The following is a 141,268-nucleotide window of genomic DNA, read 5'->3' as shown; positions in this document are numbered from 1 at the left end:
AGGTCAGGAGATCGAGACCATCCTGGCTAACACGGTGAAACCCCGTCTCTACTAAAAAAATACAAAAAACTAGCCGGGCGTGGTGGCGGCGCCTGTAGTCCCAGCTACTCGGGAGGCTGAGGCAGGAGAATGGCGTAAACCCGGGAGGCGGAGCTTGCAGTGAGCTGAGATCCGGCCACTGCACTCCAGCCTGGGCGACAGAGCCAGACTCCGTCTCAAAAAAAAAAAAAAAAAAAAAAAAAAAAGAGATGGAGTCTCTCTCTGTCACCCAGGCTGGAGTGCAGTGGCACAATCTTGCTTCAGTGCAACCTCCACCTCCTTGGTTCAAGCAATTCTCCTGCCTCTGCCTCAGCCTCCTGAGTACCTGGGACTACAGGCACGTGCCACTACGCATGGCTAATTTTTTGTATTTTTAGTAGAGACAGAGTTTCACCATGTTGGCCAGGCTGGTCTCGAACTCAAATGATCTGTCCGCCTCGGCCTCCCAAAGTGCTGGGATTATAGGCGTGAGCCACCACACTTGGTCTCATTCTACTGTTATTGAAGATAAAACTTTGTTGCTAAGGGCCTGGACAAGGCCTGGTTTCAAAGATAGAGATTTCTCAAGTTCTGTGTGGTTTCAAACATAGAGACAATAAATTAGTCGACACAAGTCACCAACCTTTTCTATTTAGTTGTTATTCTTGCATAGTTCATGGTGGAGTGTGTTTATGTTTTGGGGTGGGGGATAGGCCGCCTGGGAGCACATCAGAGCCACAAACCATTAACATTTACAAGTCAAGGGACAGGGCTAGGTGCCTTATAAACTGAATTTGACTTCAACCTTGCAATAACTCCATTTTCCAGCGCCAGGGAAGTTAAGAAATATTATAAGGTCAGTCTGAGTCTGAAAGTTACTCAGGTGATAGAATTTAATTCTGACATTCTTTTCACAGCCTTCTGGAAGCCTTGTAGACTTAGATAGACCTAAGGAAATGGCTTGAGGCCCTGGCTCTTTCTTGTCCAAGTCCAGTGACTGTTTTTCTTTAACTAGTGACGAGAAGGATAAAGATGGGCGTTAGGGAGAAGTGTGTGCTGCCTGCCATCTGCCCTGGCCATGCCTGTTCCTCTAATGAAGGATAAACACAAGGCCAGGCCAGATGACAGTCAGCGAGGGGAAGCAACTTAGAGGTGTTGGTCCTTCTTGGGTAAACAGGAGCCTGAAATACCCGTGGCACTTTAAAAAATATCTTTGTGTGCCAGAAAAATATTTGACAGGGCTGGGGCTTTTCTTTTTTTTTTTTTTTTTTTTGAGACACAGTTTCACTCTTGTTGCCCAGGCTGGAGTGCAATGCATGGCAACCTCTGCCTCCCAGGTTCAAGCGATTTCCCTGCCTCACCTCACCCTCCCGAGTAGCTGGGATTACAGGCATGCGCCACCACACCTGGCTAATTTTGTATTTTTAGTAGAGACAGGGTTTCTCCATGTTGGCCAGGCTGGTCTCAAACTCTGGACCTCAGGTGATCCACCCACCTTGGCCTCCCAAAGTGCTGGGATTACAGGTGTCAGCCACCAGGCCCAGCAGCTGGGGCTTTTCTAATAAGCAAGGCTTTTTCTCCCAAGAAGGCTGAAGAGCCCAAAACTCCCAGAAGGAGAGAAGAGCAAGTTCCTCGGCTGCTGGTTATATGACTAAAATTTATTATTGTTTGTGCTTATGAGAGGAATGTGAGCATAGTCATGGTGAAGAATTTGTACACTACATAAGAAGATTGTGACTAAGCAGTGAATTCTTCTTTTCCTTAACTCTAATCTCGTGACAAATTATCTTAATTCTTCTTTTTTTTTTTTTTTTTTTTTTTTTTTTTGAGATGGAGTCTTGCTCTGTTGCCCAGGCTGGAGTGCAGTGGCACGATCTTGGCTCACTGCAAGCTCCACCTCCCAGGTTCACGCCATTCTCCTGCCTCAGCCTCCAGAGTAGCTGTGGCTACAGGTGCCCACCACCACGCCTGGCTAATTTTTTGTATTTTTAGTAGAGATGGGGTTTCACCGTGTTAACCAGAATGGTCTTGATCTCCTGACCTCGTGATCCGCCCACCTCGGGCTCCCAAAGTGCTGCCATTACAGGCATGAGCCACCGCGTCCGGCCAGATTGTCTTAGTTCTTAACATTGAGAAATAGGCCAAGGGAGTGGTGGCTCATGTCTGAATCTCAGCACTTTGTGAGGCCAAGATGGGAGGATCACTTGAGGCCAGAAGTTCAAGACCAGTCCGGGCAACATAGCAAAACCCCACTGGCCAGCTGCAGTGAGCAGTGATTGTGCCACTACACTTCAGCCCGGACAATAGAGCAAGACTGTCTCAAAAAGTAAAAAGAAAAAAGAAAGAAATTGTCACCATTTTACTGTATAGTATTCCCAACTTTTTTCTATTCATGGACCTACTTACATAATTGAGATCACACTATTAGCACATTTCTGCATCCTGCCTTTTTTTTTTTTTTTTTAAATTTATTTATTTTGAGACGGACTCTTACCTGTTGCCCAGGATGGAGAGCAATGGCATGATCTAGGATCACTGCAACCTCTGCCTCCTGAGCAGCCTGGGATTACAGGCATGTGCCAGCACACCCAGTTAATTTTTGTATTTTTAGTAGAGATGCGGGTTTCACCATATTGGCCTGGCTGGTCTCGAACTCATGACCTCAAGTGATCTACCCGCCTTGGCCTCCCAGAGTGTTGGGATTACAGCCACGAGCCACTGTGCCTGGCCTGCATCCTGCCTTTTAAAAAACTATTCTAGGCCTGATGCAGTGGCTTGCGCCTGTAATCCCAGCACTTTGGGTGGCCGAGGCGGGCAGTTCACTTGAGATCAGGAGTTGAGACCAGATTGGCCAACATGGTGAAACCTCGTCTCTACTAAAAATACAAAAATTAGCCAGGCATGCTGTAGTCCCAGCTACTCAGGAGACTGAGGCAGGAGAGTCGCTTGAACCGGGGAGGCAAATGTTGCAGTGAGCCAAGTTTGTGCCACTGCACTCCAGCCTGGGCAACAGAGCGGACTCTGTCTCAAAAACAAAAACAAAAAAGCTGGCCGTGGTGGCTCACACCTGTAATCCCAGCACTTTAGGAGGCCGAGACAGGCAGATCGCTTGGGGTCAGGAGCTCAAGACTAGCCTGGCCAATGCAGTGAAACCCCATATCCACTAAAAATACAAAATTAGCCAGGTATGGTGGCAAACAGTTGTTATCCCAGCTACTTGGGAGGCTGAGGCGGGAGGATTGCTTGAACCCAGGAGGCAGAAGTTGCAGTGAGCCGAGATCAGGCCACTGCACTCCAGCCTGGCAATAGAGCGAGACTCCATCATAAATAAATAAATAAATAAATAAAAGTTAAACAAACGATACCTCCAAGACTCTTCAATGTCCTTAAAATAAAATTCAAACTGCCCACCATGATCTACAAAGTTCTACATTGTTTGGCCCCAGCCTATTGCTTCCCTCACCTCTTTTTTTTTTCTTTTTTTTTTTTTTGAGACAGAGTTCTACTCTTGTTGCCCAGGCTGCTGGAGTAGAATGGGGCACCATCTCAACTCACTGCAACCTCCACCTCCCGGGTTCAAATGATTCTCCTTAGCCTCCCGAGTAGCTGAGATTACAGGCGCCTGCCACCACACCCGGCTAAGTTTTGTATTTTTAGTAGAGACAAAGTTTCACCATGTTGGTCAGATTGGTCTCGAACTTCTAGCCTCAGGTGACCCACCCGCCTTGGCCTCCCAAAGTGCTGGGATTACAGGCGTGAGCTACCGAGCCTGGCCCCATCACCTCTTCTTTACCTTCCACGCTGGCAGAGCTTTTCATTCCCTCCATCCCACCCCTTGTCCAAGTTGTTCAGGCTGGAGGGACAGAGAGACCTCTAGGCAGTTGGCAGGGCTGCAGGCTGCAATCTTGGAGACCAGGGAAGGGATGTTTAAGCCTGAGGCCAAGGAAGGCATATACAAGGTTTCGCGAATGCCCTGGAGGACTCTGATTTGCTTTTTAAATTTTTCCTCTAAACAAATGTCCCTAGACAGGCTAAAAGAGAGGAGAAATCCAGAGATTTGAAGCCTTCTTTGAGAATGTTAAAGACTTACCTATTCAGAGTTGCCCACCCTTAGAGCAGAAGGTCCCAGATCTCATTCCTATGCATAGGAATCCCTAGGGGCCCTCAGAATTTGGTCTCAAACAACAACCTGGCTATCAAGTCTGACTGTCTATGGGGGAATGGTGCAAGAGACACACTTTGAATAGGTCTGTTACTAAGTTGTGGTAAATCTTAGTCTCTGTGTGGCATTTCCTCATCTGTAAGAACAGCACCTGCCTTAGGGGCTGTGGGTAGTGGGTGAGAAAACCGCATTAGGTGCTGTGCATGTCACCAGGCACAGAGCTCGTGCGTCCTTCCCTCCATCACCAAACACATACCATGTGCCAGGCACTGTCCTGAGCACCAGGGCTACAACTGTGCACAAGACAGACTAAATTCCCACCCCACGGAGGAGGCATTCTGTGAGGGGACCGTGACCATGAACTGACAATGAGCATAGTCAGTATACACTATGCTAGGTACTCCAAGGAAAAACAAGGCAGGAGAAAGGCAAGAGGGGCAACCCAAGTTCTTTTTTTTTTTTTGAGACAGAGTCTCACTCTGTCACCCAGGCTAGAGTACAGTGGCACGATCTCAGCTGACTGCAACTTTGGCCTCCCGGGTTCAAGTGATTCTCCTGCCTCAGCCTCCCGAGTAGCTGGCATTATAGGCATGTGCCACCACGTCTGGCTAACTTTGTATTTTTAGTAGAGACAGGGTTTTGCCATGTTGGCCTGGCTGGTCTCGAACTCCTGACCTCAAGTAAGCCGCCTGCCTTGGCCTCCCAAAGTGCTGGGATTACAGGTGTGAGCCACCGCACCCAGCCAAGTCCTATTTTATATAAGGAAGCAGAGAGAGTGTTCTCTAAGGAGGTATTAATTAAACTCTTGAAACCTGGAGAAGGTAAGAGAGCCACCAGGCTGAGTGAGGGTAGCAGGAACAGAGGCCCAGAGGCAGAAAGATAGCTGCACAGAAAGGACATCAGGATACAGCAGAGACTGAGAAAGGGGACTGTGGCCAGATAACATGGGACCTGGTAGGCCATAGTAAGGAATCAGGCTTTATTTTTTATTTCTAATTTAATTTAATGCATTTATTTGAGACTGGGTCTCACTCTGTCACTCGGGCTATAATGCAGTAGAACCATCATGGCTCACTGCAGCTTTGATTTCCTGGGCTCAAGTGATCCTCCCATCTCAACCTCCTGAGTAGCTGAGACCACAGACACACGCCACCACACCTGGCTAATTAAAAAAAATTTTTTTTTTTTTCTGAGACAGAGTCTCGCTGTGTTGCCCAGGCTGGAGTGCAGTGGTGTGATCTTGGCTCACCACAACCTCCGCCTCCTGGATTCAAGTGATTCTCCTGCCTCAGCCTCCTGAGTAGCTGAGACTACAGGCGCCCGCCACCATGCCCAGCTAATTTTTGTATTTTTAGTAGAGACAGGGTTTCACTATGTTGGCCAGGCTGGTCTTGAACTCCTGTCCTTGTGATCCACCCGCCTCGGCCTCTCAAAGTGCCGGGATTACAGGTGTGAGCCACCATACCCGGCTAAAATTTTTTGTAGAGACAGGGTCTTGTTGTGTTGCCCAGGCTGGTCTAGAACTCCTGGGCTCAAGCAATACTTCTATCTCAGCTTCCCAAAGTGCCGGGTTTACAGGCTTGAGCCACTGTGCTCTGCCAGGAATTTGACTTTGTTCTCTACAAATTTCGGAGCCTCTAGATGGTTTTAAGCAAAAGAGCGACATGATCATCCCTCCAGAGAGAAGGGTATGCAAGGGGAGGCAACAGCGGAAAACCACTGGGTGATTCTGTGGGGAGACCATGGTGGCTTGGAACAGAGTAGTGGCAGTGGAGATGGTGAGTAGGGGTTGGAGGTGTGTTCAGTTCGAAGGTGGAGACGGTGGAGTTTGCTGATGGCTTGTTTGTGGGGTATGGAAAAGAGCAGGATAAAGGATGACTCCAAGGTTCTGGGCCTGAGCAGCTGAAAGGATGGAGCAGTCACACGCTGAGGTGGTGACAGCTGTGGAATGACCAAACACATGCCAAGGGCAAAAGCTCAGGTCTGGGGGTGTTAACTTTGGGATGTCTACATGAGGTCATAGATAGGATTGGTGTTTCTCCATTCCTGCTTTTCCCTGCTGGTGGTGTTGGGGCCACAGTGGATGTGGAATGTGTATAGGTTGAAATAATCTGAATGTGACTTATTCGCACCTTCCACAGCCTCTGGCGCAGCTGAGCCTTGGCCTTTGTGAGGTTGCCAACCCTTTCCTCCCCCTGCACTCTGGGCCTCCCATCTGGAGCACCTGCCCCAGGTGTCAGCTGTGCTGGAAACTGTTCATTCCAGGCCCAGACTTGTTATATGATCTTAAACTGCCTCTGGGAGGTGGTGGGGACAGGGCCCACAATTCCCTGGGGCTTCCTTCCCTCGTCCACCTCCCCAACTCCGCAGGTGGAGGCTCCTGCTGGCGCCTGGGACAGAGTTGGGTGCAGTTGTTTGCTTTACAACACCAACAATTGAGCCTATCCCCTCGGTGCCCCAGGGCACAGCTCCACACCTGTTCTCCACCCTCCATCCCAGGTGCAGGCCCTGCAGAGAACAAAAGAACACCTTCGCACCAAGGTCATTCCAAGTACAAACTAGCTAGGGTTAGGAACTATCTGCAGTTTCAGCCACCCACTGGGGGTTTTGGAATCTATGCCCGGAGGATACAAGGGGATTACTGTGCCTCGATGGGCCTTGTCGGGGGCGAGGGGAAGAAAGGCTGCAGAGAAGACAGCCCTATTCTGAAAAGGGAGAAAAACTGGAGAATTAGAGGGTTTGAATCAGCACTATCCCAGAGAACATTCTGCAGTGATCTGTGCAGCTCAGTAGGATGGCCACCGCATGTGGTTGTCAAGCATTTCAAATTTGGCTGATGCAGCTGAGGAACTAAAGTACCAATTGTATTTAATTTTAATTAATTGAAATTTAAATAGCCTAGTGGCCACCCAATGGACAGCACGTTTCATTTTATTTTATTTCACTCTGTTGCCCAGGCGGGAGTGTAGTGGCTTGATCTCAGCTCACCACAACCTCCGCCTCCCGGGTACGAGCAATTCTTCTGCCTCAGCCTCCTTAGTAGCTGGGACTACAGACTTATGCTACCATGCCCGGCTAACTTTTGTTTGTTTGGTTTTCTTTTATTTGAGACCGAGTTTCACTCTTGTCGCCCAGACTGGAGCGCAATGGCACAATCTCAGCTCACTGCAACCTCTGCTTCCCAGGTTCAAGCTATTCTCCTGCCTCAGCCTCCCAAGTAGCTGGAATTACAGGCGCCTGCCACCACATCCGACTAATTTTTTATATTTTTAGTGTAGCAAGACGAGCTGCAGACAAAACCCCTCAAACACAGACAGTGAAGGGAGTGGCTTTAATCACTTGGGAGCATCGGCAGGCTAGCGTCTTAAAATCTGAGCTCATCAGGTGCTCAACTTCTGTCCCTTTTAAGGGCTCACAACTGTAAGGGGGTCTGTGTGAGAGGGTCATGATCGATTGAGCAAGCCATGGGGTACATGACAGGGGCTGTGAGCACCCGTGGTCAGAGTGAAACAGAACAGAACGGGAGGTTTCACAATGTCCTTCCATACCTAGAATCTATAGATAACAAGAGTTGCACTCCAGCCTGGGCGACAGAGCGAAACTCCGCCTCAAAAAAAAAAAAAAAAAAAAAAAAAAAAAAAAAAAAAAAAAAAGAGTTGCTAAGTCAGAGGTCGAATTTTAACTACTAGGCTTAGGTCAGGCAGGCCCAGGCCTGGTTTCGGGTCTGGTTCCTAGGTGCCGAGCTACCTGCCTTTAATTTCACTTTTCTTTCCTTTTCTGAGTACAAAACAATTTAAAACAATATGGGAGGGTCTCTCTCTTCCCTCATTAGTAGAGACGGAGTTTCACTGTCTTGGACAGGCTGGTCTCGAACTCCTGACCTCGTGATCCGCCTGCCTCACCCTTCCAAAGTTCTGGGATTATAGGTGTCAGCCACCAAAATTGGCCAAATTTTTGTATTTTTAGTAGAGATGGGGTTTCACTATGTTGGCCAGGCTGATCTCGAACTCTTGACCCCATGATCCGCCCACCTCGGCCTCCCCAAGTGCTAGGGTTACAGGCCTGAGCCACTGCGCCTGGCCAGCACAGGTTTTAACAGTTAACTCCGGAGGATGTTTAGATAATAACAGCTCTTGTTTGTTGAACACCCACTTTATTCCAGGCACATCACACACATCTCACTCCTCGCAACCATTGTATAGGAAAGTGTTGCCTCCATTTTACAGACGACGAACAGCGTGGTGAAGCCACTGAGCAAAGTCCCAGAATGAGGAAGTGCTGAAGGCTGAAAGGGAACACCCAAAATCCCATTTTATAACCCCACTCAAATAAATAAGCCCCAAGGACCAGGCTGGCTTTGTGGCAGTCTAGCTCTATACAAATGAATGGGGTGTGCAAATTGCTAAAAGATGCAAATCGGCCTCTGATTTGGGGGACAAAAGCTCAGACCCTCTGGTCACACCCTGAATCTTTCTGGGCTGTGGGCGGATGGGGGCAGAGGCTGAGTGACAGGGAGGGACCTGGGAGGAGGGGGTGTTGGGGTGGGGGTGGGGCTGACCAGCTGGTGTCGGAGACCCAGGACATCAGCTGGCTGGCGGGCTGGCAGGCTCAGACAATGGGTGGGGGGCCTGGTTGGAACCCTCCTCCCTCTGTGCCTGGCCCTCTCTGCACCCTGGCCAGCTGCCGTGGGCACCTTCTCTGGTCTGAGCCAGGGATCGTGGGGAAGAGGAGAGCATTGAGGGGGTTGAGGGAAGAGTGAAGGATGCTGGGGTAGACGGTCTGGAATGACCTAGGGTGGGAACGGGTCTGGAGAACACGGGAGGTTAGGAAGGTCTCCTTAGTGCCAGACATTGCACAAGAGAATTTGCATACATCCTTCTGTTTGCTCCTCCCAAAGTCCCCCTGGTAATAGTAATAATAATTATTACCAACAATAGCAATCCGGTAGCTCTTGCTGAGCCTGCCTGGCTGGAGCTCAAGGCGTTATCTCAGTTAATCCTCACGACCGCCTTGGGAGCCAAGGACTTTCATTAGGCCCTTTACCAAACCAGGCGCTCCAGGCTCAGAGCAGTTAAAGGACTTGTCTAACATCTCAGGGTGGGAAAAAAAGGGTCTCTCCCCCACCTGAGGCTCTCACCCTTACTTTAAACTGAATGCTTAATCTCTGGGATTGGGAGACTTTTCCCCAACCGATAAAGATACAGGAAATTCAAACTTCAGTGTAATTAGGAGAGTTTTATTGAAACACAACCACCTGTGTTGTGTCGTTATGTATTGTCTGTTTGCTCAAATTGTGCACCGCTGATTGCTGTGACAGCAGATAGAAGAGCCACAGGTCACAGCGCCGGGATGGTGTATGGTTTAGTCTGTTTCTCTTTTTTTTGTTGTTGTTGAGATAGGGTCTTGCCCTGTCACCCAGGTTGGAGTGCAGTGGCATGATCTTGACTCACTGCAACCTCCGCCTCCCAGCTTCAAGCGATTATCCGCTTCAGCCTCCTGAATAGCTGGGCTTACAGGTGCGATCACCATGCTTGGCTCCATTTTTTAAATTTTTGGTAGAGACGGGATTTCACTATGTTGGCCAGGCTGGTCTGGAACTCCTGACCTCAGGTGATCCGCCCACGTCAGCCTCCTAAAGTTCTGGGATTACAGGCTTGAACCACCATGCACAGCCTGTCTACCCCTTCTCTACTTGGCCTCTTACCCAGGAGCTGGCTCTAGAGGGGCAGTGGGAATCCAAACTCTCAGGTCCCCGAAGGTCCTTCTCCCTGTGGCATCTCCTGATCCTTGGCAGCTCTTATGCCCAGCAGGTCTTTTTGCATCCTGCTTGCAAGAATGTGATGTGGTATTCATGCATTCATTCTACATGTATGCTCTGTGTGCCAGGCACTGGTCTAGGCAGGAGGTACAAACTAGATATGGTCCTTGTCTGCAGACATCAATCAGAGTCATCCAGCACATCTCTAAATACAAACAGTACAAGGCCACATGTGATGCCTCATGCTTCTAATTCCTGCAGTTTGAGAGGCTGAGGTGGGAGGATTGCTTGAGCCCAAGAGTTTGAGACCAGCCTGGGCAACATAGTGGCACCCTGTCTCTACAAAAGGTAAAAAAATTAGCTGGGCATGGTGGCAAATGCCTGTGGTCCCAGCTACTCAAGAGATTGAAGTGGGAGGATTGCTTGGGCCTGGGAGGTGGAGGCTGTGGTGAAATGAGATTGCACCACTTCACTCCAGCCCGGGAGACAGAGAGAGATGTTGTCTCAAATAAATACATAATTAAATGCAAACAGGACAGAGTCCTGTGAACAGAGTGTGGAGAGCTTGAAGAGCATTTGACAGGGGAGCCAAGTTAACCTGGCAGGCAGGGAGAGCTTTCTGGAGCAGGTGATGGTAACCTTCAAGATCTGAAACATGAGTAGGTTCCAGGTGCTAGGACATCCGTTTCTGGACTCATGCATCCCCATCATTTCAATTACTTTCCCTGTCCTAGGAGTGTAGATCTCATCTCAGGTGAGACCTATTTTTTAGGGAGACAGTGACTCCCCTCTCCACCCATGAATTGAAACATTGAGTGGGGGTGGGGCATGCTAGAGAAGGCAGGTGGACAACTTAACAGTCACGACATTTTTTTTTTTTTTGAGACTGAGTCTTGCTCTGTTGACCAGGATGAAGTGCAGTGGTGCAATCTCGGCTCACTGCAACCTCTGCCTCCCTGGTTAAAGCAATTCTCATGCCTCAGCCTCCCGCATAACTAGAATTACAGGCGCCTGCCACTGCACCTGGCTAATTTTTGTATGTTTAGTAGAGATTGGGGTTTTGATATGTTGGCCAGGCTGGTCTCGAACTCTTGACCTCAGGTGATCCACCTGCCTTGGCCTCCCAAAGTGCTGGGATTAGAGGTGTGAGCCGCTGTGCCTGGCCCAGTTTATATAATTATTTTTAAAAGAGTGACTGCATGCTCGTAGTCCCAACTACTCAGGAGGACGAGGTGGGAGGATCACCTGAGCCCAGGAGATGGAGGCTACAGTGAGCTATGGTTGTGCCACTGCACTCCAGCCTGGGTGACAGGCTGAAACCCTGTCTCAAAAAAAAAAAAAAAAAACACACACACAAAAAAAGAAATTTAAACAATCTCTGTCTTGTTAGAGCTTCTTACATTCTAGCAGAGGAGGAGTAAGTAATGTATGTGACATATTGTTAAGTGGTGATAAACACCATGGAAAAAAATAAAGCAGGTGGCAGACAGACAATTTGCAATAAGGAGGTCAGGGAAGGCCTCCCTGGGAAAACGACAATTTGAGCAGAGATATGAGCAATTTATGTGGGTATCTGGGGAAGCCTGCATTGCTGGAACACTGAGATGCCATGAAATTCAAATCAATAGCACTCTCAAGTCATGAAATTCTGAGTAATAGGATTGTATGGCCATGAAATGCTAATCAATATTTCTGTGGTGCGATACAATTCTAATCAGTAGAATTCTCTGGTTGTGAAATTCTAACTAATAGAACTCAGAAGCCTTGAAATTCTAATCAATCAGGAAACTTCCAGATGAAGGAAAGCTTCTGGGGTGCAAAAGTTTCAGTGATCAGTGGGACATGGTGGTGCATACCTGCAGTCCCAGGTACTACGGAGGCTGAGGCAGGATGATCACTAGGAGTTTGAGGCTGCAATGAGCTATAATTGTGCCTGTGAGTAGCTGCTGCACTCCAGCCTGGGCCACTGAGTGAGACCCAGTCTCTTTTTTTGCTTGTTTGTTTTTGAGATGGAGTTTCCCTCTGTTGCCCAGGCTGGAGGGCAGTAGCACGATCTCGGCTTACTGCAACCTCTGCCTCCTGGGTTCAAGCAGTTCTCCTGTCTCAGCCTCCCAGGTAGCTGGGACTACAGGCACATGTCACCACGCCTGACTAATTTTTGTATTTTTAGTAGAGACAGGGTTTCACCATATTGGTCAAGCTGGTCTTGAACTCGTGACCTCAGGTGACACCCGCCTTGGCCTCCCAAAGTGCTGGGATTACAGGCATAAACTACTACGCCTGGCTTCTTTGCTACTGTTTTATTCCCTCTGCCTTTTCCTACTTTGTGCATCTGGGCAAACTGAGTCTCCAAGAGGATTTATCTTTTCCAAAGTCCCTCAAGAAGTATAAGGGGGGTCTCCACTTATAGAGACCTTATACTGGATAAGGTCTCCACTCTTCAGGCTCCACTAGTTAGTTATCTGGCACCTGTGTGACCTTGGGCAAGTTCACTAACCTCTCTGAGCTTGTTTTTCACTTCCTGGAAATGGAAAAAGATGACTCTTACCTCCCAGCATTCTTGAGAGAAGTGATTAACTGAGACAATGTATACTTAGCACACTGATAAGCTCTCAAGGCCAGCTATTATTATTGTTCTCTGATTATTATTATTTAACTACAGTATAATCCTAATTATTCATACTTATTCCAGCCCAGGGCTGTTTACCTTGCTTAAAAAACTGTGCCCTGAGGCCTGATTTTAAGACCCAAACAGGCCCCCATTCTCCTCTCTGAGGACCTGGAGTGTGAGCTGATTAGAGAAAGAAGTAATGAACTGGGGCAGGGGGCAGGCACAATTACAGCTCACAGCCGTCTCCAACTCTCTAGCATCCTCCTGCCACAGCCTTCCAAGTAGCTGGGACTGCAGGCAGGCACCACGACACCCCACAGCTCTCTGAGATTTTTGCACCCCAGTAGCTTCCCTTCATCTGGAAGTTTTCCTGATTGATTAGAACTTCAAGGCTTCTGAGTTCTATTAGTTAGAATTTCACAGCCAGAGAATTCTACTGTTTGGAATGTTATAGCATCACAGATGCTGGGAGTCTGGGGGCTGGGGATTCCCCTTGCTGCCTCCTGGTGTTGTGTGTGGCAGGGGACACTTACCTCTTTCTGGGTCCCAGTCAGGCTCCTGGTACCCCAACAAGATCCTATTTGGTTTGGAGTTGGTTGGTACTGGGAGGAGGTTTTGGGGGCCCAGGAAACCAAGGTGAAGGTCACATAGCATCTGCAGACTGGGAAGGTACCACTGATGAAGCTCAGAAATGGTCTGGAAGTCACGGCCCTGAGGATCCCCCACGAGGCACCCAAGAACAGGGCAGTTACGGTTCTGCAGCCAAACAGACTGGTGCTAATACTGTGTGACTTTCAGCAAATCTCTCGACCCATTTGAGACTCTATTTCCAAATCAGACAGCCAAATGATGTGGGCTCAGGCCAGGCTCAGTGCCTCATGCCTGTAATGTCAGCACTTCAGGAGGCCGAGTCAGGTGGATTGCTTGAGCCCAGGAGTTTGAGACCAGCCTGGGCAACATGGTGAAACCCCGTCTATACTAAAAAATACAAAAATTAGCTGGGTGTGGTGGTGCACAACTGTAGTCCCAGCTACCTGGGAGGCTGAGGTGGGATGAGGAGCTATGATTGTGCCACTGCACTCCAGCCTGGCTGACAGCAAGACTCTGTCTCAAAAAAACAAAAACAAAAACCTGCTCACTAGGTTTGTGGGGATTCAGAGCTTAGCAAGGGGCCTGGTGCATGGCAAGTGCTCATTAAATATAAGTTATTACTACCACTGAGTTACTTAAACTTCCTGATGTGTAGGACCCTCTACTGAACTCTTGAGATCAGGATAAGGTTCCATGGAAGGCAGCGAATTATAGAGGGTAAGAATTTCAGTGCTAAGTTCAGATCCTACTTCTGCCATATGTGGCTGTGGGTGGCTCCCTGGACCCTCTGAGCCTCCTCCACTTCGTCTTCTGGACAATGGGGAGTTTTTTGTTTTGTTTTGTTTTGTTTTTGTTTTTGTAATTTGAGACGGAGTTTCACTCTTGTTGCCCAGGCTGAAGTGCAATGGCACTATCTCAGCTCACTGCAACCTCCGCCTCCCAGGTTCAAGCCATTCTCCTGCCTCAGTCTCCCAAGTAGCTGGGATCCGCCCGCCTCGAATTACAGGGTTGAGCCACTACATCCATCCATGTATATATATGTAGATGCACCATCTTGGTTCACTGCAACCTCCGCCTCCGGGGTTCAAGCAATTCTCTTGTCTCAGCCCTCCCAGTAGCTGGGATTACAGGCATGGGCCACTAGGCCAGGCTACTTTTTTGTTTTTTAGTAGAGACAGGGTTTCACCATGTTGGCCAGGCTGGTCTCAAATTCCTGACCTCAGGTGATCCGCCTGCTTCGGACTCCCAAAGTGTTGGGATTACAGGTGTAAGCCAAAGTCCATCTGTATTTTTTTATTTTTTGAGACATGGTGTTGCTCTGTCACCCAGACTGGAGTGCAATGGTATGATCTAGGCTCACTGCAACCTGCGCCTCCCAAGTTCAAGCAATTCTCCTACCTCAGCCTCCCAAGTAGCTGAGATTACAGGCGCGTGCTACCATGCCCAGCTAATTTTGTACTTTTAGTAGAGACAGGGTTTCACCATGTTGGCCAGGCTGGTCTCGAACTCCTAACCTCAAGTGATCTACCCATCTCGGCCTCCCAAATTGTTGAGATTACAGGCGTGAGCCACTGCACTGGCTCACCCCATTTGTTGTTGTTTTTTTAGACGGAGTCTTGGCTCACTGCAACCTCTGCCTCCCAGGTTCAAGGGTTTCTCTTGCCTCAGCCTCCCAAGTAGCTGGGATTACAGGCACATGCTACCATGCCTGGCTAATTTTTGTGTTTTTAATAGAGATGGGGTTTCGTCATGTTGGCCAGGCTGGTCTTGAACTCCTGAGCTCAGGTAATCCACCCCCCTCAGCCTCCTAAAGTGCTGGGATTAAAGGCATGAGCCACCACATCTGGCCCATATTTTTTTTAAAGCCCACTTTAAACACCCATTGGATGGCTATTATAAAAACAGCCATGGCCAGACATGGTGCCTCACGCCTGTAATTCCAGCACTTTGGGAGGCCAAGACGGGTGGATTATCTGAGGTCAGGAGTTCGAGACCAGCCTGGCCAACATGGTGAAACCCCCTCTCTACTAAAAATACAAAAATTAGCCAGGCGTGGTGGCACATGCCTGTAATCCCAGCTCCTTGGGGCGTGGCTGAGGCAGGAGAATAGCTTGAACCCAGGAGGCTGAGGTTGCAGTGAGCCGACATCGCAGCACTGCACTCCAGCCTGGGCAAAAGAGCGAAACTCCGTCTCAAAAAAAAAAAAAAAAGAAAAAAAAAAAGAAATTATGCCATTTGTTTGTGGCTGGGAGCAGTGGCTCACATCTGGATTCCCAGCACTTTGGGAAGCTGAGGCTAGAGGATCACCTGAGGCTGGGAGTTCAAGACCAGCTTGATCAACATGGAGAAACCCTGCCTCTACTAAAAAATTTGCCAGGGGTGGTGGCACATGCCTGTAATCTCAGCTACTTGGGAGGCTGTGGCAGGAGAATCACTGGAACCCAGGAGGCGAAGTTTATGGTGAACCGAGGTAGTCCCATTGCACTCCAGCCTGGGCAATAAGAGTAAAACAAAAACAAAAACAAAAACAAAACAAACAAAAACAAACAAACAAACAAACAAAAAACAGCCCATGAGCCTAGTCAACATAGTGAGACCCCATCTCTACAAAAAGTTTAAACATTAGCCAGGTGTGGTGGCACACACCTGTAAGTCCCAGCTACTTGAGAGGCTGAGGTGGGAGGAATGCTTGAGACCAAGAGTTCAAGGCTCTAGGGAGTTATGGTCATGCCACTGCACTCTAGCCTGGGCATCAAAGGAAGATGCTGTCCCTTAAAAAAAAAAAAAAGAAAAAGAAAAAGAAAAAGACTTGGTGCGGTGGCTCACACCTGTAATCCCAGCACTTTGGGAGGCCGAGGCGGGTGTACCACCTGAGGCCAGGAGTTTGAGGCCAGCCTGACCAACATGGCAAAACCCCATCTCTACTAAAAGTACAAAAATTAGTCGGGCATGGTGGTGGGCGCCTGTAATCCCAGCTACTTGGGAGGCTGAGACAGGAGAATGGCTTGAACCCAGGAGGAGGAAGCTGCAGTGAGCTGAGATTGTACCATTGCCACTTCAGCCTGGGTGACAGCGAGACACCGTCTGGAAAAAAAGAAAAAAGAGCTTAGGAATGGTCACCATTTGAGAAGAAGCCCTTAATACATTGATACACTGATAAGTAAAGTGTTGTCTGAAAAAGGGAAGTATTTGCCAGGGTGAACCAACTTCTTGCAAAAAAAAGAAAAAGATTGGTTTGCAAGAGTTTCCCGAGGCAAACAGTGAGGCTATTTATTGATTTACAGTCTTATCTTTCCAGGTCAGAATTTCTTGGAACAGTCAAATCTTGTTGACATAGGGGACCTCAGTTCTCAGACCTAATAATTGGACATGATTGTCTCCATTTTTATATTTATCCTGTTCCCTACTGATGGGCACTTATGTTTTTTTTCCAGTATTTCACTATCACATGCTATGCTTCGATGACACCTTGTGTACAGGGGTGAGTTTCACTAGGGCCCCCACCTAGAAGTGGAATTGCTGGGTAGTGAGATGTGAGCATCTTCAATTTTCCTAGAGTCCTAGATTCTTTCTAATTCATCTCCCTGCCTCCCAGAAGAGGAAGCCTCTCTCCATAGCCACCACAGCAGACGGCAAGAACTGCCAGGGCTTTGCCCACACCGGCTGCTTGCCCACCCACCTGCCCTCCCTTGTTCTGGCAGATTAATGGTGACCTGTGACCCTGACAGGCTGGCCACACTCCCGGCCAATTTCAGCCTGTCGAGAGGAGTCCCAGGGGTGGTCAGGGTCTGGGGATGCGTTAGCCAGATGGGCCTGGGAGGTCTGGGTTTGGCTTATCCCAGGAGGCAGAGCAGGTGGGCAGCCCTCAGCAACCCCCCACACATTCTCCTCATCATGCATCATTGGGCTGGAGCTGGAGCCAGATGGTGGGGATGGGGCGGCTTGCAGCTTCTGCCCTGACAAAGGATCCTCTATACTGCACCCCCACCCTGACGCTGACCAGCTTGGCTAGTCTAGTCTCTGGCTGTCCAATTACTCTCAGCCCTGGCCTGTCCTGCCCCGGGGTGCCTTTCTGCCGATCCTGTTTGTGGAGGAAGTCTGCAATGTTCCTGGAGACTCTTAGACTTGGAAAGTCACTTACCATTAACTTGAGAGTGGGCAGGTAAAACCAAAACAGCATGGCCCTGTGGCTATAACAGGTGACAGATTCAAATGCAGTAATAGGATTAAGTGCAATGGGCCAGGTGGCAAACTGGTGCCTGGCTTTCAGTGAGCCCTCATCAACAGCCTCTGTGACTGCTATGAATGGGGAAACTGAGGCCTAGAGGGGAGGACGCTTGCAGAAGAGCCTCATGGTTAGGAGGTTAGGCTTGGGAGTCAGGCCTACCTGTGTTAATCCAGATCTGCTACTGAGAGTGAGTCCTTGGGCAGATCACCTAAGCTCTCAGTTTCACCAGCTGAAATGCGGCCCTCTGAGGCCTCATCATAGAGAACAATCCTGAGGATGAGGAAAGATAATGCAAGGAAGGCATCTGGTAGATAGTAAGGACTCAGTACATGAGTCCTAAACCTCATCATCCTTGATTTTCTCTTTCATTTTCTGTCTTTCTTTCCTTCCTTCCTTCCTTCCTTCCTTCTTCCTTTCTCTCTCTCTTTTTTTTTTTTTTTTTTTTTTTTGAGTTGGAGTCTTGCTCTGTCGCCCAGGCTGGAGTGCAGTGGCACGATCTCAGCTCACTGCAACCTCTGCCTCCTGCGTTCAAGCGATTCTCCTGCCTCAGCCTCCTGAGTAGCTGGGACTACAGGCATGTGCCACCACGCCCGGCTAATTTTTGTATTTTTAGTAGAGACAGGGTTTCACTGTGTTAGCCAGTATGGTCTCAATCTCCTGACCTCGTGATCCGCCTGCCTCAGACTCCCAAAGTGCTGGGATTACAGGCGTGAGCCACCGCACCTGGCCTCTTTCTCTCTCTTTCTTTCCTTTCTCCTCCCCTCCCCTCCCCTCCCCTCCCCTCCCCTCCCCTCCCCTCCCCTCCCCTCCCCTCCTCCCCTCTCCTCTCCTCCCCTCTCCTTTCTCACTCACTCTGTCGCCCAGGCTGGAGTGCAGTGGCACTATCTCAGCTCACTGCAACCTCCACCTCCCGGGTTCAAGTGATTCTCCTGCCTCAGCCTCCCATACAGCTGGGATTACAGGCACTTGCCACCACACCAGGCTAATTTTTTGTATTTTTAGTAGAGATGGGGTTTCACCATGTCAGCCAGGATGGTCTCGATCTCCTGACTTCATGATCCGCCTGCCTTGGCCTCCGAAAGGGCTGGGATTACAGGCATGAGCCATAGTACCCAGCCTGCCTGCCTTCTTTCTTTCTTTCGAGACGAAGTCTCTGTTGCCCAGACTGGAGGAGTGCAGTGGCATGATCTTGGCTCACTGCGACCTCTGCCTCTTGGGTTCAAGTGATTCTCCTGCCTCAGCCTCTCATGTACTGGGATTACAGATGCCTGCCACCATGCCCAGCTAACTTTTGTATTTTTGGTAGAGATGGGGTTTTGCCATGTTGATCAGGCTGATCTTGAACCCCTGACCACAAGTGATCTGCCTGGCTCAGTCTCCCAAAGTGCGAGGATTACAGGTATGCGGGTATAAGCAACCATGCCCAGCCTTTTTTTTTTTTTTTTGAGACAGGGTCTCTTGCTGTCACCCACTCTGGAGTGCAGTGATGCAATCTCGGCTCACTGCAACCTCTGCCTCCTGGGGGTCAAGAGATCCTCCCACTTCAGCCTCCTGAGTAGCTGAGACTACAGGTGTGCACCAGCAGGCCCAGCTAATTTTTTATTTTTTATAGAGACAGGGTTTCACTGTGTTACCCAGGCTGGTCTCGAAGTCCAGAGCTCAAGCGATCCTCCCACCTTGGCCTGCCAAAGTGCTGGGATTACACGGGTGAGCCACTGCTCCTGGCCCCTTTCCTGTTTCTTTCATTTCTTCCTTCCTTCTCTCTTTCACCATTTCTCAGAAGTGGGTGGTTCAAAGGTTTTCTCTGACTTGGGGAAGAGCATGTGAGAGCCCAGGGGGGCTGGGGAGGCAGGCAGGCCAGGGCGAGCCACAGGGCTGCAGCCCGGCCAGCACTCACGCGGGGCTGCCTCCAGGAATCCCTCCCCACACACGGGGCCTGGGCACCTTTCAATTGGCTCCTTGCTGCCAAATGAAGTCTATTAATATCAAAGTAATGAGGTAATTACTGTGATTTAGAAAAATTACTAGTGAATGCTTTTGAGGGAATTTCAGAGCAGGGAAGAGGGTAAGTGAAACATCTGTGAGGAAAGGGATACAGTGCTGTCAGGGATGAATCCTGAGGGTGGGTGAACTCTGGCCTGCGTGGGGCAGGGTAGGGGTGCTTGGAGGGGACCACCCCAGTGTCATGCATGTGCATGGGGCTTTTGGAGTAAATAATAGGGGAGGAGTGTGTGTGCATGTGTGTGTGTGTAACCAGGGTATAGGATTCTCAGGCCCTAGGAGCACCCCGCCTTGGGCTGGTACAAAGCAGCAGATTCCAGGGTGAAGAACAACCCCTGGAGCCAGAGGCCAGCCCCTTTTCACAATCCCAGCCTCTGACTGCCCTTGACTGATCTCCACCCACAGAATCCCCCCAGCCCTGAGGCCACCGGCCTGGAGAAGGGTTAGATGAGTAAAGAGCTCTCTGCATGAGAGAAGTTGGGCAGAGCTCAGAAGCAGCGGTTGTCAAAGTGTGACTCTTGGACTGGCAGCATGGTCACCGCCTGGGAACTTGCTAAAAATGCACATTCTCAGGCTGCTGCAGAGCCACTGAATCAGTAACTCTGGGGTGGGGACTAGTGATCTGATTTGTTGTTCTTTTTGAGACGGACCCTCGCTCCATTGCCCAGGCTGGAGTGCAGTGGTGTGAACTCGGCTCACTTCAACCTCCGCCTCCCAGGTTCAAGCCATTCTCTTGTCTCAGCCTCCTGAGTAGCTGGGATCACAGGCTCAGGCCAGCGCACCCCACCTGACAATCTGTTTTAAGGAGCCCCTAATAGAGGCATGAAATGACAGGAAGGGTCAGGCCTGGGAAATGGAGGCCGGAGACTGCTTTGAGAGGCTTTTAGGAGGTTGAATCTGTAGGAATTGGTACCAGGGTGGATGTGGAAGATAGTACGGCAGTAGTAGTTGTAGTAATAATAATAACAGTAATAATGACTTGAACATGTATTGTGCACTTTCTGTTCTCTTATTTAATCCTCACAATAAGCCTAAGAGGCAGCTACTATTCTGATCCCAATTTTTCACATAGGAAACTAAGGAACAGAGAGGCTGAATGCCCAAGGCCACACAACTGGTAGCTGGTGGAGCTGGGATGCAATTTCAGTCTTCAGATGCTGGGTTTTTGCCTCCTCTCTAATACCAGGCTGCTTTGGTAATCTGAAGAGGGTTGTTGGTGACCTGAGTGAGCAGTAAGGGCTGCCAGGGGAGAAGTAACTTCCAGGGAAGCAGGCCGGGTACGGTGGCTCAGTCCTATAATCCCAGCACTTTGGGAGGCCAAGGCGGGTGGATCACGAGGTCAGGAGATCAAGACCATCCTGGCTAACTCGGTGAAACCCTGTCTCTACTAAAAATATAAAAAATTAACTGGGCATAGTGGCAGGCGCCTGTAGTCCCAGCTACTTGGGAGGCTGAGTCAGGAGAATGGTGTGAGCCTGGGAGGCAGAGCTTGCAGTGAGCAGAGATCACGCCACTGTACTCCAGCCTGGGCGACAGAGGAAGACTCCGTCTCAAAAAAAAAACAAAAAAAGTTCCAGAGAAGCTAACACTCTTTTTGAATTTACTGAGCACTTACTGTGTGCTAGGCATGACGCAAAGCATTTACTGGTGCACTGTCACATTTATTTATTTATTATTATTATTATTATTATTATTATTATTTGAGATGGAGTCTTACTCTGTCACCCAGGCTGGAGTACAATGGCACGATCTCGGCTCACTGCAACCTCCACCTGCCAGCTTCAAGCAATTTTCTTGCCTTAGCCTCCTGAGTAGCTGGGATTACAGGCACCCGCCACTATGCCCAGCTAGTTTTTGTATTTTTAGTAGAGAGGGGGTTTCACCATGTTGGCCAGGCTGGTGTCAAACTCCTGACCTTGTGATCCGTCTGCCTCGGCCTCCCAAAGTGCTGGGATTACAGGCGTGAGCCACCTCGCCCTGCCTAATTTTGTATTTTTAATAGAGACAGGGTTTTGCCATGTTGGCCAGGCTGTCTTGAACTCCTGACCTCAGGTGATCTGCCAAAGTGCTGGGATTACAGGTGTGAGCCACTGGGGCTGGCCTACTGTCACATTTAGACCTCACACTGATCCTCTAGGTACTGTAATGATTCCATGTTACAAATGATCTAATTGAGGCTCAAAGAGAGAGTTGCCTGCCCAAGATCACAGTCTTTTTTTTTTTTTTTTTGACACAAGGTCTCACTCTGTTACCTAGGCTGTAGTAGTGCAGTGGCAGCATCACGGCTCACTGCACCCTCGATCTCCCAGGTTCAAGGGATCCTCTCATCTTGGCCCCCTCGCCCCCCGCCGAGTATCTGGGACTACAGGTGCGAGCCACTATGCTTGGCTAATTTTTGATCTTTTGTAGAGATGGGATCTCACTCACAAATGTGAGCAACACCACCCAGCAATCACATAGTCTTTCTTGTGTCAGGTGCGAATCAGCCTAGTTGTGCTAACTCTGATTGGGAGGCGGGGGCGGGGGGGGAAGTTTCACAATGACTCAATGGCCAATTGAATGTTTGTAAATTCATGGTTTATTGAGAGGCTTTCACACCAACATGTAGGCAATAATGAGAGAGGAGGAACAAGCCACAGGGAGTAGTTCCAGTAGCTCTGGGATGACTGTACTGACTGTTTTCCCTCGGAATGCCAACAGGGGTTGGGGGGCTGAAGGAGGGGTGGGGGGCTGAGGCTCTTCTCCCAGCAGAGCCTGATGGAAAAGAGGCCGCAGAGTTCTCATTGGTAGAGCTCCTACAGGCATCTCTGCCATGACCAGTTTCTTTTTCTTTTCTTTTCTTTTTTCCTTTTTGAGACGGGGTCTCGCTCTGTCACCCAGGCTGGAGTGCAAAGGTGTAATCACGGCTCACTGCAGCCTCATTCTCCCTGGCTCACATGGTCCTCCCACATCAGCCTCAGGGAGAGCTGGGACTACAGGAGTACACCGCCCAGCTAACATTTTTTTTTTTTTTTTTGAGACGGAGTCTTGCTGTGTCACCCAGGCTGGAGTGCAGTAGCCGGATCTCAGCTCACTGCAAGCTCCTCCTCTCGGGTTCACGCCATTCTCCTGCCTCAGCCTCCCGAGTAGCTGGGACTACAGGCACCCGCCACTTCGCCCGGCTAGTTTTTTGTATGTTTAGTAGAGACGGGGTTTCACCGTGTTAGCCAGGATGGTCTCGATCTCCTGACCTCATGATCCGCCCGTCTCGGCCTCCCAAAGTGCTGGGATTACAGGCTTAAGCCACCGCGCCCAGCCTTTTTTTTTTTTTTTTTAAGAGACAGAGTCTTGCTCTATCACCTAGGCTGGAGTGCGGTGGCGCGATCTTGGCTCACTGCAACCTCTGCCTCCTGGGTTCAAGCGATTCTCCTGCCTCACCCTCCCGAGTTGCTGGGACTACAGGTGTGCGCCACCATGCCTGGCTAATTTTTTTTTTTTTTTTTTGGTATTTTTAGTAAAGTTGGGGTTTCACCATGTTGGCCAGGATGGTCTCGAACTCCTGACCTCAAGTCATCCGCCTGCCTTGGCCTCCCAAAATGCTGGTATTACAGGCGTGAGCCACCGTGCCTGGCCAACTTTTTAAGTCATTAGTATAGATGTGGTCTCCCTGTGTTGCCAGGCTGCTGCTGAACTGCTGGGCTCAAGCAGTCTCCTTACTTCATCCTTCCAAAATGTTGGGGTTACAGGCATGACCCATAACGCCCCATGATGGTCAGTTTATTGCGGTGTTCATGGCTCTCTGCAGGAGTCTCCATAGCCATTATCTCAGCTGCCTTGTGGCTTCTCTTTCTTGTTAGGTCTTGTTAGGTCTTGGGGGTGCCCGATCACAGCAGGTGTTATCACCTCTGTCCACTGTACACTTTGAGGGTCAGCAGTTTCACTGTAGGCTGAGTCACTTGTCATAAGTGACTCCATTTTGACATGTTTTGGATCACAAAACATTATTATTTATCACATAGTGAGTGGCAAGGTCGCAGGAATTTGGAATTGTGGCTCTTAATCCAGATAGACAGACCCTAGTCTCTGTGGGGATTGCCCTCGCACAGTGGGTGCCTTCCTGCTTTGGGCTCACCTGGGACGCCACTCTATGTTTCCGGTACCAAGGACAGGACCAGGGACAGAGTGACAGTGAATATCTGTTAAATGACATTTTAACATTTGTTTAAATAAAAACAGTCCGTTACCTCTATTGTGGAGTAGAAAAGCAAGCAAACAAACAAATAACTAAAATAAAACAGTCTACAGAAGCCAGGGGAAAGAAATGAAGTTCATGGAGGCTCTCATGTGCCAGGTACTTTGCTTACACAAGGCCAGTTTAGTGCTTTCAGAACCCTCCAGTCTTTTGTTTTATTATCCTCATTTTACAGATGAGAAAAGTGAGACAGCAAGGAAGTGACCTGTTTGAGGTCACACGATGAGTCCGCGGGAGAATCAGGGTTTGATGCCCTTGGTCTGACCCCCACACTGTTTTCTTTTTTTTTTTTTTTTTTCCAAAAGACAAAGTCTTGGCCAGGCATGGTGGCTCACGTTTGTAATCCCAGCACTTTGGGAGGCCGAGGCAGGTGGATCACCTGAGGTCAGGAGTTCAAGACCAACCTGGCCAACATGGTGAAACTCCGTCTCTACTGAAAATACAAAAAATGAGCCAGGCATGGTGGTGTGCACCTGTAATCCTAGCTACTCAGGAGGCTGAGGCAGGAGAATTGCTGGAACCCAGGAGGTGGAAGTTGCAGTGAGCTGAGATGGAGCCATTATACTCCTGCCTGGGCAACAACAGCGAAACACAGTCTCAAAAAAAAAAAAAAAGACGTAGTCTCGTTCTGTCACCAGGCTGAAGTGCAGTGGTGCGATCTCAGTTCACTGCAACTTCTGCCTCCCAGGTTCAAGTGATTCTCCTGCCTCAAATTCCTGAGTAGCTAAGACTACAGACGCATGCCACCATGCCAGCTAATTTTTGTATTTTTAGCAGAGACAGGGTTTCACCATGTTGGCCAGGATGGTCTGGATCTCTTGACCTCGTGATCTGCCCTCCTCAGGCTCCCAATGTTCTGGGATTACGGGCCTGAGCCACTGTGCCCAGCTGAGACGTGTTTTCATCATGTTGGCCAGGCTGGTCTCAAACTCCTGACCTCAAACGATCCACCCGCCTCGGCCTCCCAAAGTGCTGGGATTAGAGGTGTGAGCCACTGTGCCCAGCCTCACATTGGTTCTTTTTCCATTGGTCCAGTCTGTGACTCTGGAGGGTTGCAATAAAGAGATGGGAGGGGCTCAATAACTGGCGACTGGTATAATAATGGTATAATAATGGTGACACCATTATGTGTAAAATGGGTGTGTAATCCTCACATGGAGAAGGGAAAAACGTGCTTCGAAAGTCACAATCTCAGCCTGGGCAACACAGCAAGACTCCATCTCTACAGAAATTAAAGAAAAATAGCTAGGCCTGAACTGGGTGCGGTGGCTCAAGTCCAGGTCCAAAAAGATACTATAAACATAATCAGACAGATATGAAAAAAAATCAAGTAGGGCTGGGCATGGTGGCTCATGCCTGTAATCCCAGCACTTTGGGAGGCTGAGGCAGGTGAATCATGAGGTCAGGAGTTTGAGACCAGCCTGATCAACATGGTGAAACCCCATCTCTACTAAAAATACAAAAGTTACGGCCGGGCATGGTGGCTCACACCTGTAATCGCAGCTCTTTGAGAGGCTGAGGCGGGCGGATCACAAAGTCAGGAATTCGAGACCAGCCTGACCAACATGGTGAAACCCTGTCTCTACTAAAAATACAAAAATTAACGGGGCCTAGTGGCAGGCACCTGTAATCCCAGCTACTCGGGAGGCTGAGGCAGGAGAATCCTTTGAACCCTGTAGGTGGAAGTTGTAGTGAGCCAAGATAGCACCACTGCACTCCAGCCTGGGCGAAAGAGTGAGACTCTGTCAAAAAAAAAAAAAAAAAAGAAAAGAAAAGAAAAAGAAAAATAGTCAGGCATGTTGGTGGGCTACCTGGGAGGCTGAGATGGGAGGATCGCTTGAGCCCAGGCGTTCGAGGATGCGTGTGAGCCGTGGTTGTGCTACTACGCTTAAGCCTGGGTAACAGAGTGAGACTCCACCTCAAAAACCAAAACCAAACCGACAAACAAAAAGTGACAACCTCAAGGAGCCCAGCTTCCCATCCCATTCCCGCCTTCCAACACTTCCAGGGCTGATGGCACCAACTGGGACCTTGCTATCCTGGCTCTCTGCTGCCCCCTCCTGGCATCTGTCAGGTGACACCTGGATGTTAAATCTTCAGCCTGTCTCCAGTGCAGCAACAGTGTCTTTTGTGAGTGACCAATACAAGGGTGGGAAGGACACAGCTGGGGATACCTCCTCTTGGGCCTCTTGTTCCTCTCTAATGAAATTCTGGATTGGGACTAAAAGTTTCTAGACCGTGACTCTGAATCGTTCTCTGCCAAGGATAACATCTTCCTGGCCTTTCATAATCTCCAGCCAAAAAGTCAAACCGGCAGGGCATGGTGGCTCACCCCTGTAATCCCAGCACTTTGGGAGGCTGAGGTAGGTGGATCGAATGAACTCAGGAGTTCCAAACCAGCCTGGACGACATGGTGAAACCCCGGGTCTCCGGAAAAAAAAAAAAAAAAATTGGTGCACACCGGTAGTCACAGCTACTCAGGAGGCTGAGGTGGGAGGATCACTTGAGTCTGGGAGGCGGAGGTTGCAGTGAGCTGTGATTGCGCCACTGCACTCCAGCCTGGGTGATGGATTGAGACCCCTTTCTCCAAAAACAAAGAAACAAACAAAAAAGAAACAGAGTGAGACCCTGTCTCAAAAAACAAGCAAACAAACAAACAAACCCGGCTGGGTGGCTCATGCCTGTAATCCCAACAGTTTGGGAGGCTGAGGTAGGTGGATCACGAGGTCAGGAGTTCGAGACCAGCCTGACCAACATGGTGAAACTTTGTCTTGACTAAAACCAAAAATTAGCCGGACATGGTATCGGGCACCTGTAATTCCAGCTACTCGGGAGGCTGAAGCAGGAGAATCACTTGAACCCGGGAGGCGGAGGTTGCAGTGAGCCAAGATCGGGCCACTGCATTCCAGCCTGCATGACAGAGCAAGCCTGTATCTCAGCGGGGGTGGAAATAAAAAAGAAAAAGCCAAACCCTTTGCCTTGGTTCCTATCCCCTGTATTTCTTCTTCTTCTCCTTCTCTTCTTCTTCTCCTTCTTCTCCTTCTTCTTCTCCTTCTCCTTCTCCTTCTTCTCCTTCTTCTTTTCTTTCTCCTTCTTCTTCCCCTTCTTCTTCTTCTCTCTTTTTTTTTTTTTGAGATGGAGTCTCTCTGTTGCCCACGCTGGAGTGGAGTGCAAATGGGGAAATCTGGGCTCACTGCAACCTCCACCTCCCGGATTCAAGCAATTCTCCTGCCTCAGCCTCCTGAGTAGCTGGGATTACAGATGCCTGCCACCACACCTGGCTAATTTTTGTATTTTTAGTAAAGACAGAGTTTCACCATGTTGGTCAGGCTGGTCTCGAACTCCTAACCTCAGGTGATCCACCTGCTTTGGCCTCCCAAAGTGCTGGGATTACAGGCATGAGCCACTGCGTCCGGGCGCCTGTGCTTCTATTCTCTGGAAGCGTCTTACTCCTCCCTAACTGAACATCATCAGAGCCCAGATTGAAGCATCACCATCACCCAGCAAGGTTGATTTTCTTATTGTGGGGACAGAATTACAGGCCCAGGATTCATGTCTGGTTTAAGTGGAAAACCCCTTAATCACCACCCTATACATCCCCCACTATAGCGAGTGTCCTGCTTCCAGAGCTGGTTTGTCTATGCTTACTCTGTCCTCTTCAGCTTCATATCTACTCCAGGGCTCAGCACATGGCCCATTTTTCTTCTTTCTCTATGCTCTCTTCCTAGGTTATCTTAGACTGTCACACACTTTAAATATCTTCCATATGTCATTAACTCTCCTTAATCTCCTTCACACAAGCCATTAGCAAGGCTTAGCAATCTTACCTCCATAATACCTCTTAATTATATTTAGACCTTTCCATCCCCACTGCAGTCACCTTTCCAGTTCAGGTCACCACCACCTGCCCTGTGAACAATTTCATTTTTTTTGTTTTTTTGATACAGAGTCTTGCTCTGTCGCCAGGCTGGAGTGCAGTGGTGTGATCTTGGCTCACTGCAACCTCCGCCTCCCGGGTTCAAGCAATCCCACTACCTCAGCCTCCTGAGTAGCTGGGACTGCAGGTGCACCACCATGCCCAGCTAACTTTTTGTATTTTTAGTAGAGATGAGATTTCAGCATGTTGGCCAGGCTGGTCTCGAACTCCTGATCTCACGTGATCTGCCTGCCTCAGCCTCCCAAAGTGCTGGGATTACAGGCGTGAGTCACCATGCCCGGCCAAATTTTTTTTTTTTTTTTTTTAAGAGACGGGGTCTTACTCTGTCACCCAGGCTAGACTGCAGTGGTACAATCATAGCTCACTGCAGCCTCGAACTCTTTTATTCTCAAGCTCAATCAACTGTCTTGCCTCAGCCTCTTGAGTAGCTAGGGCTACAGGTGCACAGCACCATGTCTGGCTAATTTTTTTGTTTTTCTTAAAAACAATGTTTTTACAGTTTTATTATTCTTTAAAATAATTTAAAACTATTTATTTATTTATTTCTGAGATGGAGTCTTGCTCTGTCGCCCAGGCTGGAGTGTGGTAGTGGCGTGATCTTGGTTCACTGCAACCACTGCCTCCTGAGTTTAGGTGATTCTCCTGCCTCAGCCTCTTGAGTAGCTGGAATTACAGGTGCGTGCCACCACGCCTGGCTAATTTTTTATTTTTAGTAGAGACGTGGTTTCACCATATTAGCCAGGTGGGTCTTGAATTCCTGACCTCAGGTGATCTGCCAGCCTCGGTCTCCCAAAGTGTTGTGATTGCAGGCACAAGCCACTGTGCCCGCCAAGAAATTTCAGGGTTTTTTTTTTTTTTGGAGAAAGAGTCTCGTTCTGTCACCCAGGCTGGAATGCAGTGGCATGATCTCGACTCACTGCAACCTCTGCCTGCTGGGTTCAAGTGATTCTCATGGCTCAGCCTCCTGAGTAGCTGGGATTACAGGCAGGAACCACCACACCCAGCTAATTTTTGTATTTTAGTAGAGACAGGGTTTCATCATGTTGACCAGGATGGTCTCGATCGCCTGACCTTGTGATCCGCCCACCTCAGCCTCCCAAAGTGCTGGGATTACAGATGTGAGTCACCCCGTCCAGCCACGAAGCTTCAGTTTTGATGCACATTTGGAATTATGGGGCAAGAGACAAGCCCAGGGCCCACCCAGGGTGAAAAAGCTGTTAGGTGACCCTCACATAAAGCCAGAGTCTGGAAAGGCTACATCCTCATTGAAAGAGTGGACCGGGCCAGGCGCGGTGGCTCACACCTGTAATCCCAGCACTTTAGAAGGCCGAGGCATACGGATCGGATCGCTGAGGTCGGGAGTTCGAGACCAGCCTCGCCAGCATGGTGAAACCCCCATCTCTACAAAAATAGAAAATTACTTGGGCATGGTGGCGGGTGCCTATAATCCCAGGTACTCGGGAAGCTGAGGCAGGAGAATCACTTGAACCCGGGAGGCGGAGGTTGCAGTGAGCCGAGATCACGCTATTGCACTCCAGCCTGGGCAACAGAGCAAGAGTCCATCTCAAAAAAAAAAAAAAAGAAAAGAAAGAAAAAGAAATAAAGAAAGAGTGGACTGCAAAAATCTTGCAGAGGGCACCAGCAAAGAAATTTCTCCATCATGAACATAGTGGGTGGGGGGAAATCATCTCTGAGAATTTGTAACCTCACATGGGATTGCAACCTGTATTTCTACTCCTTGTGTGAATCCAAAGATCCCATGCTAAAATATTTTATTTTATTTTATTTTTTGAGATGGCATTTTGCTCTTAATGACCCAGCTGGAGTATAGTGGCATGATCTCTGCTCAGTGAAACCTCCACCTCCCAGGTCCAAGCGATTCTTCTGCCTCAACCTCCCAAGTAGCTGGGATTACAGGCATGCACCACCACGCCCGGCTAATTTTTTATTTTTGGTAGAGACAGGGTTTCATCATGTTGGCCAGGCTGGTCTCAAACTCCTGACCTCAGGTGGTCTGCCTGCCTTGGCCTCCTAAAGTGCTGAGATTACAGGTGTGAGCCACTGTGCCCAGCCTCATGCTAAGTATTGAAAGCACACTTTTTTTTTTTGAGGCAGAGTCTCGCTCTGTCACCCAGGCTGGAATGCAGTGCCACGATCTCAGCTCAGTGCAACCTCCACCTTCCGGGTTCAAGTGATTCTCCTGCCTCAGCCTCCTGAGCAGCTGGGATTACAGGCACGCACCGTTATGCCCGGCCGATTTTTGTATTTTTAGTAAAGACTGTGTTTCACTGTGTTGGTCAGGCTGGTCTCAAACTCCTGACCTCGTGATCCACCTGCCTCGGCCTCCCAAAGTGCTGAGATTACAGGCATGAGCCACCACGCCCCGCCCTGAAAGCACTCTCAGGTTGGCTGTACCATCAGGCATCTGACAGAAGTACCCACAAATCCTCTCTGAAGGAATAGAACCTACTTCATACCACGCCTCAAAGAATGCATATAAACTGCGTAGTCGACAAGATTACACACATGTAACGAAGAAAAAAGATCCACCAGCTGCTGTCTATGGAGTAGCCATTCTTTTATTGCTTTAAGAAAAAGGCTGGGCTCAGTGGCTCATGCTGTAATCCCAGGACTTTGGGAAGCCAAGGTGAGAGGATGGCTTGAGTCTAGGAGTTCCAGACCACTCTGGGCAACATAGTGGGACCCCGTTTCTATTTAAATTAAATTAAAACAAATTTTAAAAAAGAAAAAGAAAAAAGAGCCACCAAGACTTCAGAATCAGAATTACTATACGGGCTCATGCTTGTAATCTCAGTGCTTTGGGAGGTCGAGGCAGGAGGATAGCTTGAACCCAGGAGTTTTGAGGTAGATCAGCAAGATTTGTTTTCCAAGCACTGGTTTTGACTTTGGTCACCATCCTGCTGATCAGAGCAGAATCTGGCCAATCCAGGGTGCAGTGAAGAAGCCAGCCCAAATCAGCAGATGGTGACCGAAATGACCACTAGTTGCCCTCACTGCTCATTTGCATAAAGACACTCCCACTGATGCCATGACAGTTTAGAAAGGCTATGGCAAGGGGCCATGGCAATGGCCCAGAAGTTACCTTATATGGTTCCAGAAACTCAGCCCATTTTCCGGAAAGTTCTGAATAACTTGCCTCTTAATTTGCATATAATTAAAAGTGGGTATAGGCCGCACGGGTGGCTCACATCTATAATCCTAGCACTTTGGGAGGCTGAGGTGGGCAGATCGCCTAAAGTCAGGAGTTCATGGCCAACATGGTGAAACTCTATCTCTACTAAAAATACAAAAAAATGACCCGGGCGTGGTGGCACACACCTGTAATCCCAGCTACTGGGGAGGCGGAGGCAGGAGAATCACTGGAACCAGGAGGTGGAGGCTGCAGTGAGTCAAGATCGTGCCACTGCACTCCAACCTGGGCAACAGAGCCAGACTCCATCTCAAAAAAAAAAAAAAAAAAAAAGTGGGTATAAATACAGTTGCCCCCAGCCCAGATGAAGCTACTCTGGGCACACTGCCTATGTGTTAACCCTCCTCTGCAAGGAGCAGTACCTCTGCTGCTGCTGTACACTGCTGCTTCAATAAAAGTTGCTGTCTGATACCACTGGCTCACCTTTGAATTATTTCCTGGGAGAAGCCAAGAAGCTTCTCAGGCTAAGGCCCAATTTTGGGGCTTGCCTGTCTTGAGCCCAGGAGTTAGAGGCTGCAGGAAGCTATGATCATGCCACTGTACTCCAGTCTGGGTGACAAAGCAAGCACCTGTCTGTTTAAAAACAAAAAGAGGCTGGGCGCAGTGGCTCACGCCTTTAATCCCAACACTTTGGGAGGCCGAGGTGGGTGGATCATTTGAGGTCAGAAGTTCAAGACCAGCCTGGTCAACATGGTGAAACCCCATTTCTACTAAAAAAATCAAAAAAATTAGCTGCAAGTGGTAGCACATGTCTGTAATCCCAGCTACACGGGAGCCCGGGGCAGAAGAATCGCTTGAACCTGGGAGATGGAGGTTGCAGTGAGCTGAGATCGTGCCATTGCTCTCCAACCTGGGTGTCAGAGTGAGACCCTGCCTCAAAAATAAATAAATAAATAAGATGAAATAAAAACAAAAAAGAACTGCTATATAGATAATGTAAAATAAGTACAATTCATAGGTTTAAATACATTTCAAAAGGGTATCAAAAGCATGGGTAAAGAGTAGAGAGACTACACCAGGCATGGTGGCTTGCGCCTGTAATCCCAGCACTTTGGGAGGCTGAGGCAGGTGGATCACCTGAGGTCAGGAGTTCAAGACCAGCTTGGCCAATATGGCAAAACCCCATAACTACTAAAAATACAAAAAATTAGCCAGGGGTGGTTGTGGGCACTTGTAATCTCAGCTAACTTGGGAGGCTGAGGCAGGAGAATTGTTTGAACCCGGGAGGCGGAAGTTGCAGTGAGCTGAGATCACGCCATTGCATTCCAGCCTGGGGGGGACAGAGCAAGACTCTGTCTCAAAAAAAAAAAAAAAAAAAAAAAAAGATACTATAAACATAATCAGACAGATATGAAAAAAAAATCAAGTAAGGCTGGGCATGGTGGCTCATGCCTGTAATCCCAGCATTTTGGGATGCTGAGGCAGGTGAATCACGAGGTCAGGAGTTTGAGACCAGCCTGATCAACACGGTGAAACCCTGTCTCTGCTAAAAATACAAAAATTACGGCCGGGCATGATGGCTCACACCTGTAATCCCAGCTGTTTGAGAGGCTGAGGCGGTGGATCACGAGGTCAGGAATTCGAGAACAGCCTGGCCAACATAGTGAAACCCTGTCTCTACTAAAAATACAAAAAATTAGCTGGGCATGGTGGTGGGTACCTGTAATCCCAGCTACTTGGGAGGCTGAGGCAGGAGAATCACTTGAAGCTGGGAGGCGGAGGTTATCGTGAGCTGAGATCATGACACTGCACTCCAGCCTGGGCAACAGTGCGAGACTCCGTCTCAAAACAAACAAACAAAAAAAACCCCCAAAAGTAGCTGGGTGTAGTGGCGTATGCCTGTAATCCCAGCTATGCAGGAGGCTGAGGCAGGAGAATCACTTGAACCTGGGAGGTGGAGGTTGCAGTGAGCCGAGATTGCACCACTGCACTCCAGCCTGGGCAACAGAGCAAGACTCCGTCTCAAAAAAAAAAAAAAAAAAAAAGAAAGTGGAATTTCTAGAAATAAAAAATTAACAATTGATACTTTAAATTCAAAGAATAGGATAAACAGTAGATTAGTTCTAGCTAAAGAAATAATTAGTAAACTGGAAGATATCACTGAAGAAATTACTCAGAGTGCTGTATGGAAAAAAGAAAAGAGAAGATATGAAAGAAAGTTAAGAGACATGGAGATGCCGGGCGCGGTGGCTCAAGCCTGTAATCCCAGCACTTTGGGAGGCCGAGACGGGCGGATCACGAGGTCAGGAGATCGAGACCATCCTGGCTAACCCGGTGAAACCCCGTCTCTACTAAAAAGTACAAAAAAAAACTAGCCGGGCGAGGTGGCGGCGCCTGTAGTCCCAGCTACTCGGGAGGCTGAGGCAGGAGAATGGCGTAAACCCGGGAGGCGGAGCTTGCGGTGAGCAGAGATCCGGCCACTGCACTCCAGCCTGGGTGACAGAGCCAGACTCCGTCTCAAAAAAAAAAAAAAAAAAGAGACATGGAGATTTGAGTAAGATGCTCTAATTTAAGAGATAATTAAAGATTGGGCAAGAGGCATTTGGCCTTTTTTGATAGAAAGCTTTGCCTGCCACCTTCAGGCTGAGCACAGTGGCTCCCGCCTGTCATCCCAGCACTTTGGGAAGCTGAGGCGGGCAGGTCACCTGAGGTCAGGAGTTTAAAACCAGGCTGGCCAACATGGTGAAACCCCGTCTCTACAAAAATTAGCCAGGCATGGTGGCATGAGCCTGTAATCCTAGCTACTCTAGAGGCTGAGTTGAAAGAATCACTTGAACCTGGGAGTCGGAGGTAGCAGTGCCATTGCACTCCAACCTGGGTGAGAGTGAGACTCTGTCTCAAAATAAAATAAAATAAATAAAAAGAGGCCGGGTGCGATGGCTCCCACCTGTAATCCCAGCACTTTGGGAGGCTGAGGCGGGCGGATCACCTGAGGTCAGGAGTTCAAGACCATCCTGGCCAACGTGGTGAAACCCCCAGTTTTTTTTTTTTTTTTTTGAGACAGAGTCTCGCTCTGCTGTTGCCCAGGCTGGAGTGCAGTGGTGTGATCTTGGCTCACTGCAACTTCCCGGGTTCAAGGAATTCTCCCGTCTCAGCCTTCCAAGCAGCTGGGATTACAGGTGCCCACCACCACACCTGGCTAATTTTTTGTATTTTTAGTAGAGATGGGGTTTCGAACCCAGGAAGTTGCAGTGAGCCGAGATCGTGCCACTGCACCCCATCCTGGGCAACAGGAGCGAAACTCCGTCTTAAAAAATAAAAAAAATAAAAATAAATAAATAAATACAAAGAAAATATTTAGCACTAAATACTTGACAAACGTAGTGAATAATCTGGGAGAGAGTAATTAAAGATAATAGAGTGCAGTTAATACAATTAGAGAATATAACTTCCAAAAGCAGAAGGAAAAACGTCCATTTATTTGATGTTAAAAAATGTAAAACTAAACAATAGATTGTTTAGAATTCATACATAGATATTAACACTATAATGAATTGTAAGCAAATCAGTATCAGAAATTTTGAATCATAGTTTTTTTTCTGGACATGGGAAAGAGGAATGGTGTCAGGCAGGAGAGGTCCCAGATGAATTGACCATGTTCTATTTCCTTCCTTCCTTCCTTCCTTCCTTCCTCCCTCCCTCCCTCCCTCCCTCCCTTCCTTCCTTTCTTCCTTCCTCCCTCCCTCCCTTCTTTCCCTTCCCTTTTCCTTCCTTCCTCCCTCCCTCCCCTTCCCTTCTCCTTTCCTTTCCTCCTTCTTGCCTTCCTCCATCGCTCCCTCCCTTCCTTTCTTTTCTCCTTCCTTCCCTTCCCTTCTTCTTCCTTCCTTCCTTCCCTTCTCCTTCATTCCTCCCTCCCTTCCTTCTTCCCTCCCTGCCTTCCCTTCCCTTCTCCTTCCTTCCTTCCCTTCTCCTTCCTTCCTTCCCTTCTTCTTCCTTCCTTCCCTTCTCCTTCCTTCCTTCCTTCCTTCCTTCCTTCCTTCCTTCCTTCCTTCTCCTTCTCCTTCTCCTTCTCCTTCTTCCCTCCCTCCCTCCTTCCCTCTCTTTCTCTCTTTCTTTTTTCTTTTCTTTTTTTTTTTTTGTGTGTGACAGGTTGTCACTCTTTCACCCAGGTTGCAGTGCAGTGGTGTGATCTCAGCTCACTGCAGCCTCTTCTGGGCTCAAGAGATCCTTTTACCTCAACCTCCAGAATAGCTGAGAATACGGGCATGCACCACCACACCTGGTTAATTTTTGTGTTCTTTGTAGGGACAGGGTTTCGCCATGTTGCCCAGGCTGGTCTCGAACTCCTGGACTCAAGCAATCTGCCCAACTTGGCCTCCTAAAATGCTGGGATTACAGGCGTGAGCCACCGTACCCGGCCTTCTAATTCGTTAATTGTGTGCCAGGTACATTATTATGTATTTTCTTCTTCTTCTTTTCTTTTTATTTTTTTACAAGCATTTCCAATGAAATTGTTTTCTTTTTTCAATTGTGGGGGAATTGTTAGAGACTTTCTCTCAGCTTCAATTTGTTTGTTTGTTTTTTGAGACAGAGTCTGCTTTGTCGCCCAGGCTGCAGTGCAGTGGCATAATCTCGGCTCACTGGAACCTCTGCCCCTGGGTTCGAGTGATTCTCCTGCCTCAGCCTCCTAGGTAGCTGGGACTACAGGTGCCCACCACCATGCCTGGTTAATTTTCATATTTTTAATAGAGAGGGGGTTTCACCATATTGGTCAGGCTGGTTTTGAACTCCTGACCTCAGGTGATCCACCTGCCTCAGCCTCCCAAAGTGCTGGGATTACAGGAGTGAGCCACCGTGCCTGGCTCTCAGCTTGAATTTGAACATGCATTTTGAGGAGGCAGTCTGGAGTCCCTAACACTGATTAAAAATGTGATTTTTTAATCATGATTTAAAAATGTGATTAAAGCATGATTAAAAAATGTGAGTATGGGTTCTCTCTTCCCTGCCCTGACTTGGGTGGTGTGGAGTGGCCTCTTAACTGGATGGACTGCCTTATGGAAAGGTGAATTCCTGTTACTGGGGACATCCAAGCTCAGGCTAGAGGTGAAGGTCTCAGGGATGCTATAAAGGGGCTGCTTGTTAAGAGTAGGATGGGGGAAATTGGACCTGATGGGATTTAACAGGTTTCCCCTCCTAAATGCCAAGATTTTAGGAAGCTGATATTTCTTTCTTTTTTTTTTTTTTTCTTTTGAGATGGAGTCTCACTGTGTTGCCCAGGCTGGAGTATAGTGGCATGATCTCGGCTCACTGTAAACTCTGCCTCCTGGGTTCACGCCATTCTCCTGCCTCAGCCTCCCAAGTAGCTGGGACTACAGGCGCCTGCCACCACGCCCAGCTAATTTTTTTTGTATTTTTAGTAGAGTCAGGGTTTCACCGTGTTAGCCACGATGGTTTCGATCTCCTGACCTCGTGATCCGCCCGCCTCGGCCTCCCAAAGTGCTGGGATTACAGGCGTGCGCCACCATGCCCGGCTGACATTTCTTTGCTCCTTTTTTTTTTTTTTTTCAAGATGGTGTCTTGCTCTGTCTCCCAGGCTGGAGTGCACTGGCGCAATCTCAGCTCACTGCAAACTCTGCCTTCCAGGTTCAAGCAGTTCTCCTGCCTCAGCCTCCCAAGTACCGGGGATTACAGGCATGTGCCACCAGGCTCGGATAATGTTTTTGTGTTTTTAGTAGAGATAGGGTTTCTCCATGTTGGTCAGGCTAGTCTCGAACTCCTGACCTTGTGATCTGACCTCCTCAGTCTCCCAAAGTGCTGGGATTATAGGCATGAGCCACTGAGCCCGGCTTTACTCTTTTTTTTTTTTTTTTTTTTTTTTGATCATGGCTCACTGCATCCTCTAACTCTTGGGCTTAAACGATCCTCCTGCTTTAGCCTACAGGCTCACACCACCACATTCAGCTAATTATTATTATTATTTTTTTGTAGAGATGAAGTCTCACCATGTTGCCCTGGCTAGTGTCAAATTTCTGTCTTCAAGTTAGCCTCCTGCCTCAGCCTCTCAAAGTGCTGGGATTGTAGGTGTGAGCCACCGTGTACAGTCTCCTTTACTCTAAATTCCACAAGCCTTTGATTTCAATTCTCTAACAGTCTGAGCTCGATTCTAACTAGTATCCTAGGGTAGCCAGTAAAAGTGTTTACGGCTTTGGAATCAGAAATACCCTTGGTCGTATCTGGGGTCTAGCATTTATGAGCTGTGTGACCTTGGCACCTTGGAGAAATCACTTCCCCTTTCTGAGCCTTAGTTTCCTCTTCTGCAAAATGGAGATACTAGTGACTGCTTCACAAGGCTGCAATGAAGATTATTTTTATTTTTTTGGAGAGGGAGTCTTGCTCTGTCACCAAGGCTGGAGTTCAGTGGCATGATCTAGGCTCACTGCAACCTCCACCTCCTGGGTTCAAGCAATTCTACTGTCTCAGCCTTCCGAGTAGCTGAGATTACAGGTGCCCACTACCACACCCACTAATTTTTGTATATATTTTTAAAGATTCATGAGACAGGCCGGGCGCGGTGGCTCAAGCCTGTAATCCCAGCACTTTGGGAGGCCGAGACGGGTGGATCACGAGGTCAGGAGATCGAGACCATCCTGGCTAACCCGGTGAAACCCCGTCTCTACTAAAAAATACAAAAAACTAGCCGGGCGAGGTGGTGGGCGCCTGTAGTCCCAGCTACTCCGGAGGCTGAGGCAGGAGAATGGCGTAAACCCGGGAGGCGGAGCTTGCAGTGAGCTGAGATCCGGCCACTGCACTCCAGCCTGGGCGACAGAGCAAGACTCCGTCTCAAAAAAAAAAAAAAAAAAAAAAAAAAAAGATTCATGAGACAAATATACTAAAGATAAAAATTAATTGAAGAGCACAGATATGATATGCATACTACCAAAATAAATACAATGTGATTTACAAATGAGAACAAGTTAACAATGAACAGTATTTCAGAAGTTGAAAAGGTGACACTAAAAGTGCTACATACACAGCCTTTTATTTATTTTATTCAGATTCAGTGTTTTCATGAATTTAATATAAAGATGAGGAGTCCATTCTGCAACCTAAAAATATGTACTTGTGAAAACTAAATACTTTAATAAACTATACAAAAAAGGTAATGAGACACATATGCGTATTTATGGAACTGCATGTCAGTCAGGTCAATTACCTGCAGAGGGAATTCCCAGTGTGTCCTCATTCATCTGTGAGGACACAGAGCAGTTCTTGTTTAGACACATACATTTATCTATTGCTCAGCATGGTCAGCGCTCCACTTCTTGACATGTTTCCTTCTGCTATGGATGTGCATGTCCAGTTGTCTGCTTCTCAGAGTAGACATTTACCTTCCTCATCCACCAGCCACTGGAGAAGGACTGGGGCCATGCAGAGGATTGATTCTACCCATTCTTCAGCGAGGGTTTCCTGGTGGCCCTTTTCCATCATCATATCTGGAATCAGATGAGTTTCCATAGTTTCTTCTTTGTTTCACATCTTGCCGAAACAGAGTTTTGAAAAACAAAACCACAAACTTAGCTATTCCTCAGAAGAAATCTGTTATCAAAGATAATCTCCATGGCGACTGACTCTGGCTGCCCGACACTTGTCCGTTCGAGATGTAAATCATCTTGCCCCACTTCCCCGCTTCGGAGTCTAATTTCTGTATTATTATTATTATTTTTTAGATGGAGTTTCACTCTTGTTGCCCAAGCTGGAGTGCAATGGCACGATCTCAGCTCACTGCAACCTCCGCCTCCTGGGTTCAAGCGATTCTCCTGCCTCAGCCTCCCGAGTAGGTGGGATTACAGGTGCCTGCCACCATGCAGGCTAATTTTTTGTGTTTTTAGTAGAAACGGGGTTTCATCATGTTAGCCAGGCTGGTCTCTAACTCCTGATCTCAGGTGATCCGCCCGCCTCGGCCTCCCAAAGTGCTGGGATTACAGACGTGAGCCTCCGCATCTGGCCAATTTCAGTATTTTTTAGTAGAGATGGGGTTTCACCATGTTGGCCAGGCTGGTGTCGATCTCCTGACCTCAAATGATCCGCCCACCTTGGCCTCCCAAAGTGTTGGGATTACAAGCGTGAGCCACCTCACCTGGCCTGCAATAAAGATTAAAAGGCAACATAATGGAAGTACCTGATTTGGTTTCCATCCCATAGGGCCCCTGAGAGCTTTAGATTTTGGAAGCCTTTTATCCACCACTTAGATATAAACCTTTTTCAGGCTACAGTACAGTGTCACAGTGGGCTCATTATTTCATCTCTGAGCCTCAGTTTCTTCATCTGTGTAATGGGGATAATAATAGGACCTACTTCCTAGGCCGCCTTGAGGGTTAAACAAGATGATCCATGGAAAGCACTTATTATGGAAGGCATTTGGTCATGTGAACTCTCATTGTTACTGCCATCACTGGGTCTGGGAAGCCAGGAGAGTATAGGAATTCCCGATCCCTGCCCTAGAGCCCATGCGGAGGGACCTCCCTCTCTGACCAGGACCCCAGACACTTGATACAAGGGTTTGAGCTTGTGGAGACTTTTGTTTTTTGGTTTTTTTTTTGAGTCAGAGACTTGCTCTGTTGCCCAGGCTGGAGTGCAGTGGCACCATCTCTGCTCACTGCAACCTCTGCCTCCTGGGTTCAAGTTATTCTTGTGCCTCAGCCCCTGGGTGGCTGGGATCACAAGCATGTGCCACCAAGCCCAGCTAATTTTTGTATTATTATTAGTAGTAGTAGTATTACTTTTGAGATGGAGTCTTGCACTGTTGCCCAAGCTGGAGTGCAATAGCACGATCTCGGTTCACTGTAATCTCCGCCTCTGGGGTTCAAGTGATTCTCCTGCCTCAGCCTCTCGAGCAGCCGAGATTACAGGCACCCGCCATCATGCCTGGCTAATTTTTGTCTATCTGTCTGTCTGTCTGTCTATCTATCTATCCATCTATCTATCTATCTATCTATCTATCTATCTATCTTTTTTTTTTTTGAGATGGAGTCTCGCTCTGTCACCAGGCTGCAGTGCAGTGGCGTGACCTCGGCTCACTGCAACCTCCACCTCCCGGGTTCAAGTGATTCCCCTGCCTCAGTCTCCCACGTAGCTGGGACTACAGGCACGTGCCACCATGCCTGGGTAATTTTTTTTTTTTTTTTGAGACAGAGTCTAGCTCTGTCACCCAGGCTAGAGTGCAGAGGTGTGATCTCGGCTCACTGCAACCTCCACCTCCTGAGTTCAAGCCATTCTCCTGCCTCAGCCTCCTGAGTAGCTGAGATTAGAGATGTGTGCCACCACGCCCAGCTAATTTTTGTATTTTTAGTAGAGATAGGGTTTCACCATGTTGGCCAGGCTGGTCTCGAACTCCCGACCTCAAGCAATCCACTCGACTTGGCCTCTCAAAGTGCTGGGATTATAGGCATGAGCCACTGCGCCTGGCCAAGTTTTTGTATTTTAGTAGAGACAGGGTTTCACCATGTTGGTCAGGATGGTCTCTATCTCCTGACTTCGTGATCCATTGGCGTTGGCCTCCCAAAGTGCTGGGATTACAGACTTGAGCCACTGTGCCCGGCTAATTTTCGTATTTTTGTAGAGATGGGGTTTTACCATGTTGGCCAGACTGGTGTTGAACTCCTGACCTTGGGTGATCCACCCGCCTAGGCCTCCAAAGTGCTGGGTTTACAGGTGTGAGCCACCGTGCCTGGCCAGAGCTTACAGAGACTTTAGTAGGCTGGGCAGCTCCCCTCTCCCCTTTCTTTTCCCCTTCTCCCTCTCCTATCCCTTGGGAGTGAACTGTTTTCCTCTGGGAGCTCTGCCTGGGGCTTGGCAGGGAGCCGGGCCTATGTGTATCTATCTGGGAGGCCAATTTCTGAGCCACAGCAGAGAGGCATCGGCTGATCACAGTGTAGGGGTAGAGCATTCCTGCAGCTACAGGGTTCTTGGGGGTAGCTACCGGTGATTGGCACTGCCTATCAAGTGTGATCACAAACACACACACACCCATACTCACATACAGACATACACACATGCATGCACACGTCGCTGTTTCCTTGGCTCTACATCTTCTTTCTGTGTTAGCCCCTTTGCACACATCACTCCTTCCCCTCTTTCCTGTTATAGCCACAGAAAACTGTCCCCCAGAGGAGAAATCCTCTCTTATGGATCTTTCTCAGCAAGTTTGTCTGGGCCTCATTAAGTCTTTTTAAAGCAGGGCAGTACGTGGGGGGACTTTTAAGGATCTGGTTCCAGGCTTTGGTCCTGGGAAAGGAACTTCAATTCCCTGCTGGTCTCTTGCCTCCTGCCGGGTCTCTTCTCCCCTCCCTTCTCTACCATTGGAGTGAAGCTTCCACGAGCCAAGTAGGCTGTAGTTATTTATCACAAGTGCTTACCCCAAATTCCTCAGGCTGTCCTACAATCTTTAAGTTCAGTCATACTTTTAAGATATCAATGCATATACACAATGCTATATTCCTTCGCTGCCTCCCTCCTCTCCTTCCTTTCTCTCACTTTCTTTCATTCATTTTTGAGACAGGGCCTTGCTCTGTCACCCAGGCTGGAGTGCAGTGGCATGATTGTGGCTCATTGTAGCAGCCTCAAACAGGCCTCCTACTGCAGCTTCCCAAGTAGCTGGGAGTACAGGTGCACATTACCAAGCCTGGCTAATTTCTTTACTTTGTCGAGATGGAGTCTTGCTAAGTTGCCCAATTGGTCTCAAATTCCTAGCCCCAAGTGATCTTTCATCCTCGGAATCCCATATATATATGTATGAAAGACCCTGGGTTCTTTTTTTAAACCTGTGTCTCTCCTGTTTTGACACCACTCTAACTTAAAACAATTCCTTTTGTTGTTGGTGGTGGTGGTTTTTTTTTTTTTTTTTTTTTTTTGAGACGGAGTCTCACCCTATCACCCAGGTTGGAGTGCAGTGGTGCAATCTCTGCTTGCTGCAATCTCCACCTCCCGGGTTCAAGTGTTTCTCCTGCCTCAGCCTCCTGAGTAGCTGGGATTACAGGTGTCTGCCACCATGCCCCGCTAATTTTTAAATATTTTTAGTAGAGATGGGGTTTCGCTATGTTGGCCAGGCTGGTCTGAACACCTGACCTCAAGTGATCCACCCACCTCAGCCTCCCAAAGTATTGGGATTACAGGCGCGAACCACTGTGCCTAGCCCTGAGTTTGTTTGCTTCCTTCCTTCCTTCCTTCCTTCCTTCCTTCCTTCCTTCCTTCCTTCCTTCCTTCTTTCCTTCCTTCCTTCCTTCTTTCCTTTCCTTCTTTCTTTCTTTCTTTCTTTCTTTCTTTCTTTCTTTCTTTCTTTCTTTCTTTCTTTCTTTCTTTCTTTCTTTCTTTCTTTCTTTCTTTTTCCCTTCCTTCCTTCCTTTCTTTCCTTCTTTCTTTCTTTTGTTTCTTTGTTTCTTTCTTTCTTTTGAGAAGGAGTCTCGCTCTGTTGCCCAGGCTGAAGTGCAGTGGCATAATCTCGGCTCACTGCAACCTCTGCCTCCCAGGTTCAAGCGATTCTCCCGCCTCAGCCTCACAAGTAACTGGGATTACAGGCGCTTGCCACCATGCCCGGCTAATTTTTGTGTTTTTAGTAGAGATGGGGTTTCACCATGTTGGCCAGGCTGAGTCTCGAACTCCTGACCTCGTGATCCGCCTGCCTCAGCCTCCCAAAGTGCTGGGATTACAGGCGTGAGCCACTGCACCTGGTCCCCTCTTTTTTTTCTTGATGATATCTTATGTGGAGGATTTTACCCAAAAGTTCAGGGAGTCAAAACACTGGTGTGGTCTTACTTATTTATTGCCCAACATATCCCAGCTAGAAATGGAGGATAGAGACAAGGAGCAGGTATGAAGGCCAGTTGAGCTGTGTGATGTGGTGGATTTTTTCTGATTGCAATCATGCTTTACCTTTGTCAGCTGTCTAGCAGAGTGGTTCAGTGCCCAGGCACTGGTGTCAAACAGTCCTGGGTTTGAATCCCAGCTCTGCCTCACTCATAAATGTGTGACCTAGGCCAATTAGACTAAATCCAAGTTTTCCCTTCCATATAATAGGGGTGTTCTTTTTTCTTGGTCTGTCACCAAGGCTGGAGTGCAATGGTGCAATTACGGCTCACTGCAGTCTGGATCTCCAGTGCTCAAGCGATCCTCCCACCTCAGTTGTGATTACAGGTGTGAGCCACGGTGCCCAGCTGGGGGTGCTCTTAGCTACTCCAGGAGGCTAATGTAAAGATGAGATAACACATGGAAAATACTCTTCTAGCCCAAGCTAAGAGTAAGCATTCACTAAATGAAAGTGATTATAGCATAGAGTCACAGTTTACCACGTGTTTTCACATTGATTTAATCCTCACACCAGCCCAGTGAAGTAGGTATTATTATAATCCACATTTTACAGATGAGGAAATTGAGGCCTAGAGCAGTAACGTAAGGGGACCAAGGTCGACTTGGAGCTAACACAGGCAGCAAGGGTTAGAAACCAGGTCTCCAGACGCCCAGACCCAGAGCTCCACCTTGCAGCCTTCTTCCCACACACTAGGAGTTCTGGGTTTTTCTGCCAGGCCTCAAAGTGTGGGACTTCAGGCTTTTCTATACTTGACTGCGAACACAGCCAGGGATTAATCTCTTAAACTTCCCTGCAGTTTTGAAGTGGGGATCGTGCCCACCCCCTCCCCAAGCCCTAAGCGGAGTCGGCAGCTCTCTCCTCCGGGGGCGGGGCCTGTCACCTTTAGAAGCCACGCCAACGATAAGCCACGCCCACAGACCAAAGCCTCGACCACCTGATGGGAAACCAGCTTCTTCCTCAGCTCCCCAACTAGCAACTCTGCCTGCAAGGTCTCTCGCGGCTCAGCGTCCACCTTTCTGTTTTTTTGACATAGGGTTTCGCTCTGTCACCCAGGCTGGAGTGCAGTGGCGCGATCGCGGCTTACTGCAGCCTCGAGCCTCTGGGCTGTCATCTAGGCCTACCAAGGTGTTGGGATTACAGGCGTGATCAACCACGCCTGGCCGGTGTCTACCTCTTAAACTCAAGCCCTGGAGCCCAGACCACCATACGCAGCCCAGTCCTCCGCCATATGCAGCCCAGCCCGATGCCCAGTGCTTCGCACCAGGATACGTGGTTCTGTTTTTTTTTCATGCGCTCCCACGTCCGGGAGCTACAGTCCCGGCCCTCGATGGACATTCCGAGCGCAGAGGCCACTGCGCGGGATCATTGGGTTCCGCCCACGACGCGAAGCCCCGCCCCCCGACACCCCGCCCAGCACCGCGCCTCCCGGGCTTTTCGCCTTGCTTAGTGGTCCCGCCCCGCCGCCCTTCTGACCCGCCCTCTAGGTAGTCTCACACGGCGGCCCTCGGCTCCCGGGCCCCGCCCCGGCCTCCCGCATTTGCCCGAGGCCCAGTCCCCAGCACTGGTCACACCCCCGGGTAGCCCCGCCCCTAGATCGCCTCTCCCAGCGGCCCGGGTAGGGTGGCGGCTGGCCCAGCCGGGCCCCCGCTGCCCTCTGCCCTGGGAGCTTGGTCGGAGCGGGCTGGGCACGGCGGGACAGGGCAAGCGCGGCGTCCCGGGGTCTCGGAGGTGAAGATGGCGTCCGGCAGGCGCGCCCCGCGCACCGGGCTGCTGGAGCTGCGCGCCGGGGCGGGCTCGGGGACCGGCGGCGAGCGGTGGCAGCGGGTGCTGCTGAGTCTGGCGGAGGACGTGCTGACCGTGAGCCCCACCGAGGGCGACCCTAGTCCCGAGTCCGGCGCTCCGCGGGAGCCGGAGCCCGCGCAGCTCAACGGCGCCGCGGAGCCGGGCGCGGGGGCCCCGCAGCTGCCAGAGGCGCTACTGCTCCAGCGGCGCCGCGTGACGGTGCGCAAGGCCGACGCCGGTGGGCTGGGCATCAGCATCAAAGGTGGGCGCGGGACACCGAGGGCGCGGGGTCGTGGTGTCTGGGGGCCGCCGAGGGCGCAAGGGACTGGCAGCGCGCCCAGGACATGGAGCTGGAGGCCTCCTGTCCGGGGGTAAGGGAGGTCTGAGGAAACAGGTAACGGAGGGCACTGGGCGCACCAAGGTCGGAGTGGGTTTCCGTAGTTGGTGGCCTTAGGGGGCACGGAAGACACAGGTGTGGAGGAGATTGTGGGAGCACCAAGGACACGTGGGTGGGAGTTCTGTGTGGAGGCGTGGGGGTCTGAGAGGCAACCAGCATGAACATCAAGGACAAGAGGGGTCCCCTGGAAAGCAGAGGGTGGAGAAAGGGGGTTGAGGCCGGGATACCAGTGGGACAGGGAGGAGGGAGTCCCTGAGAAGCAACCAAGGTGGGTACAGAGGGGAGGCCTGGAGTCCGCGAAGCACAGGGGTGGATAGGAGGCCTGGGTGCAGGCACAGACTGGGGTCACAGGCAGAAGGCCAGCAAGGACCTAGGAATCTAAGGACCCAGGAAGGCTGCGGGGAGCCCTGACAGCTGGATTTGGGTCTCCTGATCTGACCATCTGCACCTTGCACAGGATGGAGCTTTCAGTCCCCAGGACTGACTGCTAGTGGGGTGCAGTTAGGGTGCAACCAGACTGTGTTTGAATCCAGGATCAGCTGTGTGAGGTTGCAAAAGTCCCGTCCCGTCTCTGAATCTCAGTTGCCTCAATTGTATAAGAGGATGATAGAGTTGTGATGTTTCTGAGAGCAGGGCTCACCACACCAGCACATTGTAGGTGCCTAGTTAATTACTGCTGTTAGCGGAGAGGAAACATGGAGGCCAGGAGATACTCCCAAAGCAGCTAAACATAGTTTTCAAAATCCTTGCACACCCCCAGCTGCTGGGTTCACTATGCTTTTCCATCGGCTTCTCAGGATCCCAGCCCCTAGCAGGGTGCTTTGGGAAAGGGTGTCAGCCTTTGTTTCCACCTTGAATATGTACCGTACCCTCTGGGGTCTCCCTCGTACTGGTTCTGTTGATGAGTGCCTCCAGACTGTTTGGCTTGGCTGAGGTGGTGCAGATAGTGGTGAATGCCACCACTGTGTGCCAGGTGCTGTGCCCAGGACACTAGTCTCATGATCCACTTCATCCTGGCAACAAGTGGTGAAAGGTAGGGAGTATAATCCCCATATTGCAGATGAAGAAACTGAGACTCAGAAAGGTAAAATGATTTTCCCACCATTACACAGTGAGTGTCAGCGCTGGGATTTGAACGTTAGTTATCAGCTACTGTCCCCCAGAGAGTGCTCAGGGAAGTTGATTCTTTTCCTGTAGAAGGGCAGATCCCCAGGCACCCAACCAAGAGGGGCTAAAAAGGGGAAATGGGAAAATGAGGGTATGGGCACCAGTCTTACCCTCAGTCTCCAGCATGGGATAGGGCAACAGACCAATCCAAAAATTATACACTCAGTGTGTCAGAGCAGGAAGGAACTTATTCATACAGAGTTCCATTCTGCAGATGGACGCACTGAGACTCAGAAAGGAGCAGGGACTTTCCAGGGTCACACAAAGTTACTCCCCAGCTCCATACTTCTAGGTGGAGGGGAGGGTACTTTTAGGAGACTTCAGGTATTTCCACTGGATCCAAATCTGGGCTCCTGTTGCCATGGTAACCCCTCCTATAGAGTCTAGCTTAGTCTGAGGCAGCCATGAGTGATCATAGCTTCAAACTGAACTGAAGCCCCTAGTTTCAGTGGGGGGAGGGCAGATATAAATAGAAACCCCTTCCTCTCCTAGACTTCAAGCTCTGTGCAGATAAGCAAACGGTGGGGCCTGCGTGGGTGTCAAGAGAGGTGTTCCAGTCCCAGCTCTGCCAGCAGCCTGTGTGACCTTGGAACAATGACCTCCCACTCTGGGACACTAATTCTTCATCTTCAGTATTCTGGGGATGAGCCAGGAGTGTGATATCTGAGGGCCTGACTTGCCGTCTGTGGTAGGGTTAATAGTGTTGGTTCTTGAGCCTGGAGGCCTAGGTGCAAATACTGGCTTTGCTACTTACTAGTTGAGTGACCTTGGACAAGGGGCTTCCCTCCACACTTCAGTTTCCCTAATAGGAAACTGGGCATGCCTACGTGATGGGATATTGTAAAGACGCAATGTTGGCATTTGGTACATGCAACTAAGGTGACCTATTATTACTATTTCTTTTTTTTTTTTTTTTTTTTTTTTTTTTGAGACGGAGTCTGGCTCTGTCGCCCAGGCTGGAGTGCAGTGGCCGGATCTCAGCTCACTGCAAGCTCCGCCTCCCGGGTTTACGCCATTCTCCTGCCTCAGCCTCCCGAGTAGCTGGGACTACAGGCGCCGCCACCACGCCCGGCTAGTTTTTTGTATTTTTTAGTAGAGACGGGGTTTCACCGTGTTAGCCAGGATGGTCTCGATCTCCTGACCTCGTGATCCGCCCGTCTCGGCCTCCCAAAGTGCTGGGATTACAGGCTTGAGCCACCGCGCCCGGCCAGGACCACCGCGCCCGGCCAGGTACTATTTCTTATTTTAAAAGGGCATTTAAGAGTTTGGTAATAAAGCCGTTTAGTAAAATGTATTAGCTTCTTTTGTATCCAAGATGCCATTCAGGTAGGTTTTTAGAATCACTAGACTCTAAGGCTTTGGTTTCCAACCTGGATTTTGGATTGTGAAACATTATGATTGCTAAAGCAGTCTTTTGAGGCCATAGGAATAGCCGACTTCTCTCTTGATTCCAGTTTGGAGGGTATCAGTGGGTTCCCACATTGTTGCCTTCTTTTGTGTGTGTGTGTGTGAGACAGTCTTGCTCTGTTGTCCAGGGTGGAGTGCAGTGGTGCAATCTCGGCTCACTGCAACCTCCACCTCCTGGGTTCAAGCAGTTCTCGTGCCTCAGCCTCCTGAGTAGCTGGGATTACAGGCACACCCACCATGCCTGGCGAATTTTTGTATTTTTATTTTATTTTGAGACAGAGTCTTGTTCTGTCACCCATGCTGGAGTGCAGTGGTGTGAGCTTGGCTCACCGCAACCTCTACCTCCCAGGTTCAAGCGATTCTGCTGCCGCAGCCTCCTGAGTAGCTGGGACTACAGGCGTATGCCACCAGGCCCAGCTAATTTTTTGTGTTTTTATTTATTTATTTATTTGAGATGGAATTTCGCTTTTATTGTCCAGGTTGGAGTGCAATGGTGCAATCTTGGCTCACCGCAACCTCAGCCTCCCAGTTCAAGCGATTCTCCTGCCTCAGTCTCCCAAGTAGCTGGGATTACAGGCATCCACCACCACTCCCAGCTAATTTTTTGTATTTTTGGTAGGGACAGGGTTTCACTATGTTGGCCAGGCTGGTGTCGAACTCCTGACCTCAGGTGATCCACCCGGCAGCCTTGGCCTCCCAAAGTGCTGGATTACAGGCATAAGCCACTGCACCTGGCCCTTTTTTATGCTTTTAGTAGAGGCAGGGTTTCACTATGTTGGCCAGGCTGGTCTCAAACTACTGGCCTCAAGTGATCTGCCCGCCTTGGCCTCCCAAAGTGCTGGGATTACAAGCGTGAGCCACTTTATCTGGTTATTTTCATTTTTAGTTTTTGTGGGTACATAGTAGGTGTATATATTTATGGGGTACATGAGAAAATCCAAAATATTTAAGAAAAAGTGATTGAAGAACTTCGTAAGTTGCACAAACACTGGTGAACACCCAAAGCACTTAATCAAAAGATCCAGGGATCAAACTATAGCATTATGAATTTTGAAAATGATTCATTTAATTAATTAATTTGTTTATTGAGACAGGGTCTCCTTCTGCCACCCAAGCTGGAGTGCAGTGGCACAATCTCAGCTCACTGTAGCCTCGACCTCCTGGGCTCAAGTAATCCTACTTTAGCCTCCCTAGTAGCTGAGACCACAGGTGCCCGCCACCACGCCTGGCTAATTTTTGTATTTTTAGTAGAGGCAGGGTTTTGCCATGTTGCCCAGGCTGATCTTGAACTCCTGAGCTCAGGTCATCTGCCCACCTCAGCCTTCTGAGGTGCTGGGATTACAGGCATGAGCCACCAAACCTGATGGAAAATGTATTATTAGTATTACTGGTGTCCCAAACTTCCGAGACTTTTCTCAGATTCCCTTTATTCTCCTATTCCATTTTCCAGCACTGGGCTAGGCACCAAGGGAAGCCTTCAGAAATAATTGTGCCTTGATGCGACTCCCAATTGTTGGAGTATCTGCCTCAGTCTTGTCCTCCTTCTGTGCCTGTGCAGGCGGCCGGGAGAACAAGATGCCTATTCTGATTTCCAAGATCTTCAAGGGATTGGCAGCTGACCAGACAGAGGCTCTTTATGTGGGGGATGCCATCCTGTCCGTGAATGGGGAAGACTTGTCCTCTGCTACCCATGATGAGGCGGTGCAGGCCCTCAAGAAGACAGGCAAGGAGGTGGTGCTGGAGGGTAAGCACTGACGTTCCAGGGTCCAGACGGGCCGGGTGGAGGTGTTCCACTGCTTCCCTACCTCCCCCAGGCCTCAAGAGGCCCCATCCCAGCACTGGGGGCTGGGAGATGGGCAGGATTGAAAACAGAAACAGAACTTAGGGACCTGCCTGAAGACAGTGTGGGGTGGTGGAGGGAGAGCTGACACAGAGCTAAGCAGACCTGGTTTGCATTTTCTGTCTTCCAGTCACTAGCTGTGTGGCCTTGGACAAATCACTTCATTTCCCTGAGCCTTAGTTTCCTCATCTGTAAAACGGGGATGTAGCTCCTGCCTTTCTGGGTTGTTGCGACTAGGGCAAAAAGGTACATGGCAGAGTGTGCCAGCCCCCGAGGGACACAGGGAGAGAGGGGTGCAGACTGGGGAAGGGGCAGCTCAGATTATTTCCTTTGGGGCCTGGAGAGCTCTTGACTTCAGGTTCTTTTAGTGCCTGGACCTTAAAACCCTAAGACCCATCTTCCTTTGGGAGAAGCCTCAGCTTTTATTTTACTTTTTTTTTTTGAGATGGAATCTTGCTTTGTTGTCCAGGCTGGAATACAGTGGCATGATCTTGGTTCATTGCAACCTCTGCCTTCTGGGTTCAAGTGATCCTCCTGCCTCAGCCTCCCAAGTAGCTGGGATTACAGGTGTGTGTCACCATGCCCAGCTAATTTTTGTATTTTTGTAGAGACAGGGTTTTGCCATGTTGGCCAGGCTAGTCTTGAACTCCTGACCTAAGGTGATCCACCTGCCTCGGCCTCCCAAAGCGCTGGGATGACAGGCATGAGCTGCCACATCTGGAAGCCTTGGCTTTTATAGAGCAGGACATTAGATCCTTCCAGCGATGATCAGAGAGGAGTTTTGTGGTGGAACCTTGGTTGGATGACTTTTTCCACTCTTCCCTCACAGTGTGGTCTTGGGTGGGACACTTACCCTCTGTGGGCCTCAGTTTCCCCATCAGTTGTTATAGGCCTCCTGCTGAGGTTGTCCCACGACCATCTTGTGCCATGTCTCTCAAGAGGTTTCTGCTTTGCTCAGCCCTTTCCTCAAACTCTGTCAGCTCTGGAAGCCAGTGGGGGCCTGAGGAATGTGTCTCTGGCTTATGGCCCAGAACAGACACACGGAGGTGGCGGGGGCTGATGGAGAATAACATGGCCAGAGAAGCTGCTGAGTTGAGTCCCAGGCCCAAATCCTGGTGGGTTGCCTTGGTTTCCCTAAAGGAGTGTCCAAGAGGCCACAGAAGCAAATAGGTTCTGGGTCCTTGGTTGATCTTTGGCCTTCTTGTGGCCCCAGACCTCAATTCCCATTCGTTTTTGTTTTATTTTATATTTTAGGTATATCTATTTAAATGTCACGGATACATTTTTCTTTTTCTTGTTTTTTTTTTTTTTTTTTTTATTTTATTTTATTTGAGACAGGGTCTTGCTCTGTCACCCAGGCTGGAGTACTGTAGTATGATCTTGGCTCAGTGTACCCTCCACCCCCCGGGGCTCAAACAATCCTCCCACCTCAACCTCCTGAGTAGCTGGGACTACAGATGCATGCCACCATGGCTGGCTAATTTTTTTTTTTTTTTTTTTTTGAGATGGAGTCTTACTCTGTCACCCAGGATGGAGTACAGTGGCATGATCTCGGCTCACTGCAACCTCTGTTTCCCGGGTTCAAGCAGTTCTTCTGCATCAACTTTCCGAATAGCTGGGATTACAGGCACCCATTACCATGCCCGGCTAATTTTTGTATTTTTAGTAGGGATGAGGTTTCACTATATTGGCCAGGCTGGTCTCAAACTCCTGAGCTTGTGATCCACCTGCCTCAGCTTCCCAAAGTGCTAGGATTACAGGCGTGAGCCATCGTGCCTGGCTTTTTTTTTTTTTTTTTTTCTTTTTGAGATGGAGTCTCTCACTCTGTTGCCCAGGTTGGAGTGCAGTGGCGAGATCTCAGCTCACTGCAACCTCCACCTCTCGGGTTCAAGCGATTCTTCTGCCTCAGCCTTCCGAGTAGCTGGGACTACAGGTGCATGCCACCATGCCCAGCTAATTTTTGCGTGGGTGTTTTTAGTAGAGACAGGGTTTCACCATACTGGCCAGGCTGGTCTCGAACTCCTGACCTCGTGATTTGCCTGCCTTGGCCTCCCAAAGTTCTGGGATTACAGGCGTGAGCCACTGCACCCAGCCAATTTTTTGTAGAGACAGGGTTTCACCATGTTGCCCGGGCTGGTCTCTAACTCCTGGGCTTAAGGGATCCTCCCACCTAAGTCTCCCAAAGTGCTGGGATTGCCGGCCACAGTGCCCAGTCTAGATGCATTTTTTTGATACTTAAAAAAAGCTGACTCTAGAGTGTTGGTCTTTTTTTTTTTTTTTTGAGACGGAGTCTCGCTCTGAGGCCCAGGCTGGAGTGCAGTGCCCAGATCTCAGCTCACTGCAAGCTCCGCCAACTGGGTTCACGCCATTCTCCTGCCTCAGCCTCCCGAGTAGCTGGGACTACAGGCGCCCGCCACCTCGCCCGGCTAGTTTTTTGTATTTTTTAGTAGAGACGGGGTTTCACCGTGTCAGCCAGGATGGTCTCGATCTCCTGACCTCGTGAGCCACCCGTCTCGGCCTCCCAAAGTGCTGGGATTACAGGCTTGAGCCACCGCGCCCGGCCGAGTGTTGGTCTTAAAAGCTTAAGTGTATCAGTCATATTTTAATGGCAAAGTTAAATAATAGAATCTCACATAAATGATATGGATATAGGAGACTTTCCCCACATGCCTCATTACTTTGATATTTATAGTCAGCAATGCGGTTTGAAACCACTGACATTCATTGAAATGTCATATTTTAGTTGACTTGAAAGCTCTTTTAGCTTCTATTGTTTGAAAGTTTATGGTAAAATTTCTGCTATAGACACAATTCAAATCCACATCCACACGGAGGTCCCCTCACCTCCTCATCTTTATTTTTTATTTTTATTTATTTATTTATTTTTGAGACGGAGTCTCACTCTGTCACCCAGGCGGGAGTGCAGTGGCAGGATCTCGGCTCACTGCAAGCTCCGCCTCCCACGTTCACATCATTCTTCTGTCTCAGCCTCCTGACTAGCTGGGACTACAGGCGCCCGCCATCATGCCTGGCTGATTTTTTGTATTTTTAGTAGAGACGGGGTTTCACTGTGTTAGCTAGGATGGTCTTGATCTTCTGACCTCATGATCCACCCGCCTTGGCCTCCCAAAGTGCTGGGATTACAGGCGTGAGCCACCATGCCTGGCCCACCTCCTCATCTTTAGATTAAGAATGTATCTATCTGGGTTCCCATGTATGTCGTTTTGAGAAGGTAGTATCCATAAATGTGTGACCTTGAAGCATCTTCTGACTTTAGGAGCAAATACTCAAGCCTTCCCTCTAACTCATGTCATCCATTCCTCCTCAGTAAGCCAAGAAACTTTCATGGACACCTACTGTGTGCCTGGTGTGTACATTAGTCAGAAGCTAAACACACCCAGGGCCTCTCCTGAAGGAGCTCACCATGTGGTAGGGGAGACAAAACATAAACACTGTCTCCTCTATACAAACTGTTTTTTTCTTTAGATAGCGTCTCACTCTGTTGCCCAGGCTAGAGTGTAGTAGTGCAGTCTCAGCTTACTGCAACCTCCTTCTCCCAAGTTCAAGCGATTCTCTGCCTCAGTCCTGTAGCTGGGATTACAGGCGTGTGCCACCATGGCTCAGTTAATTTTTGTATTTTTAGTAGAGACAGGGTTTTACCATGTTGGCCAGGCTGGTCTCGAACTCCCGGCCTCCGGTGATCCAGCCACCTGGGCCTCCCAAGGTGCTGGGATTACAGACATGAGCCACCATGCCTGGCCTAAAGAAACTCTTTAAAAGCCAGTGGCTAGGTGCGGTGACTCATGCCTGTAATCCCAGCACTTTGGGAGGCCAAGGCGGGTGGATCACCTGAGGCCAGGAGTTTGAGACCAGCTTGGCCAACATGGCGAAACCTCATCTCTACTAAAAACACAGAAATTAGCCGGATCATGGTGGCACATGCCTGTAATCCCGGCTACTCAGGAGGTTGAGGTAGGAAAATCGCTTGAACATGGGAGGCGGAGGTTGCAGTGAACCGTGATTGTGCCACTGCACTCCAGGCTGGGCCACAAGAGCAAGACTCCATCTCAAAAAAAAAAAAAAAAAAAACAGCTGGTGCCTGAAATCCTGTCTGCTCTGCAATAAATCTCTGGCCTTGGGTAAGACCCTTGCCTTCTAGGGACCTCAGTTTTCCTATTGAAGTTAGGCTAGATCAGAGGTGATCAATAGCTTTTATTTAGAGTGTCAGCTTCAGGCAGGTGTGGTGGCTCACGCCTGTAATCCCAACACTTTGGGAGGCTCAGGTGGGCAGATCACTTGAGCCCGGGAGTTCCAGACCAGCTTGTGCAACACAGTGAGATTTCATCTCTGTAGGAAAAAAAAAGAGTGTAAGTGTCAGCTCCACTGGTAGTTCTGTTCTGTAAGTTCCATATTTGGAAGGATTGGGAGGCTTTGTCTGGGCTCAGCAGAAAGGAGCTGGAATTGATTAGCAATGTCTACTATAGATGCAATAGAGAACTAACATGTGTATCACCCCAGGACTGAGGGGCCCCTGCTCTTATATTCTCTGAGATGTTTCATAGGACAAGATCATTCCTTGGTGAACCCTGCCTATGGCCTGGGTAAGAGGAAGAAGGGTGTGGCCTTCATGTTTTTCCCCACTTTTCCTTAGTTGAAGTCTTTTTTGAACTATTCTCCTGGCCCAAGGTCTCATGGAAGGAGGTCATTCCACTCAAGATAGCACAAAGAGGGGAAGAGGAGTGGTGGAAGGCACTGGAGTCAGGAATCTCTGAATGGCAAGAGTGATCAGAGAAGTCTGAAGGATAGGAGGATGCTGGGCTGTGGCTGGTCCTTGAGACTTTGGGGAGTGGAGAAGGTCCGGGCCTGGCAGTTGCACCAGTCTGGAGCAGCCAGGGTTCCTGGGACCCTCTCTGGGCCTAGGTTCCCCGGGAGCCCAATCACTGGCCACATTGTTCAGCGTTTCACTACTCACATCCCATTATTGAGGCCGCCTCCAAGCAGCCATGGAAGGATGGGCTTTGGATGTGAACTTGGCAAAGCAGCTGGATATTTTTCCAGCTCAGTGGGTAGTGAATCCCCTGAGAATGTCCTGGGAGAACAAGCATTACCGGCAAACTCCTGGTGTCAGCTAGAGGGCCTTACTTCCCTGGCCTAAGCTGGGGGCTCAGCTGAGCCTCAGCAACCCCAATCTGCCTCCTAGAACATTTCTTCTGCTAGGTCAGGGGTTTGTAGGAATGTCCTGATCCTGTTCTCAGCCAGAGGGTTGTGTTTGTGACCACAGGCTGGGCCCAAGCTGGCAGCCAACATGTGTCTATCTGCTGCTTAGAGAGGCCCATTGTGTGTGCAGACCTCAAGCCAGGGCCAGCCTGGGCCCTTGGAGACCAGGCCTGGGGGAAGAGGGAGGGACAGCTTCAAGGAAAACATCCTTCCCTCCTCCCATTCCAGTGTGGCTGGCAAGACTGTGACAACAATGAGCCTGTCATGCATTAAAAACAGTATTGGCTGGGCATGGTGGCTCATGCCTGTATCCTAGCACTTTGGGAGGCCGAGGCAGGTGGATCACCTGAGGTCAGGAGTTCAAGACTAGCCTAGGCAACATGGTGAAGCCCCGTCTCTACTAATAATATACAAAAATTAGCTGAGCATGGTGGCATGCACTTGTAATCCCAGCTACTCAGGAGACTGAGGTAGGAGAATTGCTTGAATCCGGGAGGCGGAGGTTGCAGTGAGCCAAGATCGAACTATTGCACTCCAGCCTGGGCGACAAGAGCAAAACTCCGTCTCAAAAAAACAAAACCAAACCCACAAAACCCAAGAAAATAATACTGAGGCCAGGCACAGTGGCTCATGCCTATAATCCCAGCACTTTGGAAGGCTGAGGCGGGTGGATCACCTGAGGTCAGGAGTTCGAGACCAGCCTGACCAACATGGTGAAACCCTATCTCTACTAAAAATATAAAAATTAGCTGAGTGTGGTGGCGGGCGCCTGTAATCCCAGCTACTCAGGAGGCTGAGACAGGAGAATCAGTTGAACCCAGGAGGTGTAGGTCGCAGTGAGCCAAGATTGCACCACTGCATTCCAACCTGGGTGACAGGGCGAGTGTCTATCTCAAAAAAAAAAAAAAAATTTAATAAGGCGAATTTTAGTGCTTTATACAAAGTAAGGAAGGTATAGCCCTCATAGAAATCAGGCTTTTATTTATTTATTTAGGATCTCACTCTGTTGCCCAGCCTGTAGCACAGTGGTGTGATCGCAGCTCACTGCAGCCTCAACTCCTGGCTCAAGCAATCCTCCTATCTCAGCCTCTCAAGTAGCTGGGACCACAGGCATATACTACCACGCCTGCCTAATTTTAAAAAATTAATAGAAGCAGGGTCTCCCTGTGTTGCCCAGGCTGGTCTTTAACTCCTGGGCTCCAGCAGTCCTCCCAAAGTGCTGGGGTTACAGGCATGAGCCACTGTGCCTGATCCTGTTATTGTTTTCTTTAGTAAACTGGAAGCTGTTTGAGGGCAGGAACCATGTGTAGCTTGTCTCTGAGCCCCCAGGTCTGGCACTGAGTCCACCACACATGAGATCTTGGTGAGTGTTTGGAGACTGATCAGTGAGGTCTATCTTGGACCCTTTCTACTTTACCTTTCACCTTTTCAATTGCTGTTGACTTTCCTAAATGTTTAAGATGGGACTTGAGAATCATGCTGAGCTTGACTGACTCTTGAGCTTTTCTGTTCTGAGTCCTCAGAACTCTGAGGCCAGCTCCCTACTGACTCTTCCCAGGAAGATGGCCACTGCCGGATGTACTGCCTTTGATCTGGCTTGATGCATCACCATTGTCAAAAGCGGATGTCATTCATGGATGTAGCTAATTTGGGGCCACCCTGTTCAACTTAGCTGAGTCATGCTGTGCCCCAGAGATGCTGGAGGGACCCCTGTCCCAGGAAGAGGGCATGAATGGAGCTCCTGTTCAGTTCTCCCATGGCCGCAGAGACCTGTTGTTCTAACCATTGTTCTCAGGGAAAAGTTTACTTGGCTGTGCACACACATAGCTTTGGACCATGTGACTCCCCACAGACAAAACTTGGCTTAATCCAGCCCTGGCCTGTTCCCCGGACCTTGATTAAAATGCCTTGTGGGGCTCTGGAGGCAGGTTCTGGCCCTGATGAGCTGTGTGACGCTGGCTGCTCCTGGTGGTGGAGGAAATAATAGTGATAATAATCAGGATGGTAGTGTCTGCTGCTTATTGAGCACCCACACTGTGCTCAACAACATGAGCACCTGCTATGCTAAGTGCCTTCCCTATGTTTGTTTTTTTCTTTGAGATGGAGTCTCGTTCCGTTGCCCAGGCTAGAGTACATTGGCACGATCTCAGCTCACTGCAACCTCCGCCTCCTGGGTTCAAGTGATTCTCCTATTTCAGCCTCCCGAGTAGCTGGGACTACAGGCGCGTGGCACCATGTCCAGCTAATTTTTTGTATTTTTAAGAGAGAGAGGGTTTTACCATGTTGGCCAGGCTGGTCTCACCTGGCTAATTTTTGTATTCTTAGTAGAGACAAGGTCTCATCATGTTAACCAGGCTAGTCTCAAATTCCTGACCTCAGGTGATCTGCCCTCCTCGGCCTTCCAAAGTGCTGGGATTATAGGTGTGAGCCACTGCACCCAGCAAAAACTTATATTCTTAAATACTTACCTGCACTACAGGTTATGTCACCTCTCTGAGACTCAGTTTATTCACCCTTATTAAATAAAGATACTATGGCTGGGTGCAGTGGCTCACACCTGTAATCCCAGCACTTTGGGAGGCCGAGGCAGGTGGATCACCTGAGGTCAGGAGTTCAAGACCAGCCTGGTCAACATGGTGAAACCCCGTCTCTACTAAAAATACAAAATTTAGCATGTGCCTGTAGTCCCAGCTACTCAGGAGGCTGAGGCAGGAGAATCACCTGAGCCCAGGAGGTAGAGGTTGTGGTGAGCTGAGATCACTCCATAGCACTCCAGCCTGGGCGACAGAGTGAGACTCCATCTCAAAAAAAAAAAAAAAAGTAATAAAAATAGACATAAATGAGGACATTAATTCATCTCATCAAATTGGTGAAATTAGGTGAAGGTGTGTTTGAGAGAGATGAGCTTGGCCCCAATATATAGTGGGTGCTCAATAAGTACTGCTTTCTCCCATTACTAAGATTCTGGAACCCTGAATCTGGGCTTCCGAGTTGATATGAGCATTATCTCTGAACCCTGGCTTGTATGGCTTGGTATGTGTGGTATATTTTTGAAAAATAAACTAGATTTTTTAGAAAATTTAAAAAATAGGCCGGGCGCGGTGGCTCACACCTGTAATCTCAGCACTTTGGGAGGCCAAGGCGGGTGGATCACAAGGTCAGGAGATCGAGACCGTCTTGGCGAACAACGGTGAAACCCCGTCTCTACTAAAAATACAAAAAAATTAGCCGGGCGTGGTGGCAGGCGCCTGCAGTCCCAGCTTCTAGGGAGGCTGAGGCAGGAGAATGGCGTGAACCCGGGAGGCGGAGCTTGCAGTGAGCCAAGATCGTGCCACTGCACTCCAGCCTGGGCGACAGAGCGAGACTCCGTCTCAATAAAAAATAAAAGAAGAAAAGAAAATTTAAAAAGTAATACATACTCATTCAAAAATATCCAGCTTAGCCTGAGCAACATAGTAAAACCCTGTCTCTCCAAAAAAAAATTACAAAAATTTGCCAGGCATCGTGGCACATTCCTGTAGTTGCAGCTACTTGGGATGCTGAGGCTGAAGGATCATTTGAGGATGGAGTGAGCTGTGATTGTGCCATTGCACTCCAAGCTGGGTGACAGAGTGAGACCCTGTCTTAAAAAAAAAAAAAAGTGGCTCATGCCTGTAATTACAGCACTTTGAGAGGCTGAGGTGGGAGGATCCCTTGAGACCAGGAGTTTGAGACTAGCCTAGGCAACATGGCAAGACCTCATCGCTAAATTTTTTGTTTTGTTTTGTTTTTTTGAGATGGAGTTTTGCTCTTGTTGGCCGGGCTGGAGTGCAATGGCGTGATCTCGGCTCCCTGCAATCTCCACCTCCCGGGTTCAAACGATTCTCCTGCCTCAGCCTCCTGAGTAGCTGGGATTACAGGTGCACACCAACATGTCTGGCTAATTTTTGTATAGTAGAGATGGGGTTTCGCCACTCCTGACCTCAGGTGATTTACCCGCCTCGGCCTCCCAAAGTGCTAGGATTACAGGCATGAGCCACTGTGCCTGGCCCAATTTTTTTTTTTTTTTTTTAAGTGGAGTCTCACTCTGTTACCCAGGCTGGAGTGCAATGGTACTATCTCAGCTCACTGAAGCCTCCACCTCCTGGGTTCAAGTGATTTTCCTGCCTCACCTTCCCAAGCAGCTGGGATCACAAGCATGTGCCACCATGCCTGGCTGATTTTTGTATATAGTATAGATGGGGTTTCACCATGTTGACCAGGCTGGTCTCAAACTCCTGACCTCAGGTGATCTGCCTAAGGCCTCCCAAAGTGCTGGGATTACAGGCATAAGTCAGTGTGCCCAGCCTACAAAAAAATTTTTTTTTTTTGAGATCGAGTCTTGCTTTGTTGTCCAGGTTGGAGTGCAGTGGCATGATCTTGGCTCATTGCAATCTTTGCCTCCCAGGTTCAAGCAGTTTTCCTGCCTCAGCCTCCCAAGTAGCTGGGATTACAGGTGCCGGCCACCACACCTGGCTAATTTTTGTATTTTTAGTAGGGACAGGGTTTCACCGTCTTGGTCAGGCTGGTTTCAAACTCCTGACCTCAAACAATCCAGCTGCCTCGGCCTCCCAGAGTGCTGGGATTAAAGGCATGAGCCACTGCGCCTGGCCAAAAATTTTTTTAAAAATTAGCTGGGCATAGTGTTGTGCACCTGTAGTCCCAGCTCTCAGGAGGCTGGGTAGGAGGATTGCTTGAGCCCAGGAGTTCAAGGCTGTACCCAAACTACGATTATGCCACTGTACTCTAATCTGGGCGACAGAGCAAGACACTGTCTTTAAAAAAAAAAATTACCAACAACAGGAGAGTGTAAGGGGATCATATAGAGATAACCAGTGTTGATACTTTCACACATTTTCTTCCAGAAAGTTTCCATATTTGTTTTTATCACATAATAAGTTGAGAACATGTAAGTCTTTTTCATTTTTAAAATATTTTAAATATTTTTTATTTTATAATTTTTTTGAGACAGTGTCTCGTTCTGTTGCCCAGGTTGGAGTGCAGTGGCACAATCATTGCTCACTGCAGCCTTGACCTCCTAGATTCAAGTGATTCTCCCATCTCAGCCTCCTGAGTAGCTGGGACTACAGGTGCATACTACCACATCCAGCTAAATTTTTTTGCTTTTTGTGGAGATGGAATTTCACCATGTTGCCCAGGCTGGTCTTAAACTACTGAGCTCAGTTGCTCTGCCACCATCGGTCTCCCAAAGTGCTGGGATTACACGTGTGAGCCATTGTACCTGGCCCCTCATTCTTGTTAATGGTCATGTAATGTCCCATTACTGGGCTGGAGGACTACACATCTGTAGTCCTATTTACTCCTGAGGCTGAGGTTGGAGGATTGTTTGAGGCCAGGAATTCGAGAGTGGAGTGCACTATGATGCACCTGTGAACAGCTGCTGCACTCCAGCTTGGACAACATAGCAAGACCCCATGTCTACAAATTAAAAAAAAAAAAAATCCTGCCGGGCACAGTGGCTAACGCCTGTAATCCCAGCACTTTGGGAGGCCGAGGTGGGCAGATCACAAGGCCAGGAGATCGAGACCATCCTGGCTAACACGGTGAAACCCCATCTCTACTAAAAATACAAAAAATTAGCCAGGCTTGGTGGCGGGCGCCTGTGGTCCCAGCTACTTGGGAGGCTGAGGCAGGAGAATGGTGTGAACCCAGGAGGCGGAGCTTGCAGTGAGCCGAGATCACGCCACTGCACTCCAGCCTGGGTGACAGCGAGACTCCATCTTAAAAAAAAAAAAAAAAAATCCCATGGATTTGTTCATTCATGTAACACATATTTACTGAGCCCTTGCTCTGTGTCAGGGCTGAATGCAGGCACCAGGGATATAGCCATGAACAAGACTGAGTAGTGTCTGCCAGTCGGGGAGTTCACATCTTGTTTTTAGCAGCCCCTACTCATGAATGTTCAAGTTGTCCCTAGCCTCTTGCAGGATAGACAATAGTGCTATGAGCCTTCTGTGCACCTGTGAGCACTTATCTGAAGGGTGGTTCCTGGAAGGGTTGCTGTTAGGTCAAAAGGGTCACATGTTTTTGGGATCTCGTATAGGTCGTAACCCCTGTAGTACTCAAGGGTGTGGTAAGTTGAGATTTTATCCCCCAAAGTGTGGCAATCCCTGGGCTCTGCTGGTCATCCCTGTTATAGGGCCTGCCAGAGTCTAGGAACTATTTATAGTTCAGCCTTGCTAGACCAGCAAGACCTTAAAGGTCATCCCTTCCAGGGCCTGCTGGAATCCCAAGTCCTCTTCACACCATCCCAGGTGGATGGGTGGGCAGCTGGAACTTGAATCCTCAAGTTCAAGTTGAGGGCTGACATGTCAGTGCCTATTATATAGGCAAAGAAACTGAGGCTCAGAGAGACCTTGCCTCATGCAAGTGATAGTACGGGGCCTGGATTCAGATCCTCGTCTGTCTGTCACCACATTACATGCCTATCCCCTTATACCGTCACATTAGCAACAGCGGCAGAAATCATAACCACACTGCTGTTTCTGGACAGTCCTGTTCTATGCCAGGCAGGAGAAGGTGCTTTACAGGTATTGAATCTTTCACTTATTTATTTTTAAATTGGCTTTTTTTTTTTGAGACAGGGTTTCTCTCCGTCATCCAGGCTAGAGTGCAGTGGCACGATCACAGCTCACTTTAGCCTCAACCTCCTGGGCTCCAGTGATCGTCCCACCTCAGCCCCCTGAGTAGCCGGGATTACAGGTGTGCACCACCACACCTGGCTAATTTTGTGTATTTTTGGTAGAGACGGTGTTTTGCCATGTTGGCCAGGCTGCTCTTGAACTCCTGGGCTCAAGCGATCCTCCTGCCTTGGACTCCCAAAGTGCTCACAGATGTGAGCCACTGAGCCCAGACGAATCTTTTTTTGTTTGTTTTTGTTTGTTTGAGATGTCTGTCACCCAGGCTGGAGTGCAATGTCGCAATCCTGGCTCACTGCAAACTCTGCCTCCTGGGTTCAAGTGATTCTCCTGCCTCAGCCTCCCAAGTAGTTGGGATTAAAGGCGTCTGCCACCATGCCTAATTTTTGTATTTTTAGGAGAGACGAGGTTTCATCATGTTGGCCAGGCTGGTCTTGAACTCCTGGCCTCAAGTGATCCACCTGCCTTAGCCTCCCAAAGTGCTGGGATTACAGGCATGAGCCACTGTGCCCAGCCTCCAGCTGGATCTTTTTTTTTTTTTTTTTTTTTTGAGACGGAGTCTTGCTCTGTCACCCAGGCTGGAGTGCAGTGGTGCGATCTTGGCTCACTGCGACCTCTGCCTCCTGAGTTCAAGCAATTCTCCTGCCTCAGCCTCCCAAGTGGCTGGGATTACAGGCGTGTGCCACCACACCTGGCTAATTTTTTTTGTATTTTTTGTAGAGATGGGGTTTTGCCATGTTGGCCAGGCTGGTCTCAAACTCCTGACCTCAGGTGATCTGCTTGCCTTGGACTCCCGAAGTGTTGGGAATATAGGCATGAGCCACTGCACCTGGCCGTCAGGTACTATTCTTGATGGTGAGGATACCCTAGTGAACTGGAAAACAGGGCAGCCCCTGCTATCAGGGAACTGACATTCTGGTTAGGGGAGAAAGGCCATGGGCTAGTAAACAATGGCTCTGTCATCTGATTTCAAGCAGGGGTAAGTAAATGACCACACACTGAACAGACAAGGAACAGCTTGAGCTTGGAGGACAGGCTTCCCTTCAGCCAGGACATTGAGTCACAGACATTTATTAAGCACTGGGATAAGTACTGGAGATCCTGTTGCCCAAACACATGTGTTCCCTTCTCTCAGCAATGCGTATGTGACCCCCAGTCCACTTACACTGGACTTAGTGAGTGATCCTGCCCTGTTTCTCTTCCGTGTGTTTCCAGTGGAATCTATTCCTGGCTCTTTGGGGCCCGGGCCAGATCCTGGCTTCCCTCCTTGGCAGACCTGGAGGTCCCTGGAAATTGGGGCCTCTGTTTGTAGGTGCCTCAGCTTCCCTGAGGAGGAAGGGCCCATGTGTCACTGCTTATCGGGTTCCCAGGCCAGAGGCTTGGCTGGGGAGGGTGGGGGCACTGGCTAGGCCTATCTTTGGAGTCTCAAGAATGCTGGCCACAGGGCTGTGGTTGTGCCCTCAGCTCTCTAGGCCACAGGCTTTGGCAGCCCCACCCTGCCTTGTTGGGTGACTCAGGCAGAAATCAGAGAGGGGAGGAGGCCTCAGAGTTGGGCTATTTATGGCCACACTCTGGGGCCTCCAGGACCTCACCCCCACTCTGGGACAGGCCACTTGTTTTGTGAAATGCAAGCCCTGATTCTGGCATCAGCTGGTATGCTGTCCATTTATAGCATGTTCCTGTGGGAAAGGAGGGGGACCCAGGTCTGGGATGGCTGGGTGAGCAGGGGATCTGGCAGTTTCTCTGGCTTCAAAGTTGACAAATGTTCATTTGCTGAGCACGTAGTGTATGAGATCTCTGCTGGATTCTGGGGACACAGAGAAGAGTCAGACCAGGTCCCTGCCCTCAAAGTGCTCTCAGTCTAGTTGGGGATACAGACCCCACATAGACAATCACAGGGGAGTGAAGCGTAGGGGACTGCAGAGGTGATGGGTATGATGAATCCAGACTGGGCATCTGGGAAGGCTTCCTAGAGGAGGTGACCTGTGAGCTGAGCCTGGATCTCCTGGGCTATGGCACCTCTTACCTCCCGCTAAATTAGCCTGTCCTGCCCTGGCATTCATGTTTTTCATTCACAGAACACTGACTCTGGGTTGGTTTGTTTGAAACAGGGTCTTGCTTTGTCATGCAGGCTAGAGTGCAGTGGTGTGATCAAGGCTGACTACAGCTTCAACCTGGGCTCAAGCAAGCCTCCCACCTCAGCCTCCCACCTCACCCTCCCAAGTACCTAGGACTACAGATGCACACCACCATGCCCAGCGAGTTTTTTGTATTTTTGGTAGAGACGGGGTTTTGCCATGTTGCCCAGGCTGCTCTCAAACTCCTAGGCTCAAGTGATCTGCCTGCCTCGGCCTCCCCAAGTGCTGGGATTACAGGTGTAAGCTACTACCTGGCCAACTCTGGGTTTGAAGAGCAAGCCCAGTTTCTTTCTTTCTTTTTTTTGAGACGGAGTCTTGCTCTGTCGCCTAGGCTGGAGTGCAATGGCACGATCTCGGCTCACTGCAACCTCTACCTCCTGGGTTGAAGTGATTCTCCTGCCTCAGCCACCTGAGTAGCTGGGACTATAGGCGCATGCCACCATGCCCAGCTAATTTTTGTATTTTTAGTAGAGACGAGGTTTCACCACTTTGGCCAAGATGGTCTCAATCTCCTGACCTCGTGATCCACCCGCCTCGGCCTCCCAAGTGCTGGGATTACAGGTGTGAGGCACTGCGCCCGGCCATTTCTTTTAGGAGTTCCCAGTTTTGTGGAGGAGACAACCCCAACACACAGAATCAGAGACCTAGGAAGTGTGGGCGAGGAAGGCTGATAAGTGAGAAACATCCATTTCTTGAGTCCTTAATACTCACCACATGCCTTACAACATTTTATTTAATCCTGACATCTCTCTGAGGTAGACTTTTTTTTTTTTTTTGAAACAGGGTCTCACTCTGTTGCCCAGGCTGGAGTGCAGTGGCGTAATCTTGGCTTACTGTAACCTCTGCCTCCCACCTCAGCTTCCTGAGTAGCTGAGACTACAGGCGCACACTACCATGGCTGGCTAATTTTTTGTATTTCTGGTAGAGACAAAGTTTTGCTATGTTGCCTAGGCTGGTCTTGAACTCCTGGGCTTGAGCAGTCTGCCTGCCTCGGGCTCCCAAAGTGCTGGGATTACAGGCGTGGGCCACCATGTCTGGCTGTAGTTATTCATCTTTTATTTTTATTACTTTTTATTTTTATTATTATTATTTTTTTGAGATGGAGTTTCGCTCTTGTTGCCCAGGCTGGAGTGCAATGGCGCAATCTCAGCTCACTGCAGCCTCTGCCTCCTGGGTTCAAGCAATTCTCTTGCCTCAGCCTCCTGAGTAGCTGGGATTACAGGTGCGTGCCACCACGGCCCGGCTAATTTTTGTATTTTTAGTAGAGACGGGGTTTCGCCATGTTGGCCAGGCTGGTCTTGAACTCCCAGCCTCAGGTGATCCTCCCGCCTTGGCCTCCCAAACTGCTGGGATTACAGGTGTGAGCCACTGTGCCCAGCCCTATTCATCTTTTATTGACTAGCAGATTGAGGCCCAGAGAGGTGAATGACCTTGTCCATGGTTACACAGCTAGACAGTGCTAGAGTTGGAATTCAAATCCAAGAGCATCTGACTCCAGAGGGAATTGCATTTTCTCTCTTTTCTTTTCTTTTTTCTTTTCTCTCTCTCTCTCTCTCTTTTTTTTTTTTTTTTTTTTTTGAGACAGGATATCACTCTGTTACCCAGACTGGAGTGCAGTGGCATAATCATGGCTTGTTGCAGCCTCTGCCTCCTGGGCTCAAGTGATCCTCCTGCCACAGCCTCTTGAGTAGCTGGGATCACAGGTGTGTGTCACCACATCTGGCTAATTTTTTTTTTTAATTGTACTTACTTTTTTTTTTTTTTGAGATGGGGTCTTGCTCTGTCCCTCAGGCTGGAGTGCAGTGGCGCGATCTTGGCGCACTGGAACCTCCGCCTCCTGTGTTCAAGCAATTCTCCTGCCTCAGCTTCCCAAGTAGCTGGGATTACAGGTGCCTGCCACCATGCCCAGCTAATTTTTTTCTGTATTTTTAATAAGGACGGGGTTTCCGCATGTTGGCCAGGTTCATCTCAAACTCCTGAACTCAAGCAATCCACCCACTGTGGCCTCCCAAAGTGCTGGGATTATAGACGTGAGACACCGCACAAGGCCGGGAACTGCATTCAATTGTGTGGAAGTTTGGAAGCTCATACAGCCTCTGAGTAGTTAGTATGATTGGACTAGAGGGTGAGATGAGGGATATGGCAAGAAGTGAAGCCAGGGAGGAGGACAGGACCTATGGGCAGGGCCTACATCCTAGAGGGTGTTAAAGTTAGGCGAAGGGTGCACGGGAGCCAGAGCAGGGCTTTGAGCAGGGGAGGGATGTGGCCACTTGTAGCAAGGAGATGTAGCAGTTGCATCATTGGGGGCTGTATTTGTCAGGATGCTTTTGACTGCAAGTAACAGGAACCCAATTCAATGAGGTTTAAACATCGAAGAAAATGTGTTATCTTCCAGAACATCTTGAGGCAGCATGGCTCCAGGGAAGATTAATTTAGGAGCTCATGGTATCATCAAAAACTCAGATCTCTCCATCTTTCTGCTTCACCATCTTCAATGTGTGGACCCCAACCTTTGTGGTCAAAAAGTAGACCAGGCACAGTGGCTCACGCCTGTAATCCCAGCACTTTTGGAGGCCGAGGCCGGCGGAGCACCTGAGGTCAGGAGTTCAAGACCAGTCTGGCCAATATGGCGAAACCCCATCTCTACTAAAAATACAAAAATTAGCTGGGTGTGGTGGTACGCACCTATAATCCCAGCTACTTGGGAGGCTGAGGCAGGAGAATTGCTTGAACCTGGGAGGCAGAGGTTGCAGTGAGCCAATATTGCACCACTGCACTCCAGCCTAGGCGACAGAGCAAGAATGTCTCAAAAAAAAAAAAAAAGAAAAAAAAAGTAGCTGTCGTTGTGCTAGTACCAAGCTCCCTCCTAGCAACTTTGAAAGGTGAAAGGAGGAGAAAAGGAAGGCAGTGTTTTTTTTCATCACATCTCATTGGCCAGAACTGTATTGTTTGCCCCTTTCTAAACCAATCCCAAGCAAGAAGGATGGAATGATCATGATTAGATTTGACCAATCAAGGTTCTCCCTCTAAACTGGGGAGAAGCTGAGCCTCTAGGACTCAGGGTTCTCTTAGCAAAGGAAAAAGAGGGGAGATGGTTTTTGGCTGTCAAGTAGGCTGTGACATGTCCCACTTCCGCTGCCCTTTGAGACACAATCCAATAGTCAGTTGTGGGGTAAGTTGTTGCTGCAGTGATAAGTCATTTGAGTCCTAGTCCCCAAAAGTCAGACCTAGGTTTGCTTCTTCCAAAAAAACCTGGCCCTGCTTTCTTTCAACATTGCTTCTATTCCAACCCTAATAGGGTTTGTAACTCCCTCTCTCTTTTGCCCCCGTTTGCTTTGAATACTATCTGAGCCTCAGAGGCATCTCCTGCGACAGAAATAGCTTCTTATCTGGTTCTTCCAGGGAGGTGGGCCAAGAATTCCTAACTCCTTCCTGGGCTGTCCACTCACAGGGCACGTTGGCTGGGCTTCGACTGCAGACGTCAGATAGCTAGCAAGCCAGATGGCCCTGGGAGCAGGTGTGGTTGAGAGCAGAGGAAGAGAGGCTGCCCACAGGCTAGCAGGCATCAGGCACCCATAGAGGGTATATCCTTGTTGGGAGAAGAGAGACAAGGTCTTGGGAAAGTCATCTTTTTTTTTTTTTTGGAGACAATCTCACTTCATTGTCCAGGCTTGAGTGCAGTGGCGCAATCTTGGCTCATTGCAACCTCTGCTTCCCATGTTCAAGTGATTTTCATACCTCAGCCTCTCAAGCAGCTGGGATTACAGGCATGCAGCACCCCGCCCAGCTAACGTTTGCATCATTAGTAGAGACAGGGTTGCACCATGTTGGCCAGACTGGTCTCGAACTCCTGACCTCAAGTGATCCACACTGCCTCGGCCTCCCAAAGTGCTGGAATTATAGGCGTGAGCCACCATGCCCAGCCTAGGAAAGTAGTTTTTTTTTTTTTTTTTTTTTTGAGACAGAGTCTTGCTTTGTTGCTTAGGCTGGAGTACAGTGGCGCGATCTTGGCTCACTGCAACCTCCTCCTCCTGGTTTCAAGTGATTCTCCTGCCTCAGCCTCCCTGGTAGCTGGGATTACAGGTGCGAGCCACCACGCCCGGCTAATTTTTGTATTTTCAGTAGAGACGGGGTTTCACCATGTTGGTCAGGCTGGTCTCGAACTTTTGACCTCAAGTGATCCGCCTGCCTTGGCCTCCAAAAGTGCTAGGATTATAGGCGTGAGCCACCACGCCCAGCCTGGGAAAGTCTTTTAACCACCTTCTTGTATACACTGTCTAGGAGTTCAAGACCAGCAACATGGTGAGACCCCATCTCTACAACAAATTAATAGCTGGGTGTGGTGGTGCATACCTGTAGACCCAGCTACTTGGGGAGGTGAGATGGGAGGATTGATTGATCTGGGAGACTGAGGCTGTAGTGAGCTGTGATAGCACCACGGCACTCTAGTCTGGGTGACAGAGAGAAACTGTCTCAAAAAGAAAAAAAAAAAAAGTCACATGGCCACACCTCACTGCAAAGGAGGCTGGGAAATAGAGTCTTTCTTCCAGTGGCTGTGTGTCTATCAACCACAGGGAAAATGAGAGAAGGGATATAGGTGGGCCCTATCTCTATATAGGGATAGAGAAAAGGGATACAGTATTTTCTGCTCCACTGCCCCGTCAGAGACTTTAACCTAGAAGAATTTGTTAATATCACTATTGGACTCTTGCTTACTAAAGGTCTAATAGTGACACTGGACACTCTTAATAGTGACAATTGTGATATGTGCTGGGAGCCCATGTCACAGTGGTGACTGCTGATGTCTCTCCCAATCAGTCAAGTATATGAAGGACGTCTCACCGTATTTCAAGAACTCTGCTGGTGGGACCTCAGTCGGCTGGGACTCACCTCCTGCCTCACCCCTTCAGCGGCAGCCTTCCTCCCCTGGCTCCACACCCCAGAACCTCAGTGAGGCCAAACACGTGTCCTTGAAGATGGCATATGTCTCGAAGAGGTGCACCCCCACTGACCCGGAGCCCAGGTAAGGCTGGACTGGGAGGCAACTCAGACAGACAGATGCCCTGGTGTCAGGTGGTAGCACCAACGGAAAGACACCTCTGTGTTGTACGAATGACCAGCATGATGCCAGAACATAGTAGGTGCTTAAAAGATAGATTGACTGGAAGCATGAGTGAAGCTATGGAGATGATGGTGTGCTTTGCTTCTCATTTCTTCCTCAGGGAAGCTCACATATGGGGATGAACTTGGTCTGGGGAAGAACCCTGTGTTCCAGTCCTGGTTCTCTTTGAACTAGACCCTTTTCCTCACTGACCTTTAGATTATCCATTGTGAGATAAAGTTATTAGACTCACCGATCCTCTCGTCTCTTCCCACTCTGCTTGAGCTCTGAGATGTCTGGTTTTATCAGGGCCATGGATGGTTACATCCTTCACATCTGAGCAGCCTTTAACAGTTCATTGATAATATTGATACCATCAAACATTTACTGAGTGTATACTGTGTACCCAGCACTGTGCTGAGTGCTTTCCATGTGCAATATTATTTAGCTCTCACAGAGGCCCAATGGGCAAAGTCCTATTATTTCACCTCCTTTTTATTTTATTTTATTACTATTTTTGAGCCAGAGTTTCGCTCTGTCACCCAGGCTGGAGTGCAGTGGTGCAATGATCTTGGCTCACTGCAATCCTGCCTCCTGGGTTCAAATGATTCTCCTGCCTTAGCCTCCCAAGTAGCTGGGACTACAGGTGCCCGCTACCACACCTGGCTAACTTTTTTTTTTTTTTTTTTTTGACAGAGTCTCACTGTGTCGCCTAGGCTGGAGTGCAATGGTGTGATCTTGGCTCACTGCAACCTCTGCCTTCTGGGTTCAAGCAATTCTCCTCCCTCAGCCTCCCAAGTAGCTGGGATTACAGGCGCCCGCCACCATGCCTGGCTAATTTTTTGTATTTTTAGTAGAAATGGGGTTTCTCCATGTTGGTCAGGCTGGTCACGAACTCCTGACCTCAGGTGATCTGCCTGCCTCGGCCTCCCAAAGTGCTGGGATTATAGGCATGAGCCACTGTGCCCTGCCTAACTTTTGTATTTTTTGTAGAGACGGGGTTTCACCATGTTGGCCAGGCTGGTCTCGCACTCCTGACCTCAGGTGATCTGCCTGCCTCGGCCTCCCAAAGTACTGGGATTACAGGCATGAGCCATCGTTCCCAGCTCACCTCCATTTTATATATGAGGACAGAGAGGGGAAGTAACCTGCTTGAGATCACACAACCAGAAAGGGTGGCGCTTGCCTCATTCCTGGTAGTCCTTTCTGCTTTGGAAGCTGCAAGATGCCTGAGTGATGGTGGTGGCTGAATGGCACATATTTGGTCAAGTGGGATATGCAGTGTTGGAGGTGATGCTTAAGTGGTATATGCATTACAAGCTTGGGCTGTGGGTCCTAGTGACAGCCAGGGTTCAATGCCAAGCAAATGCCCAACATTGGCTGGGAGGGCTGGTTAATAATGTCCAGTATCCAAATCTCTTGGTCTCACTTGATGCCACACCTCTTGCCTGCCCCCATGAGGCAAGAACTGGTGATTCACAGGTCACTTGTAGATGCTCTACAGACGAGCCTTTGTTTTTGTTTTTGTTTCTGAGATGGAGTCTCGCTCTGTTGCCCAGGCTGGAGTGCAGTGGTGAAATCTTGGCTCACTGCGGTCCCCTTCTCCTGGGTTCAAGCGATTCTCCTGCTTCAGACTTCCCAAGTAGCTGGGATTACAGGCACCTGTCAACATGCCTGGCTAATTTTTTTTTGTATTTTAGCAGAGACAGGGGTTCACCATGTTGCCCAGACTGGTCTTGAATTCCTGAGCTCAGGCATTCTGCCTGCCTCAGCCCCCCAAAGTGCTAGGATGACAGGCATGTATCGGCTGTATTTTTACTAGAGATGGGGTTTCACCACATTGGCTAGGCTGGTCTCAAACTCCTGACCTCAAGATCCATTCACCTTGGGCTCCCAAAGTGCTGGGATTACAGAGGTGAGCCACCATGCCTGGCCCGGAAGGGCCTTTTGTGAGAGTGAAGGTGAGGTAGTATTAGTCCTTTCAGAGACTCATAGAACCTTAGATTCCCAGCCTGATCCCAGACATTACCTGAAACGTGTGTATATGTTTCTAAGTGTGTGCACGTGTAGATGACATGTAAATGCAAGTGTTTGTATGTATATGTGAGAGCATTTGCATGTGAGTATAGATTTGTACGTGTGTGTTTATATGTTATTTGTATGTGTGTATGCACATATGTGTCTGCATGTATGTTTGAATGTGTACATGCCTGAGTATATATGTAATATGAATATAACTGGGGTTCCATATGGTCCACTGTCAGTGCAGTATCCCAGTCATAGGGATACAGCCTGGCAACCAAAATATAATGAAAACTACTTCAAACTTTTACTCAATGTTAGGATTACACTGGGCTGCAAGTATAGAAACTCCAACAAGCAATTACTTAAATAAAAGGGGTTAATTTTCCCACGTTTAAAAAAAGTCCAGGGGTCAGCTATTCCAGCTGCTGTAGATGCTCCAGGATGCCATCAAGGAACCAGGCTTCTAGCTTCCTGCTCTGCCATTTTAATTATGGGTGGTTTTCTTCTTTGCGGAGGCAGGATGGTGGCTGCATCCCAAGAATTGTGTTCATATTCCAGGCAGAAAGAAGACAAAAGCCAAAGTCTTTTCTCCTGGTATTTTGGCTATCTGTTGCTGTATCACAAACCATTCCTAAAATTTAGTGGTTTAGAAAACAATAATTTATTATTATTATTATTTTTTTGAGATGGGGGATCTCACTCTGTCACCCAGGCTGGAGTGCAGTGGTGCAAGTTCAGCTCACTGCAACCTCCAACTCCTGGGATCAAGTGATTCTGGTGCCTCAGCCTCCCAAGTAGCTGGGACTACAGGTGCCCGCCATGACGTCTGGCTAATTTTTTTGTGTCTTTAGAAGAGATGGGGTTTTGCCCTGTTGGCTAGGCTGGTTTTGAATTCCTGGCCTCAAGTGATCTGCCCGGCTCAGCCTCCTAAAGTGCTGGGATTATAGGTGTGAACCACCATGCCTGGCCTCAAACCTCTTTAGTTTAGTTTTGTTGTGGTTGTTTTGTTTTTGTTTTTGTTTTTGTTTTTAGATGGAGTTTCACGCTTGTTGCCCAGGCTGGAGTGCAATGGCACAATCTCAGCTCACTACAACCTCCACCTCCCGGGTTCAAGCGATTCTCCTGCCTCAGCCTCCCTAGTACCTGGGATTACAGTCATGCGCCACCATGCCCGGCTAATTTTGTGTTTTTAGTAGAGATGGGGTTTCTCCATGTTGGTCAGGCTGGTCCTGAACTCCTGACCTCAGGTTATCTGCCTGCCTTGGCCTCCTAAAGTGCTGGGATTACAGGCGTGAGCCACCGCGCCCGGTCTGTTTTTCTGTTTTTTTTTTTTTTTTTTTTTTTTTTAATTTATTTATTATTATTATACTTTAAGTTGTAGGGTACATGTGCATAACGTGCAGGTTTGTTACATATGTATACTTGTGCCATGTTGGTGTGCTGCACCCATCAACTCGTCATTTACATCAGGTATAACTCCCAATGCAATCCCTCCCCCCTCCCCCCCCCCCTTTTTTTTTTTTTGAGACAGAGTTTCACACTTGTTGCCCAGGCTGGAGTGCAATGGTGCGATCTCGGCTCACCGCAACCTCCACCTCGCAGGTTCAAGCGATTCTCCTGCCTTAGCCTCCCTAGTAGCTGGGATTATAGGCATGTGCCACCACGCCCAGCTAATTTTGTATTTTTAGTAGAGACGGGGTTTCTCCATGTTGGTCAGGCTGGTCTTGAACTCTGACCTCAGGTGATCCACCCGCCTCAGCCTCCCAAAGTGCTGGGATTACAGGCATGAGCCACTGCGCCCGGCCTGTTTTTCTGTTTTTTAAGATGAGATCTTGTGCTGTCATCTAGGCTGGAGTGCAGTGGCACCCTTATAGCTCACTGCAGCCTCAAACTCCTGGGCTCAAGTGATTCTCCTGCCTCAGCCTCTAAGTAGCTGGGACTACAGGCACATGTCACCATGCTTGGCTAACTAAAAAAAAAAAAAAATTTTTTTGGGGGCCGGGCGCAGTGGTTCATGCCTGTAATCCCAGCACTTTGGGAAGCCGGGGCGGGCGGATCATGAGGTTAGGAGATTGAGACCATCCTGGCTAACACGGTGAAACCCCGTCTCTACTAAAAATGCCAAAAATTAGTCAGGCATGCTGGCAGGCGCCTGTAGTTCCAGCTACTCAGGAGGCTGAGGCAGGAGAATGGCATGAACCCGGGAGGCGGAGCTTGCAGTGAGCAGAGATTGTGCCACTGCACTCCAGCCTGGATGACAGGGCGTGACTCCATCTCAAAGAAAAAATAAACCTTTTTTTTTTCTTTTTTAGAGATGAGTGTCTCACTTTGTTGTCCAGGGTGGTCTCAAACTCCTGGGCTCAAGCCATCCTCCTGGCTTAGTCTCCCGGAGTTCTGGGATTACAGGCATGAGTCACCATGCCCAGCCTAGTTTTTTTTTTTTTTTTTTTTCCTGCTCTTATTAATGAATTAGTTCGGTTCTGTGCAACAAGGAGAACCTGGGAGTTGGCCCAGAAGAGGATGTTCCTTAGAAACCAGGAGAAAGGGGCAAGATTAGGAATGGTCACACAGCAATAATTTAGGCCCCATCACACCATCGTGCATGTTTGAGTATGTGTGTGTATTTGTGTGTATATGCATATGTGTAGGCCGGGCACGGTGGCTCATGTCTGTAATCCCAGCACTTTGCAGGGCAAGGCAGGCTGATCATTTGAGGTCAGGAGTTCGAGACCAGCCTGGCTAAGATGGTGAAACCCCATCTCTACTAAAAATAAAAAAAATAAGGCCGGGCACGGTGGCTCATGCCTATAATCCCAGCACTTTGGGAGGCCGAGGCGGGTGGATCACGAGGTCAGGAGATCAAGACCATCCTGGCCAATATGGTGAAACCCCATCTCTATTAAAAATACAAAAATGGTATGGGTGTGGTGGCGTGCACCTGTAATCCCAGCTTCTTGGGAGGCTGAGGCAGGAGAATCGCTTGAACCTGGGAGGTGGAGATTGCAGTGAGCCGAGATTGGGGCATTGCAGTGCAGCCTGTTCAAAAACAACAAAATCCCCACAAAATACATGAATATGTGTGTGTGTCTCACACTCTCTTGTCCCTATGCCCCATGAGGCCCCAGCAACTGCGGCTGGAGCCCAGCAGTGAGGGTTGCTCCTCATTCTCAGGGACATCCCCCTGGTTTCTCCTGGTTTGGTGGTGGGTGGGGTTTCCTGGGCCAGGGTTGGGCAGCTGCAGCCTAGTAGTCAGGTCCTTGCCTCCACCCATTTGTGCCTGCAGGTATCTGGAGATCTGCTCGGCAGAAGGCCAAGACACCCTCTTCCTGAGGGCCAAGGATGAGGCCAGCGCGAGGTCGTGGGCGAGTGCCATCCAAGCCCAGGTCAACGCTCTGATGCTGCGGGTCAAGGATGAGCTGCAGGCACTACTGGCAGCCACCAGCACAGCTGCCAGCCAGGACATCAAGCAGATTGGCTGGCTGACTGAGCAGGTGCCTGCTGGGCCTGGGATCTATCCCTCCCTCTCTTCTGCTCCTTTGGAGCTGGCCCTGTTCCCAGTGCCCCGGCCACCTTGCCCCGCCCTGGCCCCTCTGCCCTCTCTTCCCCCACCCATCCTCACTGCTGTTTTGTCCCCTGCAGCTGCCCAGTGGGGGCACGGCCCCCACCCTGGCCATGCTGACTGAAAAGGAACTGCTCCTCTACTCTTCTCTCCCTGAGACCCGCGAGGCCCTGAGCCGGCCAGTCCGTACTGCCCCACTCATCGCCACCAGGTACCCATGGGCAGGGGCAGTATGTCTCCCCCAGAACTTTCCGGGAGACGCTCCAGCAGGGCCCCAGAAGCTGGAAACTCCAGCCCTGTCCACCCTCAGCTATTCCCCAGGTGACCTGAAGCAAGTCTCTGCCCTGTCTGGGCCTCAGTTTCCTTATCTGTAAAATGGGTGCTTGGAACAAAAGGACATAAGGTCCCCGCTAGCCACTCATTCATTGACACTTATGCCTTATGCTGCATGGGTCAGAGGGCACAGAGCTAACCCCAGCAGTCGCTGCCTCCAGAGAGAACCTTGTCTGATTGGGGAGACAGACCCAGGAACAGCCATTACAGTGCAGAGTTTGTAGGAGCCACTTAACTCTGTAGGGGTAGTTGAGGAAGGCTTCAGGGAGGAGGTGACATCTGAGCTGGACTTTGATGGATGAGTAGAAGTTTTCTGTTTAAGAAAGGGTAAAAGAGAATCCCATGCAGAGAGAACATCATAGTCAAAGGTACAGAGGCATGAAGGGCTATAGCGTGTTCATGGGGCTATGAGTTTGTGATAAGCAGAATTCATGCAGGAAATGGAGAGAAGGGAGTTGGCAGGGCCTGATCTTGCAGAGCTTCTTTTGCCTGATTAAGGAATGTTAGCTTTATCTTAAGAGTTTGGCAGTGTTGAAGGGTTTAAGCTGGGGAGCGAGGTGCTCTGGTTGCTTTAAGAGAATCCCTGTGGCTGCCACGTGGAAAATGCAGCGGAGAGTACAGGATGGAAGTGGGGAAGCGCTGCAGTCGTGCAGGAGAGATGATGGTGGCTGGGGGAGGTGGAAGTGGGCAGCAGGAGCAGATGGAGAAGAAAGGCAGCATTGGCATTGGAAACCACATGGGTGTAAAATTAACAGGGCTCCGTGCTTGCCAGATGGGGCGGGTGAAGGAGGGGTCTGGAATGAACAGGAGGTTTGGAGCTGGTGTCTGGGTGAGCGTGGGACTGGGGGTGGGGGTGGAAAGGGAGGAGGCTGGAGCAAGATGCTGAGTCAAGTCCAGAGTGTGTGTGGGATGGAGAGGGAGCTTGGATAGGAAGCTTGGGGACTCAGGGGTCTGCAGCTCAGAGCTGGAAAGTGGAAGGCTGGCGTCAGCAGAAGTCTGGGGGGGAAGTGAGCTATAGGAGAAAGAGTGGGTGAAGGGAGGAACAAAGAGGGATATGGGGCAGAACTCTTAGGTCTGCCCCAGAGAGGGGCAGTTGGCTTACCAAGGCCACACAGCAAGTGACAGTCAAGCTGCAGGGGTCTGAAGTCCTTGTCACCCATGTCTCCTTACCTCAGGCTAGCTCTGGCCCATGTGTCAGGAGCCTGTTGGCTACTAGGGATAATTAGGTCCTGGATTGTCTACCTAATCAAGTGATTCAAGTCAGGCAACAAATGTTTATTGAGCACCTACTGTGGTCAGGCATAGTTTTACTTACTGGGAATACAGTGGTGAATGCAAGATCATTTCTAACCTAGCTGACATCCTAGTGAAAAAGACAGTGAAAAACCAACAAAAACAAATAATAAAAAGTATAATTTCTGGTACCATGATGAAAAAGTAAGGCTAGTGAGTGATAAGGGTGCTATTTTGAACTGGCAGGCCAGGGAAAGCTTCTCAGAGGAGGTGACATTTAAACTAACATCTGAAGGAAGTGAGGGAGTGAGCCATGGAGATAATCAGGGAAGTGTGTATAGGCAGAGGGAACAGCATATGCAGAGGTGCTGAGGCAGGCATGTGCTAGGTGTGTGTGAGGACACCAGTGTAGCCGGAGCCAAGGGAGCGACAGGGAGGGTGGCAGGAGATGTCTCCTGCTGAGTCAATCAGTGCCCCCTGGCAAGTCCTGTCCTGTTAGGTGGTAAAGGATTTACAGGGTTTTTCCCAGGTCATTGGCCCCTTTGCCCAGAACTATTTGCCCCCTGCCCGAGGCCTCATGCTCAGCCCTCTGCCCCTCACCCCCAGACTGGTGCACTCAGGCCCCTCCAAGGGCTCAGTGCCCTACGATGCAGAGCTCTCTTTTGCCCTGCGCACGGGCACGCGTCACGGTGTGGACACTCACCTGTTCAGCGTGGAGTCACCGCAGGAGCTGGCTGCCTGGACCCGCCAGCTGGTGGATGGCTGTCACCGGGCCGCCGAGGGTGTGCAGGAGGTGTCTACAGGTGTGCTGGGAGGATCTGGGAGTGTCCCTCTGGTAATGAGCCTCTTATCCCCAGGGGCATTCAAGCTTCCTTCTTTAGGGCACTTCAGGAGGGGACAAAAAATGGGGTTTGGAGGTCAAGGTGGGTGGATCACCTGAGGTCAGAAGTTTGAGACCAGCCTGGCCAACATGGCAAAACCCTGTCTCTACTAATAATACAAAAATTGGCTGGGTGTGGTGGCTCATGCCTGTAATCCCAACATTTTGCGAGGCTGAGGCGGGTGGATCACTTGAAGTCAGCAGTTGAAGACCAGCCTGGCCAAAATGGTGAAACCCTGTCTCTACTAAAAATACAAAAATTAGTCAGGTGTGGTGGCGGGCGCCCGTAGTCCCAGCTACTCAGGAGGCTGAGGCAGAAGAATTGCTTGAATCTGGGAGGCGGAGGTTGTAGTGGTCCCAGATTGCACCACTGTACTCCAGCCTGGGCAACAAAGCAAGACTCTGTCTCAAAAAAAAAAAAAAAATAATAATAATAATACAAAAATTAGCTGGGCATGGTAGTAGGTGCAGTAGTCCCAGCTATGCAGGAAGCTGAGGAACAAGAATCGCTTGAACCCGGGAGGTGGAGGTTGTGGTGAGCTGAGATTGTACCCACTGTACTCCAGCCTGGGTAACAGAGTGAGACTGTTTCTCCAAAAAAAAAAAAAAAGGAAGTTGGGTTGGGGTCCTCTGTTTTGGATGTGCAGGTGCCCTGGCAGGCAGAGACTCTTCTCCCTGGGGTTTTCTTGCTCCAGCTTTGTCAATCTGCTGGTGAGGATGTGAGAGATGGCACTTGGGGTAGGGTTGCCAGAGGAAATACAGGACACCCAGCCTCATTTGAATTTCAGGTTAACAATGAATACTTTTTTCATAGAAGTATGCCCAAATTAGTCATTGTTTATCTGAAATTTAAATTTAGCTGGGCAACTCTGTAGGTCTCCAAGGGCGGTGCTTGGTCGATCTGATGATGCCTTTATCAGGAGTGAGCCTCCAGTCCATGGCAGATTTTAAGCTCCCCCTTTCTACTTGTGGACTGGAAGTGAGTATAGGTCCTCTGAGGGTGGGGGTGATGACTCTCTGCAGGGTGGGTGTACAGGTGCCACAACAAACAGTGAGCCTCCCGTCCCTGGAGGCATTCAGGCCCCACTTTGTAAGCTGCGGTGGGGGTTGGAGGTTGGGGTGGTCTCTGAGGTGCCAGCTGTACCTGTACCTATGTGCCCTCCCTGCAGCCTGCACATGGAACGGGCGTCCCTGCAGCCTGTCTGTGCACATCGACAAGGGCTTCACACTGTGGGCGGCTGAGCCAGGTGCAGCCCGAGCTGTGCTCCTGCGACAGCCCTTCGAGAAGCTGCAGATGTCTTCAGATGATGGTGCCAGTCTCCTTTTCCTGGACTTTGGAGGTGCTGAAGGCGAGATCGTGAGTGAGGGGCTGCCTTTGCACCCTGGGGAGGAGGGGGTGTGCACTCTTGGAGGCCAGGCTGGCCAGGGCCCTGACTCTTCTCTCCATCCACCCTGCAGCAGCTGGACCTGCACTCGTGTCCCAAAACCATAGTCTTCATCATCCACTCCTTCCTCTCGGCCAAAGTTACCCGCCTTGGGCTGTTGGCCTAGAAGTCACCGGATGCACTAGCCCTGAAGAGGGGTGTCCATGACATGGCCTGAGCTGGGCCACCACCGACTGCCTGCTCACCCCTGGGCTGAGGGAAGGGAGAGAAGAGGAACAAGGGCCTCTGAGACCCCACCCCTGAGGGAGACTGGATTGGTCTTGGGGCCCGGGGCCCAGGACCCAGACCCAGGACAGAGTGGACTCTGCCTGTGATGGGGTGGCCTTCCTGCTGCCCCCCTCCACCAGTGCCTTTTGCGGAGAGATATTTTGTGTACACAGAAGCCATTCCGAGTCTGGGACCTGCCCCTGTGCGGATCCTGACCCCAGCCAACAGCTGAGCTGCCAGGCCTCCTCGAGGCCCCTAAGCCACCCCCCAGAGGTCCCATCTGAAGCTGGAGTCCCCTGGGGTCAGCGGCAAGAGAAACAAGAGGAGACTTTGTTTGTTTTTCCCCTCAGCCCTGCCACCTTGGGGAGTCTGGTTTTTCTCTTCATCCTCTCTCTCCTCCTTACTCTTGGATAAATAAACAGCCTGTGAGACACAGGCAGCCCAGCCCAGTGTCTGTGGTCTGTGCCTTGGCCTTTGGGTCCTGGGGTGGCCCCTGCAGTCCCAAGATGGACCAGACCAAGGACTGGGGCACCTTTCCCTGGAGAAGAACAGACTTTTACCACATGGGCCAAAGAGAGTGTATTGGTTATCTATTGTTGTGTGACAAATTACCCCACATTTTTGCAGCTTAAAATGACAAATATTCATTATCTCTTAGGTTCTGTGGGTCAGGGATTTGAGAGGGGCTAAACTGGGCTGTTCTTGTCTCAGGGTCGCTCATGAGGTTGCAGTCAAATTGTCAGCTAGGGCTGCAGTCATCTGAAGGCTTGACTGGGGCTGGAGGATCCATTCCAATACTGCTCATGCACATGGCTGTGGGTAGGAGGTCTCCGTTCCTCACCATGTAGGGCTAACCCTAGAGCTGCTGCTTGAGTTTTCTCATGATATGGCAGTTGGCTTTCCCCACAATGAGACAGAAGAGAGAGCAAGGAGGAAGCCACAAACAGTGTCTCTTACGACCCAGTCTTGGAAGCCATACACTGTTGCTTCTGCTTTGTTCTATTTGTTAGAAGTGAGTCACTAAGTTCAGTCCACACTCAAGGGGAGGGGAATTAGGCTCCACTTCTTGAAGAAAGGAATGTCAAATAATTTGTGGATCCATTTTAAAGCCATCTTAGAGAGCTTCAGGACCCTTTCCTGCAGAAGGGAGGTGGAGTGGAATGTGTTTGGTGCTTCAGAAACTGCGATGTGCTGACTGGATGTGAGTGGGCGGTGGTTATGACTCCCTACTAAAATCACAATGACAACAGCAATGATGGAGAATTTTTTTTTTTTTTTTTTTTTGAGATGGGGTCTTGTTCTGTCACCCAGATGGGAGTGCAGTGGTGTGTTCTCAGCTCACTGCAACCTCCACCTCCCGGTTCAAGTGATTCTCCTGCCTCAGCTTCCCGAGTAGCTGGGATTACAGGTGCCCACCACTGCCCACCACCATGCCCCACTACTGTTTTGTAGTTTTAGTAGAGATGGGGTTTCACCATGTTGGCCAGGCTGGTTTTAAACTCCTGACCTCAAGTGATCCTCCTGCATCAGCTTCCCAAAGTGCTAGGACACCGCACCCAGCCCAGAACTTTTTTTTTTTTTTTTTAACTTTCTAAAGGTTCAGTTTCTTCAGTGTAGCCACGAGATAAAACAAAGATGATGTGCCTGGTGCAGTAGCTCATGCCTGTAATCCCAGCACTCTGGGAGGCTGAGGCGGGTGGATCACCTGAGGTCAGGAGTTCAAGACCAGCCTGGCCAACATGGTGAAACCCTGTTGCTACTAAAAATACAAAAATTAGCCGGGCATGGTGGCACCTGCCTGTAATCCCAGCTACTCAGGAGGCTGAGGCAGGAGAATCGCTTGAACCTGGGAGGTGGAGGTTGCAGTGAGCTAAGATTGCGCCACTGCACTCCAGCCTGGGTAACAGAGTGAGATTCTGTCTCAAAAAAACAAACAAAACAAACAACAACAACAACAACAACAACAAATTAGCCGGGCATGGTGGTGTGCGCTTGTAATCTCAGCTACTTGGGAAGCTAAGACAGAATCATTTGAACCCTGGAGGTGGAGTTTGCAGTGAGCAGAGATTGCGCTACTGCACTCAGCCTGGGCCCCAGAGCGTGACTCCGTCTCAAAAACAAACAAACAAAAAAAATTGAGACCAGGTAACTTGACTTTGAGGCAATTACTTTTAGCTTACTTATAATGGCAGCATTGTTTCTTTGTGAAAATGAAACTTTCTCAGCTTATCCACTAAATTTTAAGCAACATCCCAAACCACCAAAGAGTCACTCATTTTCCTTCTGGCCATCAGCAGTCTGGTGCCTTCACTTGGAACACCACCCCCTGCCCTATTTTTTGTTTTTGAGGTGGAGTCTCGCTTTGTTGCCCAGGCTGGAGTGCAGTTGCAGGATCCTGGCTCACTGCAGCTTCGGCCTCCCAGACTCAAGTGATCCTCCTACCTCAGCCTCCCAAGTTGCTAGGATCACAGGCCTGTGCCACCATGGCTGGCTAATTTTTTATTTTTGAACTTGTTGTAGAGATGGGGTCTTGCCATGTTGCCCAGGCTGGTCTCACACTCCTGAACTCAAGCAATCCTCTGGTCTTGGCCTCCCAAAGTGCTAGGATTACAGGCAGGAGCCACTATTCCCAGCCTTGGCCCCCTTTTAAGAATGGCATGGCGAGCTGGGTGTGGCAGCTCACACTTGTAATCCCAGCACTTTGGGAGGCTAAGGAGGGTGGATCACTGAAGGTCAGGAGTTCAAGACCAGCCTGGCCAACATGGTGAAACCCCATCTCTACTAAGAATACAAAAATTAGCCAGGTGTGGTGGCATGTACCTGTAGTCCCAGCTACTTGGGAGGCTGAGGTTGTGGTGAGCCGTGATCACGCCATTGCACGCCAGCCTGAGCTACAGAGTGAAACTCAGTCTCAAAAAAAAAAAAAAAAAAAGGCACAGTGGCCACTTCCCCTCTTGCCCCAGCCATAGCTAACATATAGAGAGTGTGATCTTCCAGACACTGTGTATACATTATCTTACTGGGTCCTCACCATATACCTATATAGTGGGCACAGTTATCTCAGTTTCATAGATAAGAAAACCTGGGCTCAGAAGGGGAGAGTAAATTGCCAAATGTCACACAGCTATGAAATATCTGAGCTGGGATTCAAATCAGGTCTGTGTGACTTCAAAGCCCTTGTTCATTTTGGAGACTTTCTGGCCCTGCACTGTCCAACAGAAACATAACACAAGCCACTTATAAAATTTTTTTTTTTTTTTTTTTTTTTTGAGACGGAGTCTTGCTCTGTAGCCCGGGCTGGACTGCAGTGGCCGGATCTCAGCTCACTGCAAGCTCCGCCTCCCGGGTTTACGCCATTCTTCTGCCTCAGCCTCCGGAGTAGCTGGGACTACAGGCGCCCGCCACCTCGCCCGGCTAGTTTTTTGTATTTTTAGTAGAGACGGGGTTTCACCGTGTTAGCCAGGATGGTCTCGATCTCCTGACCTTGTGATCCGCCCGTCTCGGCCTCCCAAAGTGCTGGGATTACAGGCTTGAGCCACCGCGCCCGGCCGCCACTTATAAAATTTAACAATTTCTAGTAGCCACATTTTAAAAAGTTTTAAAAATAGATGAAAATAATTTTTAATAATATATTTTATTTAACCCATTGTACCCAAAATATTATCACTTCAACTCATAAGCATTTACTAGTGAGATGTTTTATAATCCTTTTTTGCGCTAAGTCTTGGAAACCCAGTGTATGTTTTATACCTCTAGCACATCTCTATTCAGATGTCAAATTTTCATTGGAAATACTTGATTTGTATTCAGATTTTATAGCATTTACAGTAGAGTCACATACCCTTGTTCTAATCATTCTAAAGTCTTCCAATTACTGAACTGTGCATCACAGTTTAAATTAAATGAAGTTCGGCAGGGCGCGGTGGCACATGCTTGTAATCCCAGTACTTTGGGAGGCTGAGGTGAGAGAATCAGGAGGTGAACTCTCACTACAGCCTCCATCTCCTGGGTTCAAGCGATTCTCCTGCCTCAGCCTTCTGTAATTTCAGAGTAGCTGGGATTACAGGCATGTGCCACCATGCCTTGCTAATTTTTTTGTTTTGAGACAGAGTCCCACGTTGTCATCCAGGCTGGAGTGCAGTGGCCCAATCTCGGCTCATTGCAACCTCTGACTCCTAGGTTCAAGCAATTCTCTTGCCTCAGCCTCCTGAGCAGCTGGGACTACAGGCGCTTGCCACCACGCCTGGCTAATTTTTTTGTATTTTTAGTAGAGACAGGGTTTCACCATGTTGGCCAGGCTCGTCTCCTGACCTCCAGTGATCTTCCCACCTTGGCCTCCCAAAGTGCTGGGATTACAGACATGAGCCACTGTGCCTGGTCACTATATGTATATTTTTATATCTAGAATGAGATTTATTATAAGGAATTGGCTCAAGTGATTATAGAGGCCGAGAAGTCCTACAATTTGTCATCTGCAAGCTGCACACTGAGGAAAGGTGGTGGTGTAAATTCCAGTTTGAATCTAAAAGACTGAGAATCAGGAGTGCCAATGGTGTTTAAGTCCCAGTCCAAGGGCAGGAGAAGACCAATGTCTCAGCCTAAGCAGACAGGCAGAGAGATAATTCAACCTTGCTCTGCCTTCCTGTCCTATTTGGGTCCCCGAGGGGTTAGATGATGTCCATCCAGATTGTGGAGTGCAGTCTACTCTACTCAGTCCACCAAAGCTAACCTCTTCCTCAAGAAACACACCCAGAAATAGTATTTAACCAGATACCTGGGCAACCTGTGGCCCAGTCAAGTTGACACAAATAATTAACCAGCACAGTGTTCTGTATTATTTCCCAGTGTTCTCCAGCAGGATTAAGGCCTAGATGCCTGCAAGAAAGTTGCTTGATAACAATGTCTATTGGCTGCCTCCCCTTCCCTGTTTCACTCCCCCACTACCCTACCAGTGTTTCCTGAGATTACTTTGCAAATCAACTACCTGCACTCAAGTACTTGTCTTAGGAGCCAGGCACAGTAGCTCATGCCTGTAATCCCAGCACTTAGGGAGGCCAAGGTGGGTGGATCACCTGAGGTGGAGAGTTTGAGACCAGCCTGGCCAACATGGTGAAACCCCATCTCTACTAAAAATACAAAAATTAGCTGGGCGTGATGGCATGTGCCTGTAATCCCAGCTACTTGGGAGGCTGAGGCAGGAGAATCGCTTGAACCCGGGAGGTGGAGGTTGCAGTGAGTCGAGATTGGGCCACTGCACTCCAGCCTGGGTAACAGAGTGAGAGTCAGTCTAAAAAAAAAAAAAATACTTGTCTTAGGGTCTGCTTCTGGGGAACGCAAACTAAGACAGAAAGCAGTCATTTATTCATTCAACAAATGTTCATTAAGCTCTTCTATGAGTCAGACCCTGCGTAGATCATGGGGATAAAGCCTTGAACAGGACAGGATGTGTCCCTCCTCTCAGGGAGCTGATAGTCCAAGGAATAGGCAGTGATAAGAAAACAAGTAATGCCAACATTTTGAATAGTGACAGATATGGTGAAGAAAATAATACGAGAAGTGATGAAGTAGTTTATATGAAGTGGTCAGAAAGGGTCTCTCTGAAGAGCTGACATTTATGCTGAGACCTAAAGGATGAGAAGGGGCCAGCCACGAAACAATTTTGGAGAAGAGCATTCCAGAAATATCATAGTAAGAAGAGAGGCTCTGTGGGCATGGTGTCACGTGCCTGTAATCCCAGCTACTTGGGAGGCTGAGGCAGGATAATTGCTTGAATCCGGGAGGCGGGGGTTGTAGTGAGCCAAGATCATGCCATTGCACTCCAGCCTGGGTGACAGAGCAAGATTCTGTCTCAAAAAAAAAAAAAAGAGAGAGAGAGGGTCTGAAATAAACATTTGCTTGGGATATTTAAGGAGCAAAATAAAATTATGTAGTTGAAGTATGTCAACTAGAGAGAACATAGTAGGAGAAGTAAGTGGTAAGAAATATGTGGGTTGGAGAAGTAAGAGTAAGCAGGGGGCCAGACATGGTGGCTCATGCCTGTAATCCCAGCACTTTGGGAGGCTGAGGTGGGAGGATCACTTGAGGCCAGGAGTTTGAGACCAGCCTGGCCAACATGGCAAAATCCCATCTCTAGTAAAAACACAAAAATCAGCCGGGCGTGTTGGTGCTTGCCTGTAATGCTAGCACTTTAGGAGGTCGAGGTGGGCAGATGACTTGCGGCTAGGAGTTTGAGACCAAGCTGGCCAACATGGTGAAACACTGCTCTACTAAAAATACAAATATTAGTTTGGTGTGGTGGTGCACGCCTGTAATCCCAGCTACTCAGGAGGCTGAGGCAGGAGAGTCGCTTGAACCTGGGAGGCAGATGTTGCACTGAGCCGAGATTGCGCCACTGCACTCCAGCCTGGGTGACAGAGTGAGACACCATCTCAAAAACAAACAAACAAACAAACAAAACAAAAGTAAGCGGGGCCACATCATGCAGGCCCCTAGGACACAGCAGGAAATCTGGATTTTATTGCAAGGGCAACAGAAAACTCTTAAGCTTTTTTTTTTGTTTTGTTTTGTTTTTCTTTTTTTTTTCTTTTTTTTGAGATGGAGTCTCGCTCTGTCGCCCAGGCTGGAGTGCAGAGGCTCGATCTCGGCTCACTGCAATCTCTACTTCCCGGGTTCAAGCAATTGTCCTGCCTCAGCCTCCCGAGCAGCTGGGACTACAGGCATGTGGCACCATGCCCAGCTAATTTTTTTTTGTATTTTTAGTAGAGCTGAGGTTTTACCGTATTGGTCAGGCTGGTCTTGAACTCCTGACCTCATGATCCAACCATCTCAGTTGCCCAAAGTGCTGGGATTACAGGCGTGAGCCATTGTGCCTGGCCGTTTTTGTGTTTTCCTTTTTCCAGACATGGTCTCATTCTGGTACCCAGGCTGGAGTGCAGTGTTGAGATCATGGTTCACTGAAGCCTCAACTTCCCCGGCTCAAGTAATCTTCCTGCCTCAGCCTTCTGAGTAGCTGGGACCATAGGCACCCGCCACCACGCCAGGCTAATTTTTGTGTTTTCTGTAGATATGGTGTTTCATCATGTTGTTCAGGCTAGTCTAGAACTCCTGGGCTCAAGCAATCTGCCCATCTTGGCCTCCCAAAGTGCTGGGATTTCAGGCATGAGCCACCATGCCCAGCCTGCCACGGAGAGTTTTCAGGAGAGGAGTGATATAATTTGATTTAATAAAACAGACAAATTCACTTAGGCTGTGTGTGGGAAACTGTTCTCAGGAGACAAGGTGATCGTTAGCAGGCTACTGTGATTGTTTCTGATGAGACAATGGTGGCCTGGGTAGTTGTAGCTACCGAGTAGACATATTTGACATTTTGTAGTTAAAGGTGACAGGGCTTGCTGACAGGTAGAACGTGGGGATCCAGGGAGGTGAAGAAAATGACCATTCAGTTCCTCCTAGTGCACCTGGAAGGATGGTTGGGCCATTTACTGAGATGGGCCAGAATGGCAGGTACAGGTTTTTGGTGAAGGTGCGTTTGTGGAAATGAAGAGTTCTGTGTAAGTTAGAGATGGTCATCAGACACCCAAGAAGTGTCAAGTAGGCAGCTGAGGAACTCTGGAACTGCAGGGAGGGTCCAGCTGGAGATGTGAATCAGGAAGTCATTAACCTACAGGGCAGCACCCTGCAATAGAAACAGAGCGTGAACCTCTTAGGTGACTTAAAATTTCCCAGTAAGGACCCGGTACAGTGGCTCACACCTGTACCGGGTCCCAGCACTTTGGGAGGCCAAGCACTTTGGGAGGCCAAGGTGGGAGGGTCACGTGGGAGGGCCAAGGTGGGAGGGCCAAGCACTTTTGGGAGGCCAAGGTGGGAGGATCCCAGCACTTTGGGAGGCCAAGGTGGGAGGATGGCTTGCTCCTAGGTAGGAGTTTGAGACCTGCCTGGGCAACACGGGTAGACCCGTCTCTCCAAAAAAAAAAAAAAAAAATTAGCTGGGCGTGGTGGCGCCTGCCTGTAGTCCCAGCCACTTGGGAGGCTGAGGTGGGAGGACTGCTTTAGCATGGGAGGCGGAAGCTGCAGTGAGCCATGACCACACCAATTTTTCCCCCCCTGCTAGCCACATTGAAAAAGTAAAAAGAAACAACAGGTGAAGTTAATTCAAATATTTCTGTCATCATAGCTACAAATAAAAAAAAATTCAACGAATGTACCCAATATGTCCCAACAATTATTGCAGCACATAATCAATATAAACATTATATATATGAACTATTTGACACCATTTGACATTTCTTCTTCCACATCCGATGTATCTGACATTTAGCGCACATTTTATTTACACTCACCTACTTCGAGGCGCTCAGTTGCCGCTTAAGTCCGTGGCTAGTGGCTGCCCTAAAGTTCAGCGCCGCCACGGAGCTTTGGGTCCACCCGGACTGTAAAAAGGAAGCACTTCCGTTAGAATGACCCGGCCTGAAGTACCGGCGGAACGGAAGTCGGTTGTGTATCAGCCCAGCGGCGGACCGGTGAGTGGATCTGATTTGCCGGCAGAACTTACGCTGCGGGACCCCGGGCACTGTTGCTGCTGCGGGAGGTGAGCAGCGCGCCCGCCGGGGTGGGCTGCGCACCTGCTTTTGAGTGGCGCCTGGGGCAGAAGGGGCCGCGGATCCCGGGAAGCGCGCGGTGTTCAAGAGGGAGGATGGCACGGTGGTTACGGCGTGGGGCCTGGCGTCAGGCTGTCGGGGTTCGTACTTTAACCCTGCCGCCTAACCCCGTGTGACCTTGGACAGGTCACCTCCACTTCTATCAAGGCTTCGCTTCGCCACCCGTGAAGTGGGGTTGACAGTACAGCCTGCCTCACAGGGTTGCTGTGAGGGATATAGGTAATAATTCGCGGAAAATGCTTTGCACTATGCCTAACGCATTGTAACCAGCCAATAAAGTGTTTGGGATGTTGTACACTATTGTTCTAGCCTCATTGCCGACTGTCAAAATTAATTTCGAGCCTCCAGAGAGGCTTCTACACTGTGTTATGCAAAGCATTTTGCTTGTATTATTGCATTTGATCCCACAGTGGGCTTATGGAGATAGGTGCTATTATCCTCATCTAGAGGCTCCCAGAGTTTAAGACAGGTGCCTAAGGTTTAGCTGGATTGGCAGCAGTGGGGTCAGATTCAGACTCTAGGGTCCATACTGTTTTTTTTTTTTTTGAGACGGAGTCTTGCTCTGTCGCCCAGGCTGGAGTGCAGTGACACGATCTCGGCTCACTGTAGCCCCTGCCTCCCGAGTTCCAGCGATTCTCCTGTTCTCCTGCCTCAGCTTCCTGGGTAGCTAGGATTACAGGCGCATGCCACCACACCCGGCTAATTTTTGTATTTTTAGTAGAGTCCAAACTCTTAACCAGGATGCTCTAATACTCTCCATGAAAGGGGGTGTGGGCTGTGAATTGCAGTTAGTGAACACTTACTGTATCTCAAGTTGGGTTTTTAATATCTTATTCTTATAACACTTCTTGCGGGGAGGGTGTAAGTGCTGCTTTTTTATCCTTATTTTACGCAAGTGGAATTGGTGACTCAGACAGAAATTTGTCTTGCCAAAGGTCACACAGCAATTATGGAGTAGAAATGGGCTATTTTAAAGCTCACACTTTAAGGCTGTTCTTCTCTGACACTTGAAACTGGGTTGGCATTGCTCCTGAGTGCCAGTAGCAGATGTGGCAGGTGATCTCATTGGAAAGGTGATGGGCCACATCTGCTCTTTACACATGTATAGCAGGGTTCCCCTAACTCTAGGTGGCAGAATGGTACCTGTCCGTAGCCTGTGAGGAACCAGGCCGCACAGCAGGAGGTGAGCAGCAAGCTGGTGTTACTGCCTGAGCTCTGCCTCCTGTCAGATCGGCCGTGGCATTAGATTCTCATAGGAACACAAACCCTATTGTGAACTGCGTGTATGCAAGGGATCTAGGTTGTGCATTCCATTTACTTTTTTTTTTTTTTTTTGGAGACAGGGTTTCTCTCTGTTACCCAGGCTAGAGTGTGGTGGCACAATCTCGGCTCACTGCAACTTCTGCGTCTCCGGCTCAAGTGATCCTCCTACCTCAGCTTCTCCAGTTGCAGGGACTACAGGCACACACCACAATGGCTGGCTAAGTTTTTATTTTTTAATTTGTTGTAGAGACGGGGTCTTGCCATGTTGCCCAGGCTGGTCTTGAACTCCTGAGCTCAAGCAATCCTGCTGCCTCAGCCTCCCAAAGTACTGGGATTATAAAGATGTGAGCCACCGCACTGGCTCAAGATTACACGCTCCTTATGAGAATCTAAATGCCTGAGGTGGAACAGTTTCAACATACCCCTGCTTCCCTGTCTGTGGAAAAATTGTCTTCCATGAAACCAATACCTGGTACCAAAAAGGTTGGGAACCACTGATGTTTAGCACCTGCCATGAGGCAGCTACCACAATGGGAGATGGTGAAGGTGTAGAAATGAATGATGCTTGTTCCCTGCTTGCAGGAACCTGCCAGTTTACTAGGGCTGGCAGAAGTGTCAGTAATAACAGCAAAGTGTGATGAGTCTTGTGATGGAGAGCTAGAAGAGAGCTTTGGGAACCCAGAGAAGGATCCCACTTAGACTTGGGGGGTGATGGCCAGAGCAGTCTTCCCAGAGGAAGAAAGCTGAAAGTATCATAGGTGTTATACAGCCACTAGAGGGAAGATACGCCAGCCAGAGAACAGCATGTGTAAAATCCTACAAGCTAGTGAAGATTAATACAAAGAAGTGTGGCATGGCTGGAGTATGGTAGGCCATAGTCAGGGGGTCCATTAAAAATATATGGTGATCCTAGAATTCTTCCTTAGTCAGGAAATAAAAAAAAAAAAAAAAAAAAGGTAAATAGTATGGCTTCATCTCCTGTACCTTAGTTACCTAAGTCTTCCTGGGAGGCAACTATTGTTTCTTATGCACTCTAGAGATATTGTATGTACCTGCAAATAGGTACCTCAATATTCCTACCCGCTTTCCCCACAGATTCATCTGTAGTATGATGTAGGTAGCATGGAACATTTTACTTCCTTGCCTTTGTCATGTATAGGTTCAGCCTCACTTTTTTTTTTTTTTTTTTTGAGCTAGGGTCTCACTCCGTCACCCAGGCAGTGGTGCGATTATGGCTCACTGTAGCATTGACCTCCCAGGCTCAAACAGTCCTTCCACTTCAGCCTCCTTAGTAACTGGGACTACAGGTGTGCATCACTGTGCCTGGCTATTTTTTGTTATTTTTATAGAGATAAGGTCTCACTATGTTGCCCAGGCTGGTTTCAAATTCCTGGCTCAAGTGATGTTTCTGTCTCAGCTTCCCAAAATGCTGGGATTACAAGCATGAGCCACTGCACCTGGCCACCAACCTTGGTTTCTTTTTTTTTTTTTTTTTTTTTTTTGAGACAGAGTCTCGCTGTGTCACCCAGGCTGGAGTGCAGTGGCGCAATCTCGGCTCACTGCAAGCTCCGCCTCCCGGGTTTTACGCCATTCTCCTGCCTCAGCCTCCGAGTAGCTGGGACTACAGGCGCCCGCCACCACGCCCGGCTAGTTTTTTGTATTTTTAGTAGAGACGGGGTTTCACGGTGTTAGCCAGGATGGTCTCGATCTCCTGACCTCGTGATCCGCCCGTCTCGGCCTCCCAAAGTGCTGGGATTACAGGCTTGAGCCACCGCGCCCGGCCACCTTGGTTTCTAACAGTTGTATCTTGTTCCATTGTATGGATGTACCAGAACTTACTTAACTAATCCTTTATTGATGACATTTAGACCTTTCCCTTTCTTTTGCTATTAGAAACACTGTTGCATTGAATATCTTTTATTTTTATTTTTTGAGACAATCTCACTCTCTTGTCCAGGCTAGAGTGCAGTGGCATGATCTTGGCTTACTGCAACCTTCTCTTCCTGGGCTCAAGAGATTCTCATGCCTCAGCCTCCCGGGTAACTCAGAATACAGGTGTGTGCCACCACATCCAGCTAATTTTTGTATTTTTAGTAGAGATGAGGCTTCATTGTATTGGCCAGGCTGGTCTCGAACTCCTGGCCTCAAGTGATCCACCAGCCTCAGTGTCCTAAAGTGCTGGGATTACAGGCGTGAGCTACCATGCCTAGACCGAATGTCTTTATACATAGGTCATTTTGTATGTGTATAGATTTATCTGCAGGATAAATATGAGTGGAAATGCTCTGTCAGATGGTTTGCACACTTGTAATTTTGATGGAAAGTGGCAAATTGTTCTCTATAAAGGTTGTGTTATTTGCTAAACCAAGTGTGAGAGGGTCTGGGTGGAAAGTTTGAAGGTAGTAGTTTGAAACTCTTTTTTTTTTTTTTTTGAGATGGCATTTCGCTCTGTTGTCCAGACTGTACTGCGACCTCAGTACATAGCAACTTCTGCTTCCTGGGTTCAAGCGATTCTCCTACCTCAGCCTCTTGAGTAGTTGGGACTATAGGCACGTGCCACCACATCTGGCTAACTTTTGTATTTTTAGTAGAAACGGAGTTTTGCTATGTTGGCCAGGCTGGTCTTGAACTCCTGACCTCAAGTGATCCTCCTGCCTTGGCCTCTCAAAGTCCTAGGATTAGAGGCATGAGCGACTGCGCCCAGCCAAGACTCTTAAAGGGTTGAAGGAGTCACTGATCAGGCATACAGTGCCCTCACATTAGATGCTTTCCTTCTGAAGGAACTCAAAGGAAGATGCCCTCAGACAGTGAGTGGTTTTCACAGTATTAAGAGGCAGTGTAGCAAGATGGGTATTGGCACGGGCTTTGCATCCATGCAAAGCTCTTACTGGCTGTAGGAGCTTAGGTGAGTTCCTCAACCTATGTCTTTCGGAATAGGAACAATAATAGTGTCTGTTTCCTAGGATTGCTGTAAAGATTTAATGAGTTAATACACTTAAAGCCTTGGGAACTGGTCTTGGCACAAGGTGCTATTTTATCATTTTGTCAGGGCTTTCCATCTCATCTCTACCATGCCTTGTTTTGAAAACGCTGCCTGGATTTGCATCTCATCTCTGGCACTCCTCTGTGTGGTCTTGGGCAAGTTGCCTCCGTTTTTTCAACTGTAAAACAAAGGTCATATTATTAGGAGTACCTTCATCATGGGCTTTTGTGAGGGGTAAATGGATGTATACACTTGAAGTGCTCAGAGCAGTGTTCTGTCCATAGTGTTCAATAAATGCTGGTGATGTCTGTCATTCTTTTGCAGACTGTGGGCTGTTTAGTGCCATGCACCCTTTACAGTGTGTCCTCCAAGTGCAGAGGTCTCTGGGGTGGGGGCCATTGGCCTCTGTGCCTTGGCTGTCGCTGAGGATGTGCAGGGCACACAGCAGTCTCTCTAGTACCACGTGTTCCAGTCCAGAGAGGCAGGAGGATGGAGCTCCGAAGGATTTCAGCTCCAGGCTGGCCGCTGGACCGACTTTTCAACATTTTTTAAAAAGTGCCTCAGCTCCTCAGGAGAAGCTGTCTTCAGAAGTGGAAGACCCACCTCCCTATCTCACGATGGATGAACTTCTTGGAAGGCAGAGAAAAGGTTGGTTTTACTTCTCTTATCCCTTTGGGCTTCCTGCCTTGCTCCCTTCTGTCGTTCCTGGCGTGATTCTTTTATTACAGACCTGGCTTGGAAGGTTAACAGTGTGGCAAGGCTGTGGGAATCATCAGACTCCACCCAATAATATTAATATCAAGAAACCTGGCCGGGCACGGTGGCTCATGCCTGTAATCCCAGCACCTTGGGAGGCCGAGATGGGTGGATTGCTGGAGCCCAGGAGTTCAAGAACAGCCTGGGTAACATGGTGAAACACCGTCTCTACAAAAAATAAAAAATTAGCCAGGTATGATAACCTGCACCTGTAGTCCTAGCTACTCAGGAGGCTGAGGTGGGAGAATCATTTGAGCAAAAGCTTATTATCATTCAGCTCTTAACTTTTAGTTGGAATTTATTGGAGTCTGGAAATAAGACCTGCTGGTGGGGACAGCTGCCAGAATGTGAAATTCATATTTCTACAACTGTGTACAAAATTTGTTTTACTTCATAATATAGCCTTGCTTTTTAAGATGAAGTTACTTAAGAAGAGGCCTCATTTTAATTTTGTGACTTTATGTACCCTCTGGCCACTGCTGCTACTTCCAGAGGCTGGAAAACCTCTTTATTTTGAGGAGGAGTGTAACATAAGGATTTAAACTTATTTTCCCTTCAGGCTGATAAACACTATCACCTAGTCCTTCCTTTTCTGTTCTTTTCTTTTTCTTTTTTTTTTTTTTTTTGAGATTCACTCTGTCACCCAGGCTGGAGCGCAATGGTGCGATCTCAGCTCACTGCAGCCTCTGCCTCCTGCCTCCTGAGAAGTGATTCTCCTGCTTCAGCCTCCTGAGTAGCTGGGATTACAGGTGCACACCACTATACCTGGCTAATTTTTTGTGTTTTTGGTGGAGACATGGGTTTCACCATGTTGGCCAGGCTGGTCTCGAACTCCTGACCTTAAGTGATCTGCCCGCCTTGGCCTCCCAAAGTGCTGGGATTACAGGCGTGAGCCACCACGCCTGGCCTAGTCTTTCCTTTTCTAATTGGTTTTAAAACTATATTTCCTTGATTCTCAGGTACATGTTTTCCCCATTTAAAATATAACATGTCTTGTAATTGGTGTGGATATATAATGTGGTATTTTTGTTTGTTTGTTTGAGACAGGGTCTCACTGTGTTGTCCAGGCTGAGTGCAGTGGTGTGATCATGGCTCACTGCAGCCTCAGACTCCTGGGCTCAAGCAGTTCTTCCTCAGCTTCCTGAGTAGCTGGGACCACAGGCATGTATCACTTGGCTAATTTTTAAATTTTTTGTAGAGACAGGGTCTCCCTATGTCGCCCCGGCTGGTCTCAAACTCCTGGGCTCAAGTAATCCTCCTGTCTCAGCCTCCCAAAGTACTGTGATTATAGGCATGAACCACTGAGCCCAGCCTAATATGGTATTTCTTTTGTTCTGAAGATCTGTCATTAATTTGGGGGTACATCTGGCAATTTATGTTATCTTAGGATTGAGGCAATAGGGGACTCAGTGGATAACCAGATGCCTCAGATATTTCTAGATCATTTGGGAGGGAGACCTTCTGAGACATGAGGCCCCTTCTTGTCTGTCTACCATGGATTCCCCCCAACCTCTCACTGCAGTCTACCTTGAGACCTATGGCTGCCAGATGAATGTGAATGACACAGAGATAGCCTGGTCCATCTTACGGAAGAGTGGCTACCTGCGGACCAGTAACCTCCAAGAGGTACATGCATTTCCTATTTCCTTTGTTTCCTGGACCTGAGCAAGATTCTGCATTTGTGCCCATTCTTAGGTGCAGTTTCAGGAGCAGGGTGCCCCCTGGTGAGAGAGAGTTCCCTTGGGTGAAGTGTTCACCATGGGACTCAGTTGTACTGAGTTGTTCCAGCTATTTTTGAAACTTTTATGGTGATGTGCGCCTTCAGGCAAGGAGCTAAGTTAAGAATTGGCTGTGGGGAGGGAAGTTGGAGAGTTACTGTTTAATGAGTACAGAGTTTTAGTTGCAGATGATGAAAAAGTTATGGAAAATGCATAGTTATGAAATTGCAGATGTTCTTAATGCCACAGGACTGTACACTTAAAAATGGTTAAAATGTCCAGGTGTGGGTTACCATGTCTGTGATCCCAGCACTTTGGGAGGCCAAGGCAGGACTGCTTGAAGACAGGAGTTTGAGGCTGCAGTGAGCTATGGTTATGCTATTGCTCTTCAGCCTGGGCAAGTGAGTGAGACTCCCTTCTCTATTAAAAAAAAAAAAAAAAAAAAAAAAAGGAAAAAAATAATTAAAGAAAAATAATAGCGTGGGTGCAGTGGCTCATGCCTGTAATCCTAGCACTTTGGGAGGCCAAGGCGGGTGGATCACTTGAGGTCAGGAGTTTGAGACCAGCCTGGCCAACATGGTAAAACCCCATCTATACTAAAAATACAAAAATTAGCTGGGCGTGGTAGTGGGCGCCTGTAATCCGAGGCTGAGGCAGCAGGAGAATTGCTTGAACTGCTTGGGAGGCAGAGGTTGCAGTAAGCCAAGATTGCCCCACTGCACTCCAGCCTGGGAGACAGAGTGAGACTCTGTCTCAAAAAAAAAAAAAAAAAAAAAAAAAAAAAAATAAAGAGCTGTAGGGTAGGAACTGTACAAGGCTAATATCCAAGATTCCAAGATTGTAATTTTCCTTGTTTTCCTTTCTCTCCATTCAGGCAGATGTGATTCTCCTTGTCACGTGCTCTATCAGGTGCGAATTTGTTCTTTTCCTAGGAGTGAATGTATCTTATGTAATAATGCCACAGCTAACAGTGCCTGGCCTGGCTGTCTATGGAGATGAGCCAGTGGCCCCACGGCAGTAGGACTTGCAGTTTTCCCACAGTGGAGATAGTCTTTTTACGACTGGCTGACATCGGCTGAGCATGTACCGTGGTGTCAGGTTCTGAGTGAGTAACATAATGCATGAACAAATTTAATGATCACAACAACGCTGTGTGTTTGGTGCTGTTATAGATGAGGAAACCAAGAATGTGCTGAGCCACTCAGCTCTTCCTGAGCTTTGTTTTGTAACTAATGGCATATATTTATAATATAGCTGCCTGGGGTAGGATGTAGTCATAGGCTCAGGGAGAGTTTTGAATAGAGGTGGGTGACATCCGTCAGAGGTGAACATACCTTCTTTCTCACTTTGGTTCTGTGTTCAAGACATGCTAGTGTTAATGTTTCCATATCCAGCTATACCCTCAATTAATTCATCTGACATTTTTCTTCTGTAGACCTCTGCTGCTTGACACTGAGCTGTGTGCTTTGGGTGATTCAGAAATGAACCCTTTTTCCTTGGCCTGGCTTTGAGGAGCTTAGTCTGATATGGGAACTAAGATAGATGAACAAATAGCTCCAACATCTGGCAGAAAATGCTAGTTCAAAAAAATCAAACAATGAGGCTGGGTGCAGTGTGTCACACCTATAATCCCAGCACTCTTAGAGGCCGAGGTGGGAAGGATCACTTGAGTCCAGGAGTTCAAGGCTGCAGGGAGCTATTCAAGACCAGCCTGGGCAACAAAGTAAGACCCTGTATCTACAAAGAAAAATAAAAGATAAATTGCTGGCCAGGCACGGTGGATCACACCTGTAATCCCAGCACTTTGGGAGGCCAGGGTAGGCAAATCATGAGGTCAGGACTTTGAGACCAGTCTGGCCAACATAGTGAAATCCCGTCTTTACTAAAAATACAAAAATTAGGCAGGCCTGGTTATGCATGCCTGTCATCCCAGCTACTCAGGAGACTGAGGCAGGATGATTGCTTGAACCAGGGAGTTGGAGGTTGCAGTGAGCCGAGATTACACCATTGCACTCCAGCCTGGTGACAAAGTGAGACTCCATCTCAAAAAAAAAAAAAAAAAAAAAAAAAAGAAATTGCTAAGTACAGGGAAAAATCTAGTTAAAGCAGAAGGGCATTAGGATCTGGAATCATAAAAAAAAAAGTTGAAGGGCAGTTAAAGGAAGGACAAACTCTCCAACAGAGGAGAACTGGGGAAGGCCTTACGAAGTAGATTGTTTTTGAGTTTGGCTTAAAGGCTTGTTAGGATTTGAAGACGTGTAGGAAGGGTGTCATTCTAGGAAAGGTAAATCATAGCAAGTGTTGCTTCTTCAGGTGGCCCCCTATCTACCTTCCCCAAGTGTAAATGGTAGATACGCATTTAAGGCGGGGCTGTCCAATCCTTTGGCTTCCCTGGGCCACATTGGAAGAAGAAGAAGAATTGTCTTGGGCCACACATAAGATACACTAACACTAATAATAGCTGATGAGCTAAAAAAAAAAAAAAAATCGCAAAAAAAAAGAAATCTCATAATGTTTTACAAAAGTTTATGAATTTGTGTTGGGCTGCATTCAAAGCCATCCTGGCTGCATGCGGCCCGTGGGCTGCAGGTTGGAAAAGCTTAATTTAAAGGGTTGAAGGTGGTTTTTATTTTCTTCCCACTGTCCTACTCTCTTAGATTCCTCTGTGGTTTATTTTTGGTTCAGTTTTGCCTCCTTTGATCTCTGTAGGGAGAAGGCTGAGCAGACCATCTGGAACCGTTTACATCAGCTTAAAGCCTTGAAGACAAGGCGGCCCCGCTCCCGGGTTCCTCTGAGGATTGGGATTCTAGGTATCTGGTAATTTACGCATTTTGTCAGTTTTGAAACTTGGACTCTATGTGGCTTTATTTGCTAGTGTTTCCTTTAGAGGCTGGGTTCCCAGTGTCTGAAGAAATCTTATATACCCCATGCAATTCTTGTACTTACTGCCAGAGGCTACAGGATTAAATGAGATAAAGTTCATGAAAGGGCTTTCCATAGTTCCTTAAAGTAATAGGTGCTCAGAAAGTGGTATATCCTGCCTACAGTCTAATGCGGCTCATGGTAGCACAGAGTTATGGATAGAATTGGAGTCTGAAGGGACAGCATGAATTTCCTTTTTTTTCCTTTGAGGTGGAGTTTTGCTCTTGTTGCCCAGGCTGGAGTGCAATGGCGAGATCTTGGCTTACCGCCACTTCTGCCTCCTGAGTTCAAGCGATTCTCCTGCCTCAGCTTCCTGAGTAGCTGGGATTATAGGCATGTGCCACCACACCTGGGTAATTTTGTGTTTTTAGTAGAGACGGAGTTTCTCTGTGTTGTTCAGGCTGGTCTTGAACTCTCCACTTCAGGTGATTCACCTGCCTCGGCCTCCCAAATTGCGGGAATTATAGGCATGAGCCACCACACCGGGCCGGTGGTTTAATTTTTTTTCTGGGCATTATAATTGAATTGCTCTGGAACCCTTTTCTGTGATTTTCTTATATAGGAAGATGCAGGCTCCAGTGGTATGGGAGTGTTGGTTAAATTTGAAGGATGGTACTCAATTTTTAGAGAAGTTTTCTGTGCCCTGGTCTCTAATCCCAGCTAGAGATAAAGTGGAATAAGAAGCCATTAAACACCCGGTGAATTTGGGGAAAGGTGCTTGTTTCTTTTTCCCTTCCAGGCTGCATGGCTGAGAGGTTGAAGGAGGAGATCCTCAACAGGGAGAAAATGGTGGATGTTTTGGCTGGTCCTGATGCCTACCGGGACCTTCCCCGGCTGCTGGCTATTGCTGAGTCAGGCCAGCAAGCTGCCAACGTGCTACTCTCTCTGGACGAGACCTATGCTGATGTCATGCCAGTCCAAACAAGCCCCAGTGCCACGTCTGCCTTTGTGTGAGTCACTGCCTAAGAGATGGGGAATAAGCCTCTTTTTTCTTTCACACATTTTTTTTTTTTTTTTTTTTGAGGCACAGTCTCACTCTTGTCACCCAAGCTGGAGTGCAGTGGCATCATCAGGGCTCACTGCAGCCTTGACCTCCTGGGCTCTTGCTTTAGTCCCCTGAGTAGCTGGGACTACAGGTGTGTACCACCACACCCGGCTAATTTTTTTTGAATTTTTGCAGAGATAGGATCTCACTATATTGCCCAGGCTGGTTTCAAACTCCTGAGCGCTGGTGATCCTCCCACCTCAGCCTTCCAAAATCCTGGGATTATAAGGGTGAACCACCGTGCCTGGCCATGGCATTAAATTTTCTTTTCCTTTTTTTTTTTTTTTTTTGAGACCGAGTCTCACTCTGTTGCCCAAGCTGGAGTGCAGTGGTGCAATCTTGGCTCACTGCAACCTCTGCCTCCCGGGTTCAAGCGATTCTCCTGTCTCGCCCTCCGGAGTTGCTGGGACTACAGGCGTGTGCCACCATACGTGGCTAATTTTTTTTGTATTTTTAGTAGAGACGGGGTTTCACCGTGTTAGCCAGGATGGTCTCAATCTCCTGACTTCATGATCTGCCCGCCTCACCCTCCCAAAGTGCTGGGATTACAGGCGTGAGCCACCATGCCTGGCAAGGCATTAAATTTTCTATAACAGAGGTTGCCAAATAGCTTACCACCTCTTTTTGTAAATAAGGTTTTATTGGAATACAAGCATGCCCATTTATTTACATACTGTCTCTGGCTGCTTTTGCTACTAAAGCAAGGTTAAATAGTTGGGACAGAGACTATAGCCTGCTAAGTCTCAAATATTTACTATCTTTTCTTTTTTTTTTCAGAAAAGTTTGTCAACCTCTGTTTATTTTAATGGCTGTATAATATTCTCTTGTTGGAATGCTTAGTAAAAATAATAGCTAACATTTATTACGTAATTCTTCAGTGAACGTCTTTGATACATATCCGTAATTATTTCCTTCAGATAGATTGAGGCTTTCACGTGCAGGATGTGAATTAAAGAGAGTGATTTAGCTTAGATATCTAGCAGTTGGATCAAGAATGCGTGAGAAATGCAGAATTCTGTGTTTTAAATCCAGAGTCTCCTTGCCCTATACGCACACATATACAAACATTTTATAACATTTATTTTTTTCTGGTCTGGATGTAAAAAGTCCAGATAATATACTTATAAAAACAATAGGTACAAATGTATTTAGGCTGTCTGGAAAAAAGAATTTAAAAACAGTAGAGGGGCTGGGCGCGGTGGCTCACACCTGTAAATCCCAGCACTTTGGGAGGCCGAGGCGGGTGGATCACCAGGTCAAGAGATTGAGACCATCCTGGCCAACATGGAGAAACCCCATCTCTACTAAAAATATAAAAGTTAGCCGGGCATGGTGGCGGGCGCCTGTAGTCCCAGCTACTCAGGAGGCTGAGGCAGGAGAATCACTTGAACCCAGGAGGTGGAGGTTGCAGTGAGCTGAGATTGAGCCACTGCACTCCAGCCTGGTGACAGAGTGAGACCCTGTCTCAAACAAAACAAAACAAAACAAAAAAACAGTAGAAAGTCCAGGTGTGGTAAGTGTGTACTTGAGCCCCTCACCACTGTGCTTCCTCAAGGCTGGCCACTGTCCCACTGGTTATAGTTTGGTTTGTATTCTGTGATTAGATACCAATTTTTAAAGATAAAAAAGGTCTACTTTAGTGCTTAGATATCAGATTGGTCCAGTGTGAGCACTGTGGCAAGAGGATTCAGAGCCAAAGAATAATGCCATTAGAGCTGAGACCTGCTCCTTGGGTCACACCAGCACACCCTGCTACTGTTACTAAGTTCTGGTACTTTCTTCTCCAGGTCGATCATGCGAGGCTGTGACAACATGTGTAGCTACTGCATTGTTCCTTTCACCCGGGGAAGGGAGAGGAGTCGGCCTGTTGCCTCTATTCTAGAGGAAGTGAAGAAGCTTTCTGAGCAGGTGAAGAGTTCTCCAGGCTTTCTTGCTGTGAGCATGTTTGGGGGAGGATGAGGATAACCTTTGTAGTTTTGGAGCCTGTGCTGTCTCTGAGTTATTAAAGTTTAGGACCATGCTTGGCCAGAAAGAACTACTTGGGTGTACATCATTGGTTTATTGCCCATAAATTACAGAGCTCCACTGTGGAGGCAGCATAGTGGATGGAGAGGGCATGGGTTTACAGTCAGGTGATGGAGCGTGAATTCTAGCTTGATTTCTAGGCATGTCAATTTAACTGTTGTTGTAATCCATTTACCTCATCTATGAAAAGAGAATAAAAGAAATCCTTGCTTGCAGGGTTATTAGAAGAATTGGAGGAAAAGTTTTTAATTACCTGGCACATAGCTAAGTTTTCGAGGAATTAGGTATTTGTCTCTTCCAGGAAAAACTCCCAGATTTATTGTTCATTTTATCACTGATCCAGCTCACTAGTTGAGGAACAGAATAAATGAGGGGACTAAGGCGGATCAGAAGCCACAGAGGAGATCTGTTCCTTTTCCTCCCACTGGGAGCTGGTCCTCAGCTTCTGAGGAGGTCTTTTCCTTACCCCCGGCCTGAATCTGCTACCCCTGCAGAAGAGGACAATAGGTGGGAATATGGTGGCTTTTCCTTCCAGTGGTGTCTCCCTGCTTCCTAACTTGTTTGGCGCAGGAATCATGGGAGGGGGCCAGGGTAGCCTCTGCTCCAGTTCTTTTTTTATTTTTTATTTTTGAGACGGGCTGTCACTCTGTCACCCAAGCTGGAGTACAGTGGTATGGTCAGAGCTCACTGCAGCATCAACTGCCTGGACTCAAGCGATTCTCCCACCTCAGCTTCCCAAGTAGCTGTGACCACAGGTAGGTGCCACCATGCCCAGCCAATTTTTATTTATTTATTTTTTTTATTTTTATTTTTTTTTTGAGACAGAGTCTCGCTTTGTCGCCCAGGCTGGAGTGCAGTGGCGCGATCTCGGCTCACTGCATGCTTCGTCTCCTGGGTTCCCGCCATTCTCCTTCCTCAGCCTCCCGAGTAGCTGGGACTACAGGCGCCCGCCACCTCACCCGGCTAGTTTTTTGTATTTTTTTAGTAGAGATGGGGTTTCACCGTGTTAGCCAGGATGGTCTCGATCTCCTGACCTAGTGATCCACCTGTCTCGGCCTCCCAAAGTGCTGGGATTACAGGCTTGAGCCACCGCGCCCGGCCGCCAATTTTTAAATTATTTGTAGAGATTAAGTCTCACTATGTTGCTCAGGCTGATCTAGAACTCCTGGGATCAAGCAATCATCCTGTCTTGGCCTCCCAAAGTGCTGGGATTACAGTCATGAGCCACTACGCCTGGCCTCCCTGCTTCACTTCTAAGTCACCAGTTGGCTTTCATCCTCACATTCTGGCAGTGCTGTCTTCTCTTGCCCCACTCCCAGATAATCAGTTCCCTGATTTGGCCCCTAGCTGCTCCCCTGCTCTGTGAGGCATTCTCCATACCTCACCTCTCAAAGTGCTTCCTGGTCTAAAGTTGTCTCCTTCCTCTCCCCTTCCAGCTCTCCCTCGGTACCAAAACTCACTCCTTCAAGATAGAGACATTCTGTTGAAATAGATTGAGATGGTGACAAAACTAACCAGCCTTCCTAGGCCATTTGCCTGTAAAAGAAGGAACTTAATAACACTGAAGTGAGTGTTAGTGAATTCAAAGCCACAGACTTGTGGAAAATTAAGATTTTACTTGTATTTTAGAGTATCTGTTAGTCATTTAATAATTTTGCTTGTATAGTAACTTTTAAGATTTTTTTCTGTCGTTTAGATTTTTAGACTACAGTTGCAAAGAGTATAGAATATTGTGCCTTTACCAGAATGTCCATTTATTCATTCAAACAATGATTAGCCATTGGAAGTCTTCTAAGTAAGCAGCTTTTATAAAAAGTCTTCTAAATCTTTTTATATGAAAAATACTTAAATATACAGAAAAGAGAGAATAGTACAATGACCCCTCTGCCCCAGCTGACAATCACCTAATTTTAACAATTGTTGCATTTTGCCATATTTGTTTCATTTACTTTTATTTTTCATTTTTTTTTTGAGATGGAGTCTCACTCTGTTGCCCAGGCTGGAGTGCAGTGGTGTGATCTCAGCTCACTGCAACCTCCATCTCCCAGGTTCAAGTGATTCTCCTGCCTTATCCTCCTGAGTAACTGGGATTATAGGTGCCTGGCACCACACCTGGCTAATTTTTGTGTTTTTTTTTTTTTTTTTTTTTTTTTTTTTTGAGACAGAGTTTCACTCTTATTACTAACCAGGCTTGAGTGCAATGGTGTGATCTCGGCTTACCACAACCTCCACCTCCCAGGTTCAAATGATTCTCCTGCCTCAGCTTCCCAAGTAGCTGGGATTACAGGCATGCACCACCACGCCTGGCTAATTTTGTATTTTTTTAGTAGAGATGGGATTTCTCCATGTTGATCAGGCTAGTCTCGAACTCCTGACCTCAGGTGATCCGCCCGCCTTGGCCTTCCAAAGTGTTGGGATTACAGGCATGAACCTCTGCACCCGGCCTAATTTTTGTATTTTTAATAGAGACGGGGTTTCACCATATTGGTCAGGCTGGTCTCAAACTCCTGAGCTCAAGTGATCCACCCACCTCGGACTCCCAAAGTGCTGGGATTACAGGTGTGAGCCCACCACGCCTGGCCTCATTTATTTTTTTCTTATTGAAAACGTATTTCAAAGTAGAGCATGTCATTTCACCCTTAAATATGCATCTCTAAAAAATAAGGATATTTTCTGTTTTTAAAAAATATTTTTATTATTTATTTATTTATTTATTTTTGAGATGGAGTTTCACTTTTTTTGCACAGGCTGGAGTGCAATGATGCAATCTTGGCTCACTGCAACTTCCATCTCCTGGGTTCAAGTGATTCTCCTGCCTCAGCCTCCCAAGTAGCTGGGATTACAGGTGTGTACTGCTGCACCTGGCTAATTTTGTATTTTTAGTAGAGATGGGGTTTCACCAGGTTGGCCAGGCTGGTCTCAAACTCCTGACCTTAGGTGATTCGCTCGCCTCAGCCTCCCAAAGGGCTGGGATTACAGGCGTGAGCCACCGCGCCTGTCCTATTTATTTATTTATTTTGAGAGACAGTGTCTTGTTCTGTTGCCCAGGCTGGAGTGCAGTGTTACAATCTTGGCTCACCTCAACCTTTGCCTCCGGGACTCAAGTGATCCTCCTGCCTCAACCTCCTGAGTAGCTGCGATTATAGGCATGCACTACCATGCACTGCTAAAGAATATTTTTATTTTATTTATTTATTTATATATTTATTTAGAGACGGAATTTCACTCTTTTTGTCCATGCTGGAGTGAAATGGTGCGATCTCAGCTCACTGCAACCTCTGCCGCCTGGGTTCAAGTGATTCTCCTGCCTCAGCCTCCCGAGTAACTGGGATTACAGGCATGCGCCACCACGCTCAGCTCATTATTTTTATTTTTCTTTTGAGACGGAGTTTCACTCTTGTTGCCCAGGCTGGAGTGCAGTGGCATGATCTCGGCTCACCGCAATCTCTGCCTCCCGGGTTCAAGTGATTCTCCTGCCTCAGCCTCCCTAGTAGCTGGGATTATAGGCATGTGCCATCACGCCCGGCTAATTTTGTAATTTTAGTAGAGACAGGGTTTCTCCATGTTGATCAGGCTGGTCTCGAACTCCCGCCCTCAGGTGATCCCGCCTCAGCCTCCCAAAGTGCTGGGATTACAGGCGTGAGCCACCGCACCTGGCCCATTTTTGTATTTTTAGTAGAGACGGGGTTTCACCATGATGGGCAGGCTGGTCTCGAACTCCTGACCTTAGGTGATCTACCCTCCTCGGCCTCCTAAAGTGCTGGGATTACAGGTGTGAGCCACCGTGCCCAGCCAAGAATATTTTTAATACCATTAGTTCTTCCAGTGACATTAACAAAAATTGCTAAATACCGTCTCATTCGAGTTCATCTTTATTCACACTTCCCTAATTGTTCCTTAAGTCATTCTGCGTTTGGTTTGTATGTCTTTTTATATATGTGTGTGTATTTTACTTAGTTTTATATCCTACTTTTTAATAAATAAACTCTTTGTTTTGGAATGACTTTACATTTACAGGAAGGTTGCAAAGAGAATTTCCTCGAGCGTTACCATCTTTCTTTGGTACATTTTTTGGTGCTGTAATCCCAGCACTTTGGGAGGCAAGGCAGGAGGGTGCCTTGAGCATAGGAGTTCAAGACCAGCCTGGGCAACACAGGGAGATGCTGTCTCTATTACAAAACAAACAAAACAAAAACTAACAGATTAATATTGGTGTGTTACTATCAACTCTCTTGAGACTTGATTTGGATTTTGCCTGTTTCTCTACTAATGTCTTACTTCGTTTCCAGGATCCAATCCAGGATTCACATTGCATTTAGTATATCCTACTTTTTAGATAAGAGAATGACTTACACAAATAAATAGCCTTTATGGAGACTGGAGTTATGACAACTAAATGCATTGCATGGTCCTTGATTGGGATTCTGATCGGGGAAAAAAATGTTATAAAGAACATTATTTGGACCGGGTGTGGTGGCTCACACCTGTAATCCTAGCATTTTGGGATGCTGAGGTGTGCGGATTACCTGAGCTCCGGAGTTTGAGACTAGCCAGGGCAACGTGGTGAAACCTGTCTCTACTAAAAAATACAAAAAATTAGCTGGGCGTGGTGACACACGCCTATAGTCCCAGCTACTCAGGAGGCTGAAGCAGGAGAATCACTTGAACTTGGGAGATGGAGGTTGCTGTGAGCCAAGATCGCGCTAGTGCACTCCAGCCTGGGTGACAGAGTAAGACTCTGTCTCAAAAAACAAAAAAAAAACAAAACAAAAAAAGGAACATTATTTGGACTATTGGTAACATTTGATTTATGGAAAGTAGATTAGATAATAGTATTGTATCAATATTTCTGATTTTGATGATTGTCCTGGAGAATGCCTTGTTTTTAGGAAATATGTACTAAAGTATTTGGGAGTAAAAGAATATGATATCTGTGACTTTTTCTCAGAAGGCTTAAAAAAAAATGTAGTCGTATGTGTGTTGAAAGAGAGTGTATATGAGTGTCTGAATGTGAGTGATAAACAAATGGGGAGCATTGTTAACATTTGATGAATTTAGGTAAAGAGTATATGGGAATTCTTTTAATATTGCAGTTTGTAAATTGAAATTATGTCAAAACAAAGTTACAAAACAAGTCTTTTCTAGCAACCATTATTTATGAAACTTTGTAATATAACATTTCTATTTTTTGAGACAAAGTCTCACTCTGTTGCCCAGGCTGGAGTGCAGTGCCATGATCTCGGCTCACTACAACCTCCACTTCCTGGGTTCAAGTGATTCTCCTGCCTCAGCCTTCTGAGTAGCTGGGATTACAGGCACCTACCACCACGCCCAGCTAATTTTTTGCATTTTTAGTAGAGATGGGGTTTCACCATGTTGGCCAGGCTGGTCTCGACCTCCTGACCTTGTAATCTGCCCACCTCAGCCTCCCAAAATGCTGGGATTTCAGGAGTGAGCCACTGCACCCGGCCTATAATATAAAATTTCAAACAGACAGATTGAAAGACTAGTATAATAGAAAAACGTGATTGTTAACATTTTGTCATACACCTATCTCCATGCACCCATAAATGTATTTTTTCTGAACCATTTGAAGTAATTTGTAGACCTCAGGACACTTGCCCCTAGATACTTCAGTATGCATCTCCTATGAGTAACAATTTTTCTCTTTATAACCATGGTGTCGTTATCATATATATGAAGATCAATAGTTATCTAAGCCAGACACTTTGGGAGGCTGAGGTGGGAGGATTGCTTGAGTTTAGGAGTTTAAAACCAGTCTGTGCAACATGGTGAAATCCTTTCTCTACAAAAAAAAAAAAGTAGTCCCAGCTACTTGGGAGGTAGAGGCAGGAGGATTGCTTAAGCCTGGGAGGTTGAGGCTGCAGTGAGCTATGATCATGCCACTGCACTCCAGCCTGGGCAACAGAAGGAGACCCTGTCTCAAGAAGAAGGAGGAAAAAAAAAATCTAAAACAGTTCTTTTATTTATTTTTTTGTTGTTTGCTTTAAATGATGCATTAACTTTTTGAAGAGATCAGACATGAGTCTCCTTTGTCTGATTTTTTTCCTCATGTTGTCATTTAATATATCTCCCTGAATTCTGGTAACTGGAAGTTAGGTGTAAAAGCTTGATTACTTTAGGTTAAATATTTTTGATGAGAATACTTTATATAGTCATGGTGTATAACATTCAAATGACAGATCTATCATAAATTAACCATTATTGTTGATTATTGAGTTTGTTTCCAGTTTTTCTTCTATTCTAAATAATGTTTTGAAGATTAATTTTTACATAAGGCTTCATTGAGTTTTAGCTCTTTAGGTAAGATGTCTAAGCTTGAAATTATCAGGTTATAGACACAACACATTTATCGGTATCTCTTGGTAGGTTTGATTTTTCTTTTGTTTAAAACAAAAGATGTGTTAATTGCAGCTAATTTTTAATTAGTGTTTTTTTATGAAGCTACCCAAAAGTTTCAAAATTCCAATATGTTTTCCCATGTTTAGGGGCTGAAAGAAGTGACCCTTCTTGGTCAGAATGTTAATAGTTTTCGGGACAATTCAGAGGTCCAGTTCAACAATGCAGTGTCTACCAATCTCAGCCGTGGCTTTACCACCAACTATAAAGCCAAGCAAGGAGGACTTCGTTTTGCTCATCTTCTGGATCAGGTCTCCAGAGTAGATCCTGAAATGAGGATCCGTTTTACCTCTCCCCACCCCAAGGATTTTCCCGATGAGGTGAGCATCAGGTTAGCTGTGACAAACTGATATTAGTATTCTTGAGCATGCCAAAGGCTGGACCTAGTAGGGAGGCAACAGAGACCTGGAGTCCTGATCAGGGATCCTGTGGGGTATTGCTGCATCACCCTCTAGATCTACTGGTCCTTAGAAGATTTAAAGTCCACCAGTGTCTGGGCATGGGGCTCATACCAATAACCTCAACACTTGGAGAGGTTAAAGCAGGTGGATTGCTTAGGCTCAGGAGTTGGAAACCAGCCTGGGCAACATGGCGAAACCTTGTCTCTACTGAAAATACAAAAAATTAGCTGGGTAAGGTGGCATACGACTGTTGTGCCAGCTACTTGGGAGACAGAGGTGGGAGAATCATTTGAGCCCAGGAAGTCAAGGCTGCAGTGAGCCAAGATCGCACCACTGCACTCCAGCCTGGGTGACACAGCAAGACCGTGTCTCAAAAAAAAAAAATATCTGCCATGGTGGGAGTGGAGGTAGGACTGATATTCAGCGGAGGTTAAGACCACCTGCAGGACCGTGAGGGCTATGCAGAGAGGGTTCGTTACAAAGTGGGCAGCTGAGTTGTAATAATGGTGATGGGGTGGTAATGGTGGTATGGGGCGGACAGGAAGGAGGTGGTGTGGTGCTCTGGGAAACAGCCCAGACTTTTGCCTCAGACAGACCCAGGTTCAAATCTCAGCTCTTCCACTGCTGTACCAGCAAGTATGTGATGTTTTCAGCTTTTCATCTTTATCTGTAAAATGGGGTTAATAAGGCGTTAACAGTTACCTCCTACTTTGGGTTGTTGTGAAATAGATACAAAGGCATACCTTGTTTTATTGTACTGTGCAGATATTATGGAGTTATTTTTAACAAATGGAAGGTTTGTGGCAACTCTGAGTAAGTCTGTCAGCACCATTTTTCCAACAGCATGTGCTTACTTCACATCTCTGTCATATTTTGGTGATTTTCACAGTATTTCAAACTTCATTATTATTATGTCTGTTATAGTGATCTGTGATCATTGCTGTTTAGTGTTACTCTTAAAATTGTTTCGTGACACTGTGAGCCACACCCACATAAGACGGCGACCTAAACTGATAAATGATGTGTGTGGTCTGACTGCTCCACTGACGGCCATTCCCCCATCTCTCTCCCTCTCCTCAGCCCTCCCTATTCCCCGAGACACAACAATATTGAAATTGGGCCATTTAATTACCCTACGGTGGCCTCTAAAGTGCTCAAGTGAAGGGAAAGGTCGCACAGCTCTCACTTGAAATCAAAAGCCAGAAATGTTTAAACTTACTGAGGAAATCATGTTGAAAGCCGAGCTAGGCTGAAAGGCCTCTTATGCCAACCAGCCAAGTTGTAAATGCAAAGGAAAAGTTTATGAAGGAAATTAAAAGTACTACTCCACTGAACACATGAATGATAAGAAAACAAAACAGCCCTTTTGGCTGGGTGTGGTGGCTCACACCTTTAATCCCAGCACTTTGGGAGGCCAAGGTGGGCAGATCATCTGAGGTCAGGAGTTCTAGACCAGCCTGGTCAACATGGCAAAATGCTGTCTTTACTAAAAATAGAAAAATTGGCTGGGTTTGATGGTACATACCTGTAATCCCAGCTGCTTGGGAGTCTGAGGCTGGAGAATTGCTTGAATCCAGGAGGCAGAGGTTGCAGTGAGCCGAGATTGTGCCACTGCATTCCAGCCTGGGCAATATAGTGAGTCTCCATCTCAAAAAAAAACACAAAAAAACGAAACCCACCAACCCAAACCAGCCTTTTTACTGATACGGAGAAAGCTTCAGTGATCTGAAGAGAAGATCAAAGAAGCCACAGCACTGCCTTATGCCAAAACCTAATCCAGAGTAAAGCCTTAGCTCTCTTCAGTTCTCTGAAGGCCAAGAGATGTGAGGAAGCTGAAGAAGAAAAGTTTGAAGCTAGCAGAGGTTGACTTACAAGGTTTGAGGAAAGAAGCCATCTCTCTAACATCAAAGTGCAAGGGGAAGCCACAGTGCTGATGTAGAAGCTGCGCAAGTTATCCAGAAGATCTAGCTAAGATCAATGACGAAGGTAGTTCTACTAAACAACAGATTTTTTGTGTAAATGAGCCGTCTTCTATTGGAAGAAGATGTCCTCTGAGACTTTCATAGCTAGAGAAGAGTGTCAGTGCCATTCTTCAAAGCTTTAAAGGACAGGCTGACTTTCTTTTGTTTTCTTTTAAAAAAAATTAGAGGTGGGGTCTTGCTGTGTTGCCCAGGCTGGTCTTGAGCACCTGACCTCAAGCAGTTCTCCCACCTAGGCCTCTCAAAGTGCTGGGATCACAGGCGTGAGCCACTGCGCCCAGCCAGACTCTCTTTAGGGGCCAGGGCAGCTGGTGACTTTAAGTTGAAGCCAGTGCTCATGTGCCATTTTGAAAATCCTAGGGCCCTTAAGAATGATGTTAAATCTCTGCCTGTACTCTATAAATAGAGGAACAAAGCCTGGATGATAGCACACCTGTTTATAGCATGATTTACTGAATATTTAATTTTTAATTTTTTGTAGAGTTGGTGTCTCCCTGTGTTGCGCAGGCTGGTCTCAAACTCTTGGACTCAAGTGCTCCTTCTCCCTCATTCTCCCAAAGTGCTGGGATTACAGGCATAAGCCACTGTGCTTGTCTAGTTAACTGAGTATTTTAAGCTCACTGTCAAGACCTACTGCTTAGGAAAAAAGATTCCTTTCTAAATATGACTGTTCATTGACAATGCACCTAAGTCATCCCAGAGCTCTGATAGAGATGTACAGAGAGATTATTAGTGTTGTTTTTATGCCTGGTAACACAATATCCATTTTGCAGCCCATGGATCAAGGAGTAATTTCAACTTTCAAGCCCTATTATTTTAATTTTTAGTTTATATAAGATCGATTCTTATTATTTAAGAAATATGTTTCATAAAGCTATAGCTGTCATAGATAATGGCTTCTCTGATGGATCTGGGCAGAGTAAATTGAAAACATTCTGGAAATAGTTCATCATTCTAGATGCCATTAAGAACATTAATGATTCATGGGAACAGGTCGAAATGTCAACATTAATAGGAGTTTGGAAGACACTGATTTCAACACTCGTGGATGATTTTGAGGGGCTCACGACTTCAGTAGAGGAAATAACTGTAGATGTGGTGGAAATAGCAAGAGAACTAGAATTAGAAGTGGAGCCTGAAGATGTGACTGAATTGTTGCAATCTCATGGTCAAACTTCAATGAATGAGGAGTTGCTTCTTATGAATGAGCAGAGAAAATGGTTTCTTTTTTTTTTTTTTTTGAGACGGGTCTCACTCTATCGCCCAGGCTGGAGTGCTGTGTTGCAATCTTGGCTCACTGCAACCTCGGCATCCAGGTTCAAGTAATTCTCCTGCTTCAGCCTCCCAAGTAGCTGGGATTATGGACACCTGCCACCACGCCCAGCTAATTTTTTTGTATTTTTAGTAGAGATGGGGTTATGCCATGTTGGCCTGGCTGGTCTTGAACTCCTGACCTCAAGTGATCCACCCACCTGGGCCTCCCAGAGTTCTGGGATTACAGGCATGAGCCACCGTGCCTGGCCTGAAAATGGTTTCTTGATATAGAATCTACTCCTGGTGAAGATGCTATGGATATTATTGAAATGACAACAAAGTGTTTAGAATATTGCATAAACTTAGTTGATAAAACAGTGGCAGGGTTTGAGAGGACTGCAGTTTTGAAAGATGTTCTATTGGGGTAAAATATTATTATAGAATAAATATTCTATTGTGGATAAAATACTATCAAACAGCATCGCATATTATAGAGCAATCTTTCATGAAAGAGTCATTTGATGTGGCCGACTTCATCGTTGTCTTGTTTTAACAAATTGTCACAGCCACACCCACCTTCTGCAGCCACCACCCTGATCAATCAGCAGCCAGCACCATTGCTCACTTGAAGGCTCAGATGATCGTTAGCATTTTTTTTAGCAATAAAGTATTCTAAGGGTGGGTGTGGTGACTCATCCCTGTAATCCCAGCACTTTGGGAGGTTGAGGCAGGAGAATCACTTGAGCCTAGGAGTTGGACACCAGCCCAGGCAACATAACAACTTTATAATTTTTATTTTTGTTTTTTTTCGAGACTGAGTCTTGCCCTGTCGCCCAGGCTGGAGTGCAGTGGCATGATCTTGGCTCACTGCAACCTCTGCCTCCCGGGTTCAAGCAATTCTCCTGCCTCACCTCCCAAGAAGCGGGGACTACAGGTGCGTGCCACCGCGCCTGGCTAATTTTTGTGTTCTTGGTGGAGACGGGGTTTCACCATGTTGGCCAGGCTGGTCTTGAACTCTTGACCTCGTGATCCTCCCGCCTCGGCCTCCCAAAGTGCTGGGATTACACGTGTGAGCCAGTGTGCCTGACCCTATAATTTTTAAATAAAAAAATTAGCTGGGCATCGTAGCACATGCCTGTAGTCATAGTTACTTGGGAGGCTGCAGCAGGAGGATCGCTTGGTCTAGGAGTTCAAGGTTGGGGTGAGCTATGGTTTCACTGCACTCTAGTGAGGGCGATAGACTAAGACCCTATCTCAATATATTTTTAAAAATTTAAGTATAATGAAATTAAGGTATGTACATTGTTTTCACTTAATGGACTGCAGTATAGAGTAAATATAACTTTTATTTGCACTGGGGAACCAGAACATTTGTGTCACTCACTTTATTGTAATATTCTTGTCATTGTGGTGATCTGGAACCAAACCTGTGATATCTCTGAGGTATGCCTGTATTGTGTCAAAGGTACTTAGCATAGGGCCTGGCATGGAGTAGGTAGCCTGCATCTGAAACCTTCTATTGGAGGTTTTTGGTTTCAGTGAAATGTCTTTCTTTTGGCCCCCACTTTCATCTTTTTTCCTCTGGATTGTCTTCTTATTCAGTTGTAAAAGTTCTTTATATATCCTTTAATTTTTTGACCACTGCAAAACGGCCTTTCTTGCAATGAAGGAGAGAGACTGGGCTCCATTCTCTTTATGTTTTCTTTTCTTTTTCTTTTTTCTTTCTTTTTTTTTTTTTTTTTGAGATGGAGTCTCGCTCTGTCACCCAGGCTAGAGTGCAGTGACGTGATCTGGCCTCACTGCAACCTCTGCCTCCAGGGTTCAAGTGATTCTCCTGCCTCAGCCTCCTGAGTAGCTAGGATTACAGGTGCACACCACCATGCCCAGCTAATTTTTGTATTTTTAGTAGAGACGGGATTTTACCATGTTGACCAGGCTGGTCTCAAACTGCTGACCTCAAATGATCTGCCCACCTCAGCCTCCCAAAGTGCTGAGATTACAAGGGTGAGCCACCACGCCCGGCCTCTATGTATTCTTGATTCAAATCCTTTGACAATATGTTTTCAAATATTTTACCCTAGTATCAGTTTTTTGATAGCATCTTTTTTCCCCCCCCCTTTTTTCTTCTTTTAAAAATTAAAAAAAAATAGACCCAAGGCCTTGCTGTGTTGTCCAGGCTGGTCTTGAACTCTTGGCCTCAAGTAATCCTCCTGCCTTGGCCTCCCAAAGTGCTGGGATTACAGAGGTGAGCCATGACACCTGGCCTGATGGTATGTTTAAAAGTGACTAGTTTGGCCTGGGCATGGTGGCTCACACCTGTAATCCCAGCACTTTGCGAGGCTGAGGCAGGCAGATAACTTGAGGTCAGTATTTCTAGATCAGCCTGGGCAGCATCGTCTCTGCTAAAAATACAAAAATTAGCCAGGCGTGGTGGTTCGCACCTGTAATCCCTGCTACTAGGGAGGCTGAGGCAGGAGAATCGCTTGAACCCAAGAGACAGAGGTTGCAGTGAACTGAGATGGCACCACTGTACTCCAGCCTGGGTGAGGGAGTAAAACTCTGTCTCAAAAAAAAAAAAAGAAAGTGACTAGTTTGTTGTAAGCTAGATGAAAGAAGTGCCATTTTTGCCTTCTTTGCCTGCTGACCCTAGTGTCAGCACTACCTGTATTCAGCTCCATGGCTTTAATCTGACCTCTGCTTGCTTGCTTCTCTCTACTCTTTGATTTTTTTTTTTTTTGAGATGGAGTCTCGCTCTGTCACACAGACTGGAGTGCAGTGGTGCGATCTTGGCTCACTGCAAGCTCTGCCTCCCGGGTTCACGCCATTCTCCTGCCTCAGCTTCCCGAGTAGCTGGGACTACAGGTGCCCGCCACCTCGCCCGGCTGATTTTTTTTTGTATTTTTAGTAGAGACGGGGTTTCACCGTGTTAGCCAGGATGGTCTCGATCTCCTGACCTCGTGATCCGCCCGTCTCGGCCCCCCAAAGTGCTGGGATTACAGGCGTGAGCCACCGCGCCTGGCTTCTTCTCTCTACTCTTTGAAAGCAGAGATGCCATTAGGTGAAATGTCTGGGACAACAGAAGGGGGCTTGAACAAAAGTTAGGGAATAGGTTATTTGTGTGTTTGGTTTAATTAGCCTCTTTATTATGTGAAAATTAACCTTGGAGGATACATAGCAAGAGCGGTGTTGCTTTCTGTAAGGTTTTTTGGTGAGATTTTGATTATCTGTAATGTGTTCTGTTTCATCAGGTTCTGCAGCTGATTCATGAGAGAGATAACATCTGTAAACAGATCCACCTACCAGCCCAGAGTGGAAGCAGCCGTGTGTTGGAGGCCATGCGGAGGGGGTCAGACTTGCTTGGAGAGGGGGCATCCCCCACTTTTCCATGTTTTCTTAATGACCAAACAGTGTCTTTGTTGCCAAGAACCTAGCGTAGTGTGTGGCACACAGTAGCTGCTCAGTAAATATTTATTGTATGACTAAGCCACTGGGCACTGGAGTTTGCTTCTGCTCACTCCATAAGCAAAGGCTAAGGACTGGTCACCCATTTTCACTGTGTAGTTTAAAAAACGTAAATATTTACTGAGCAGCTACTGTGTGCCAGTGAGTATTTATTGTATGACACTGGAGCTTGCTTCTGCTAATTCCATAAGCATAGGCTAAGGACTGGGTCACCCATTTTCACTGTTTAGTATGTTTTTTTAAATTAAGCATCTATGGTGTGGCACACTCTGAGATTTTAATTCTGTAATGTTAACATTAAGGTTTTGTTACATCTTAGAATTTAAATGTCACTCTATGTGTTCACTTTCTTTGAGAATAATAAGTATTACACAGATGAGACTGAAGGGAGAATGTGTCTCAAGGCAAGCTGTATGGAATTAGTGCTTTGTCTTTTTCCACAGGGCATAGTGTTCTAGAGGTCCTCTAAAATGTTTAATCTGGAGGCTGAGGTGGGCAGATTGCCTGAGCTCAGTAGTTTGAGAATAGACCAGCCTGGGCAACATGGGGAAACCCAGTCTTTACACACACACACACACACACACCCCACCCCTGCACAACATGGCAAAATCCAGTCTCTACACACACACACCTGGGCAACATGGCGAAACCCAGTCTCTACACACACACACCTGGGCAACATGGCAAAACCCAGTCTCTACACACACACACACACACACACACACAACACACACACACTAGCTGGGTGTAGGTGGTGCATATCTGTGGTCCCAGCTGCTTGAGAGGCTGAGGTGGAAGAATCACTTGAGCCCAGAAGTTTGAGGCTGCAGTGAGCTGAGATTGTGCCACTGCACTCCAGCCTGGGAGACAGAGTGAGACTCTGTCTCAAAAAAAAAAGTTTATGTCCTTGAAATTAAAATCCATAGGCTCTAGATTAGAAGATACAGCTTGGATCAAAAGGGCTCTTTTGGATACTTTAATCTACTCGTGTGCCCTGCCATGTGGATGAGAAGTGATTACACGTGGGAATTCATAGTGTTATCTTTTTGTAGCATTCATTTAAAAAGATTGGATTTATGTAGGCCTTTTCCTTTTGTTCTTTATTGCAGATATTCAAGAGAAGCTTATGTGGAGTTAGTTCACCATATCAGAGAATCTATTCCAGGTATATTTAAGAAACCCATTCTGCTGTGCATGTTACTCTACCAGTGACCAGCCTTGTTGTTAGATACAGGCAGCCGTCATCACCTTTGGTATTTCCTTGTGGCACAATGTCTGTTTTTTTTTTTTTTTTTTTTTTAAAACGGAGTCTCGCTCTGTTGCCCAGGCTGGAGTGCAGTGGCCGGATCTCAGTTCACTGCAAGCTCCGCCTCCCAGGTTTACGCCATTCTCCTGCCTCAGCCTCCTGAGTAGCTGGGACTACAGGCGCCCGCCACCTTGCCCGGCTAGTGTTTTGTACTTTTTAGTAGAGACGGGGTTTCACTGTGTTAGCCAGGATGGTCTCGATCTCCTGACCTCGTGATCCGCCCATCTCGGCCTCCCAAAGTGCTGGGATTACAGGCTTGAGCCACTGCGCCTGGCTGTGACACAATTTCATACTTCTTGTGCTCTTCTTCTTTCTCTTTCTCTCTCTTTGTATTCTTTCTTTTATGTGTTTCTGACTTTTTGTTGTCTTAGTCCTGCTGGAAATACTCAGGTATGGATGACCTTGTGGTCTCGAGGCTATAGAAACTCCTTTTCTATGGTCTTTGTATTTCTGGACATAGAGGAAAGACCTTATCTCATCTTGTACGGTGACAAAGTTATGTCTAAATTATTTCTGATTTGAGAGCAATTGATATCTTTTAAAATGTGTACTTTTTCTAACTAGCTTTATGGCAACTTATTACTGTAAATTTTAAAGATAATTCCTTTCATATTATCTTATTCTATATTCTCCTCTGTCCTCTTCCTCCTAATAAAATAGTCTGTAGTCTTTTAGTTTAGATTTGGTTGTGGGTGTATACATTTTTCCCAAAATTTCTAATTATAACTGTTTTTTTTTTGTTTGTTTTTTGTTTTTTTGAGATAGAATCTTGCTCTATTGCCCAGGCTAGAGTGTGGTGGTGCAATCTCGGCTTACTGCAGCCTCTGCCTGCCAAGTTCAAGCGATTTTTGTACCTCAGCCTCCCAAGTAGCCAAGACTATAGGCTACCACGCCTAGCTAATTTTTGTATTTTTTTTGGTAGAGACGGGTTTTACCATGTTGCCCAGGCTGGTCCTGAACTCCTGACCTCAAGTGATCTGCCTGCCTCAGCCTGCCAAAGTATTGGGATTATAGGCATGAGCCGCTGCACCCGGCCTAATTATTGTAACTTTTATGCACAAAGACTTTCATTTTGATGGGGCAGGGTAATGCAGAGTCTAGGTATGTGACTATGGGTGAAGCTCCACTGTTACAGGCTGTGTGGTAGCAGATAAGTGACTTCATTTCTTTGGGCTGCAGCTTTCTCATGTGGAAAATGGAGTTAATAGTACTCACCTCATTGGGTCATTGGAATAATTATTTTGCGGGGGATAGGCTCTCATTCTGTCGCCCAGGCTGGAGTGCAGTGGCATGAACACAGTTCACCGCAGCCTTGACCTCCCTGGGCTCAGGTGATCCTCACACCTCAGCCTCCTGAGCAGCTGGGACTAGAGTTGAACACCACCATGCCTGGCTAATTTTTGTATTTTTTTGTAGAGATGGGGTTTTGCCAGGCTGGTCTCGATCTCCTAACCTCAAGTGATCCGCCCACCTCAGTCTCTCAAAGTGCTAGGATTACAGGGGTGAGCCACTGCACCCAGCTGCTACTACTGTCTTAAATGACCGTTATATGAAACCAAATTCAGAAATATATTTTTGTATGAAACACCACAAGCTTTTCACTGGTAAAAACTGAAGGACTGAAATGAAAATGTGGACTCCTACTGTGTCCCTAAATGCAGCACTGGAAGTGGAAATACCTTTTCTAGTGCTTAGGGGAAATGTAGGCCAAGAAGCTGGTCTCTGTCATGGAATGCTGTGGATGAAGAGGCCCATCCTGCCTTACTCTGTACTATTTGTTTTACTTATGCATGGGCTGAATAGTCCTAGGGAGGGCCTTACAGTTGCTATCCCTCCCTTGTAATCCACATATGCCAAAGGCCTCCCTTGAAGGTAAACAGCAGTGACCTGTCGTCCTTTGCTGTGTGTCACAGGTGTGAGCCTCAGCAGCGACTTCATTGCTGGCTTTTGTGGTGAGACGGAGGAAGATCACGTCCAGACAGTCTCTTTGCTCCGGGAAGTTCAATACAACATGGGCTTCCTCTTTGCCTACAGCATGAGACAGGTGAGTCCTGGGGTTGGGGAGCACTGACATCATTCCTGACCAGTTTGGAGGTGATTGTAGAGATCTGGGCAGAAAAGAGAGTGGTCTCAAGGCAGTCCTTGAGAAACCACAGGCTCTTATGATTCACTTCCTTTCATTTTTCTAGTCCACTCTGTCTACTCTTTGAAATAGTTCAGCAGTTTGGTGATACATGATTACTGTGCCAGTATTCCTCTTCATTAAAATATTTTAACATTATGTTTAGATTGTTTACAATTTGAATATGGAAGGAGAAAACCTTTTCTTTATAAGAAATCTAAGATTGTTTCTTAACATGCAGAACTCCTTTTTGGTCTGCAGGTGTGATTTATTTTACCGGGGCCCCTAGTCATCTTCGCAACCATCCTCAGTGGTTCCTCATTTCTGTTTTCCTAGGCAAGTGAACTCACTTGGAAGCTTCCCAAGAAACAAAACAGATTTCCAGGAAAACAAAGCAGAAGGAGATTAGGAAAGGAGAGATTAGTGCACTTTTCCTGCAGAGAAGGATAGTCCTGGTTGACTGTCATTTTCTTGATTGTAGGCATGGATTTGCATGGTTCACTCCTCATTCCCTCAGTCACCTTTGTGGCAGTGTGCTTGTGTTTGAGCAGGAGATTGAAGGTCCCTGTGGCCAGGGGTCTCAGAAAAGCTGGCTGACGAATGACTGAACCCATGACTTCATTGTCATTGTTACTGAGCTGCCATCAACCAAACTATTTTTTTTGTTTTTTTAAGAAGCAGTGTCTTGCTCAGGCAGTCCTTCCCCCTCGGTCTCCCAAAGTGCTGAGATTAAAGGTGTGAGTCATGACACCTCGACTAATTCATTTGTTTTAAAGCCACTGCATAGTGTTCTGTGGACAGCGTAACTGTGCCGATGTATGTATCTATTCATCTCTCTTTTATCGTTTTGGAGAGATGAAGCTTCAGAGGAACTGTTTCTATTTTGCTTTTTTTCCATGGACATCACAAATATGCAAGAGAAATTCTTTTTTTTTTTTTTTGAAACAGAGTCTCGCTCTGTCGCCAGGCTGGAGGGCAGAGGTGTGATCTTGACTCACTGCAACCTCCACCCCTGGGTTCAAGCGATCCTCCTGCCTCAGCCTCCCGAGTAGCTGGGATTACTGGTGCATGCCACCATACCCGGCTAATTTTTGTATTTTTTAGTAGAGACAGGGTTTCACCATGTTGGCCAAGATGGTCTTGCTCTCTTGACCTCGTGATCCACCCACCGCAGCCTCCCAAGATAAATTCTTTTTTTAATTTTTTGAGACAGAGTCTTGCTCTTGTTGCCCAGGCTGAAGTGCAATGGCATGACAGCTCACCGCAATCTCTGCCTCCTGGGTTCAAGCTATTTTCCTGCCTCAGTCTCCTGAGTAACTGGGATTACAGGCATGTGCCACCACGCGCGGCTAATTTTGTATTTTTAGTAGAGATAGGGTTTCTCCATGTTGGTCAGGCCGGTCTCCAACTCCTAACCTCACATGATCTGCCCACCTTAGTTTCCCAAAGTGCTGAGATTACAGACGTGAGCCACTGCGCCTGGCCTGAGAAAATCTTTTTAATACTAGGATTGGTAGAGGTGGGAGGATCACTTAAGCCCAGGAGTTTCAGAACAACCTGGGTAACAGGGAGACCCTGTCTCTACAAAAAAAAAAAAAAAAAAAAAAAAAAAAAGAAAAAGCCAAGCGTGGTGGCACATGCCTGTGTTCCCAGCTATTTGGGAGGCTGAAGTGGGAGGATCACTTGAGCCTGGGAGGTTGAAGCTGTGGTGAGCCAAGATTGTGTCACTGTACTCCACTTTGGCAACAGAGTGAGACCCTATCTCAAAGAAAAAAAAAAATCCTAGGGATGGGAAATGGGTTTTCAGCGTGTGGGAGAAGCATCCTATGGTAAGTGAATATGAATGTTCATTTTGGGACTGAATTCCTAAGTTAGGGTTAAGGTTACAGGAACTTAATCAAGAACCTAGTGAATGAGAGCAAGCACTCAAATTGTGCCTCTGCCACTTAATAACTGTGTGACATTGGCTGGGCGCGGTGGCTCATGCCTGTAATCCCAGCACTTTGAGAGGCCGAGGTGGGCAGATCACGAGGTCAGGAGATCGGGACCATCCTGGCTAACACGGTGAAATCCCGTCTCTACGAAAAATACAAAAAATTTGCCAGGCGTGGTGGTCCCAGCTACTCGGGAGGCTGAGGCAGGAGAATGGCGTGAACCCGGGAAGTGGAGCTTGCAGTGAACTGAGATCGTGCCACTGCACTCCAGCCTGGGCTACAGAGCGAGACTCTGTCTCAAAAACAAAAACAAAAAACAAAAACTGTGTGACATTGGGCAAATGTCTTGGTTTCCTCATCTGTGAAATGGGGATAACATTAGTACCAACGTCATAGGGTTGTTCTGGGGATTAAGTAAGATAATATGTTTAAAGCAGTTACAGTTGTGTTTCATGCATAGTAAATGCACAACAGAGGTAAGTTATTGTTGTTAGTAGACAGAATGGAGTAAACTCTGCAATATTTTTAGGATTCTCCATTTTCCTCTGTGGATCTTCTCTTCAAGGCAGACTGGTTTGAATGTCCAGACTTTGGTATATAGATACTCCTTTTATTCCATACTTTTGTCTAGCTCAGTGGTTCTCCAGCTGTACTGAGCATGAGCTCATGCCATAAAGATATATATACACACTGTGGTTTTGAATGATTTAAAGGCGTTTTAAGGATAAATTCCCTTTTTTCTTTTGGACTAGGTAATACATGCTTGTGGTATAAAATTCAAAAGTTTAAGTGGTGTACATGAGTAGTTCTTCCTTCTTCCTAGGTTGCCTAATGTTTTAGTTCCTTCCCTTAAGGCAACTACTCTTCGCAATTTCTTTTATAACTTTCTGAGGATATTTCATGTTTTCATAAGCATGCCTGTATGTATTCTGTCTACACCAAAGTTATATGTGTTCATCTGTACTTTGCTTATTTCAAGTAACAGTAGATTTTGGAGAACAATCCACATTAGTACATATAGAACTATCATTCTGTTTAATAGCTGCACAATATTCCTTGTATAGATAAACCATAATTTCTGTGACTACTTGCCTAATGAAACATTTAGGCTGCATTGCATCTTATGTCTTTATAAATAGTGCTGCTGAGTAACCTAGTGTATATGAGCCATTTGGTATATGTATAAGTGTAATGTTAGGATAAATATGAAGAGTAATTTTGAGTCTGTGATTTTCATGTGCTAAATTTAGAATTTAACCCTTGCAAAAATGTGACTCCACTACATTTCTATCTTGGAATGCTCCCAGAGCCAGAGAAAGCTCTTGGCTCTGGCTTGGGTTTCTGTACATGTGTCTGTAACTTGTAGGTAGAATGAACATGGTGTCCCTCTGTGCATTAAGAATAGATTCTACAAGTCCTGGGTGACCTCTGTTTCCTCTTTTTTTTTAATAGAAGACACGGGCATATCATAGGCTGAAGGATGATGTCCCGGAAGAAGTAAAATTAAGGCGTTTGGAGGAACTTATCACTGTCTTCCGTGAAGAAGCAACAAAAGCCAATCAGATCTCTGTGGGCTGTACCCAGCTGGTGCTAGTGGAAGGGGTGAGGCCATATGTGTTTGTGTTATTATGTTGTTTTTTATGTTTCAGAACATTAGATCTTTGATTTTTTTTTTCCTTACTATGTTGCCTAGGCTGTACTCAAACTGCTGGGCTCAAGTGATCCTCTTGCCTCAGCCTCCCAAGTAGCTGGGACCACAGGCTGATGTTTTAAATCAAAGTTTTTGTAGTTTTCAATATACAGATTTTGTCCATGTTTTGTTAGATTTACGCAAAAAAAGTATTTATTTATTTATTTATTTTTGAGACGGAGTCTCACTCTGTCACCCAGGCTGGAGTGCAGCAGCAAGATCTCAGCTCACTGCAAGCTCCGCCTCCTGGGTTCACGCCATTCTCCTGCCTCAGCCTCCCGAGTAGCTGGGATACAGGTGCCCACCACCATGCCTGGCTAATTTTTTGTATTTTTAGTAGAGACGGGTTTTCACTGTGTTAGTCAGGATGGTCTCGATCTCCTGACCTCGTGATCCACCCGCCTCGGCCTCCCAAAGTGCTGGGATTACAGGTGTGAGCCACCAGGCCCGGCCTTTTTTTTGAGGTGGAGTCTCGCTCTTTTGCCCAGGCTGGAGTACGGTGGCAGTCTCAGCCCACTGCCACCTCTGCTTCCCAGGTTCAAGCGATTCTCTTGCCTCTGCCTCCTGAGTAGCTGGGATTACAGGTGTGTATCACCATGCCTGGCTAATTTTTACATTTTTTTAGTAGAGACAGGGTTTCATCATGTTGGCCAGGGTGGTCTCGAAGTTATCCGCCCACCTCAGCCTCGCAAAGTGCTGGGATTACAGGCACGAGCCACCATGCCTGGCCGTTTTTTGTTTTTGTTTTTGAGACGGAGTCTCACTCTTTCGCTTAGGCTGGAGTGTAGTGGCACGATCTTGGCTTACTGCAATCTCTGCCTCCCAGGCTCAAGCAATTCTCCTGCCTCAGCCTCCAGAGTAGCTGGGATCGCAGGCACCCACTACCATGCCCAGCTAATTTTTGTATTTTTAGTAGAGACAGGATTTCACCATATTGGCCAGGCTGCTCTCAAACTCCTGACCTCAGGTACTCCACCCACCTCGGCCTCCCAGAGTTGCAATTACTGGTGTGAGCCACTGCTCTCGACCACAAAGCTCTTTCTTAAACATCCAACATAGCCATTACTTACTTGGGGCTAGAGAATAAATAGGTTTTTCAAGGCTAGCAGTTGGAGTCATTGCTTTCTCTTAGAGGAGACTTTCTTTCCTCCAGACATGGCCAATTTAAAACACCAAGTTGCTCTGTCCAGAGTGGCAGAAAAGATGATAATGGCTCACATCACTCAGCATTTACTGTCTGCCAGGAACTGTGCACTTTATGGCCATCAGCACAGAATGCCACCACTGTCCTTGGAGAAAGGTGCTGTTATTAGCTCCCTTTTGTGCATGAGGGTACTGACCTCAGAGACAGGGCATAACTTCCCTAAGGTTACACAGCTAGTGTGTGGCAGAGTCAGTATTTGATACAGCTCTATCTCCAGTGTCTATAATCACTCTGCCTTTTTTTTTTTTTTTGCATTATGGAGAATTTTAAACATATGTAGACATGGAGGCTGGCCGTAGTGGCTTGCGCCTGTAATCCCAGCACTTTCGGGGGCTGAAGTGGGTGGATCACTTGAGGTCAGGAGTTCAATACCATCCTGTTCAACATGGTGAAACCCCGTCTCTACTGAAAAAACAAAAATTAGCCAGGTATGGTGGTGCACACCTGTAGTCCCAGCTACTCACGAGGCTGAGGTGGGAGAATTGCTTGAACCTGGGAGGCGGAGGTTGCAGTGAGCCAAGATCACACCATTGCACTCCAGCCTGGGTGACATAGCAAGACTCCATCTCAAAAAAAAAAGATATTTCTTCAGTAAATACTTCAGTATATATGCCTTTAAGATAAAGACTTTAAAAAAAATTATAAACAAAGTGCTATTATATCTGACAATAATTGACAACAGTTTCTTAATATTCGTTTTAGATTTCCAAAGCACTTCCAGCTTTCTTAATATTATCAAATATTTGCTCAGTGTTCTAATTTCCCTGTTTGTCTCATGAATGTTCTTTTACACTTGGTTTTTTTCAAATCATAGAACCTGAACTCTCAATTTAATTGATTTTATCATTTATTTTTTATATTTTTTGAGAGAAAGTCTCTCGCTCTGTCGCCCTGGCTGGAGTGTGGTGGTGTAACAATAGCTCACCATATCCTTGAACTCCCTGGGCTCACATGACCCTCCTGCTTCAGCCTCCTGAGTAGCTGGTACTATAATGTGTACAACCATGCCTGGCTAATTTTTCAAATTTTTTGTAGAGATTGGGTTTTGCTGTGTTGCCCAGATTGGTCTCAAACTCCTTGCCTCATGCAATCCTGTTACCTCAGCCTCCCAAAGTTTTGGGATTACAGGCATGAGCCACTGCACTGGCCTGAACTCTCTTTTTAAAAAAAAATTTATTGTAAAACAACTGCAAATCCATAGGGAAGTTGCAGTGTATTACAAAGACCCTTGAATCATTTCAGAGTAAGTTGCTGCCCTGATGTCCCTAAACCCCCAAATACTGTAATGTGTATCTTGTACAAACAGGGACATTCTCCTAGATAACTGTAGTATAACTATGAAAATCAGGAAATTAACCTTGTTAGATTACTACTATCTAATCCTGAGACCCCATGTAAGTTTCTCCAGTTGTCTTCAAACTGTCCTTTATAGGAAAAGGATTTGGTTTAGTACCACATGTTGCATTTAACTGTCATGTCTCTCTAGTCTCCTTTAGTCTAGGATGGTTCCTCATTATTTCTTTGACTTCCATGACCTTGACACTTAAAGATTACAGGCCAGTTATTTTGTAGAATGTCCCTAATTTGATGTATTTTCATGATAAGATTCAGGTTATGCATTCTTTGGCAGGAATACCAGAGAGAGGACGTTGTATTCTAATCGTATCCTGTGAGGTGGCGTACAGTTTTGATTTGTCTCATTACTGATGATGTTAACTTTGAAAACATGGAAGATACTGTCTCCCAGCCTTCTTGACTGTAAAGTTACTCTTTTTCCTTTTGTAACTAGTAAGTATTTTGTAGGAAATAGTAGAGGCTCTAAACCTCAGCTGAAGGTTGTTTCCCTAAAGCGGTATTCATTTAAAGACTGAACTCCTGGCCGGGCGCGGTGGCTCAAGCCTGTAATCCCAGCACTTTGGGAGGCCGAGACGGGCGGATCACGAGGTCAGGAGATTGAGACCATCCTGGCTAACACGGTGGAACCCCGTCTCTACTAAAAATACAAAAAAATTAGCCGGACATGGTAGCGGCGCCTGTAGTCCCAGCTACTCGGGAGGCTGAGGCAGGAGAATAGCGTGAACCCGGGAGGCGGAGCTTGCAGTGAGCTGAGATCCGGCCACTGCACTCCAGCCTGGGCGACAAAGCAAGACTCCGTCTCAAAAAAAAAAAAAAAAAAAAAAAAAAAGACTGAACTCCTTCCTGCGTCTTTGATTACTTAAGAATATAGCATGTAGTCAGAACTTGATTTTCTAATGGCAGATTATGTGCCCTTTGGATTCTTTTTGGCTCATTATTTTAACCCCAGACTGGGTATCACTCAGTGTGTTTAATGTAAGATTCTTATAATGATATACTTCTGTCCCTTCCTCCTTCTTCTGTGCTATTGTTCCAGAGTTTTACTTTTGTATCCCTAAATCATTGTTATTTTTGCTTTAAACAATTATCTTTTAGAGGAACTTTAATAAATGAGAGAAAAAAGTCTGTATTTACCCACTCATTTACTATTTCTGGCATTCTTCATCCCTTGTGTACGTTCACGTTTCCACTGGGCATCGTTTTGTTTGTGCTTGAAAGGCTTCTTTTAACATCGCTTGTAATGCAGGTCTTTTGGCAGTGATGCCGCTCAGGTTTTGTTTGTCTGAAAAGATCTTTATTTCACCTTCCTTTTAAAAATATATTTTCACCGAGTGTTGACTTTTAGGTTGACATTTTGAAGGTATCATTCTGTTGACTTCTGACATACATGATTCTGACAGGTTTGTGGTCATTCTTCTTTACTCTATGCCGTTTTCTTTGGCTGCTTTTAAGATTTTGCTTTATCACTGTTTTTAGGAATTTGATGTGGCTGGGGGTGGTTTTCTTTGTGTTTACCCCTTTGTGTTTTCTTTGGGATTTTTTTGAGGCTTCTTAGTTTCTGGGGTTATAGTTTTCATCAAATCTGGAAAAACTTCACCAGTTACTCTTCAGATTTTTTTTGCTCTGCTTCCTCTTCCACCCACCTCCACCACTTCAGTACTTCAATTACACATATGTCCAACCACTTGATACTGTCCCAGAGATCACAGAGATTGTTCCTTCCCTCCCTCCCTTCCTTTTTTTATTTTTTATTTTTTTATTTTTTTAATTTTTGAGACGGAGGCTTACTTTGTTGCCCATACTGGAGGGCAGTGGCATGATCTCGGCTCACTGCAAACTCTGCCTCCCGGGTAGCTGGGACTACAGATGTGCGCCACCATGCCTGGCTAATTTTTGTATTTTCAGTAACGATGGGGTTTCGCCATGTTGTCCAGGCTGATCTCAAACTCCTGACCTCAGGTGATTCACTCGCCTCAGGTGATTCACTCGCCTCAGCCTCCCAAAGTGCTGAAATTACAGGCGTGAGCCACCGCGCCTAGCCAAAAAAACTTTTTTATTCTCTGGATAGTTTGGCCTCACTACTAAGATGTGGCCTTCTGTCAGGAGTTGCTAGTAAATATATCCCAAGGAACCAATGAGCATAATTTCTACCCTCCAGGAACTTACGACTGTGACAAATCCATAAACTCTTCTATTTGGTGGTGGATTCCAAGCCACATGTGAGTTCTCGGAACTGTTCAGTGGACAGTTCCCAGGTTACTCTCTTTGCCTGACTTCATGGAGTTTTATGCTACCTGTGCGAGTGTTAGTGTTCAGCGAAGACTCATAAGGACCCCCTGCATATTTCTGAAATTCTTTTTCTGCTTTGCTCCCTCCTTTCTAGAATTTGCTTCACAGTTTCTAACTATTTCAGGCTCCCTGGACCCTGATCCCTCTCTCTTCAGCGCAGGGAGGACCACTGTGCTGTGCTTGAACTCTCCCCTCCTGCTTCACAGGCTCCCGTCTGGCATGTGCCTTCTGGCAGAAAGCAGGGGTGATTGGGGGGCTCACTTTGTTTTCCTTCTCTCACAGTTCACAGTCTTGTGTGATCTTTTGTCCAGTATCCAAAAACGGTTGTTTCATATATTTTGCCCAATTTGCTGGTTATTATTTATAAGGCTGAAGGGTAAACTTGTTTCTCTCTCTTTATCATGGCTGGAAGAGAAGGATTTCTGTAGACTCTAGAAGTTAATCCCATAGTGATGTTAGTATTTTCCTGGCTCTGTCTTCTGGGTGTCGTGATGGAGATTCTGCCTTTCAGTCTGTCTATTCAGTAACGGCAAGTAATCCAGGCCAAACAATCCCAGAACATTCATGAGTGATTAGTATGAGACTGGGTAAAGTGACAGTTGGTTTTCCAAATGCATCACTCATATGTCTCTGGATTTAGGCCTGTTGGAGGTCCATTCTAGCAGAAGGCAGTTCTCTACAGACTCATTGATTAATTGATTCATTACAATATAGTTAGCAAAACTTTAGTGTTTCTATTGTGGGCCATACACTGCCCTTGCTGGTGAAGCAGCAGCAAACACTGAGTCTTCACTGATTCCTTGGTTAAGGATTGCTCTGTGGGTCAGACTCTTGGGGATCCAAGACAGAGAAGGCACAAGTTCTACCCTCCAAGAACTTACGACTGTGACAAATCCATAAACTCTTCTCTCTTCTTTCTGCAGCTCAGTAAACGCTCTGCCACTGACCTGTGCGGCAGGAATGATGGAAACCTTAAGGTGATCTTCCCTGATGTAGAGATGGAGGATGTCAATAACCCTGGGTTCAGGGTCAGAGCCCAGCCTGGGGACTATGTGCTGGTGAAGGTGAGGAGTCCTTTTGTGCTGTCGGCTTGCACTGAAATGAGTGTTGATTTGGATAATTTGTGGTAATAAAGTTTTTTCCTAGAGACATATTTTAGTAAAATAAAAATCTCCTCTCAACCAGTACAATGGAAGGGCACTTTGGATTGTATTTTAGACTGCTCCTTACTAATGCCTTCTTATTCTTCTTACCTTTTCTCCTGCCCTGCCCTGGAAGGGTTCTTTGTGGGAATTCGGTGAGTTTGGAGTAAGCAGTGGCATGTAGTTTCTTGCTGCAGAGAGGCCAGGAGGTATAAGTGATTTCCAGTGAGTAGAGAGTGTTTGCTGACGGAGATCAGTGTGTTCTTTGTGATCTCTGACGGCTCAGGCCTCTCTAACATACATGTGCTCAAGTTTCTTGGGTCTTTTCCCTGGACTTGCAGATCAGCTATATGGCTGTGGGATTTTCCCTCTTTCTTTCTCCCTTTCACTGGCGATATGCTTCTTTTGTTCTCTCCTTCCATTTCTTCCTTTCTTCTGCCTTCTCTTCTCACACTGCCCAGTTCTGCTACTGCCACCTTCCCTGTCTTGTTCTCATGTCCACTTCGCCTCAGAACCAGAAGCTGGCAGGACACGGACTAATGGGTTAGGCAGGACACAGACTGATGCCCTAGAGCATCCACAGAAGTTCCTTTAAGGGCAGGGAATATGCCTGTTTTGTTTCTGTTTGTTTATCTTTATCTTCTAGCACCTAGGGCAATTCCGGGTACAAAATATGTACTTAGTAAGTATTTACTAATGGACTGACTTGTTCTTATGGTAAGAAATGTGACCACAGATAACTTTGGGTCACATTCTTTCAGCTCTCGGTTGGAGGAGAGAGAACATTTCTCACCAATTGTTGGCTGTAAATATCCTAAGGAAGGATTTGACTGGCTCAGCCTTGGAGTTAGGAGGACAGGGTCTGTGATGGGCAGTTTCACCTAAATTTTATGGTTAGAGTTGAGGAGGAGCCATCTTCCAGGAGAAAAGGGAGACATGTCTGGGTCTGACCTGCTTTGACTTCTTAAATTATATACATTGCCATTCCATGAGGCCTCTCTTCCTGCCAGGATCAGGGGCACACAGGAGCCATGTGGTCTGTGCCAGCCAGTCGCCTCCATCAGACTCCTTTTAGGGGCTTCTCCTCTAGAGGCTCCATGTGAAGTCCCAGTGGTACAGTCCTAGTTACCTTGCCTTCTTCTGCCTGGTTTTCTTTCAGATCACCTCGGCCAGCTCTCAGACACTTAGGGGACATGTTCTCTGCAGGACCACTCTGAAGGACTCCTCTGCAAATTGCTGACTTGAGAGGATGGCCTCAGAGCTGACTTGGGCAGTCCTCCCCAACAGGAAGGGGAGACATTGCCGGCCGCTGAGGAGAGACGTCATGAAGCTGTGGAGATAAGCTGCAAGGGGTGAAGCAACTTTATGTCAGTGGAAAGCGTGTCTCTTTAAAGCTGCTATGCGAACAGCTTTTATAGTCATTAAATTTACCTAAACTAAAGTTAACCCTTTGTCTCTCAATTTTATTTCATTTTTACCTTGGTTAGTGTTTCTGGAGATTTCCCTGCAGTCTGTGTTAAGTGTTTTCCAACCCAGTTTCTCCTGTGGACACTGCTACCTCTCTGGTTTTCTCCCCTGGGCCCTAGGAGGTAGAGACTGAAGGAGAGGAAGGTGGGGAGAACCATTTGCTTGGGAAAACTGCTCTCGACCCTCCTGACATTTGCATTGGATGCCACTAACTTAGCTGCCTATCGCTGCACTTTATTTTATGTGTTTTACCTGAGGATTTCCCTCATGGTCCTCTTTTTTTCTGACACCAAAGTTGACTTTTAAATTGTTCTAAAGCCACTGAAGCAAAAAACTTGATAAAACACTCTGCTTTCCTTTACAACCCCCACAACAAAAAAAATTATTTGTTGGAAAAAAATGGTTTTTTTACTTGAGATGAAACAATATCGTCTGGGCACTGTGGCTCACACCTATAATCCCAGCACTTTGGGAGGCTGGGGTGGGCGGATCACTTGAGCTCAGGAGTTCAAGACCAGCCTGGCCAATGTGGTGAAACCCTGACTCTGCTAAAAAAAACTCCAAAAGTTAGCTGGGCATGGTGACAGGCGCCTGTAGTCCTAGCTACTCAGGAGGGTAAGGCAGGAGAATCACTGAACCTGGGAGGTGGAGGCTGCAGTGAGCCGACATCATGCCACTGCCCTCTAGCCTGGGGGAAGTGCAAGACTCTGCCTCAAAAAAAAAAAAAAAAGAAACTATTAATTCAAAACATAAACTGGGCATAGTGGCTCACACCAGTAATCCCACCACTTTGGGAGGCTGAAGCGGGTGGATTGCTTGAGCCCAGGAGTTGGAGACCAACCTGAGCAATGTGGCAAGACCCTGACTCTACAGGGAAAAAAAAAAAAAAAAAATTAGCTGGGTGTGGTAGTGTAGTCCTATAGTCCCAGCTACTTGGGAGGCTGAGATGGGAGGATCACTTGAGCCCAGGAGATAGAGGCTGCAGTGAGCCGTGATCACCCCACCACACTCTAGGCTGGGTGACAGAGCAAGACCCTTTCTCAAAAAAATAAAAAGAAAAACCAACAAAACTTACAGATATGGTTTAGCTCTATCACTCACTTCTTTAAAAGTTTTCATGAGTATTCAGTCAAAACCAACTATCCCCTTGAAATGTTATCTGTCTGAATTTCCAAGTGGACCACAGGACTGTAGACTGTCTTGGAATGTCCTCAGAAGTCTCTGTGATAGATCAGGCACAGAGTAAAAACCCGAGTCCTTTCAGATGGATGAGGAAAAGACAAGGATAGAAGAAGCTTTTCAAACTTCATCCTCTTTCCTGTAGCTGTGGTCTCTTCTTCCTCCTCTGCCTCCTTGGAAGCCTTGTTGCCCTCCAAAGCCTCCTTGGCCTTTGCCACCAGCCTTTTTTAGCCTGTGAGGTCTGACAGCACTTGGAGTTTTAGAAAATGTCATTACCAGGTGGGGCACAGTGGCTCACACCTGTAATCCCAGCACTTTAAGAGGCTGAGGCAGGTGGATCACCTGAGGTCAGGAGTTTGAGACCAGCCTTGCCAACATGGCGAAACCCTGTCTCTACTAAAAATAACAAAAAAATCAGCTGGGCCTGGTGGCAGGCGCCTGTAATCCTAGCAATTAGGGAGGCTGAGGCAGGAGAATCGCTTGTACCCAGGGGGTGGCAGTGAGCTGAGATCGCGCCATTGCACTCCAGCCTGGGTGACAAAAGCGAAACTCTCTCAAAAAAAAAAAAAAAAAAAAAGAAAAGAAAAGAAAATGTCATTACTTATTAGGCCTTAAAAAAATTATGTATCTTTTCCCTTGGCCCTATTAGTAGATTTCAAGTAGTGGTTCTCAGCCCCTTCACCACCAAGGTTATTTCATTCTGTGGGTATCATGAGAAAAAATCCGAGAGATGGTAGCATGGAATTTTTGGAGTTAGAGGACTTTGGTTCGTGTCCCCACTTTATTGCTTGAGAGTTGTCTGAAATTGATTAGTTAATTTATTCTTCTCTGTCTTGGTTTTTTTTTTTTTTTTTTGAGGTGGAGCCTCACTCTGTCACCGAGGTTGGAGTACAGTGGCACGATCTTGGTTCACTGCAACCTCTGCCTCCCGGGTTCAAGCGATTCTCCTGCCTCAGCCTCCCGAGCAGCTGGGATTACAGGTGCCTGCCACCATGCCCGGCTAATTTTTTGTTTTATTTTTAGGAGAGAAAGAGTTTCACCATGTTGGCCAGGCTGGTCTCGAACTCCTTCCTGACTTCAAGTGATCCGCCTGCCTCGGCCTCCCAAAGTGCTGGGATTACAGGTGTGAGCCACTGCACCCGGCCTGGCTTGGTTTTTTAATGTGAAACATGAAGATAGTAACATGCATATCTCACATGGAATTCAGTGACACAATCATCCTTCTAGAGAGTTTAGCATAGTCCATGGAACATTACGAGCTCTTATCAAATGGGAGAGATTTTGCTTCTCAAGCAGATTGTGTGTATTAGGATATGCTGGGGCTTTTACTGTGTGTCTGGCCATGATGTCCTTTAGACCTTCTCCATTTACCTGCACAACAGGAACCTCTTCCTCAGGTGCTGGTTTGGCGCTCAAGGATTGGTTTCTACTCTTAGGGTCCATCTTCTACTGAGAACATTTGTGATGGTTCTTTACCCTAGTCCTTTCTTCAAAAGGCCCTTAAAGCAGGTTTTGAAATTATTTCAGTTTTTATAAAAAGGTAAAACAGGTCGGTGTGGTGGCTCATGCCTGTAATCCCAGCACTTTGGGAGGTCAGGGTGGGTGGATCACTTGAGGTCAGGAGTTCGAGACCAGCCTGGCCAACATGGTGAAACCCCATCTCTACTAAAAATACAAAAATTAGCCAGATGTGGTGATGCATGCCTGTAATCCCAGCTATTCGGGAGGCTGAGGCAGGAGAATCACTTGAACCCAGAAGGTGGAGGCTGCAACGAGCCGAGATTGCATCACTGCACTCTAGTCTGGGTGACAGAGTGAGACCCTGTCTCAAAAACAACAAACAAACAAAAGGTAAAACATACGTATGGTAAATAATCCAAACAATACAGTAGGTATCTGTAATCAATCAGTTTCACTCCTATTAATCCCCTAGTTCTCTTTTACAAAATCCAGCACATTCATCATTTTCTAATGTATCTTTTCAGAGATAATCTTTGTGTATAAAATAATTTATATTTGTGATTGTTTTACACAAATTGTTGTATACCATACACACTATTAATAGCTTTATTGAGGTATGTGTAATTTACATAAAATTGATGTGTACATTTTTTCTTTTCTTTTTTTTTTTTTTTGAGATGGAGTTTTGCTTTTGTTGCCCAGGCTGGAGTGCAAAGGTGCAATCGATCTTGGCTCACCGCAACCTCTGCCTCCCGGGTTTAAGTGATTCTCCTGCGTCAGCCTCCCAAGTAGCTTCTATTACAGGCATGTGCCACCACACCCAGCTAATTTTGTATTTTTAGTAGAGATGGGATTTCTCCATGTTGGTCAGGCTGGTCTCGAACTCCCGACCTCGGGTGATCCGCCCACCTCAGCCTCCCAAAGTGCTGGGATTACAGACATGAGCCACCATGCCCGACTGATGTGTACATTTTTAAAGTGAACAATTTGATAAGTTTGTTGTTTTTTTTTGAGACAAAGTCTTGCTCTGTCTCCCAGACTTGAGTGTGGTCGTGTGATCACCACCGCACTGCAAGCTGGAACTCCTGGGCTCAAGGGATCCTCCCGCCTTGGCCTCCCAAAGTGTTGTGATTACAGGCGTGGGCCACAGTGTCTGGCCTGATGAGTTTTGACACAGGTGGTTTGACACAGATAAGTTTTCCACATACACCTGTGGAACCATCGCCAAATCAAAATTTTCTTTGATTTTTTCTTTGACCAGTGGGCTATTTAGAACTAGGTTTTAAAATTTCCAAATATTTGGGGATTTTCCTGAGATCCTTATGTTAATGATTTCTAATTTAATTCCATTGTAGTCATAGAACATACTTTGTATAACTTTAATCATTTGAATATATTGAGACTTGTTTAATGGCTCAGATTACGATCTGTCTAGGTAAGTAGTCTATGCATATTTGAGAAGAGTATGTATTCTGTTGTTGGGGAGACAGTTCTATAAATGAGTCAATTCAGGTTGTTTAAGTCTGTAATATCCTTGCTTATTATCTGTCAAGTTGTTCTATTGACTATTGAGAGGGGGATATTGACATTTCTGAAAGTAATCGTGTATTTGTCTCTTTCCTCCTTGCAGTTCTATCATGTTTTGTGACATTCTCTTCACATCATAATAAGGATACATATTATTATTATGACTTATCACTGTTCATGTTAACGTCGATCACCTGTCTTAAGGTAGTGTTTGTTAGATTTCTTCATTTGCAAAGTTGTGTGTTTTTTTGTTCTTCTCCCTTTTCACACTATGGTCTTTGGAGGAAAGTCACTAGTGCAGTGGAAACTTAAGAAGTAGAACGTTATGCTCTACTCTTTTTTTTTTTTTTTTTTTTTGAGACTTTATATGGAGTTTAAGCTCACTTCCAACAGGGAAGACAAATTTGAGTTTTTTCCTGCCTCTGGTATGGTAGAGAGCAGTTTTCAGCCTGAGACACCCCTAGGTAAGTAACTGAATTGGGGTTTGTCTTGGCTAAAGTTAAGATTAACAACCAGGTGGTCTTAATTCCTCTTTACCGTTAGAGTGCTCAGTAATTGTGTAAGTTGTGACATTGTTTGTTCTGCTTAACTGTTTTCATTTGTTTGTTTCTGTTTTTGTTGTTTTTTTGGTCTTTTCCCCATTGGGTTTGATCAACTATCTGATGATCAAATCTGAAGGAAAATTCCAAATTATGGAGGTGGCTAAATTCTCACACACACGCACACACACACACACACACACACCAAATGTTGTGTGGTAGGGGGAGGAAAACGGCCAGCAAAAGGGAAAAAAAAAAGAAAAAAAAAGAAAAAGAGAACGGCCTGGCATCCAGCCCTGCCCAGTGGAAGCTCTGGAGCAGGTGTGTACTCACTGCTACGGAGCCTCAGTGCTCAGGTGTCCAGGTGGGCTGTGGTACTCCTCACTCCTCAAAAGCCACGTTGGTGTTATTCCCTGTCTGTTCCAGCCGTACTGCAATGTGAATGTTCTTGATGACTTTGAGCCGCAGGATGCTGTAGGGGCAGTCTATTTGGGCAGATGAAAGTGCAGAGCCCAAAGTTGAGGCCAGAGGTCACAAGCTGATAGCCTGTGTCGTCTGAAGGGCTCAAATTAAAAACTAGGAGGATTCATTAAAAATATGGAAAACCTGGAAGATCTGACAACACTGGATCCCCTGGTCTCACAGAGTGGCAGACATCTGGGGCTGAGGGTGACCTTGAGATGGGCCACATGTTCTCTAGCTTGCCGGGGTCCCCACCAGGCCAGTGGTCAGGTTCCATTTTTACTGTACTGTCCCTACAAGGGGAATGATATATTTATCATTTAGCAGAGAAATATTTCTCTGTGTCCATGTGTCTATCAAATAAATATTTCTTTGTACTCACATCTCTATTAAAAGGGGGAAGCTTGGCCGGGCGTGGTGGCTCATGCCTGTAATCTCAGCACTTTGGAAGGCTGAGGCAGGTGGATCACTTGAGGCCAGGAGTTCAAAACCAGCTTGGCCAACATGATGAAACCCTGTCTCTACTAAAAATACAGAAATTAGCCAGGTGTGGTGGTGCATGCCTGTAAACCCAGCTACTCGGGAGCCTGAGACATGAGAATTGCTTGAATCTGGGAGGCAGAGGTTGTGGCGAGCCCAGATTGCACAACTGCACTCCAGCCTGGGCAACAGAGCAAGATTCTGTCTGAAAAAAATAAAAAATAAGAAAAATTATACTCATTTTATAGATGAGGAAGCTGAAGCCCAGAGAATAGACACCCCTTACCCAAGTTACCCAGCCCAGGAGTGCCAGACTCCAAGGTGTGCTTGAACCATACCTCGGGTCATCCTGTTAATACACTGTCCTGCCCATTTGCTCAGGTAGGCTCATGTCCCCTGGCATGAAAGTCGGAAGGTTTTATCCAACCTGCACCACTGACTTACTCTGTATTCCTGGGCAGGTTCCTCTCCCACTCTGTGCTTCAGTTTCCTTACCAGTAAAAATGGCTTTGAAACATGCCCAAGTGGAAAAGATCATGTGGTGACATGAAGCACATGACTTTTGCTAGCCCTACATGGCTGCCTCTTGATTCATGACAGTGAGGGGTTGGTCTGCCTGGCACCCAAATGGGTGATGCAGAAGTGCCCATGTGTACTTATTCCTTGAGCGAGAGGTACAGTTTGCAGCGCAACGTGACCTGCAACAGGCTATTGCTTAGGATTTGCAGGGTGATGTCAGGTCTTTTGGTGTCTTCTATGACCAACCTGTGAGAGGCATGGAGGATGTTGGTGTGGCCTGGCCAGACCTCTGTGACTCTGTGGGGTGTGGGTATCTGGATCTGCTGGAGTAGGGGCAGAGCCCAGGAGTGGTGGGAGCAGCTTTGGGATAACCCCTTCCCTTGCCCCTAGCCCAGCTGTAGAACACTGAGCTCTAGTTCCAGTCTCCAAGGCTTGACGACCCAGACAAGTCCCTTCCCTTCTCTGGGCCTCAGTGTCAGCCTCTCTAAAACGGGGGAGGGAACAATAGAGGAGCGTAAGCATCTGCGAAAGAGAAGCAGGCCAGCGAGAGTCAGGGAAGGCAAGGTGGCAGGTGAGCCCTCTGCCATCTGCTCAGGACCCATCTGCTGTGCTCCCTTCTGCACCCTCAGCTACCAGCACCTCCCTGAGCTGAGAGGAGCCGAGTTTTAGGTATTTTTTGAACATTAGGTACAAGCTGGTGACTCATCTGGTGCCCACTGGAAGAGGCAGCAACAAATTCAAATGCCGGAGGAAAGATTGGCTGGGTCAGGCTCCCTGCTGTATATCTGCCTTTAGCATGGATTTTTTTTTTTTGTTTTGGAGATGGTGTCTCGCTGTGTTGTCCAGGCTGGAATGCAGTGGCTATTCACAGGTGCAATCACATTACAGCCTCAAATTCCTGGGCTCAAGCGATCCTCCTCCTCAGCCTCCTGAGAAGCTGGGACTACAAGTTTGTGTCACTGTGCCAGCTCCAGTGGGCTTTGTTTGTTTGCTTTTGACATGGAGTCTCGCTCTGTTGCCCAGATTGGAGTACAGTGGTGAGATCTTGGCTCACTGCAACCTCTGCCTCCCAGGTTCAGGTGATTCTCCTGCCTCAGCCTCCCAATCAGCTGGAATTAGAGGTGTGTGCCACCACGCCTGGCTAATTTTTGAATTTTTATTAGAGATGGGGTTTTACCATGTTGACCAGGCTGTTCTCAAACTCCTGATCTCAAGTCATCCACCCGCCTTGACCTCCCAAAGTGCTGGGATTACAGGTGTGAGCCCTCTCGCCTGACCTGGAGGTTTTTTTTTGAGACAGAGTCTCACTCTGTTGCCCAGGCTGGAGTCGTAGTGTCACAATCATGGATTGCTGCAGCCTTGAACTCCCGGGCTCAGGTGATCCTCACACCTCAGATTCCAGGGTTGCTGGGACTACAAGCATGCGTCACCATGCCTGGCTAATTTTTGTAGTTTTTGTGGAGATGGGGTTTCGTCATGTTGCCCAGGCTGGTTTTGAACTCCTAGGCTCAAATGATCTGCCCATCTTGGCCTCCCAAAGTGCCGGGATTACAGGTGTCAGTCACGGTGCCTGGTGACAATATGTTTCTGTTGTCCAGGCCGCTCAGTTTGCATTAATAGTACTTTGTTATGGCAGTCCTCACAATCTAATACAATTGGGAAACCCAGATATTGATTAAAACCTTCTAGATTTTTATATGTTGGCAATTCATAAAAAATACTTTTCAAAAACCTATGCAGATTTGCAAAAAACCCAGTTGTAGGCTGAATGTAGAGGGCAGGAGGGCTGCTGGGCTGAGGTCCCAGATTGAGACCCTACTTTCTTCCTAGGAAGATTGCCAGCGGCTTGGAGAGACATAAGGTCAAGAAAAGTAGACTCGCTTAGCACTTTCCAGGCTATAGAGAACCTCCAAAGACACCGTGCTGAGAACACAGCTGCTCAGGGCACCAGGAAAGGCCAGAGGCAGTCCTGGCCCTCCACTTACCCACCTGCCCAGAGAAGCTCCCACAGCAGGGGGAGGCTCTTCCCTGAAAGCAAGTCCCCGATCGATCTGCGACAGGTCCAGCCCACTGCTCTTCTTGGAAAGACATTTGCTTACAAAGGGTAGGTGGTCCAGGACAGGGACACCTTTGCTCCTGGCCCCTGTCACAGGCAGGCTGAGCATGCAGCCCAGGATGCCGTGCTCTGAGAACAGGTCTGAACTGTCTGAGGACGCAAGCCCCGCCTCAGTGTGGGGCTGTACCGTTCATTCAGCCCTTCACCAAATTCACTCAGTCATTCGGCAGCCAGCACTTACTGAGCTCTTACTCTCTCCTGGGCTCAGGGGACAGGAGCAGTGTGGCTCCTGCCCTCATGGAGTTTCCTGCTAGGGAGAGAGACAAAAGCTGAGCACTCAGATCAGCAAGCAAGGCAATATTCCAGAGTGATCTGTGCTGCAAAAAGAAAAAATACAGCGGAGTCGGAGCATGACCGGGACGAAGATCTGTTTCCGATGGGGTGATAAGGGAGGGCCTCTCTGAGGAGGAGGCCTCTGAGCTGAGGCCTGAGTGAGGTGGAGGAATCCATCACTCAGGCTGATCCCAGGGAGAGCCATGGCGGCAGAGGGAACAGAACGTGCAAAGGCCCTGAGGTGCTGGTGAGCCTGGCGCAGTAGGAAACAGAAAGTGAAGTGAGGCTGGAGTGTGGTGAGCGGGGATGGGGCTGGATGGATGACAAGCAACTTAGTCAGGAGTTAGGGACAGAGGCAACCAGCCCAACAGGCAGACGGGACAGCAGGCGCAGCACACTTGAATAAGGATAAGGCCACAGAGGAGGCTTTACCAAAGGGCTGTGGGAACTCAGAGAAAGGAGAGATTCCTTCTGCCTGGGGAAATCGAGAGGAATTCCCGGAGGAGGTGGTTAGGCCTTTGCCTTAAAGGATGGGCCCAGATGCACCAGGTTGAGCAGGAGGGAAAGACATTTCAGGCCAGAGGAACAGCCTAGCAAAGGAGTGAGCTGTGAAATCTGTGGGGGTGCTCAGGGAAGGAGGCAGTGGAAGAGGCAGTGGAAGGAGGCAGTGGAAGAGGCTGGAGATACAGGGCCTTGAATGCCAGCATAAGGGGCAACCTCGGAGGTTCTCCCGAGGGCACTGAGGAGCCATGGCAAGTGTTAGAGCAAGGGAGAGACAGGATCAGCTCTGGGTGAAGGAAGGTGAATTCTGTGGCAAGGGGAAGGCCCGTAGAGGAGAATCATTAAGCAGGGAGGTGGTACCGTCTCCCACCCCTGGCCTTTCCTGAATTCCTGCCTCTGACGCTCACCCCCCTTTTTTTTTTTTTTTTTTTTGAGACAGAGTCTCGCTCTGTCGCCCAGGCTGGAGTGCAGTGGCGCAATCTTGGCTCACTGCAAGCTCCGCCTCCCGGGTTCACGCCATTCTCCTGCCTCAGCCTCCCGAGTAGCTGGGACTACAGGCGCCCGCCACCACGCCCGGCTAGTTTTTTGTATTTTTTAGTAGAGATGGGGTTTCACCGTGTTAGCCAGGATGGTCTCGATCTCCTGACCTCGTGATCCGCCCGTCTCGGCCTCCCAAAGTGCTGGGATTACAGGCTTGAGCCACCGCGCCCGGCTAACCCCTTAACATTTACCTTTTCCCGCTGATTCTTGTGGCTCTGCAGGCGGAGTAGGTTCTGGGCCTTCCCCTGGGCTTGGAGCAGCAACGTCCAGCAAGCAGTGACATCCAGAGCAGCAGCATCCTCTTGGCCAGGACCTACAGACGCAGAGGTGGGAATCTTGACGTCCTCACTGGGGACCTGTCACCTTGTGTCTCCCAACTCTGCCTCTCCTAGGACCATCTCTCCAGCTTTCCCTTGCCTCTCTGCCCCCGGCTCCAGATCCGCTAGTCCTCGAACACAGCCTGCACTTCCTGCGCTTCCTGCCACTGTACATTTGTGCTTACGGATCCCTCAGCCTGCAGTGCCCTTCTCCAGAGTGTGGGCACTGCCACTTCCTGAGGGTGGGACCTGAGCAAGTCACAGGACCTCTCCATGCTTCAGTTTTCTCATCTGTAAAATAGGGACAATTCTAGGTCGTTGTGAGGAATATGTTCCATAATATGTGCAAAGCACTTAGCAAGCAGTGAGTGTCCAACAGCTGTTCATATGACTGGATAACATTGTGAGAGGTTAAAGGATGTATCACTTCCCCCTTTTTTTTGAGACAGGGTCTCGCCTTGTCAGCCAGGCTGGAGCATAGTGGCACAATCTTGGCTCACTGCAGCCTTGACTTCCCAGACTCAAGGAATCCTCCTGCCTCAGCCTCCCAAGTAGCTGAGACTACAGGAGCGTGCCACTATGCACAGCTGATTTTTTTTATTTTTAGCAGAGGCGACATTTCACCATGTTGCCCAGTTTGGTCTCGAACTCTTAGACTCAAGAGATCCTCCTGCCTTGGCCTCCCAAAGCACCACAATTACACGTTTGAGTCACTCCTCATAGCCTAGCACTCCTTTTTAACACTGGAGGCTTCTGGATCTTGAGGATGCTATGGGATAGGGGTCCTGGGGGAGGTGTCAGAGGGGTAGGCATCTGGGGGACTTAAAGATCTTTACCAGCTACAGATCTTTACCAGCTAGCAGGGAAATATTCCAGACACTGCATTTGTACCAGTTCCTACCAGCAGAACCTCAGCTCTGCCAAGTGTCCAAAAGGGCATAGCTGGGACCCCAGAATCGCAGGCAGGGGCTGTCTGGGTGGCTCTCTGGGTGGGCAGGAGCATTCCACTAGGAAACGAAGCCTCTGGAACTGCAAGGCAGGGACCACCCGAAATGCAGACATCTCTAGGGCAGATGTCAGGGCCCGCAGAGGAACTACCATTGCCCCCCATGCCGCGCCCATGAAGAAGCCTCCCAGAAGGTAGATGCTGCCCTTGAGCAAGGCAAGGAGACCCCCAAAGTGGCTAAGCCTACTCTGGAGTGCCTTAGAATATCCTGGCATTGCCTTGAATATCCAGTTTTTTGCTACTTGGTGGCACAGGAGTTCAAAACAGTGACCAAATCGGATAACAGAAAGAGAATAGTTTTGCGTTTGTTTGCATATACAAACTGTGCTTTGTATTGTCCTGTGAAATTTGTGCTTGTGGCATTAGCTCTTCCAGGCTGATGTCAAATGCATCCACTATTCATCCAACCAGCACTTAGTCAGTCTCCATGGCAGACACACTTCTCTATCAGTTCACTCAAGTCAGGTCTCTCTCCCCCGTTACTCTCAGCCCAGCACACTCATCTTTCCACCCTCTCCACCTCCTGGGTTGAGCCAGCCATACCAGCCCTGACTTCTTCTGGAGTCCATACTATGTGCCACGCACCATGCTGAGAGCTGTACAAGCCTCATCGCATCATTGAGTCCTCACCCCAACGGTCTGAGATCATTGATATGAGGCCTAAGATACAGATGATGAAACTGAGGCTCAGAATGGAGAAGTAACTTACCCAAGGTGACACAGGTAGTGAGCGGCAGAGCTGGCATTCCGGCCCAGGTTCGCCTGGTGCTAAACATCTATGTGCCACCTCACAAGATTATTATAGGTGCTCAAGAAATATTTGAGAAATGCCCTATTGAGCCCCTTGGCCTTACTCTCCGAGAATGGGACTATCTGGAGTCTCTCCCTGGCCTCTGTCTGCAGCTTCCCAGAAAGACAACTCTTTTAACCTGAGCTTGGAAGCCTGGGCAGGAAGTCCAGCCCCCTGGCCCGGCTTGCGGCTCAGAGGAGCTCTTCAGTGGAGGGAGAGGTCCTCTCGGCACTGGGCGGCAAGGGGCTTCTGGCCAAAATTGAGGCTTGAGGGGCAGACCCTGAGACCTGGACCAACAGGCTTTAGGGAGGAGGTGGGTGGGGCCCTGTGGCTTTGAGGATGGGTCATTTCCCTTTGGAACGTCATTGGAGCTGTGGAGCCCTGGCAAGGTCCCCAGCTCTCAGGAGGGGCCCTGAGGGGGCTCCTGGTATAGGGTATGGCAGTCACAGAGCCCAAGGGAGTGATTGTGTGGGCGTGGGGCAGAGGGAGGAGAGCAGGCAGGTGGCAGGGGCCAGGCAGGGAGGCTCTGGGGTCTACCTTCTGTTGGCCATTCTCTATAGTCTTTTTAATTTTTTTTTTAAATTTTAAAATTACTTTCAAGCTCTGCCAAGTCTCAGGACCTATGCCTTTTCTATGTTGTCCATGCCGTCGGTTTTTGCTATAATGTGGTCACCGATGGCATGGCCTCTGCAGCCAGACAGGCCTGGGTTCAAACCGCCACCTTCAATCAGGAGCTGTGTGACTGTGGGCAAGTGGCTTTCTCTTCTGAGCCTCACTTTTCATGTCTGTAACATGGGAATGATAGATCCGTTTATGTCTTTTCGGTGTGGTGAAGGTTCGTTGAGGCAACTCATGTAGATGTCAGTACAGGGCCTAGTATATAGGAAGGGTTCAAAAAGTTACTTCTTTTAACTTGCATTTTATAGATGAGAAAACTGAGACTCAGAGAAGTCAAGTACCTTGCTCTGGGTCACACAGCATGTCCATGATAATGACGGGATTTGAAATCAGGGCCCAGAGAGGGGTCCGACCACTCAGTGACAGAGAAATTTGGTGTCACTATGCCACGCAGCTCCACGACTCGGAGACCTCGCTCCCAACCAAACTGCTGTGCCAGGGTCTTTTGATGTGGGAATCCTGGCGTCCCCACTGTGAGTGTGCACAGCTGGCCGCGTCAGCGTCGACAGCTTCATTCACTGCTGTCTAGTGTGGTCACCCCAATGGCAGGTGTGACTCGTCTCTAGGTGGCTTTTAGATTTTTCATAGGGTTTCCTCCTGGGGTTAATGTCTTTCCCTTTCACAACTCAGAGGCATGGACAGAGCAGGTGTTAAACTGTGTTCTTTGGCTGGAGACCTGGGGCAGAGAGGCTGACAGTGGAAGGGTGAGTTCTTTTTTTTTTCTTTTTTTTTTGAGATGGAGTCTTGCTCTGTTGCCCAGGCTGGAGTGTAGTGGCACGATCTCGGCTCACTGCAACCTCTGCCTCCTGGGTTCAAGTGATTCTCCTGCCTCAGCCTCCCGAGTAGCTGAGACTACAGGCGCATGCCGCCACGTTCGGCTAAGTTTTGTATTTTTAATAGAGATGGGGTTTCACTATGTTGGCCAGGCTGGTCTCAATCTCTTGACTTCATGATCTGCCCGCGTCAGCCTCCCAAAGTGCTGGGATTACAGGTATGAGCTACTGCTCCCAGCCTGAAGGGCAGGTTCTAGAAGACAGCAGCTATGCAGAAAGCACAAAGTCAATGACAGCTCTGAAGTTCTCAATTTGGCTAACGTCAAAAGCAAATGACTAGTGTTAGTATTAGGTTGCTGCATCAACCTAATATAATTTAGCAGCATAGATTAGATGGGATATTCTCATTTGAGAATCTCAGATTTTTTGGGTTACAAGATGCTGTAAGAGTTGACAGGTCCCCTTCATTTCTGCAAACTCGGTCTCAACATTATTGTGAAGGGCTGTCTTCCTTCTGCCGAGGGCAGAGAAAGGCTCTGGGGTTAATTGCTCACCTGAGTCACCAGGAAGGGGCAGGATGTTAGTGGAGGCACTGAGTTCTTCTTTCTATCCCAAATCCGGTCTCTAAATGTAAAAGACTGGAGCCCCATGGCCTCCATATGCTTACCTCATTGACTAATCTCTGCAGAGATGCGAGGTTTCGTGGGGGTGTCTTCCACAAAAGGGAAGCCCTAGGCAGGACATGGAGATGGG

The 141,268-nt window shown here is 47.7% G+C and overlaps 2 protein-coding genes, 1 long non-coding RNA gene and 1 pseudogene across 9 annotated transcripts; 2 read left to right on the top strand and 2 right to left on the bottom strand.

Annotated features, from left to right (window-relative positions):
* Positions 1-38,072: 38,072 nt before the first annotated feature.
* Positions 38,073-38,556, bottom strand: LOC119618442 (selenoprotein K-like; annotated as a pseudogene).
* Positions 38,557-44,063: 5,507 nt separating this feature from the next.
* Positions 44,064-78,403, top strand: SNTA1 (syntrophin alpha 1). Of its 3 annotated transcripts, none has more exons than XM_008020965.3 (8): positions 44,067-44,595; positions 48,863-49,048; positions 67,995-68,199; positions 73,586-73,793; positions 73,942-74,072; positions 76,034-76,262; positions 77,477-77,664; positions 77,766-78,403. In XM_008020965.3, the coding sequence occupies exons 1-8, from the start codon at positions 44,286-44,288 to the stop codon at positions 77,797-77,799; spliced, it is 1,491 nt and encodes a 496-aa protein (XP_008019156.3). In that variant the 5' UTR covers positions 44,067-44,285; the 3' UTR covers positions 77,800-78,403. The 3 variants fall into 3 exon arrangements, 2 of the variants coding, with proteins under 2 accessions (XP_008019156.3, XP_008019154.3); XM_008020963.3 differs by having other exon boundaries at positions 44,070-44,595; positions 76,034-76,230; XR_012089821.1 differs by lacking the exon at positions 77,766-78,403 and having other exon boundaries at positions 44,064-44,595; positions 76,034-77,286; positions 77,477-77,584.
* On the bottom strand, positions 70,585-86,401 carry LOC140709309 (uncharacterized). 2 transcript variants are annotated; one of them, XR_012089828.1, is made up of 4 exons: positions 86,299-86,397; positions 85,417-85,634; positions 76,131-76,312; positions 70,585-70,933 (listed from the first exon to the last, which is right to left on the bottom strand). It is a non-coding gene; the product is annotated as an uncharacterized lncRNA (long non-coding RNA). The 2 variants fall into 2 exon arrangements; XR_012089826.1 differs by lacking the exon at positions 85,417-85,634 and having other exon boundaries at positions 86,299-86,401.
* On the top strand, positions 86,401-127,333 carry CDK5RAP1 (CDK5RAP1 mitochondrial tRNA methylthiotransferase). Of its 4 annotated transcripts, none has more exons than XM_008020998.3 (14): positions 86,401-86,546; positions 91,335-91,510; positions 93,141-93,244; positions 94,211-94,245; positions 96,046-96,146; positions 96,998-97,208; positions 99,091-99,211; positions 105,838-106,068; positions 112,631-112,728; positions 113,954-114,009; positions 116,064-116,194; positions 119,659-119,808; positions 125,669-125,809; positions 127,047-127,333. In XM_008020998.3, exons 1-14 carry the CDS (start codon positions 86,416-86,418, stop codon positions 127,125-127,127), a joined length of 1,767 nt encoding a protein of 588 aa, XP_008019189.1. In that variant the 5' UTR covers positions 86,401-86,415; the 3' UTR covers positions 127,128-127,333. The 4 variants fall into 4 exon arrangements, with proteins under 4 accessions (XP_008019189.1, XP_072864006.1, XP_008019171.1 ...); XM_073007905.1 differs by having other exon boundaries at positions 86,443-86,546; positions 91,187-91,510; XM_008020980.3 differs by having other exon boundaries at positions 86,460-86,478; positions 91,187-91,510.
* The last annotated feature ends 13,935 nt before the right edge of the window (positions 127,334-141,268 follow it).

Source organism: Chlorocebus sabaeus, chromosome 2, assembly GCF_047675955.1.
Source record: "Chlorocebus sabaeus isolate Y175 chromosome 2, mChlSab1.0.hap1, whole genome shotgun sequence".
Classification (NCBI taxonomy): Eukaryota; Metazoa; Chordata; class Mammalia; order Primates; family Cercopithecidae; genus Chlorocebus; species Chlorocebus sabaeus.
Note: the sequence above shows the minus strand (reverse complement) of the source record. Positions and strands in the feature narration are given on the sequence as shown.

Excerpts from the sequence above, each read along its gene's own strand:
- SNTA1 (XM_008020963.3), top strand. The coding sequence starts at position 44,286 with ATGGCGTCCGGCAGGCGCGCCCCGCGCACCGGGCTGCTGGAGCTGCGC. Across the intron at positions 68,200-73,585 it reads CCCACTGACCCGGAGCCCAG|GTATCTGGAGATCTGCTCGG; the intron begins GTAAGGCTGGAC and ends TTGTGCCTGCAG. Across the intron at positions 74,073-76,033 it reads GCCCCACTCATCGCCACCAG|ACTGGTGCACTCAGGCCCCT; the intron begins GTACCCATGGGC and ends CCTCACCCCCAG.
- CDK5RAP1 (XM_008020998.3), top strand. The coding sequence starts at position 86,416 with ATGACCCGGCCTGAAGTACCGGCGGAACGGAAGTCGGTTGTGTATCAG. Across the intron at positions 94,246-96,045 it reads CTTGTCACGTGCTCTATCAG|GGAGAAGGCTGAGCAGACCA; the intron begins GTGCGAATTTGT and ends TGATCTCTGTAG. Across the intron at positions 97,209-99,090 it reads AGTGCCACGTCTGCCTTTGT|GTCGATCATGCGAGGCTGTG; the intron begins GTGAGTCACTGC and ends TTTCTTCTCCAG.